Below are 144,179 nucleotides of genomic sequence, written 5' to 3' on the forward strand. Positions count from 1 at the left end.
CCCCAGGAACCTAAGCCAGGATCCTGTTTGTGGACTTCAGCTCTGCCTTCAACACCATCCTCCCTGGACTGCTACGAAACAAGCTCTACCAGCTCAGCGTGCCCGACTCCCTTTGCAGATAGATTACTGACTTCCTGACAGACCGATTGTCTCGGACAGTCAAACCACGAACACTGGTACTCCTCAGGGCTGTGTACTTTCCCGCTGGCTCTTCTCCCTGTATAAAAATTGCTGCACATCCAGTCACCAGTCCGTAAAGCTGATCAAGTTTGCGGATGACACTACTCTCATCGGGCTCATCTCGGATGGCGATGAGTGCACCTACAGGAGAGAGGTGGACCGGCTGGCGTCCTGGTGCAGCCTCAACAACCTGGAGCTGAACGCCCAGAAGACAGTGGAGATGATCATGGACTTCAGGAAAATCACAGCCCCACCATCCCCCCTCACCCTGATGGACTCTCCCACCCCCGTCTCCATGGTGGACTCCTTCCGTTTCTTGAGCACCACCATCACCCAGGACCTCAAGTGGGAGCGGACCATCAGCTCCCTCATCAAGAAGGCCCGGCAGAAGACGTACTTCCTGCGGCAGCTGAAGAAACTGAAGGTGCCGACTGAGATGCTGGTGCAGTTCTACACGGCCATCATCGAGTCCCTCCTCACCTCCTCCATCACCGTGTGGTTTCCCGGCGCCACAGACAGGGACAAGCATCGACTGCAGCGCATCAGAGAGAAGGTGATTGGCTGCAGTTTCCCATCCCTCCAGGACCTGTTCTCCTCCAGGACCAGGAGGCGTGTGGGTTGGATCACAGCTGACTCTTCTCACCCTGGACACAAACTATTCTCCCCTCTCCCCTCAGGCAGGAGACTACGGTCCATCCAGACCCACACCTCCCGCCACCTGAACAGTTTTTCCCCTCGGCCATCAGACTCATGAACAATAACAAGATATGATAGCTCAGTTACAGCTCATTTTTATTACCTATTCTGTGTTATATGTGTTTTAGGGTGCACGATTGTACCAAGAAAAATTCCTTGTTTGTGAATCCGTTCTCAAACAATGGCAATAAAACTATTCTGATTCTGATTCTGAAAAAAATAAAATAAAATCAAGGTACCAGAAAATAGACAAAATACGATTGCTGCTTGGGGTTGCCCCAAGGCAGGCTATGCAAACCGAAACTAAAACCTTACAGACTACAAAACAGAGCCCCAGCACAGCAAAGACTTACGCGCAGAGAAATGCGGCAGGAAAAGCGACCACATGAATAAACATTCACCAATTTCCAACAAAGGAATGCAACAGAGGCTTACATAGCCGTAATTATAAAATAAAACGCTCAGAGTGAAGCAGCTTGTAGGAACACCCAAACAAAACAGGAAGAACGACCACGATTAGAACGCTAAACCGGAACTAAGACCCAAAACACAGGAAAACCAACAAACTCAAAACAAGGAATGATAATATGTGACAGAATATGACACAATATTACTCTAACCCTAACTAAACTGATAATAGCTAAAAACAACAACATAAGTAATTCCTATTATAAAATGACATGACTATAGCATGATATGATAGTAAAACATATTCAAACTATGTGCACAGGTCTGAAGAAGAATAAGATCATTACTTTGGAGGTAACAGTTTAAAATTATGTGTAAATGAGTGAAGTATCCCTAACTTGTCAGTTACGCTTTTTAAACGAGACCTGATTAAGTTTAAATGAAATGGTATGCCATTGTATACCAACGTGTTTACAGATGGCTGAATATGATATTAGACTTAGACTTACACTTCCTTTTATTGTCATTCAAATTTAAACTTTACAGTACAGATAAGAACGACATTTAGTTGCATTAGCTTATTGTAATGCAAGATAGTTTGAGGCACTGCAGGCTCCAGTCCAGACAGAGAGGCAGTTGGTCAGTAGGCTCTCTATAGTGCCTCTGTAGAATGTGCTGAGAATGGGGGGAGGGAGCTGTGCTCTTTTCGTCACGGTCCGGGCGCGCATTAGTGCGCATTCATCTGTGTGCTGCACCGAGCACAGCTCTGAGAGCTGCCTTCAAAAGCCTGCACAACCTGCCATTCCTCACCGGAACATAACCTTCTGTTGGCGTACAGTAAGCGAACATCGTGCTTTATGCAATCTTGCTCTCTCTCTCTCTCTGTCTCTCTCTGTGTTTAGCTTCCCCGTCATTTTTGATTGTCTTGTGTCCTCTCTGTCGATCCTACTGTAGACCTCTGTTCTCGCTTTGACGTTGCTACGTGTCTCGTCATTCCTTGTCCCCCCCCCTGTTTCTCGGACTGCCTCTTGGATCTCGACCCCTCGCTTTGGACACGGACCTGTTGACGCCCTGCTTAGTCTCCGACTTCCTGCCCGCCTCATGGACCTCCGAGTTCTGCCTTTTCCTCCTGATCTTCCGCCTCTCACTCATCACTTCTGGTAACACTCAGCAATTAATTCCTACACATAGTCTTACACCATACACACCCCTTTGGGTTTTGTCACACTCCATTCCTTTGTTGTTTAATTAAATTATATTGTTCATTATTTATTATATTATATTGTTTATGTATATATATATATATATATATATATATATATATATATATATATATATATATATATATATATATATATATATATATATATATATATATATATATATATATATATATATATATATATATATATATAGAGGCATATTGCCCCCTTGTGGGTCCGTGCCGTCACAACTCCCTCCTCCAACCATAACACTTTTCATCCGACGCAAAAAGTGCATGCGCTGCTGAGCTCTTTTTACAAGAGCTCCGGTGTGTAGGGACCAGGTCATATTGTCAGTTATCTGCACCCCCAGGAACTTGGTGCTGCTTACCATCTCCACTGCTGTGCCATTGACAAAGAGTGGAGTGTGGCTGGACTGGTGCCTCCTGAAGTCGACGAAGGTCTCCTTGGTCTTGTCGACGTTCAGGACCAGGTGGTTGGTTCTGCACCAGTCAACCAGATGTTTCACCTCTTCCCTGTAGTCCATGTCGTTGTTGTCACGGATGAGGCCCACTACTGTAGTTTAGTCTGAATCAGCTCACTCAAACACATTGCATATTTATGCCCTAAAAAGAGAGGCTACGTTGGTTACAAATATAGATACTTTTGTAATTGAATGTCAGAATAACATCTAGCTGTTTAAATAATTTTATAATAATGTCTTTTTACCATATACTTTAGCTAACAACTAATTAAGTACACAAGTCATATCCTAGACAATTATATATTTTTGTGTGCTGTACATGCATTTTTTATATGGGTATTATTTGTAGTATCGTAAACCCGAGTGTTTAATTGTTTTAAATGTTGGTAGGAATATAATCTTTTTGTTTTTAGTGTTTAAAAAGCAGGACAGTGTTTAGAAGTAAAGACAAGCTTATGTTTCTGTTAATTACACCTTTAAGTCCATTCTGATGCATTCAATTTAGGGAGATACCGTTCAAAGAGTTCAAAGAGGAATCCTTACCATAATGAATAGTTGTACAATTGCCTTAAAAAAGATTTATTTATTCAATAAAGAAACTGCGTATGACACTCATCTTTTATGCACATAGCATACCAAAGAATAATACAAATTAGATATTTTGCACAACATACTGTCTTTTAGCTAACAATATTGACCTTTAGACAAATATAGTTTACAATATTATAATTAATATTGCTTTAGTAAAAGGCTAGATAAATAAAAAAATGCACTTGAAATGACTAACAACAACAAACAAAATAAGTTTACCTTCAGGAAAAACAATGTTAAAACCATAGGAATGCATGATTGTGTAAAAGCATACAAAACTTCTGTAAAATAGTAAATACCTCCTATATGTAGTGTGTATCATTAAACTTATAACTAATAGTGTTTTTGAAATGAGAAAAGAGTCTGTAAACTACATTTGAGTTAAAGCACAATCAATTATACATCTTAAAGGTTTAAAATATAGGGTATTGTGTGACCTGTCAATGGGGAACAAGAAAACCTGTAAAATAGTAATTAACTCAAATATGTCCTGTGTGTTATTGAGCTTATAGCTAAACAATGTTTATAAAATAAGAAAAATAGAATGTAAACTATGTTTTGAGTTGAAGCACATTTAATAATACACCCTAGGGTATTTTATTCTCTGTTAATAAAACTGGTTACAAAACAACCTTTTGTAATACAAAGTGGTTAAAGCTAACTTAAAAAATGCTTAAAAATAATACCTGTCTCTACCATAGATTTTTTTTTAAATGGGACTGACCTGATTAAAAATACAGAAAAAAAAGGAAAAGGCAAGAGTGCGTGTGCGTGTGTGTGTGTGTGTGTTTGTCTGTGTGTGTGTTTTTGTATTTCTACAAGGAAAAGTAGCTTCCATATGAGGAGGTGTGAACAAGTGATGACATAAATCATGGTCCCAATAACATTGCATCTAATAGAGAATGTTTCATTTGCACCTCGGCTGGGGAAATCTCTCAAAATGAGGGTGGTCCCAAAAAGGAGGGATTTTTCAAATTGACTGTGTGTCGCTTTTAAAAGTGCTCCTCCTCTGGTCAACATATGAAATAACAAGTGTGTGTAAAAAATGTAAGTGCTCCCCCTCTGTTCAACATATGAAATTACAAGTGTGTGTAAGAAATTGAAATGCGCCCCTATTGGCCAAAGTTGATTAAAAAAATGTTTTTAAATTTAAAATATGTATATAGAGACCTACTGTAATAAATTGAAGTAAATCATGAAGATTAAAAACATATTACAAACAAAAAGCAGTCTTTTTCTCACAATGTGTCGACTTTTTTCTTATTAAATTGGAAACCATTTCTCATATTCTTTCTGTTTCTGTAAAATTGCAATATTTTCTCATCAAATTATGACTTTTTAATGTAAAATGATGACATTTGGCATATAAAACTCCTACTTTTATCACAATATAGCCAATTTTGTTGTTCTTTTAAAACCGTGACATTTTTGGAGCAAAATTATGACTTTTGTCATAATTTTGCCAAGTAAAATTCTGATCAGTTTGGTATAGAATTGTGACTTCTGTCGCGTAAGATTAGGACTCTTTTCATAAAATTGACAAAAAAAATGTAAGCTTTTCTTATAAAATTGCGACTGTTTTGTGTAAAATTCCAACTTTTATTATAAAATTGCACAAATTTTCAGTTTTTCTTGTAAAATTTTGACTTGCGTTAAGTAAAATGGCGACTTTTATTATAATACTGCCAAAATTCAAAGTTTTTCTAGTGAAATTGTGACCTTTTGCATAGTATATATGTATATATTGTTAATGTTGTAAATACAAATCTTTATATATCTAGAAAGGGTGGTCTTAAAGAGGTAGGCATTTTTTCGGTTAAAGTCCATGGCTAATAGTAGACACATACAAATAATGTTACAATTGATTCATTAGTCTTATAGCTAATAGTATAGGTTTAAAAATAATGTTCAAATTGTTTCATCAGACTTCCAGCTAATAGCAGACTGATACAGATAGTTTGTAGATTGTTTCATTAGTTTCTTTAGTCTTAAAGCTAATAGCAGACTGATATAGATAGTTCGTAGATTGTTTCATTAGTCTTTTAGCTAATGGTCTTCCTTAAAAATGGCCTGTCAACTTTTATTTGACTAAAAAATACACATAATGTTTAAATGGTTTCATTAGTCTAACAGATAAAAGTTTAGAAATGTTTAATTAAGACAAAAGTATACATGATTATACTTTTAATATAAGAACATTTGTTTTATTAACTTTGATTTAAAACACCATTAAACGGAAATATTATTTTGAAATAAAAAAATAGCTCAAAACTTTTATTTAAGACAGAACAGCCTTTATACAATATCATTTTTAAGAAAGAAAAAAGTTCCGAAACTTGTATTTGACATAGTAAATACACTTTTATTGAAGATAAAAAGTGGATAATATAATACTTTTATTATTAGACGATTAGTTTAGAAACTTTTATTCAAGACATAATAAATAAACTTATTTAAGACAAAAAGTAGACAATATAATACTTTTAACATGAGGAAAATAGTTAACTTTTATTTAAGATAAAAACAGCCTAAATACAAAAGTATACTCTTAAAATAAGGAAAACAGTTCACTTTTAATTAAGACACAATTATACACGATTTACTTTTAAAATAAGAAAAGATAGCACACTTCATATTAACTTATGCATGTCTATTTGAACACAAATCTGTAACAAAAACAGCCTTGGTAGTAAAGACAACCAAAGTAAGATTGTATATGGGTCTAGATTGGCATAAAAATAAAATTTTGTAATTGGGTTAGAATGCTGTGAAATAGTGGCATAAATGCACTAATTACCATAGGGAAAATAGTTTAGAAAATTGTACTTAAGACAAAAAGTAGACAATATAATATTTGTATTATGAGAAAATAGTTTAGAAACTTTTATTTAAGACAAGAAGTGGACAATATAATACTTTTATTATGAGGGAATAGTTTACAAACTTTTATTTTTTGACAAGAAGTAGACAATATAATACTGTTATTATGAGGAACTAGTTTGGAAACTTTTATTTAAGACAAGAAGTAGACAATATAATACTTTTGTTATGAGGGAATAGTTTACAAACGTTTATTTAAGACAAGAAGTAGACAATATAATAATTTTATTATGAGGGAATAGTTTACAAACTTTTATTTGAGACAAAAAGTAGACAATACTTTTATATAAAGAACATGGTTAACGTTTCTTTAAAACAAAATTATACCATATTAGACTTTTAAAATAAGTTAGAAAATAGTAACTGAACTTTTTATTTAGGTTATATTAAGTTATACATATCTATTATAACTAAAATCCGTTAGAAAAGCAGTAGTAGTAGTACGAGACAACTAAAAAAAGATAATATAGAGATAAACTTTTGTAATTGGGTTAAAATGCTGTGAAATAGTGGTGTAAATGCATTAATTACCAGAAATAAAATTACTAAAGTTACTCAAAAATGATAAATCACTTTAATCAAATTAAATAATAGATTTCATAGGGTGGATTAAGCTTTAAAACGGTACAACTGCTGTAAGTACTTCAACTAAAATGTCAGCCAGTTTAAAAAACTACAGGTTGTAATGCCCTTTCCTGCCTGTAGGACTCATAAATCATGATGATGTAAGGACTAAAACCAAGGTGGCGGGTTTATTAGTAAAAACTACAAAATTAAAATGGCGGCCGGACATGATATATACTTCCTATTTCTGGTTTAGGCTACGCCCTATGAGTGTGACGTCATACACCCCTTCCCTCCCCCAACAACTACTACTACATAGAAGCCATGCCCACACCATGGGGGAAAATAAAAATTTTGATAAATTTTCATTGCGTGTATAGAACATAACACATGACTTTCAAAATTCTGTCAAAATATTTTAGTACGACTTTGGTAAGCTACAAAGCCACACCGTCAGCGCATTACGGCTACAGTAGTCAGGCGTACTGTGCTTCAACATACGGGTATTATTATGGTATGTGTAAAAGGACCCCCAAATGTCACCAATTAGGAGACATTATCTGGTGTTTGGATTTGCAATATTATGCAAAACCAACCTTTCTTACCTGTTGGTTCCTGTTGATGTGTATTTGGGATCGGCAGTCCAAAAATGTTGCGCACATCCGCCTATGTAGTCTGCGCTGACACCATAGTCAATAAGCTAATTTTTCTCTATCCTCTTGTTAGGGGACATTCGTCCTCTGCTGTCGCCATTTCTAACATAATGTAGCACACAGTTTTAACTTATATCTGTCAGTAGTTCGTTATGGAAGCGTTAAAAACTACTGGTATAGTGCGTTTACATTATTCACATACGGACCTTTAGTTATTTTTAGACAATTCCGGTAGGACGGTTTTTCACAGGACGCGTTTCCGTTGTTGCACTCGTGAGCCACGGATGAGGAGATGCTGCTCCGTTGTTAGTTTAAGCAAAGTCAGAATGTCATTCCACTCCCGTCCTTGCACGCTACACCGCTACAACAAAGATGACGGGGAGAAGACGCTGTCGAAGTGGAGGCACGTAAATAAGACCCGCCCACAAAATGGTGCATCCTGAAGAGACGTTGAAAAAGAGGCCTGAAAATGGTCTGTAAAACATAATTAATGCAATATATGTATACAGTATGTGTGTGTATATATGTATGTATGTATATATATATATATATATATATATATATATATATATATATATATATATATATATGTATATATATATATATATATATATATATATATATATATATATATATATATATATATATATATATAGCGGTTATTCATCCTCTGCTCAAAAGACCTAACCTCGATCCTGACCTCATGGTAAACTACCGACCGGTCTCCCACCTTCCGTTTATTTCCAAAATTCTCGAAAAAATTGTTGCACAGCAGCTAAATGAACACTTAGTGACTAACAATCTCTGTGAACCTTTTCAATCCGGTTTCAGGGCAAATCACTCTACGGAGACAGCCCTCGCAAAAATGACTAATGATCTATTGCTAACGATGGATTCTGATGCTTCATCTATGTTGCTGCTTCTTGATCTTAGCGCCGCTTTCGATACCGTCGATCATAATATTTTATTAGAGCGTATCAAAACACGTATTGGTATGTCAGACTTAGCCTTGTCTTGGTTTAACTCTTATCTTACTGACAGGATGCAGTGCGTCTCCCATAACAATGTGACCTCGGACTATGTCAAGGTAACGTGCGGAGTTCCCCAGGGTTCGGTTCTTGGCCCTGCACTCTTTAGTATTTACATGCTGCCGCTGGGTGACATCATACGCAAATACGGTGTTAGCTTTCACTGTTATGCTGATGACACTCAACTCTACATGCCCCTAAAGCTGACCAACACGCCGGACTGTAGTCAGCTGGAGGCGTGTCTTAATGAAATTAAACAATGGATGTCCGCTAACTTTTTGCAACTCAACGCTAAGAAAACGGAAATGCTGATTATCGGTCCTGCTAGACACCAACATCTATTTAATAATACCACCTTAACATTTGACAACCAAACAATTAAACAAGGCGACTGGGTAAAGAATCTGGGTATTATCTTCGACCCAACTCTCTCGTTTGAGTCACACATTAAGAGTGTTACTAAAACGGCCTTCTTTCATCTCCGTAATATCGCTAAAATTCGTTCCATCTTGTCCACTAGCGACGCTGAGATCATTATTCATGCGTTCGTTATGTCTCGTCTCGATTACTGTAACGTATTATTTTCGGGCCTCCCTATGTCTAGCATTAAAAGATTACAGTTGGTACAAAATGCGGCTGCAAGGCTTTTGACAAAAACAAGAAAGTTTGATCATATTACGCCTATACTGGCTCACCTGCACTGGCTTCCTGTGCACTTAAGATGCGACTTTAAGGTTTTACTACTTACGTATAAAATACTACACGGTTTAGCTCCAGCCTATCTCGCCGATTGTATTGTACCATATGTCCCGACAAGAAATCTGCGTTCAAAGAACTCCGGCTTATTAGTGATTCCCAGAGCCAAAAAAAAGTCTGCGGGCTATAGAGCGTTTTCTATTCAGGCTCCAGTACTCTGGAATGCCCTCCCGGTAACAGTTAGAGATGCTACCTCAGTAGAAGCATTTAAGTCCCATCTTAAAACTCATTTGTATAATCTAGCCTTTAAATAGACCCCCCTTTTTTAGACCAGTTGATCTGCCGTTTCTTTTCTTCTCTCCTCTTCTCCCCTGTCCCTTGGGAGGGGGAGTTGCATAGGTCCGGTGGCCATGGATGAAGTGCTGGCTGTCCAGAGCCGGGACCCCGGGTGGACCACTAGCCTGTGCATCGGTTGGGGACATCTCTGCGCTGCTGACCCGTCTCCGCTCGGGATGGTCTCCTGTTGGCCCCGCTGTGGACTGGACTCCCGCTGATGTGTTGGATCCACTGTGGACTGGACTTTCACAATGTTATGTCAGACCCACTCGACATCCGTTGCTTTCGGTCTCCCCTAGAGGGGGGGGGTTACCCACATATGCGGTCCTCTCCAAGGTTTCTCATAGTCATTCACCGACGTCCCACTGGGGTGAGTTTTTCCTTGCCCGTATGTGGGCTCTGTACCGAGGATGTCGTTGTGGCTTGTACAGCCCTTTGAGACACTTGTGATTTAGGGCTATATAAATAAACATTGATTGATGATATATATATATATATATATATATATATATATATATATATATATATATATATATATATATATACAGTTGTGGTCAAAAGTTTACATACACTTGTAAAGAACATAATGTCATGGCTGTCTTGAGTTTCCAATAATTTCTACAACTCTTATTTTTTTGTGATAGAGTGATTGGAGCACATACTTGTTGGTCACAAAAAAACATTCATGAAGTTTGGTTCTTTTATGAATTTATTATAGGTCTACTGAAAATGTGACCAAAAGTATACATACAGCAATGTTAATATTTGGTTACATGTCCCTTGGCAGGTTTCACTGCAATAAGGCGCTTTTGGTAGCCATCCACAAGCTTCTGCTTGAATGTTTGACCACTCCTCTTGACAAAATTGGTGCAGTTCAGCTAAATGTGTTGGATTTGTGACATTGACTTGTTTCTTCAACATTGTCCACACGTTTAAGTCAGGACTTTACCACTTTTGACGTGTGTTTGGGGTCATTGTCCTGTTGGAACACCCAACTGCACCCAAGACCCAACCTCCGGGCTGATGATTTTAGGTTGTCCTCCTTTTTCAATGTCCCATTTAAAGCAGCAGTTCCATTGGCAGCAAAATAGGCCCAGAGCGTAATACTACCACCACCATGCTTGACGGTAGGGTTGGTGTTCCTGGAATTAAAGGCCTCACCTTTTCTCCTCCAAACATATTGCTGGGTATTGTGGCCAAACAGCTACATTTTTGTTTCATCTGACATCACATGGACAAAAATAAGACCTTCTAGAGGAAAGTTCTCTGTTCATTTCCACAATGTGCCAACTTCACTGCTTTTGAGTTCTGTAAATAATAATTAACTAATTAATAAATACATGGTTTCCTATCATTTGACAAGGTTGTAAACTGTAGGTGAGATACCATTATTGTATATGAATAAAATCAAGAGTCTGATTACTATCCATCCATTTTCTACCTCTTGTCCCTTTCAGGGTCGCGGGGGTGCTGGAGCCTATCCCAGCTGCATTCAGGCGGAAGGCGGGGTACACCCTGGACAAGTCGCCACCTCATCGCAGGGCCAACACAGATAGACAGACAACATTCACACTCACATTCACACACCAGGGCCAATTTAGTGTTGCCAATCAACCTATCCCCAGGTGCATGTCTTTGGAGGTGGGAGGAAGCCGGAGTACCTGGAGGGAACCCACGCAGTCACGGGGAGAACATGCAAACTCCACACAGAAAGAGCCGTTTCCTTTCCTACACTTGCCATGGTGTGTTTGCATGACGACCTCTACTGGAAGTCTAAGGTTGCACGTGTTGATGTTTGGCATTGGCAAGAGAGAGAGAAGGAGCTATTATTAAGCCTGCTGGTGCAATGACGTTGTTGTTGTTGTTGTTGTTGTTGGCCCTGCACAGTGACATACTTGTGTGTCTTTACAAAAGGTTAGCTAATTAAAGGTTTGTCCAGCTCACTCCCTGTTTGTGCTCTCAGAACCAGTTCAGCTTCACCTCAGCATCATTCATGTATAATTAAAGTATTTTGGGCAATAAATGATGTGTGGTGAGTGAGAACGCCCATGTGGCTTTGTATACAACGCAGCAATTGTGTGTACTGTACAGTCTGAAAAAGTACACACCTAATATATATTTGGCTATTGAGATGTGTCTCCTGCTGAATATTCTATAGTGGGCGATAGAAACATACATGCATACGTACATACATACATACAGTACATGCATACATACATATGTACATACATACATACATACATACATATATACATACAGTACATGCATACATACATACATGCATACATACATATATACATATATACATAAATACATACATACATACATACATACATACATACATACATACATACATACATACACACAGTACATACATACATGCATACATACATATATACATACATACATACATACATACATACATACATACATACATGCATACATACATACATACACACACACATACATACATACAGTAATTCAATACATACATACCGGTACATACACTACCGTTCAAAAGTTTGGGGTCACATTGAAATGTCCTTATTTTTGAAGGAAAAGCACTGTACTTTTCAATGAAGATAACTTTAAACTAGTCTTAACTTTAAAGAAATACACTCTATACATTGCTAATGTGGTAAATGACTATTATAGCTGCAAATGTCTGGTTTTTGGTGCAATATCTACATAGGTGTATAGAGGCCCATTTTCAGCAACTATCACTCCAGTGTTCTAATGGTACAATGTGTTTGCTCATTGGCTCAGAAGGCTAATTGATGATTAGAAAACCCTTGTGCAATCATGTTCACACATCTGAAAACAGTTTAGCTCGTTACAGAAGCTACAAAACTGACCTTCCTTTGAGCAGATTGAGTTTCTGGAGCATCACATTTGTGGGGTCAATTAAACGCTCAAAATGGCCAGAAAAAGAGAACTTTCATCTGAAACTCGACAGTCTATTCTTGTTCTTAGAAATGAAGGCTATTCCACAAAATTGTTTGGGTGACCCCAAACTTTTGAACGGTAGTATGTATATATATATATATATATATATATATATATATATATATATATATATATATATATATATATATATATATATATATATATATATATATATATATATATATATATATATATATATATACATATATGCATATACTGTATGTATGTATATATATATATATATATATATATATATATATATATATATATATATATATATATATATATATATATATATATATATATATACATATATATATATATATATATATATATATATATATATATATATATATATATATATATATATATATATATATATATATATATATATATGTATATATATATATATATATATATATATATATATATATATATATATATATATATATATATATATATATATATATATACATACATACAGTATATGCATATATATATGTGTATATACTGTATACATACAGTACATGCAAACATACATACATACATACAGTACATGCATACATGCATAAATACAGTACATACATACATACATACACACATACATACAGTACATGCATACATACATACATACATACATGCATGCATACATACATACATGCATACATACATACAGTACATACATACATGAATACAGTACATGCATGCATACATACATATATACATACAAACATACATGCATACATGCATACAGTACATGCATACATACATACATACATGCATACATACATACATACATACATACAGTACATACATACATGCATACAGTACATGCATACATACATACATACATACATACATACATACATACAGTACATGCATACAGTACATGCATACAGTACATGCATACATACATACATACATGCATACATACATACATACGTACATACAGTACATACATACATGCATACAGTACATGCATGCATACATACATATATACATACATACATACATACATACATACATTCATACATACATACATACAAACATACATACATGCGTACATGCATACATACATACATACATACATGCATACATACATACATACATACATACATACAGTACATACAAACATACATACATGCGTACATGCATACATACATACATACATGCATACATACATACATACATACATACATACATACATACATACATACATACAGTACATACATAAATGCATACAGTACATGCATACATACATATATACATACATACATACATACATACATACATACATACATACATACATACATACATACATACATACATACACACAGTACATGCATACATGCATAAATACAGTACAGGTACACCTGCACTCCCCTACACCACACCTGCACTCCCCTATTTCATCCCTACGCCACACCTCCGCTCCCCTACACCACACCTGCACTCCCCTATCCCATCCCTACACCACCACCTTTTTCATCTATCTTTTAATGTCCAATGCCTTTACCTAGTTATTAAAGTTTAAGTTTAACTTTAACTTTAATTACACGTCTAGTTGTTTTCTGCTTTTAAGTGAATAATCTGTGTTTAATGCTTTTTTGTATTCTATTTATTTGACTTTTACTATTACTACTATTTTTGTTGCATTTCCTGCATGTCTCCCTGAGCGCTCGTCCCTGATTGGCAGCCCGGTACACCTGGTTGCAGTTGCCAATCAGGCTGCTATTTATGTCTGCCTCGCCTGTTCCTCAGTGCTCGAGGATTGATTTATGTTTTGGACCGTTTACATGCACGACTGCTTCTCCCGCTTTGAGAGTATTAAAATCCTCTTACCTGCTCTTCACTCTCCTGGTTCCTGCATATTGGGGTCACAGCTACCGCAGCCATGCGAGTTCCCAACAAACTGTACTCTTTTTTTGGAATTTTGCCCATCATACACAATCCCAATGTTAAACAAGAGCACATATGTGTGTTTTTGTTTGTTTGTTTTGTTTTATATACATTCTAAGTCGTAAAATATGGCCAGTATGAGGAGGCTAGCAATGCAGCTAATGGGAGGACACTATTGCGGCTGTAAAAAAAACATTTAAAAACTGCCAACAGTTACATCTAGTGACCTGACTATTTACCAGGTATCAGCGCTAGTTTTGATTATAAGTGTTTATGCAGCCAAGCCGTGCCGTGATCACAGAGATTTAATTAGCTTTGCTACTGTATTGACATATTGAGCCGGCGAGCTGCTGCATCGCCTCCGAGTTGGTGAATATTATTTCTATATCATAAATCATTCCTCTCACTTAGATATTAAAGGGGTGTGGCCAACATTTGACAGTCAGCTTTTACTTATGATGGTTTTTTTTTCTTTTCTTTTTAACGCTCTGTGAGGATTATGATTATTTCTTTGTCTAAACAGGACAATATGAACATCCTATCCATCTGCATCCAAATGAGAGCAGACATTGTACAGTAAGTGATTGTTTTATTATGTTCATAGTTTGTATATCTTGTTTAACACTGATCAATATTGATGCTTGAACATGATGCTTAGGGAAGTTTTGATGTGTCTGTGAAATGAATACACCTTAGAAAGTGCAAAACACATAAATACTGTATACTTACAGACGGAGGATTTTGGATGTTTTTTTTTTTGTTTTTTTTTACAGAGGTTAACATGTGTCTTTATTACGGAAGCTATTTTTTGACACAAAATTTATGTAACTGAATTTTTTGAATTTAAGATTTTGTGAATTACATTTTTTGCATCAAATTGTACGGACAATTTATTTGAAAAAAAAATGTGTTGGCAAAATGCATGTGTTAAAAAATGCAGTGTTTTAAAATTCAGTGAATATACAGCTGAGATAGGCTCCAGCACCCCCCGCCACCCCGAAAGGGACAAGCGGTAGTAGATGGATGGATGGATGGAATTCAATGTTTAAAAATTCAGTGTTTGAAAATTCAGTGTTTAAAAATTCTGTGTAAAAAAATTCAGTGTAAAAAAATTCAGTGTTTAAAAATTCAGTGTACAAAAATTCAGCATTTAAAAATTCAGTGTAAAACAAAATAACAACAAAAAAAATCAGTGCTGAAAAATTCAAAAAGCAAAACTCATTTTGTCATATTGAACGCGGCCCGCCGGATATTTTCAAACCATAGAAATGATTCAAATGGCTAGAACCTGCACTTTCGAGTTACTACGGTAACCATAGAAATCTCTGCTTTATGCAGACCAGTTTCACAGCAAAAAGCCTGATAGCAATTGTCAGACAGAGGCAGATTTTTACAACAGAAAAGAAAAGTGGATGTTTTTTTACCCTTCGCGTTTATGTTTCGCCATGTTTGATGTATCTTGATGATAAAATCTATCAATCAAGGAAGTGGTCGGGGATATAGAGGAGCAACGTTCATATATTCTCAATATTCAGTGTTTTATTGTTCATAGTTAATAGTGTAAATCCCATATTTTGTATTTTCATTTACATTCTTGTCCTAATCAGTAAAAAAAACTTACATTTAATTCCGTTTTTGAGATGGTCTGCTGTAACATGTTTAGTATCAGTCATTATTGTGTGAGTGTTTGTACCGTTGCGTGATCAACTTTTATCCTTTTTTGCTAAATCTTGGATATACAATACAATATACCACATGGCCTGTAGCGTGTAGTGCTGCCTCTTTGTAAGACCCGTGTACATTACTGCGAACTTGACACCTCATTGGCTGCTTCTGAGACAGGATCAATTGCTTCAATCTTAATTGACCTGAAGTGGGTCTTGCGTTTTCAAGCAGCAAATTTGTATACACTGAATTTTTTTTATACATCGTATTGTTAAACACTGATTTGTTATACACTGAATTTTAAAACACTGAATTTTCAAACACTGATTTTTGAAACACACATTTTGCAAAAACATTTATTTAAATCCAAATTGTTGGTGTAATTTGATGCAATAAAACAAATTAAGTTCACAAAATTCAAACGTAAAAAATTAAATTACATTAATTTAGTGAGAAAAAAACCCTTTCGTAATAAAGACACGGATTTACCTCCATAATTTTAGAGCGCTTTAGGCAGAATAGAGCGACTCCTATTTGTTATGATCCGTTGCCCGGATCATGTTTTCTTCTCTTAGTTTGACTCCTTCACTTCCTGTTTTGAGCACCCCTGGGTTTGTGTTTTGGTTGCCATGGGTGCTGATTAGTTTCACCTGCCTCTGATTAGTGTTCGGGACGCTCACCTGCTCCTGGGCACTAATCAGAGAGCTACTTATTCCTGTTTTTGGCCACACACTGTCTGGCTGTCTTGTTTGCTTCCATGCAACTATTCTTGATTCCTGAGCTAAGTTTTACCATTTGTTTTCTGGTTTACATGCTAAGCTTACTTGTTAGCTATTCCGTTAGCTTCCGGTGCGATTGGCACGCATCTTTTGTTTGTTTCCTTTGTTTTTGTATTTGGAACGATTTTTGGACAATAATTCATTTCCGTACCTGCACGCTGCATCCGGAGTTCCGTCTGCATCTTGGGAGAACGACCCATGCATAAACATGCGACCACAAATTAACACTACTGGCTCCATTGTTAGCTGACTTTTGCTAGCGTTTACTTACAAGTTATATTGCATAAAAAAATAGAAAAACGTGTTTTTTTCTTACTTGGGGATTTTGAATGATAGAAAAAATCTTTGCGGGAGTAAACAGATTGTGAAGTAAACAAAACTACAAAATATTCTCCAGAAGATATTTCTAATGTGAAATAGGGCGCCTGCTTTAAATGTTCTGTTTAGTTTCTGAAGTTTGACCTCAGTCTTAGGCCCCGTTTACACTAAGCCGGATAAGGTTATCCGAGTTAAATCCCACTTAACCTTATCTGTGTCCACACACAACAATGCCACCGTTTAAGACCCCCTCCGTCCTCCGTCCGCCGGCGCAACGCGACCTAATTCGCATGCACGGAAAATGCGCATGTCATAGTCACCTCCAGTGTTGCTTTGTGTGCAAGTTCTTAAATGTAACTTATCTGAACAATATCCAGTGTTGTGGTATTTCAATTAACTGGAATCCAGTGTGCTGTGGGGCCCTATTGTAGTGAATTACACCTGAGACATCATAAATTAATAAAATCTTTAATAAACACATGAAAGTACACGATGTGACAAAGAACATTTTACAACAATCAATCGAGGGATCTAGATATCTGGTCAGGACACTCCTCACTCTTTTGCCTTCACCTTCATTGTCCATTCCTTTTTGGTGACTTCATATACTCTGGACCTAGACGTTGAGTCCGCGACATACATGGCGGACAATAACTGATACAGTCTGCTTTGCCAGTCCAAAAGCATTCGCCGTTTTCCGTAGTCTTCCCTCGACGGCCAGGTAATACAAAGCACACGCCCTTTTTTTATCACATCCACGGTAGCCCGAATTCTCGTTGTCTCTCCTTCGACAAATGGACAAAGTTTTTTGGTAAGTAGAATCACAGCTGACCTGGACATTGGAAAGTTCTCTTGCCGTCTGAGAAGTGTTGTATCCCAAATAGCTGCAATCACTTTCTCTTAAGGTATTCATGTGTGATTTCCACAAGCGTCTGTACAGACGGAAGGAGAAACACGGGCATGTCTGGATGACTCGCCTCCATATTTCCAGTGGTTAGCTCCAAGTTACGAAACCGCTTTATTATGAAGCTGGCTGTGGCGCGTTCTTTCTGACGTCACTTCCTGTGTGGGGCGCGGTCTTTCTGGCGTCACTTTATCTCCAAACTAAGTTTATAAACGATCAATGAGTCCATACAAAGCTAAGAACCGGAGATTCAAGAAATACACGGTGCACTTGCCCGTGCAAAGAATTACCTGAGGAGGGGAACCTTGTGGCTGAAACGGGGCTTAGGCTAAATTATTATTATTATTGTTTAAGGGGTTATCCGGCTTAGTGTAGACATAGCCTTACCGTATGATGGCAGTAAGGTTGTACAATTTCTATTCCAATTTTACAACCTATTCATATAGTGAGGTTTCACTGTATGGTGTACTGTATGTACATCACATTGCTTGCTAGGGTTATCTGATGAACTGATTCAGCTTGCTTGGATGATGAAAATGTCTTCTCGGACAACCTGCAGTCCAGTTGGGATCGATTAAATACGCTGACTATACTGTATTACATCAAAACCAGGCCCACTTTAGCTGTAGTTTTGTTTGGATGTTGCTAGTTTTATTTATATCACTGAGCTGCTCACATTCTTTGAGATTCTTTTCACCCAATGCACTATGTTTCAAAGTTTAATCCTCCGTCATAATCCCTTCCAAAGTTCTCCCACCTGATTAGAACTATTGTACCTGAGGTATTGTGCTGGATTTGGACAATGTGGAGTGTTGTTCTCGTGTCCGTCACAAGTTGTGGTGTAACAGTATGTCGTAATCATACCTCACTTTTAAATTTAAGGCCATGATTCAAATCAAGTTTGGTAGAGTTAGGTAACAACATGCAAAACGTAATGCTGCCTAATAGGGATGTGTGAATCCAACAACAACTCACCATTCCGTTCCGATACTTCAGGTGATGATTCGTTTCCGAATCGATTCTCAATTCAAACTGATTTTCGTGATATATATTTTGCTAAAAGAAATGTAATAAAACCGTTGGTATATGCGCAGAGAGTAAGTGTGGTGATTGCCTAAATAACATCCTTTAAAAAAATGATACCTCAAAATAAACAATACGCTTAAATTAATATTACTTTCTTTCATTTGTTTTAGAAAATTATGAATTGATTTAGAATTGCAATAAATAAGACCTGCAATTTAGACGTGAATCGATGAGGTGAGGTGGCAAATTATGACAAATTCAGTTTATTGCGGCACCAAGTAAATAATCTCAAGATCCCCATCATATCAATTCCTATCAATTCCTAGATGTGATCAGAATTTAAGGCGCACTACACAAAATAAACGTAACGTTATTAATATCAGTACTACGGATACCATGAAAACAATTCCTCAAAACAGCCAACTACCTATAATATGTTTTTTTTAAACCTCAGATTATTGACTCCCAAAACGTTATTAGTTAATGAGGTCATTAGAGACAGCAATCTTAACGTCATTGGTCTCAGCAAAAACTTGCTAAAACCAGATACATTTTTTCCACTTATAGGCATCTCCTCCTAACTCTACGAATGCACATATTGCCCGTCCCCTTAAAAGGGGTCCCACTAAGAACAGCCGCTTCTTCTCATAGGTTTATAATTTGCTACACACTGCTGGTGAATAAGCAACTTTGCTTCCAAATAATTTTATTTATTTTAATCCATTTATTTTTGGCTAGTTGCCCTTTAAATTGTCTTGTGAGTTTTCCTCCAGGCTTGTTCCGAACATAAAAGCAGAAAAAAAAATGTTAATGCAAGATCACATTTGCAGAGATGTAAACATTCATATAGATGTACACATTATTTTTAGAATAAAACATACAGGTGACACTCAAAAAATTATATATATATATATATATATATATATATATATATATATATATATATATATATATATATATATATATATATATATATATATTAAAGTTAAAGTTAAAGTTAAAGTACCAATGATTGTCACACACACACTAGGTGTGGTGAAATTTGTCCTCTACATTTGACCAATCCCCTTGATCACCCCCTGGGAGGTGAGGGGAGCAGTGGGCAGCAGCGTAGCCGCGCCCGGGAATCATTATATATATATATATATATATATATATATATATATATATATATATATATATATATATATATATATATATATATATATATATATATATATATATATATATATATATATATATATCCATCTTCTTCCCCTTATCCTAGGTCGGGTCGCGGATTTCATGGAATCTACTTTTATACCCATTCATGGCACCCACCTGTTCCCAATTTGCCTGTTCACCTGTGGGATGTCGAAATAAGTGTTTGATGAGCATTCCTCAACTTTATCAGTATTTATTGTACACATTTCCCAACTTCTTTGTCACATGTTGCTGGCATCAAATTCTAAAGTTATAGATTTTTTGCAAAAAAATTTTTTTTTATCAGTTTGAACATCAAATATGTTGTCAGCAGCCTAAGCAGGGAAACCCAGACTTCCCTCTCCCCAGCCACCTCATTCAGCTCCTCCCGGGGGATCCCGAGGCGTTCCCAGGCCAGCCGGGAGAGATAGACTTCCCAACGTGTCCTGGGTCTTCCCCGTGGCCTCCTACCGGTCGGACGTGCCCGAAACACCTCCCGAGGGAGGCGTTCGGGTGGCATCCAGACCAGATACCCGAACTACCTCATCTGGCTCCTCTCAAGGTACTTGAACTCCTACACTTGGGGCAACATCTCCTCCCCAACCCGGAGATGGCACTCCACCTTTTTCCGGGCGAGAACCATGGACTCGGACTTCGAGGTGCTGATTCCCATCCTAGTCGCTTCACACTCGGCTGCGAACAGATCCAGTGCGAGCTGAAGATTCTGGAAGCCATCAGGACCACATCATCTGCAAAAAGCAGAGACCTAATAGTGCAGTCACCAAACCAGATACCCTCAACGCCTTGACTGCGCCTAGAAATTCTGTCCATAAAAGTTATGAACATTATCGGTGACAAAGGGCAGCCTTGGCGGAGTCCAACCCTCACTGGAAACGGGTCCGACTTACTGCCGGCAATGCGGACCAAGCTCTGACACTGATCATACAGGGAGCGGACCGCCACAGTCAGACAGTCCGTTACCCCATACTCTCTGAGCACTCCCCACAGGACTTCCCGGGGTACACGGTCGAATGTCTTCTCCATGTCCACAAAGCACATGTAGACTGGTTGGGCAAACTCCCATGCACCCTAAAGGACCCTGCCGAGAGTATAGAGCTGGTCCACAGTTCCACGACCAGGACGAAAACCACACTGTTCCTCCTGAATCCGAGGTTTGACGATCCGGCGTAGCCTCTTCTCCAGTACACCTGAATAGACCTTATATATATATATATATATATATATATATATATATATATATATATATATATATATATATATATATATATATATATATATATATATACATTACTAAAGAAGTTAGTAATGTATATAAACATGATACTATCATGTTCCACGTCTATTGATGGTACTTATTACTACTCACAGTGTCACGGCTCGGGCGCACCCCAGTGCGCATTCATCTGGCAGTCTGGCGTGCGCCACTTCGGCTGCAGCCGGTGGCTGCATTCAATCACCTCAATCAGCAATCCATACACCTGTCGCTGATGAGCTTCTTGCCTTCTTAAGCCAATGCAAACCTCCGTTCCGGGCCAGAACATAGCGATCTGTTCCAGTACAGTAAGCCAACTCATCAAGCTCTATGCACTCTCTCTCTTTCTGTGTTTTCTCCCCCTCTGTGTTCATTTCGTCTTCCAGCAGCCTTTCTTCGTTTCCGCGTCACGACCTGTGTGTCTCGTCTCCCCGTATTCTCTCTGGTTCCCTGGCTGCCGCTTGGATCTCGACCTCCCGACTGGATACAGACTTTGACGCCTCTCCCCTGCCCTCGACCTCACGCCTGCCCACAAACCTCAGAACTTGCCTTGCCCCCTCTGGGACTTCCACCACACATAGTTACACACATACACATTTGGATTAGTTTCACACTCCATTCTATTGTAATATAAAATAAACATAGAGCTAAACGACGTCCCTGCTGTCTGTGCCGTCTTCTTCCCCTGTACACACGTAACACACAGCACATCTCTCTACTTATTTATTGTCTTATTTTGAAAAAAATAATTAAACACATGGTTTGAACTGCACATCCTCAGTTCCTTTCCGCAGGTTGAGCCCTTTCACAGATACACCATGTTCTCTGGAGGTACTTCTTGCCCATGTTGTTTGAAACATATCTGCATTTCTGAGTGTCTTTGGTCACAAACATCTTGTGAAGACATCGTGGAAGTAGATTGTTGTGAGCTTTGAACACAACCAGTAGAGTTTGAAGATCAACAATGTCAAATAATTTCAGGGTGTAAAGATGTATAAATTGGGCGTTGGTAGGCTCCCGGTATTCCATCCATATCATCTATCCCTCCCCCCGACAGACCCTCTTTCCTATGCGACAATAGGCATGAGGTGCCCATGGGTCCTTGTTTTGAGCAAAGTTCATGCACGCTCAAGTGATTGCAAGGAAACATCTTGCCAGGGTCAGGCAGCTGCTGCTTCCTCTAGCTTTTTATTTTTATTTTGCAGCAGCAGCCGGATACCACGGGTGAGAGGAGGCTCTAAGGTAGGATCAGGCATTGTTAAGTAGGATTTATTTGTCATAGTTTGATTGTACTTTTAGTATCAGTCTCTATATCCTTGTTAAGAATGATTGAAGATGGCGGCGCCCTGAGATTAGCAGCCTCTCGGCTGCTCTATTTGTTAGTAAAACTACCCTTTTAACCACTCTTTAAACTGAAAAAACAGGATGGAGAAGAACATTAGAGAAATAAACAAAACGCTGGAGAGTTTGGCGAGAGAAGTCCGCGAAATATCGACCAAACAAAACCAACTCGTGGACCTCTTAACCGAGGTGCAGGGGCTCAGGAAAAAGATTGAAGAGAGCTCCCTAACGATAAAAACACTACAAACAAAGGTGGACAGTCTGGAGAAGCTCGAAAAGATAGTCCATGAACAGGAGAAAAGAGTCCAGGACCTGGAGCTTTTTACAAGGAAGGAAGATGTGATAATCAGCGGAATTGATGTGAAACCGAGGTCTTATGCTGCAGCTGCCGCGGCGGGGAACAATGGGGAACCCAGCGAGGAAGAACAGCTATCGCTGGAATCCCAGGTTGCTAACTTCCTGAACAGCATGAACATTAATTTCGACAAGAACAACATCTCAGCTTGTCACCTTCTTCCGAGAAAGGACCGAACGCTCAAACCCGCCATCATCATGAGGTTCGTGAATCGCAAACATAAAACGAACCTGCTAAGGCAGGGAAAGTTGCTCAAAGGAACCAACGTGTACATCAATGAACATCTCACATCAAAGAACGCCGAAATAGCCAAAGAGGCACGCATACTGCGAAAGGACGACAAGATTAAAGCTACGTGGACCAGAGATTGTAAGGTGCTCATTAAGTTGAATGGTGAAGCAGAGAAGGTGATCATGATACGCGAGTTAAAAGACCTCGACCCTTATAAATGACTATGTCTCCGTCTGTCTGGTTTGCCTGGGCTCAGTGGTGTGACTGTGAGCAGAAGAGGGGATTAGCACTGCTACTTTCAATCTCTCCCTTTTTACCATCTCCCAATATTTTGGTGTTTCTAGCATGGATCCTCTCTGAACAAGACGGTAGGCTAACTTTATTTTTTACAAAGCCCCATGGACACGAGCTGCACGAATGCTTTCACACTGGTTCCTCTGTGTCAATAACTTTTTTGAACGTTTTTTTAGTAGGCCTATGCGTTTTTTGCCAAGCTGAGTCACAGATTTTTGTGAACTGTTTTTGGGACACATTTCTCTCCACACCTCACTGGTGCGTGATCTGTCGGCCGTTTAACATACTGAGTCATGCAGGTCCGATGCTCTTTTCTGGACTGGAACATATTTTGTACTGGACGCTGGAACTGTTTTGGACTTGTTATTTTTACTCATTTATGCTGCTATTTTTGCGTTTGTGTGTCTGGAGTGAGTGTGTATATACCGGTATGAATGTGGCTGTGCTGTGTGAGTATGCGTGTGTAATGTGCACCGTGGAGTTATGCTCCTCGTATGGAAATATGAACACTAACGTCAATCTACACAGGAGATGTCATTCGGTGGTCGTGAGGGTGTGGAAGAATCCGATAGGGTATACCGTGGACGGTGCGGGATTGGGGACTTATGGGCATGGACATGGACACTGGATCCAAGTAATCAGGCTAAGGGGGGACCGCAGCCTGGGAAGGTATGAGTGGCACAACTACAGTACATCCATGTTAACCACCATGATGCCATCCTACAACCACAAATACTATGCCTATACTATATCAATCATTATATTTATATACTATACTATGACGTCATGCTATTTCTATATGACAACTATGATCATGTTTAGCTTTGGGAATATAACATCAGCATATTTATTATGTCATGAGTTTAGCATTGGGAATATAACATCAGCATATTTATTATGTCATGAGTATATTTATTATATTATGAGCATATCAATTATTCTATTACTGTGCACTGGCAATATAACATCAACCCATAATGGCTGAGACAACTGAAAATCATCCGTCAGGATCTGAATATATAGATTACAAATTGCATGACTTTGAATGTCAAGTTGACCCAGATAAACATCTGTTCAACTCAATTAATTCCTTGTGTGATTACTATACAGAGGAACAGCTTAATGATAGTGTTAGTCTAGACAATAACTTTTCTCTAATACACTTCAACTGTAGAAGCGCATATGCAAATTTTAATAAAATCAAAGAGTATCTGAGTAACTTGAAAAGTAAATTCAAAATAATAGCTCTGACAGAAACATGGATAGATGAGGAGAGAGGTATCGACTTCTCCATCGATAATTATGAGCTGCATCACAGTAATAGAATAAATAAAAGGGGAGGGGGCGTGGCCCTGCTTGTCCACCGTGACTTGAAATGCAAAGCAGTAGAACGTATGACGATGGTTATTGATGATTTGCTTGAATGTATAACTGTGGAGATTGAGATGGAAAGGAAGAGAAATGTCATCGTTACGTGTGTATATAGGGCACCGAGGTCCAGAGTAGATGAATTTAATGATAAACTTGAAGAAATACTGTGCCATCTAAATGAAAAGAAAACATATGTCATGTGTGGGGATCTAAATATTGATTTGCTGAGCGCTCCTAGAAATACATCAACAAGCGAATATCTAGAGATACTGTATAGTAAAGGATTGTATCCGTTGATCACCAAACCAAGTCGAATAACAACAACGTGCGCCACACTGATTGATCATATCTTTATAAATGTTGTAGAAAAAAACAAAATCAAGAGTGGATTGGTAGTTAATGATATCAGCGACCATCTACCTGTATTTTTTACTTATGAGTGCCAAATCAATGAGGGGGACTGTCAAGTCAACAGGGAGAGAGAAGAAACAGCCCACAAATATGTAAGGAAAAGATTAAGAACCGAAGCGACAATTGACATGTTTAGAAGCGACCTTCTTGAAGGGGATTGGATGGAGGTATATGTAGGAGAGGTAAATGATGCATATGAAGCTTTTTTAAATATATATTTATCACTGTATGAAAAACATTGCCCAAATATGCTATATAAACAAAAGGACAATTACAGTGAAACTCCTTGGATCACAAGGGGACTACAGAATGCATGTAAAAAGAAAAATAGACTTTACAAGGTATTTTTAAAATCTAGGACAAATGCAGCAGAAATTAAATATAAGGTTTATAAAAACAGGTTGACAACAATAATGAGACAAGCCAAAAAAGACTATTATAGTAACTTGTTAGAAAAAAATAAAGCCAATATCAAAGGAACATGGAACATATTGAAAAAGGTGATGGGAAGCACACCGGGACCTATCAGCCCGCCAAACCACTTTGTAAAAGAAGAAAAGATAATAAAAAATATGGACGAAGTGGCAAATGAGTTTAACTCATTTTTTGTAAACGTAGGTCCAAAACTAGCAGAAAATATAGAAAAACATGATGATGGGTCATTTCAGAATGGGTTGGGAGGTGGAGGCAGAGTACTTAAGTCAATGTTTTTGGGAGAAGTCAGTGAAAATGAAATTATAACAATTGTAAATAAATTAAAGAACAAAACATCAACAGACGATGATGGGTTAGATATGATAATTGTAAAAAAGACAATTGACTGCATCATTGAGCCTCTCTGCTATATCTTCAATCTCTCTTTCAATACAGGGACCTTCCCAGATAGAATGAAGGTAGCAAAGGTTATTCCACTCTTTAAAGATGGGGATAAGCACATGTTTACTAATTACAGACCGGTATCACTTCTGTCCCAATTCTCTAAGGTGCTTGAAAAAATATTTGTACAAAAATTAGACCATTTTATTGAAAAAAACAAGTTGTTGAGCGAGAGCCAGTATGGATTTCGTTCAAACAGATCTACTGCCTCTGCTGTGATGAACATAATTGAGGACATAACAACAGCCACCGATAGTAAGAAATACACAGTAGGGGTGTTTATAGACCTTAAGAAAGCGTTTGACACAATCGATCACTCTATCCTTTTATCCAAATTACATTCATACGGTGTGAGAGGAATAGTTTTAGATTGGTTAAATAGCTACTTGAATAACAGACAACAATATGTACAATATGCTGCTAATACATCTGAAAATATGAGTATTAAGTGTGGAATTCCACAAGGGTCTGTTCTGGGACCGAAACTATTTATTTTATACATAAATGATATCTGTGATGTGTCAAAATTACTCAATTTTGTATTATTTGCTGACGATACCAACTTTTACAGCTCTGGACATGACTTAAATGAATTACTAAAGAGTATGGAACAGGAAATGGTCAAACTCAAAAAATGGTTTGACGTTAACAAATTATCATTGAATTTGAAAAAAACTAAGTTCATGATTTTTAGTAAGAGAAAAAAGCCTGAAAATATTGTACTGTCAATAGCTGGAACAAGCATTGAAAAAGTCTCTGAGATTAGATTTTTGGGAGTGATTTTAGATGATAATATTAGTTGGAAATCGCATATCTCACATGTTAGAAAAAAGATGGCTAAAAGTATATTTATATTAAATAAGGTAAAAGATGTATTAGATTATAAAGCAATGCGTACACTGTATTGTGCACTTGTACTGCCTTATATCAATTATTGTGTGGAAATATGGGGTAGTACATATAAGAGTAACACAAAGCCACTGTACCTCCTTCAGAAGAGAGCGATCAGAATCATACACAAAACAGGTTATAGAGAGCACACAAATGGATTATTTATTAGCTCAGGACTTTACAAATTTTATGAACTAGTTGAGCAGCAGACATTATTGGTTATGTTCAGGGCTAGTAGTCAAGAGCTACCAACAAATCTACAAAAAAATTTCACTTTAATAGAAAAAGAAGGAAGAAGGAAAGGGCACTTTAAGCATCAGCTTGCACGAACAACATCAAAACAAATGTGTACATCAGTGGTGGGAGTAAAACTCTGGAACTCTCTCCATAATGAAATAAAGCAATGTAAAAACACATTTCAATTAAAAAAAGTCTTTAAAAACAGAACTATGATGTTATATGAGCACTGACAAAAGGGACGCAAAGGGAAAAATAAGGGGAAAAAAATAAAAATAAAAAATAAAAATAATAATAAACACACAAAAAAACAACGCTTACATTATCCTACATGACTGTAGGTATTGTATAGTCTAGCTTTCCTTTCATTTTTTTTTTTTTTTTTTCTTTATCGACATGCACTATGGATCCTTGGTTGAATGATCACATTGTTCTTAGCTTTGTTTGGTTTGAATGATACCTTGTTATGATAGCCTTGTTCTATTCAGTTTTGTTTGGTTTGAATGATTACCTTATTCTTTTTCAGTTTGTTTGGTTTGGATGATTGCCTTGTTCTTTTTCAGTTTGTTTGGTTTGAGTGATTGCCTTATTTTTTCAGTTTTTGTTTTGTTTGTTTATTTTTTGTTCAACTTATCTTGCTTGTTTATTCTTTTCATTGATTGTTTGTTCTATTAATTTCTATGAGTGTGTGCACTGGGTAGGGGTACAAACTTGTAGTTTTTAGGCAACAATAACTTTTCTTGTCAACTGGGTCATACATGTCCTGTAGCCTTTTTTACTACTCTAGAGTCTACGCCCCTGGTGGGTGGGTGCGTGTGGGTGTGGGTGCCTGTGTGTGCATATGTGATATATTGTTTTGTATTGATTTGTTGCATTGGATGTTCTAATGCACTACCGGCAAAGAGATACCAAGAAAATGTTTCTTTTGTGCGAAGGGGCAGGAAATATAAGATTTTCTTCATCCTGTTCCTTTTCGACATGGCTGTGTATTGAATGCAGTAAGGTATGTGAGATTGTTGAAATGTTGTTGAAATGTACACATCCAAGTACGAAATAAATAAATAATTGAATTGAATTGAATTGAATTGAATTGAATTGAAAAAAAATTGAATTGAATTGAAGAAGCACTTGCATGAGCCCCTGACTTCCTAGTGGCTTGCAAAGGAATTAGAGGGGGAATTTAGACATGATTTTCACAGCGGATGAGAGAGTTCCTGGAGAGAACAGGGCTTGTGTAGTTTGCTACCAAGTCAGACCACATTGACATTTTGACCATTCTTTTCCATTTATATTTCAGTCCTCTGAATTGTACCTTAAAAATGTGTGGGCATTTTTCCATTTACAGTAAAACACAATTAAAATAAATGAGGTATACGGTAAACAATTGGTACCCTTTAACCATTTTACAGTAGTATTGTTACGTACGGCGGAGGAAGGAGATGAAACAACAGCAGGAATCAGTTCAATAGGTTTATTGAAACTGATGATGTACTGGGGTGTGTATGCTACTAGAAGTGTATGGAACAAGACGATGTGAAGTATTAGCAATGTAAATGAGTTTTTCCTTGCCCTGATGTGGAATCTGAGCTGAGGATGTCGTTGTGGCTTGTGCAGCCATTTGAGACACTCGTGATTTAGGGCCATATAAATCAATCAATCAATCAATCAATGTTTATTTATATAGCCCTAAATCACAAGTGTCTCAAAGGGCTGCACAAGCCACAACGACATCCTCGGTTCAGAGCCCACATAAGGGCAAGGAAAAACTCACAACCCAGTGAGATGTCAATGTGAATGACTATGAGAAACCTTGGAGAGGACCGCAGATGTGGGTGACCCTCCCCCTCTAGGAGAGACCGGATGAAATGGACGTCGAGTGGGTCTAGCATAATATTGAGAAAGTCCAGTCCATAGTGGATCTAACATAATAGTGAGAGTCCAGTCTATAGTGGGGCCAGCAGGAGACCATCCCAACCGATGCACAGGCGAGCGGTCCATCCCGGGTCCCGACTCTGGACAGCCAGCACTTCATCTGTGCCCCCCCCCCCCCTTTCCACAAGGGAGAGCGGGGCAGAAAAGAAAAGAAACGGCAGATCAACTGGTCTAAAAAGGGGGTCTATTTAAAGGCTCGAGTATACAAATGAGTTTTAAGATGGGACTTAAATGCTTCTACTGAGGTAGCATCTCTAACTGTTACCAGGAGGGCATTCCAGAATACTGGAGTCCAAATAGAAAACGCTCCATAGCCCGCAGACTTTTTTTGGGCTCTGGGAATCACTAATAAGCCGGAGTTCTTGCCGGGACATATGGTACAATACAATCGGCAAAATAAGATGGAGCTAGACCGTGTAGTATTTTATACGTATGTAGTAAAACCTTAAAATCACATCTTAAATGCACAGGAAGCCAGTGCAGGTGAGCCAGTATAAGTATATATAGTTATATATGTATATATGTATACTGTATATGTATATAAAGGTATATACAGTATAGGCGTAATATGATCAAACTTTCTTGTTCTTGTCAAAAGTCTAGCAACCGCATTTTGTACCAACTGTAATCTTTTAATGCTAGACATAGGGAGACCCGAAAATAATACGTTACAGTAATCAAGACGAGACGTAACGAACGCATGAATAATGATCTCAGTGTCGTTAATGGACAAAATGGAACGTATTTTAGCGATATTACGGAGATGAAAGAAGGCCGTTTTAGTAACACCCTTAATGTGTGACTCAAACGAGAGAGTTGGGTCGAAGATAATACCCAGATTCTTTACCGAGTCGCCTTGTTTAATTGTTTGGTTGTCGAATGTTAAGGTGGTATTATTAAATAAGTGTCGGTGTCTAGCAGGACCGATAATTAGCATTTCCGTTTTCTTGGCGTTGAGTTGCAAAAAGTTAGTGGACTTGTCTTAATTCCATTAAGACAAATAAACTTTGATTGACTTTGATTGGTATTCAGTAATGACCAATACAAGATTAAAGGAGTACAAATTGACAGTAACAGATGTGCAGGTTATAGGTTCTCACATCAAATAATAAATAAGTAGATTCTTTGTAAAGCTGAATTGTAAAACACCTTACAGTGCATAAAGTGTACCAAATGAAATGTCATGTGACTTACATGTTGTGGCATGTTTACAATGTGTACATGCCGTGCACATGTTAGTGTAGCAGCAGTAGAAAGTGAAAGTGATGTGGGAGAGCGTCTTCAGTGATTCACTTGCAGCTGGCAGGCAATGCTGCCAGACCTGTTGCACTTGAGGAACTTGTGAAAACTTTTCTCCCATCGGCTTACACACCTTTTCTCTGTAAACGTTGTTGTCATGCTCAGGGCATGAAGAACATGATTGATAATTAACTGCATCATAGGCAGCGATCTACATTTCTGCCAGTGGGTGCTCGGTGTGTGTGTATTAGTGTTGTCCCGATACCAATATTTTGGTACCGGTACCGGTACCAAAAGTATTTTGGTAGTTTTCGGTACTTTTCGTTACTTTTTAAATAAAAGGGACCACAAAAAATTTAATTATTGGGTTTATTTTAACAAAAAAATCTTACGGTACATTAAACATATGTTTCTTATTGCAATTTTTTCCTTAAATAAAATAGTGAACATACTAGACAACTTGTATTTTAGTAGTAAGTAAACAAACAAAGGCTCCTAATTAGTCTGCTGATGTATGCAGTAACATATTGTGTCATTTATCTACCTATTATTTTGTCAACATTATTAAGGACAAGTGGTAGAAAATTAATTATTAATCTACTTGTTCATTTACTGTTACTATCTGCTTATTTTCTCTTTTAACATGTTCTATCTACACTTCTGTTAAAATGTAATAATCACTTATTCTTCTGTTGTTTGATACTTTACATTAGTTTTGGATGATACTACAAATTTGGGTATCAATCCGATACCAAGTAGTTACAGGATCATACATTGGTCATATTCCAAAGTCCTCATGTGTCCAGGGACGTATTTCCTGACTTTATAAACATAATATATATATTTTCAAAACAAGATAAGATTTTGTGATGTTAAAAAATATCGATGTAATCACAGTAGTATCGACTAGATACGCTATTGTACGTGGTATCATTACAGTGGATGTTAGGTGTAGATCCACCAATGACGTTTGTTTATATTGTAGCGTCCCGTAAGCGTTGGTGCTGCAGGGAATTCTGGGAATTTGTTCTGTAGTAATTATGTTGTGTTGCGGTGCAAATATTCTTCCAAAATGTGTTTTGTCGTTGTTGTTTGGTGTGGTTTCACCATATGGCACATGTTTATGACAGTGTTGTTTAATGTGGTTTCACTATATGGCACATATTTATGACAGTGTTGGCATTGTCCTCTCATAGTCATTCACATTGACATCCCACTGTGTTGTGAGTTTTTCCTTGCCCTTATGTGGGATCTGAACCGAGGATGTCGTTGTATCTTGTGCAGCCCTTTGAGACACCTGTGATTTAGGGCTATATAAATAAACATTGATTGATTGATTGATTGATTGATTGATTGATTGAATTCATTTTGATGCAACTAAACACACACTAGATGAATGCTCCTTTTGTGTGCTCTCACAATATTACTTTGTGGCTTGTGCAGTCCTTTGAGACACTCGTGATTTAGGGCTATATAAGTAAACATTGATTGATTGATTGATTGATTGCTATCTACACAAATATACAAAAAGGTACTTCTTTCTCAGGCTGTAAAAAGTGAAGGTAGAAAACATGAATAAGAAGTCAAAAATTCAGAGCCATTCAGGCAGCGAGGGGCGTGTCACTTTCAGGGAGGGTGAGAATGACGTGTTTTCACACTCGAGGCGTCGCCCCTCCCTGGCCCGACCTGTGAGCCCGACACAGCTTTCTTGTATCGGAGAGATCCGTAATCCTGCTGGCAGGCTCCGGCTCTTTCCCTGGATTCCTTTTAACGCTGCGCTGACCATGGGAGGCAGAGAGGTGATGGTGACCAGGCTCCTCCAGGATGAACCACAGTTTATACGCAGACGCTTCAACAATGTTTGGAGGCCTCAGTCACAGAACCCGATAAGGATCAGACCGAGCTCCGTGCTCAAGCAGGAACCCAGGTAGGCAGCGCAAAGCATTTGCATGAACGTCCTCCTTTTCTGACTTGAAAATCAACTGTTTTCCAACAATGGGTCAATAAAAAATGACCACTTTGCAGTCTCAGTGCATTGTAGATTTTAGCCTACCATGTGGGTTTTCACCTTAAAGTGACATAGCAAGTGAGAGAAGTGTGTATAAGTGAAAGCTGGGTCTGGGTTACATCTTGCCTCATCCCTCACTTAAAGTGTGAGTGAAGAATGCAGGCCTGATAGGTCCGAAAGAGATGATACAGAATGATCTGCTCACAGATGCTACCTGGTGGTTGTTTGAGCGCACTGCAGCGAGACCTGGATAGTCTCACTCCTTAATGCTGCAGTCACACGCAGGGCTCTCTCAGGAATGGGACAAAAACTACAAACTTACCTCCTGTATAAAGACTTTAAATGCATACAGAGCTACAAAACCCCAAAGCAGTGAAGTTGGCATGTTGTGTAAATGGTAAATAAAAACAGAATGCAATGATTTGCAAATCCTTTTCAACTTATATTTAGAGACAAAATAATTAATGTTCCAACTGAGAAACTTTTATTTATTTTTGAAAATGATCAATAACTTAGAATTTAATGGCAGCAACACATTGCAAAAAAGTTGTCACAGGGGCATTTTTACCACTGTGTTACATGGCCTTTCCTTTTAACAACACTCAGTAAACGTTTGGGAACTGAGGAGACACATTTTTGAAGTGGAATTAATTCCCATTCTTGCTTGATGTACAGCTTAAGTTGTTCAACAGTCTCACTTCTGCTATTTTAGTCTTCATATTGCACCACAAATTTTCAATGGGAGACAGGTCTGGACTACAGGCAGGCCGGTTTAGTACCCGCACTCGTTTTGTATGAAGCCACGCTGTTGTAACACGTGGCTTGGCATTGTCTTGCTGAAATAAGCAGGGGCGTCCATGAAAAAGACGTTGCTTGGATGGCAACATATGTTGCTCCAAAACCTGTACGTACCTTTCAGCATTAATGGTGCCCTCACAGATGTGTAAGTTACCCATGCCTTGGGCACTAATACACCCCCATACCATCGCAGATGCTGGCTTTTCAACTTTGCGCCTAGAACAATCCGGATCGTTCTTTTCCTCTTTGGTCCGAAGGACACGACGTCCACAGTTTCCAAATGCAATTTGAAATGTGGACTCGTCAGACCACAGAACACTTTTCCACTTTGCATCAGTCCATCTTAGATGAGCTCGGGCCCAGTGAAGCCGGCAGCGTTTCTGGGTGTTGTTGATAAATGGCTTTGGCTTTGCATAATAGAGTTTTAACTTGCACTTACAGATGTAGTGACCAACTGTAGTTACTGACAGTGGTTTTCTGAAGTGTTCCTGAGCCCATGTGGTGATATCCTTTACACACCGATGTCGCTTTTTGATGCGGTACCGCCTCAGGGATCGAAGGTCACAGGCATTCATTGTTGGTTTTCAGCCTTGCCACTTACGTGCAGTGATTTCTCCAGATTATCTGAACCTTTTGATGATATTACAGAGCGTAGATGGTGAAATCCCTAAATTCCTTGCAATAGCTTGTTGAGATATGTTGTTCTTAAACTGTTGGACAATTTGCTCAGGCATTTGTTGACAAAGTGGTGACCCTCGCCCCATCCTTGTTTGTGAATGACTGAGCGGTTCATGGAAGCTGCTTTTATACCCAATCATGGCACCCACCTGTTCCCAATTAGCCGGTTCACCTGTGGGATGTTCCAAATAAGTGTTTGTTGAGCATTCCTCAACTTTTTCAGTCGTTTTTGCCCCTTGTGCCAACTTTTTTGAAACATGTTGCAGGCATCAAATTCCAAATGAGCTAATATTTGCAAAAAATAACAAAAGTTTTTCAGTTGGAACATTAAGTTTCTTGTCTTTGCAGTCTATTCAATTGAATATAAGTTGAAAAGGATTAGCATATCATTGTATTCTGTTTTTATTTACCATTTACACAACGTGACAAGTTCACTGGTTTTGGGTTTTGTAGATCAGGTCAAGATTGAAATTCCCGCAATAATTGAGGAAACACCAAAATGCATAATAATATTTTGGTGCAAGGTTTCCCAGACTGGTATGTGGGCTTGTATTAAGCCTCAGGGAGTTGAACGCCCCTGCCTTACATAGTTCCGGGTCACCCTTGGGCAAGGTGTAGCACCCGAATGCCCCCCCCCCATCAGGGTTACGATACCCCCCATGAACTACACTAAAAGAGGATGCATTACCCGGCCCGGAGGAAGCCCGGGGCCCTCCTCCGGAGCTAGGCCCGGAGGTAGGGCTCGTCAGCGAGCGCCTGGTGGCCGGGCTTGCCACGGAGCCCGGCCGGGCACAGCCCGAAGAAGCTACGTGGACACACCATCTTCTCTGCCACGTGGGCCCACCACCCGCGGTCGGAACCAGTGGGGTCGGGTGCGCTGCCAAGTGGATGGCAGTGAAAGTGGAGGCTCCGGACGGACCAATTCGGGGCAGCAGAGGCTGACTTTCGGGACGTGGAACGTCTCTACGCTGGTGGGGAAGGAGCCTGAGCTGGTGCGAGAGGTGGAGCGCTACCGGTTGGATCTGGTGGGGCTTACCTCTACGCATAGCAAGGGCTCTAAAACCACACTCCTGGACAAGGGATGGACCTTGTTCACTTCTGGAGTTGCTCAGGGTGTGAGGGCACAGGCGGGTGTGGGGATACTCACGAGTCCCCGGCTGAGTGCCTGTACGTTGGAGTTCACCCCAGTGGACAAGAGGGTCGCCTCCCTTCGCCTTAGGGTTGGAAGGGGGAAACTCTGACTGTTGTTTGTGCATACGCACCAAACAGGAGTTCAGAGTATTCAGCCTTCTTGGATACCTTGCATGGGGTCCTGTATGGGGCGCCGGCAGGGGATTCCATAGTCTTGCTGGGGGACTTCAACGCGCACGTGGGCAATGACAGTGATACTTGGACTGGCGTGATTGGGAGGAACGGTCTCCCTGATCTGAACCTGAGTGGTGGATTGTTATTGGACTTCTGTGCTAGTCACGGACTTGCGATAACAAACACCATGTTCAAGCATAAGGATGCTCATAGGTGTACCTGGTACCAGAGCACCCTAGGCCAAAGATCAATGATCGATTTTGTAATCGTATCAGCTGATCTGAGGCCGTATGTTTTGGACACTCGGGTGAAGAGAGGGGCTGAACTGTCAACTGATCACCATCTGGTGGTGAGTTGGGTTAGATGGCGGGGGAAACCTCTGGACAGACCTGGCAAACCCAAGCGTGTAGTGCGGGTGAACTGGGAACGTTTGGAGGAGTCCTCTGTCCGGAAGGACTTCAACTCCCACCTCCGGCGGGACTTCTCTGCCATCCCTGTGGAGGTTGGGGACATTGAACAGGAATGGGCAATGTTCAAAGCCTCTATTGCTAAAGCTGCAGCTGCGAGCTGTGGCCAGAAGGTCTTAGGTGCCTCAAGGGGCGGTAACCCTCGAACACCCTGGTGGGTTCTTCAGCCGTCCGACTGAAGAAGGAGTCCTACCGGGGTATGTTATCCCGGGGGACTCCGGAGGCAGTTGCAAGGTACCGACGGGCCCGAAGGGCAGCGGCCGTGGCTGTGGACGAGGCTAAGCAGAGGGTGTGGGAGCAGTTCGGGGAATCCATGGAGAAGGACTATCGGGCGGCACCAAAGCTGTTCTGGAAGACCATACGGCACCTCAGGAGGGGGAAGCAGGGAACCATCCAAGCTGTGTACGGCAAGGATGGGACTTTGCTGACTTCAAGTGAGGAAGTCGTAGGGCGTTGGAAAGAGCACTTTGAGGAACTCCTGAACCCAAATACATCAGACACAACCTCCCTGATAGGAGCAGGGCCTGAGGATGATGGGGGATCGACGTCGATCTCTCGGAGTGAAGTCACTGAGGTAGTTAGACAACTCCACAGTGGCAAAGCTCCGGGGGTTGACAAGATCCGTCCAGAAATGCTGAAGGCTCTGGGTGTTGATGGGCTGTCTTGGTTGATACGCCTTTTTAACATTGCGTGGAAGTCTGGGACAGTGCCGAGGGAGTGGCGGACTGGGGTGGTGGTTCCCCTTTTCAAAAAGGGGGACCAGAGGGTGTGTGCTAATTACAGGGGTATCACACTACTCAGCCTCCCTGGGAAAGTTTACGCCAAGGTACAGGAAAGGAGGGTCCGGCCGATAGTCGAACCTCAGATTCAAGAGGAGCAATGTGGATTCCGTCCTGGTCGTGGAACAACTGACCAACTCTTTACGCTTGCGGGAATCCTGGAGAGGGCCTGGGAGTATGCCTATCCAGTCTACATGTGTTTTGTGGATTTGGAGAAGGCGTATGACCGCGTCCCTCGAGAGATCTTGTGGGAGGTGCTGAGGGAGTACGGAGTGAGGGGAACCCTGCTGAGGGCCATCCAATCTCTGTACAACCAAAGCGAGAGTTGTGTCCGGGTGCTTGGATGTAAGTCGGATCCGTTTCCAGTGGGGGTTGGTCTCCGCCAGGGCTGCGCTCTGTCACCTATCCTGTTTGTGATTTTCATGGACAGGATTTCTAGGCGGAGTCGTGGCCATGGCGGAGAGGGTATACGTCTCGGGGGGCTAAAGGTTGCGTCACTGCTGTTTGCAGATGATGTGGTCCTGATGGCACCTTCGGTTTGTGACCTTCAGCTCTCACTGGATCGGTTCGCAGCCGAGTGTTCAGCGGCTGGAATGAGGATCAGCATCTCCAAATCTGAGGCCATGGTTCTCAGCAGGAAACCGATGGTTTGTACAGTCCGGGTAGGGGACAGGACTCTGTCCCAGGTGGAGGAGTTTAAGTATCTCGGGGTCTTGTTCACGAGTGAGGGAAAGATGGAGAAGGAAATCAGCCGGAGAATCGGAGCAGCTGGGGCAGTATTGCAGTCTCTCTGCCGCACTGTTGTGACGAAACGGGAGCTGAGCCAGAAGGCAAAGCTCTCAGTCTACCGAGCTATCTACATTCCTACTCTCACCTATGGTCATGAAGTGTGGGTAATGACCGAAATAATAAGATCGCGGATACAAGCGGCCGAAATGAGTTTCCTCAGAAGGGTGGCTGGCATCTCCCTTAGAGATAGGGTGAGAAGTGCAGTCACCCGAGAGAGACTCGGAGTAGAGCCGCTGCTCCTTCGCTTGGAAAGGAGCCAGCTTAGGTGGTTCGGGCATCTCGTGCGGATGCCTCACGAGCGTCTCCCTAGGGAGGTCCTCGTTGCACGTCCCACTGGGAGGAGGCCCCGCGGCAGGCCAAGGACCAGATGGGGGGATTACATCTCCTCTCTGGCCTGGGAACGCTTCGGGATTCCCCAGGAGGAAGTCGCAAATGTTGCTCTGGAGAGGGAAGTCTGGGGGTCTTTGCTGGAGCTGTTGTCCCCGCGACCCGATTCCGGATAAGCGGTTGAAGATGGATGGATGGATGGTTTCCCAGACTGGGTGTTGGGACCAACGTTCCCTCTAAGGTGCGCGCCTGCGCAATTGCGCACTGCTCAAGCGTCCTCTGCGCACAGCAAATATATGCCACGCATCAAATCAAACCCATCTGAATTCTAAACAAAATAAACACATTTATTCTGTGTAATTTTGCAATGCAACTCTGAGTGAAGTGAATTGAAGTGAATTATATTTATATAGCGCTTTTCTCTAGTGACTCAAAGCGCTTTACATAGTGAAAACCCAATATCTAAGTTACATTTAAACCAGTGTGGGTGGCACTGAGAGCAGGTGGGTAAAGTGTCTTGCCCAAGGACACAACGGCAGTGACTAGGATGGCGGAAGCGGGAATCGAACCTGCAACCCTCAGGTTGATGGCACGGCCACTCTACCAACCGAGCTATACCGCCCCAGTGACAGTGACAATAAGCGGCCCTAATGGTGTTCGTCAACACCGTTCAATTATTGTAACGTCTATCGAGATGCTTCGAGGACAGGAATTATTTTGATCACTTTATTGAGCAAAACTGTTTATATTCGGCCATAACCACACCAAAAACATGAGTAAAAAACTTCTATCTCGAAAAACTAGTCATTTTCTGCCGTACAAACCAGGCCAAAACCAACTTGTCATCTGTCACCAACACGCATACCCCTAAGCCACTGGTGCGTTTATGGCCACACAAAAAGTCGGACAACTCAAACACCACACAAAGTTACACTATGACTCCTCAGTCATACGTGTGCTTATTACACTGTCATTTATTATTAATGTTAATGTATTGATATTAATCATGGAATGCTGTTACTAGAGAAAGTTACAGGAATGTACACTTCATCCTATGCTTACATTTCATTGTGCAACATGAGGATGTTTAAGGGGAACTAAATGTGATCTCCGAAAGGGGTACAAATGATTTCCAAAGCAGGACCCCCACCCAGACATATTGTACAATACTAAACCATAGCTTATGAAAAACAAGATTTATTTTATTTTCATTACAAGTGGGCCAAATCCCTAATATTACAAAATAATCTCATGAAAATGACTCCTCTCATTTGAGTGCTATTATAAAAGATTGGTTTGAGACAGGTGTGCTGCTGGTATTGCCACGTGTGATGTTGCTCACATGTGCTCCACTGAATGCTCACGGAGTTTTTGTGTTTGCTCACACACATGAACAATTAGAGGGAACATTGGTTGGGACCTTTATTGGGCTGCATTTATTTTTATTTGGCCAGCGAAATATTATAAGCATGTACACATAAAGGTCTGCGTAACATGTGGACTGTTATAAAATAATGTGTTATTTTCCTGATATATATATATATATATATATATATATATATATATATATATATATATATATATATATATATATATATATATATATATATATATATATATATATATACATATATATATATATATATATATATATATATATATATATATATGTATATATATATATATATATATATATATATATATATATATATATATATATATATATATATATATATATATATATATATATATATATATATCCAATCCAATCCAATCCACTTTATTTATATAGCACATTTAAACAACAAAATGTTTACAAAGTGCTGCACAACAATATTAAAAACAATATTCAAATAGTATCCTTAGCTCCACCAATGACTGAATAAAAACAAAAAATAAATACAAAAACAAAAAAAACAATATGAAATAAATATGATTCAAAATAATTTTAAAGGGTAAAACCAATTAAAACAAAAAATAGAAATCAAAATTTTAAAAACACAGAGGGCAACAGAGGACCACACAACTCACGTAGTGTTAAAAGCCAAAGAATAAAAGTGGGTCTTAAAACGAGACTTAAAACACTCCACTGTAGGAGCAGTTGGAACATGGAGGGGCAGAGTGTTCCAGAGCTTAGGGCCGACCACAGAGAAGGCCCTGTCTCCCCTGGTTTTAAGTCTGGTCTTGGGCACCACGGGCTGGAGCTGGCTCTTGGACCTCAGAGCGCACGCAGGATTGGAAATTTGGATGAGGTCCGAGATATGGTGCCAGTCCATGTAAAGCTTTAAAAACGAACAGCAAGGTTTTAAAATCAATTCTAAGATGAACAGGGAGCCAGTGCAAACTCTCAATATATATATATATATATATATATATATATATATATATATATATATATATATATATATATATATATATATATATATATATATATATATATATATACATTTCATTTCAGTAGGCCTTTAACTGTGCATATGACAATAAACAATCTTGAATCTTGAATATATATATATATATATATATATATATATATATATATATATATATATATAACGGGGACGGCGTGGCGAAGTTGGTAGAGTGGCCGTGTCAGCAATCGGAGGGTTGCTGGTTACTGGGGTTCAACCCCCACCTTCTACCATCCTAGTCACGTCCGTTGTGTCCTTGGGCAAGACACTTCACCCTTGCTCCTGATGGGTGCTGGTAGCGCCTTGCATGGCAGCTCCCTCCATCAGTGTGTGAATGTGTGTGTGAATGGGTGAATGTGGAAATACTGTCAAAGCGCTCTGAGTTCCTTGGAGGTAGAAAAGCGCTATACAAGTATAACCCATTTATCATTTATATATATATATATATATATATATATATATATATATATATATATATATATATATATATATATATATATATATATATATATATATATTCAAGATTCAAGATTGTTTATTGTCATATGCACAGTTAAAGGCCTACTGAAATGAAATTGTTTTATTTAAACGGGGATAGCAGATCCATTCTATGTGTCATACTTGATCATTTTGCGATATTGCCATATTTTTGCTGAAAGGATTTAGTAGAGAACAACGTCGATAAAGTTCGCAACTTTTGGTCTCTGATAAAAAAAAACCTTGCCCCTACCGGAAGTAGCGTGACGTTGTCAGTTGTTCACTCCCTCATATTTTCCTATTGTTTTCAACGCAGCTAGAGCTATTCGGACCATTACCCCATTAATTTGAGCGAGGATGAAAGATTTGTGGACGAGGAACGTTAGAGTGAAGGACTAGAATACAGTGAAATACATTTTTTTTTTCGCTCTGACCGTGACTTAGGTACAAGCTGACTCATTGGATTCCACACTCTCTCCTTTTTCTATTGTGGATCACGGATTTGTATTTTAAACCACCTCGGATACTATATTCTCTTGAAAATGAGAGTCGAAAACGGGAAATGGACATTCAGTGCCTTTTATCTCCACGACAATACATCGGCGAAACGCTTTAGCTACGAGCTAACGTGATAGCATCGTGCTTTAACTGCATATAGAAACAAAAGAAATAAACCCCTGACTGGAAGGATAGATAGAAAATCAACAATACTATTAAACCGTGGACATGTAAATACACGGTTAATGCTTTCCAGGCTGGCGAAGGTTAACAATGCTGTGCTAACGACGCCATTGAAGCTAACTTAGCAACCGGACCTTACAGAGCTATGCTAAAAACATTAGCTCTGCACCTACGCCAGCCAGCCCTCATCTGCTCATCAACACCCGTGCTCACCTGCGTTCCAGCGATCAACGGAAGGACGAAGGACTTCACCCGATGCGTTTGGCGGCCCGGAGACATAGAAAGTCAAGGTGAGGTCGCGGCTAGCGCGTCTGCTCTCCAACAAAGTCCTCCTGGTTGTGTTGCTGTAGTCCGCTGCTAATACACCGATCCCACCTACAACTTTCTTCTTTGCAGCCTTCATTGTTCATTAAATAAATTGCAAAAGATGTCCAGAATACTGTGGAATTATGAAATGAAAACAGAGCTTTTTGTATAGGATTCTACGGGGTACCATAACTTCCGTTAAACTGACTACGTCACGCGCATACGTCATCATACCGCGACGTTTCAGCCGGATATTTCCCGGGAGATTTAAAATGTCACTTTATAAGTTAACCCGGCCGTATTGGCATGTGTTGCAATGTTAAGATTTCATCATTGATATATAAACTATCAAACTGCGTGGTCGGTAGTAGTGGTTTTGAGTAGGCCTTTAAACAGACAGTTTGCCGTACAATGAAAATCTTACTTTGCTAGTCCATCCTTCAACCAGTCACACGGTACTTAGCTAAAATAAAAATAAAAATAAAAATGTATATACAAGGCACAGTAAGTAACATTACATTATTGCACATTCTGATTGACAGTCAACAGTATAAATATGGAGGTGACCTTGGGTCACCGCAGCAGTTAAAAGTGTCTTCAAAAGGATAAAAGTAAAACGGGTTTTACTTAGCATTAGCATTAGCATTCACAAGCCTGATGGCCTCTGGGTAGAAACTGTTTGTCAGTCTCGTAGTCCTGGATTTCAGGCTCCTGTATCGTCTGCCTGATGGTAGGAGGCTGAAGAGACTGTGCCGGGGGTGTGTACTGTCCTTTATGATGTTGTGTGCTCGGGTGGCCCTGGTAGAGTACATGTCCTGTAATGACGGGAAGGCTGCTCCTGATATGTACTGAGCAGTTTTAATCACTAGTGCATTCCTGTCCTTAGCAGTGCAGTTTCCATACCAGACCGTGATTGAGCTGGTAAGGACACTCTCAACCGTACTTCTATAGAAGTTGCTGAGAATTTTGGGTGGCATGCCAAATTTTCTCAGCCTTCTTAGGAAGTACAGTCGCTGCTGGGCTTTCTTTATTGTTTGTTGGGTGTTGTGATCCCAGGTGAGGTCCTCGCTGATGTGGGTCCCGAGGAATTTAAAGGTTTTCACCCTGTACACCTCTGTCCCCCCTATGTACAGAGGTGTGTACTGTGCACTCCTTCTCCGCGAGATATATATATATATATATATATATATATATATATATATATATATATATATATATATATATATATATATATATATATATATATATACTGTAGTTTTTTTTTAACTGCCCTGTCTAGCCGCACAGGCAAGCAATATTGTTGATTTAGATGCCCATATCTGCTGTTCAGATTCCGTTTGAGTTTCAGTTTATTTGGAACATGTATACAATTACAATGTAATGCATCACACAATTCCAGTTGTTTCATTACAGCACGTCCGAAAAGGAGTAGGAAGAAGCAGAGCTTATTTAATCCTACCCCTTTTCATATCATAGCAATTTTATCCCATCTCCTTTTTGGAACAGAACAGTAAATACATAAATAATAAATAAAGTAGATACCATAGTAAGTAAACAAATATTAAATATATAAATAATCATTATTTTTAAAAAAATTAAAAAAGGTTCAAGATATTCTTTATAATTGTTCTTTTTTGTACTTAGTGAACAGTTGTAGTTTGAACAGTCTCTTAAACTGAATCATATTGGTGCTTTGTTTCATTACTTTGCTTAATCCATTCCATAATTTGATTCCACATACTGATATACTAAAGGTTTTAAGTGTTGTACGTGCATCCAAATGTATTAAATCAGATTTTCCTCCAAGGTTATATTCCTCCTCGTTTGTAGAGAAAAATGGTTGTATATTCTTGGCTGGCAGGTTATAGTTTGCTTTGTACATCATGTTAGATGTTTGCAAATGCAACAAATTGTTGAATTTCAATATTTTTGATTCAATAAATAAAGGTTTTGTATGTTCTCTATATCCAACATTATGTATTATTATAACTGATCTTTTTTGTAACACAGTTAGTGAATGAAGCTCACATTTGTAGTTGTTTCCCATATTTCTACACAATAACTCAGATATGTAACACTAGTGAGCAGTAGATAATATGAAGTCCTTTTTGGTCTATAACATATTTTGCTTTATTCATTATTGACGTGTTTCTTGCTACTTTTTGTTGTATTTTTTTTACATGAGATTTCCAGTTCATTTTATCATCTATTTGTATTTGTGTTTGACTTTCTCTTCTACTGTTACCAAATAGCATTATTTTACTATTACTGAGATTCAAAGATAGTCTGTTTTTGTCAAACCATCTTTTTAATTTGTTCATTTCTTCTGTTATTATGTGTATTATCTTCTGTGTGTTCTCTCCTGAACAAAGCACAGTTGTGTCATCTGCAAATAATACCAACTTTAAGTCCTTTGTAACTTTACAAATGTTTATATAAAGAACAAGGACCATACCGTTGAGATCCGTGGGTTCATTTATTATTTGTGTGAGACCACAGCTATCAATTATAGTCTGGAGCACCACGCACAGAGGGTCTGACAGAGTATTCAATGGATACTAAAATCCTCCATTATAATTATAGTATCTGCGTGTGTTTGACTCCAAGTGCTCTTGGCTCTGGCCCAATGGCTGGTGTGGGGCCAAGCAGTCCTGATGCAGTACAACCAGCCAGTTCCGAGGTGCCAGTCGTATCCAATAGAATGTTGGACAACCTCTGGAGGACCGTGCAGGGTCCTGTCCAGCGGCTAGTGAGCTTTGGAGAGAATCCTTTCTTCCGCACCGGGTTGTAGACCCAGACCTGCGCGCCTGGTTCAAAGTCCTGGCCTCGATTGCGGCAGTCATATTCTCGCTTCTGTTGGACCCCAGCCTCCGTCAGGCAGGTGCGGGCAAACTCGCGGGCCTCCCACAGATACTCTACAGGGTTGTAGTAGTAGTCCAGGCAGCATGCACCAGGAGGTCATTCAGACCACACAGCGGTTACGGGGGATGGGTGCCAGCACTCTCTCCATTAACCGCCCAAACGTGGCAGGTGCATAGCAAAACCTGAGCGGCATCACCTTTAACTGCCAGAGTCCCTGGCCTATCGTGAACGTTGTCTTTGGTCGAGCTTCGGCGGCCAGCTCCGCCTGCCAATAGCCGCTGCGGAGATCCGGGGAGCTGAACCAGGAGGAGCCACCGGGTAGAAGTCCTTGCGGGTCACACCGCTGAACCATTTGTAGTAGATGCAAAACTGCCACGAGCTGTCTTTCTTCTTGACCAGAACTGCGGGTGCTGCCCATGGAGTGCTGGAGGGCTCGATGTCGTCCCGCCTGGCGCCGTGGGTGTAGCCGGATTGGCCGTGCATCTCCTGTGTCGATGTCGGGGAGTACAAAACTGGTGTGCATGCAGTCTTCATCTTTCGCTGCAAAAATGTCCTGTAAGGCATTCAATAGGCTTTTCAGTTGCTCTTGCTGGGTGGTATCCAGTCCTGGACTGTTTCGCTCTAGCAGCTCTGCAATAGCCTGTTGGGTCTCCATAGTAGGCGGCCTATTAGTAGAAGAGTAGGTTGGGACTTCCCTGCAGCACCAACTCTTCCGGGATGCTACTATTTATATATATATATATATATATATATATATATATATATATATATATATATATATATGAATGTATGTGTGTTTACCAGTCTGTATGTCTTATGTGTGTATACCAGTCAGTATTTATAATGTGTGTATACCAGTCGGTATGTATTATGTGTGTATATTAGTCAGTAATTATAATGTGTGTATACCAGTCAGTATGTATTATGTGTGTATACCAGTCAGTATGTATTATGTGTGTATACCAGTCAGTATTTATGAAGTTTGTATACCCGTCAGTATGTATTGTGTGTATACGAGCCAGTATGTATTGTGTGTGTATTACCATGTATCATTTATACCAGTCAGTATGTATTATGTGTGTGTACCACTCAGTATGTATTATGTGTGTATACCAGTCAGTATTTATTATTTGTGTATACTAGTCAGTATTTATTATGTGTGTATACCAGTCAGTATGTATTATGTGTACACCAGTCAGTATGTATTATGTGTATACCAGTCAGTATGTATTATGTGTGCATACCAGTCAGTTTGTATTATGTGTGTATACCAGTCAGTATGTATTATGTGTGTATATATCAGTCAGCAATTATCATGTGTGTATACCAGTCAGTATGTGTTATGTGTGTATACCAGTCAGTATTTATTATGTGTGTATACCCGTCAGTATGTATTGTGTGTATACCAGCCAGTATTTATTATGTGTGTGTATCAGTCAGTATTTATTATGTTTGTATACCAGTCAGTATGTATGTGTGTATACCAGTCAGTATGTATTATGTGTGTATACTAGTCAGTATTTATTATGTGTGTATACCAGTCAGTATTTTTTATGTGTGTATACCAGTCAGTATGTATTATGTGTGTATACCAGTCAGTATGTATTTTGTGTGTATATCAGTCAGTAATTAATATGTGTGTACACCAGTCAGTATGTATTATGTGTGTATACTAGTCAGTATTTATTATGTGTGTATAACAGTCAGTATTTATTATGTGTGTATACCAGTCAGTATGTATTATGTGTGTATACCAGTCAGTATGTATTTTGTGTGTATATCAGTCAGTAATTATCATGTGTGTATACTAGTCAGTATGTATTATGTGTGTATACCTGTCAGTATGTATTGTGTGTATACCAGCCAGTATGTATTGTTTGTGTATACTAGTCAGTATGTGTTATGTGTGTATACTAGTCAGTATTTATTATGTGTGTATACCAGTCAGTATTTATTATGTGTGTATACCAGTCAGTATTTATTATGTGTGTATACCAGTCAGTATTTATTATGTGTGTATACCAGTCGGTATGTATTATGTGTATATACCAGTCAGTATGTATTATGTGTGTATACCTGTCAGTATGTATTATGTGTGTATACCAGTCGGTATGTATTATGTGTATATACCAGTCAGTATGTATTATGTGTGTGTAGCAGTCAGAATGTATTATGTGTGTGCACCAGTCAGTATGTATTATGTGTGTGTACCAGTCAGTATGTATTATGTGTGTATACCAGTCAGTATGTATTATGTGTGTATACCAGTCAGTATGTATTATGTGTGTGTACCAGTCAGTATGTATTATGTGTGTATACCAGTCAGTATGTATTATGTGTGTATACCAGTCAGTATGTATTATGTGTGTGTACCAGTCAGTATGTATTATGTGTGTATACCAGTCAGTATGTATTATGTGTGTATACTAGTCAGTATGAGTTGGACTATCAACATCTATCCATTTTTTTTAATATTACAGTTTTTGTTATGATGCATAGGCTACTGAAGGAAATGCATTTTGGTCCGTGTACCTTTCGTTCATTCTATTTCCAATTCTGAAATATAAAATAAAAGACTAACTTAGGGCCGTTTTTCAATTTTTATTATATATGGCAGATTTTAAAACAAACAAAAAAGGGTTAACTTTCAATCAAATATTGCCATCAATTTGGATTTTGTGCTGATTTTTATTTTTTCAGATAAACCCAAAAATCGAATTCATGTTCATCCAAAATGCAAAAATACATGTTTATCTGCCTGATGACAACTTGAACCGGAAACAGCATTTTAGCTTTTCCCTCGCGTTTAGCATGTTTTTAGCATCAGATTAATGTCTTTGTTCAACAGGAGTCCTATTGTCGTTTGAAAAAGGTCTCATTAAATAGTTGTCCAACTTTTGTTTCAGAAATGAAAATAGAAAAAAATAGCCCGAAGTGTGTTTTTTGATTTGCATTTAAGACTTGGAAATACACGCACCCATTTTGACTCTGTGATGACATGTGACTAAATGGCTGCAGATCAGCAAGAAGACAAGTCTGCAGTGTCATTGGGAAGTTTATATTTAGGAATGTGATTGCTTCTTTTGTTGTTTTCTACCATAACTCGCCAGTTTCCGCCAACGTCACGTGACTTAACCATTTCCGGTATGCTTCAGAAAGTCCTGCTCAGGAGGCCAATTTAGAAACCCTAGCGCAGAGCAGGGATGACCACGCCCCGGGCTCCCCGGAGCCCATTTGATTGGTCGCTGCAAGGTCTCTCGCTCGTGCCTCCGGTGGCTGAAGGAAACAACTCTACTTTAATGAATAGATTACGTGCATAACTTGCAAAAACTTGCAAAATGGCCAAAAACTGTAGTTTTTCTCACAGAGATCTCTATGATGACCTCAACAACAAAAACTACAGAATGGCGGCCAAACGTAGCTATGCCCCCAATCTATACTTTATAATTCTTTGCACAGATCTAACAGGTACAGTGGGCAAATAGTGTTAAGTAATGTAAACATCATACTAGTGTTGTAACGATACCAATATTTTAGTACCGGTACCGGTACTAAAATTATTTCGATACTTTTTGGTACTTTTCGGTACTTTTCTAAATAAGGGGGACCATAAAAAATTGCATTATTGGCTTATTTTAACAAAAAATCTTAGGGTACATTAAATATATGTTTATTTTTGCAGTTAAGTCATTAAATAAAATAGTGAACATACTAGACAACTTGTCTTTTAGTAGTAAGCAAACAAACAAAGGCTCCTAATTCGTCTGCTGACATATGCAGTAACATATTGTGTCATTTATCTACCTATTATTTTGTCAACATTATTAAGGACAAGTGGTAGAAAACTAAATATTAATCTACTTGTTCATTTACTGTTAATATCTGTTTACTTTCTCTTTTAACATGCTCTATCTACACTTCTGTTAAAATGTAATAATCACTTATTCTGGGGGGTGTGGGACCGGTACGTTTAAAAGGGTATAGTACCGAAAATGATTCATTAGTATCGCAGTACTATACTAATACCGGTATACCGTACAACCCTACATCATACAAAACCTGTATATACAATCATTTTGAGGCCAAAACAAGAGGTTGAGGATTACATTAAATCTGGTAATTATGCACAATGCATGTTGTTGTCAGGTATACTTGAGTCCTTTTTTCAAATCTTTTTTTAACATTTACAAAAAGGCCAATTTTACATTGAATGAACAGTGATATTGCAGAACGGTACATGGCTTTATTGGCTCTTCAATCAATCAATCAATCAATGTTTATTTATATAGCCCTAAATCACAAGTGTCTCAAAGGCCTGCACAAGCCACAACGACATCCTCGGTACAGAGCCCACATACGGGCAAGGAAAAACTCACCCCAGTGGGACGTCGGTGAATGACTATGAGAAACCTTGGAGAGGACCGCATATGTGGGTAAACCCCCCCCCCCCCCCCCCCCCCCCCTCTAGGGGAGACCGAAAGCAATGGATGTCGAGTGGGTCTGACATAATATTGTGAAATTGTGAAAGTCCAGTCCACAGTGGATCCAACACATCAGCGAGAGTCCAGTCCAAGTGGGCTAGCAGGAAACCGTCCCGAGCGGAGACGGGTCAGCAGCGCAGAGATGTCCCCAACCGATGTACAGGCTAGTGGTCCACCCGGGGTCCCGACTCTGGACAACCAGCACTTCATCCATGGCCACCGGACCTATGCAACTCCCCCTCCCAAGGGACAGGGGAGAAGAGGAGAGAAGAAGAGAAACGGCAGATCAACTGGTCTAAAAAGGGGGGCCTATTTAAAGGCTAGAGTATACAAATGAGTTTTAAGATGGGACTTAAATGCTTCTACTGAGGTAGCATCTCTAACTTTTACCGGGAGGGCATTCCAGAGTACTGGAGCCCGAATAGAAAACGCTCTATAGCCCGCAGACTTTTTTTGGCTCTGGGAATCACTAATAAGCCGGAGTTCTCTGAACGCAGATTTCTTGTCGGGACATATGGTACAATACAATCGTCCAGATAGGCTGGAGCTAAACCGTGTAGTATTTTATACGTAAGTAGTGAAACCTTAAAGTCGCATCTTAAGTGCACAGGAAGCCAGTGCAGGTGAGCCAGTATAGGCGTAATATGATCAAACTGTCTTGTTTTTGTCAAAAGTCTAGCAGCCGCATTTTGTACCAACTGTAATCTTTTAATGCTAGACATAGGGAGACCCGAAAATAATATGTTACAGTAATCGAGACGAGACGTAACGAACGCATGAATAATGATCTCAGCGTCGCTAGTGGACAAAATGGAACGAATTTTAGCGATATTACGGAGATGAAAGAAGGCCGTTTTAGTAACACTCTTAATGTGTGACTCAAACGAGAGAGTTGGGTCGAAGATAATACCCAGATTCTTTACCGAGTCTCCTTGTGTAATTGTTTGGTTGTCTTGTCTCCAGTGTGGTATCAGTAAACCCTTTTGTTCACACACACTAACCCTTTTCATCATATTTTTACAGTGGCGGGCCGTGCGTTTCCCACCTAGGCCTTCAGTGATGTCCGACTTCAATGATTACCTCTCAAAATACCAGCATTGATGTCACCATATGACCATTGCTGAAGAAATACTATACAGGAACACATGTACGCCCTGCTGGGCATTGAAGCACCTCAACAGTGTACAAAACGGGTTATTTTTGGCGCATTTAAAAATCAATAAACCCGCATCAGCAATTAAAACATATCTTATGTGGTACTGTCCTAATTAAAATTGCAAAAAACATTTTAAACGTGAAAAAATTAAGAAATAAAATATCTGAACTCACATCAGCTGAGCTCGCTTCCGGGGTAATACAATAAATGTATAAAAAATATATACATTTAGGCCTCCACTCAGGCTTGATCCCGGTGACCCCAAAGGGTTTTGGTCAAAAAAATATAAAAAATGGGTCATTATTCAGTATTATTATCATTATTATTCAAAGTTGAAATCTCTAGATCAACATTACGTCTATCTGTCAATATAATGTTTTTAAACATATAAGTTGTATGCCCTTTTTGTCAAAGAAAACACTGTTTTTTTTATGGAAAATACACCAAATATGCAATATTTACCCCAACTGAAATTTTAAAGTGGAATTATTTGAGATTATATAATAATTGGAGCCTTAAAAAGGTCAATAACTCATAACAACATTGATTTTAATTCATTATTATTTTTTGACCAATGACACACACTCAAATTATTGGGGATCTAAAAGGATCCTACTCATTAAAGTGTTAAAAAATAAATCATACATTTTTTTTAACTGTTTACTTTTAACACAATAATCTTGAGATCAACTTCAGATCAATCCGTCAATAATAACTTTTATTGTTGTTTATGTTTTTGTTTGTTCGTTTTAGACCCTTCATAAAAAATAAAAAAACACAGCTCGGTTTTTTATATGCCAAACACAAAATATGCAACATTTTCCCCAAAAAAATATCCCAAAGGGGAATATTTAATGTGAAGTAATTGGAGCCTTGAATAGGTCAATAATTCATAATAACATTGATTTTGAGTCATTATTATTTTTTAAAGAAAGAAACAGCCTGCATGACAGCTTTGTGTTTATTAGAGTCAACATTGCAACATTTTCTTGTTACATTTCACCTGTTTGCTCTTTTATACCACTTTTTGTATGTTTTGATTTTTTTTTTTTAATCGTATTTTTAGAATGTGCCGTGGGGCCGTTAAAAAATGACCTGCGGGGCCGCACTTTGGACACCACTGCTCTAGGCAGATTTGGTACAGCATGGCAACATAAGCTAGCCGAATTCTGATTGGATGAAAAAACTCTATAAACTAAAAACAACAGCGCAGAATATATGTTAGCTAAAAAATCACAAAGAAATCTTCTGGGGGAGGATGACCCCCCTACAGGGGTTTGGTTTACAAACTCTCAGCCCCACCTAAAACAAAATTCACCAGCCGCCACTGATTATGATGCATTCTCATTTTAGGCAAAGTATAAGACAATACTTTCTTAACAGTATAATTGTAACCAGGAATAAGTCTTCAAGTAACAATATTCAAATATTAACATTGTTGGGTAAGACAGAATTTGGTTTTACTCTGAATCCAGTGAAGCAGGTTGGTGGTTTTAGCGGATATAAAGACTTTCAGGTGTTTATGTATGTTTATGTTTAAGTATTTGGCAGGCGCTTTTATCCAAAGCGACATACATAAAAAATACATATAAAACAATCACTGTAAACATTATCATTTAAGGGAAGAATGTAATACAAAATATCAATACAAAGTGTCAAGACAGAATAAACTCTCTGCTGCTGCAACAACTAAGATATATAGATATCTAATGTGTTCATACATTGTTTATGTAGGATATACGCATGTATATATAACCTAATAATATTGTTTCTTCAATTTAAAAATAGCTGACCGTTTTTTCCCCCCTTTTCTGGGATTATATTCCCAGTTTTGATCTCGGACGTCTGGTCACTTATGGCATATAAGAATATTCTATTACTGTTAAGCAAACTATGAATAATAAAACACGCCAAAACATGTGTCATTTATCATAGCTACGCGTATGACAAAAAAGCGTGTGAAAATCAGTGGTATTCAGTGAGGTAAAATGAATTAAATGCGCTGACAGTTCATTGCTCCTGCCAAATGAATTGCACTGAGTGGAGCGGATCACCACTCCAAGATGGCGGCTCCGCGTCTTGTCAGCGCCGGTAGGCAGTAGCGCTCGATGCTGCGTCTACTTATAAGATGTCTTTGGGTGTCATAATGAACAAGACAAGCGATTCATTTTCCCTCAGCGACCGATGAGAGAAAAAGTGGCGCACTTGCATGAGAAATAAACGAGAGCAGCCAGAAGAAGAAGAGATTTTTGCAGCGACCAATCAAACGGGCTGCGGGGAGCGCGGGGCGTGGTCATCCCAGAGTAGAGTCAATTGTTTAGTTTACAGTGACATCTAGTGGTCGGGCAAGGTACGACGTCTCCAGGCCAAACAATAGAGCCTCCATCTCCTCCAGTCAGCTCCTTTGTCTCTCCATCTTCTGTCCTCCGCAGTCTTCACCCTGACTTGGTGTGCGTTCTCCCCTCCACCCGAGCCTTTTGTTCGCATGCACGCCTGTGGTTTCTTGACGTGTGTGTGTGTGTATTGTTTGTGCCAGAGACCCCGGCCCCGGCGAGATGAGTGTGGAGCCCAGTGCCGGCCAGCAGCTCCAGGCCACCGCCGAGCACCGTGAGAGCACCCCGCCCTCGCCGCCCTTCCAGGACCTCCAGGAGCAACATCCCGACCAGGTCTGCGTGGACGCCTACTTCACCGAGCTGAAAACCATTCAGCTGGGGAGCGGCTACGAAGAACTGGACAGCGCTAGGAGGGATTCTAGACAATCAGAAGGTAAAAGGATGAGTATATGGCTTCCATTCTGCACTTTAGAGTATATTAGATTAGATTACATTAGATTACATTTGTTTATTTCAAAGGGGACAATGCAATTTCATTAAAAACACACGACTACACATATGGTTAAAAGAGCCAGAATTAGCCAGAAAGCTAGTTTTCATCTGTAGTCCCCTGGCCATCATGTAAAAAAGGCAGTATTTTAATTTTAAAGAAAGAGAGAGAATTTTTTTTTAAAAGCACACAATACATATACAATATGATAAAAAATAAAATACAACATCACATTTATCTTAGCATTAAAACAGGCTCATATCTTATCTACCTACCTACCTACCTACCTACCTACCTACCTACCTACCTACCTACCTACCTATCAATCAATCAACCAATGTTTATTTATATAGCCCTAAATCACAAGTGTCTCAAAGGGCTGTGCAAGCCACAACGACATCCTCGGTTCTACCTACCTACCTACCTACCTACCTACCTATCTACCTACCTACCTACCTACCTACCTACCTACCTACCTACCTATCTACCTAACTACCTACCTACCTACCTACCTATCTATCTACCTACCTACCTACCTACCTACCTACCTACCTATCTACCTACCTATCTACCTACCTACCTACATATCTACCTACCTATCTACCTACCTACCTATCTACCTACCTATCTACCTACCTACCTACCTACCTACATATCTACCTACCTATCCACCTACCTACCTATCTACCTACCTACCTACCTACCTACCTACCTACATATCTACCTACCTATCTATCTATCTATCTATCTATCTATCTATCTATCTATCTATCTATCTATCTATCTATCTATCTATCTATCTATCTATCGATTAGATTAGATTAGATTAGATTGTACTGCAAATTTCAAATTTGAATGACATTAAAAGGAATTCTTAGACTTAGACTCTAAATCTAAGTCTAATTAGTTTATTTCAAAGGGGACAATGCAATTTCATTAAAAACACATGACTACACATGGTTAAAAAAGCCACAATTATCCAGAAGGCTAGTTTTCATCTGTAGTCCCCTGGCCATGATGTAAAATAAAATAAAAACCCAGTACAATTACAAGAGAGAGAGAGAAAAAAAAAGCCCACAATACATATACAATATGATAAAAAATAAAATACAACATCATAACATAACATTTATCTTAGCATCAAAACAGGCTCATCTCTTATCTACCCATCTATCTATCTATCTATCTATCTATCTATCTATCTATCTATCTATCTATCTATCTATCTATCTATCTATCTATCTATCTATATATCTATATATCTATCTATCTATCTATCTATCTGATTAGATTAGTTTATTTCAAAGGGGACAATGCAAGTTCATTAAAAACACATGACTACACATGGTTAAAAAAGCCACAATTAGCCAGAAGGTTAGTTTTCATCTGTAGTCCCCTGGCCATGATGTAAAAAAGGCAGTGCAATTACAATTTAATTATTAATTGATTTAATTATCAAAACAGGCTCATCTTTTAGTGATGGCAGCTGTAGGCGTTGATAAGCCACGTTTTCAATTTTCTTGCGAAGGCCTTGTAAGTTGTGACCAGATTAACCTGCTCAGGTACTGAGTTCCACACATTTGCGCTCCTTACTGACCAGGCCCACTTACTGAAAGTGCTCCTGCGCAGAGGAATATAACAGTCACCTCTGACAGAGCCTGGAGTGACACGCTCCCAGCTGTTTCTTTGGCTGATGACCTCTGCCAGAGGATCTGGAGCCAATCCATGCAGTACTTTAAAGGTCACTTTTAAGTCTGCAAATGTGTGAAGACTGTCCCAGTTTAAAATACTGTATTTTTTTAGAATGGCACAGTGATGATAGTGCCTAGTTTTTATCCATAACCTTAATTACTTGTTTGTATAAGATTTCCAATGTTTTTATTTAGCTCTGACCAGCCTGAGACCAGCTGGTAAGGCAATAGTTGAAGTGGCTGAAAATCATCGAATGCAAATACAATTTTGCAGCTTGAGTTGACATTTAATTTCCAATTGCACGGAAATTTGCGAGATTAAACTTGATTATTTTACACAATTTGCCAATATGGACTTTAAAGGAAAGCTCTGAATCTATTATTAACCCAATATATAAACAATATATACACAAAAAATATTGTTTTGATATTTAGGGCAGACAATAGATGTATGATGTATGCAAATATGATGTAATGGATGAGAATGTCTGATCCTGGACGTCAATACAAAATTAAATTACCAAAAAAAAGTAGTTGTCTGCGTTAGAGCTTACAATATCAATATCGCTAATATTTGGTTATTATTCAGGTCACGAGATATAAATGATGTCTTGTTGGCGCTTTTGGCATTTTGGGCTTTATGTGCGAAATAGTGTACTGCATTATTTGTTAGCCACCTCGTACTTGCCGTATTTTATGACAAAGAAATAAATAAATACACAAATGTGTTCTTGTCTTACATAGGGATTGTGTATGATAGGCAAAATTACAAATGTATGCATGCCTTGCTCGACTGTAAAGACTTTTAACCACCTTTCATATTTTGTATCACATTTAGGCTGCTCTGACCTGCATGGACCAAAACTATACCTAGTGTGGTTTTCCATGCATTTATTTTTAAAACGGGATCAAAGTAAAGAAAATTTAAAAAAAAAGAAAAAGTAAAGAACATATGTGTCAAGTAAAGATTTGGTCCGTATTGGTGACCTATTACTTGGTGACATATTCTTCACACAACTCAAATATTCCAAACCAAATTGGTTATTATAATATTCTGTTATATTCACAATGTTGTATTTTACAAAATTATAGTTCTAAAAAGTGCCGTTGTCTTACAGAGGACAAGAACAGTTTTTTCAGCCGATTTTCTCTTCCAAATTTGCTAATTCTGCATGAGATATCACCCCGTGACCCCGAAAGGGACAAGCGGTAGAAAATGGATGGATATCGGTCTTGGGCCATTTGTTTGGTGAGCAACCAGATTCCCATGATTGCGTTCACATTTGACCAAACACACCACACCAGCAGACCAAACATGACAAGACATTAGGGGTGGGAATCTTTGGACATCTAACGATTTAATCCCTTTACGATTCCAGGGATGACAATTCGATCCAAAATCGGTTCTTAATTCAACACAATTCTCTATGCAAATCGATTCTTGCAATGTATTTTGTATTCATTATAATGACTTTTTTTTTTTAAACAGGTTTTGGATTAGAAAGGCTCCTTCTGGTTGCATCAAGATGGCGAAAAAATACAAATAATATATTTAAAGTACAGGCCAAAAGTTTGGACACGCCTTCTCATTCAATGTGTTTTCTTTATTTTCATGACTATTTACATTGTAGAATGTCACATCAAATCTACGAATGAACACATGTGGAGTTATGTACTTAACAAAAAAAGGTGAAAAAAATGAAAACATGTTTTATATTTTAGTTTCTTCAAAATAGCCACCCTTTGCTCTGATTACTGCTTTGCACACTCTAGGCATTCTCTCCATGGGCTTCAAGAGTCACCTGGCATGGTTTTCTCTTGACAGTGTCATAGTTTTGATGCCTTCAGTGACAATCTACAATGTAAATAGTCATGAAAATAAAGAAAACGCATTGAAATAAGAAGGTGTGTCCAAATTTTTGGGCTGTACTGTATATATATATTTTTTTTTATATATATATATTTTATTAAAATGTATGAATGGATTTAGAACGTATATGAACAAGAAAGCGCTATTCGAATGTGAATCAATTTTTTTGTTCACGCCTACAAGACATACCCACAATCATTTGATTTGATTTGTCTCCTTCCTATAAACATTGCCCATACTGTGTTTTTCAATGTTTTTATGCACATACCGTAGCACGTCTTATAATAACACACGTATGTGCTTATTTGTGGACCAGACGGAGAGCAAGAAGAACAGTGGCTAGTCGACGTTGGTCTGTCCAACGTAATCAACGAGGAGTGCGAAGGTATGGACAACATGGTGCTGATGTCCACGCTAACCCACACTCAGGCGCAGACGGTCCAGCGCAGACTGATTTCCTACACCATACGCAAGAAGAACAAGACTTCAATTCCACACATTCGGGACTTCTTCGGTCAGGTGAGCCAATGGCAAGGTTTGGCTATTGTTCCACTTTCTATTTTGGTGTTCTTATGCTGATGGCCTAACCTGCCACAATAAAAACAGATCACATGGAAAGGTCACGCTTTACCCTCACTGCCTAGAGCAGTGTTTTTCAACCACTGTGCGTGAGATACAGTCTGGTGTGCCGTGGGAGATTATCTAATGTCACCTATTTGGGTAAAAAATATTTTTTGCAAACCAGTAATTATAGTCTGCAAATTATGTGTTGTTGTTGAGTGTCGGTGCTGTCTAGAGCTCAGCAGAGTAACCGTGTAATACTCTTCCATACCAGTAGGTGGCAGCCGATTGCTAATTGCTTTGTAGATGTTGGAAACAGCGGGAGGCAGCGTGCAGGTAAAAAGGTGTCTAATGCTTAAACCAAAAATAAACAAAAGGTGAGTGCCCCTAAGAAAAGGCATTGAAGCTTAGGGAAGGCTATGCAGAGCGAAACTAAAACTGAACTGGCTGCAAAGTAAACAAAAACAGAATGCTGGACGACAGCAAAGACTTGCTGTGGAGCAAAGACTTACTGTGGAGCAGAGACGGCGTCCAAAATGTACATCCGAACATGACATGACAATCAACAACGTCCCCACAAAGAAGGGTAAAAACAACTGAAATATTCTTGCTTGCTAAAACAAAGCAGATGCGGGAAATATCGCTCAAAGGTGCTTGCTAAAACAAAGCAGATGCGGGAAATATCGCTCAAAGGAAGACATGAAACTGCTACAGGAAAATACCAAAAAAAAGAGAAAAAGCCACCAAAATAGGAGCGTAAGACAAGAACTAAAACACTACTTTGAGACAAGAGCTATATTGATGCATGGTTGGTTATGGTTTAAAGTCATATTCAACAATTGCGACAATGACTTTTTACTGTCAACTAAGTTTTGTTTTTTTAATGATTTCTGCTGGTAGTGTGCCTCCGCATTTTTTCAACGCAAAAAATGTGCCTTGGCTCAAAAAAGGTTGAAAAACACTGGCCTAGAGCAGTGGTTCTCAACCTTTTTCAGTGATGTACCCCCTGTGAATTTTTAATTCAAGTACCCCCTAATCAGAGCAAAGTATTTTTGGTTGGAAAAAAAGAGATAAAGAAGTAAAATACAGCACTATGTCATCAGTTTCTGATTTATTAAATTGTATAACAGTGCAAAATATTGCTCATTTGTAGTGGTCTTTCTTGAACTATTTGGAAAAAAAGATAGGTTTATATTTATATTTATAAAGGATTTTTGAATTGTTGCTATTTTTAGAATATTAAAAAAAAATCTCACTTACCCTTTGGCATACCTTCAAGTACCCCCAGGGGTACGCGTACCCCCATTTGAGAACCACTGGCCTAGAGGAACAACACTGACATTCTTAGGAAGCTTTTCTGCATATAATTGTTTGCCCAATTAAAACAATCCTGTGGTGGAGGTGAAGTGACAGGACGACATGATATTTAATCCCAATGGGTCATTTCTTTCAGGAGAACCAGAGCCAGTCTGACTCTCAGCCTTGTGAAGAGTTGGCCCAAAACAACATGGCATCAGTCTCCCAAGCCCCTCAATCAGGTGAGCCAAAGTAAATGTTAAAATGGAACTGCACTTTTTTTAAATGTTGTGTATAACCTACAATCCGTATGTTATGTTATATCATATGTATTCTAAATTGTAAATAAAAGCTAGCAAAAGTCAGCTAACATGGAGCCAAAGGTAATCACTCTGTGTTGGCGCTAGGAATTTTCAAAATGGCTCTGATTACTTCACATCGAATATTCCACTTTGAAAAATATTTTTTTGTGGAAGATTTTGCATATAGTGTGTGTTTGCCATAAAAAACATAGTTTTCTTTGACAAAAAGGGCAGAAAACAAACAAACAAAAAAACAACTTAGAATTGACGGATAGATCTGAAGTTTAAGTGTTAAATATAAAATGTATGTATGCCCTGGCACACCATTATCATCATTTTATGACCCAAGCAAAACACTTTTTACACTTTTATACTGAAATAAATATACCTACAACTTATTAAATACAAATATAGAATATATGCATAAAAATGTGTTTTCTTTTGTATAATTTTTTTAATGAATGAAGTAACGTTTATGACAACCTTTTTACCAAAACATAATATAGAATGTGAGATATAACAGGATAATGCATACATTTATCATTTGTTTTCAAAACGATTACAAAAAAGCGGGACCCCAAAAATGTACTGTTGGTCCTCATTTTTATGACTTGATTTGGAAAATTCCTAACGCCAACACTGCTAATATTTGGTTAATATTCAGGTCGCGAGATGTAAATGGAGTATTGTTGTCACGGCCCGGGCGCATGCCAATGCGCATTCATTAATAAGCCCCGCGGAGCGCACCTCCTGCATGCGTCACTCCGGCGGCAGCCGGCGGCTGCAATCTATCAGCAATTGGCACACCTGGAGCTGATGAGCAGACCTGCCTTTATAAGCCTGCTCAACCTGCTATCCCATGCCATAACGTAACCATCTGAAACTGGAGTGGCGCGCGCAGGAACTCGCTTGGAGGTGCCCCTAGCGCAGCGCACAGATGAATGCGCACTGGGGTGCGCTCGGGCCGTGACAAAAAGTACAGAAAAAGGCTGGTAAATGTTTGCCCATGAGCATTTCTTGTACTGAAGTGTGTTTTTTAACCCAGATGAAAAACCGGGACGCCGGCGAAACCCTGCAAAAGAGGAGGAGTTTAAAACCGACGTGGCTTACTGTGAACAAGCCAGACTGGCCAAACATGATAACACCCAGCGGAAGAGAGAGGACGGCACCTTGCCGGTAAGCATTTCACACATCGCTGCCGTAGTTGTTTTTTGTTGCCTGGATGACGTTTGTTTATGCTGGATTAAATAAAAACTTGTCATAGACATCTCTACTTTTTCTCAAACATTAGTGTTTATACATCTCGTAATTACACAAATACAATGACCTCATGTCTATTTTTTGCAGACAATTATAAAGGTGTCACCTGCTGTAGACTTTGAAAATGTGCAATTCTTATTATGTGATTATTTTACCAGGCGGCTTGCAGTTGACTATTTCAGGGCCCCATCTGTAAAATTGTGCATTGAATTCTGACTCTCCGTATGTCAGAAACCTTTACCCCTAAAAATTAAAGCATGCAGGGACCATTTTGTATTTTTAATTTTCAAAAACAGTACAATATTTCTAGTAACCACGAGGGCTTCCCTCAATTTTGGTGAGGAACCAAAAGGGTCTCAGTCGTTAGAGTAAGGCTTACTTTTAACACTCTATCTTAATATTTTTTACATTTAATGCTTAAAGAGGAACAGCACTTTTTTTCAAATGTGGCCTATCGTTCACAATCATTGTGACGACGGATGGAATTTTTTTTAATGCATTCTAAATATTAAATAAAATCGACCAAAAATCTGTTTACACTGGAACCTACAGGAGCCGTTTAATTCTGCCTATGGAGCCCCTAAAAACATCCAAAGACCTCCAATAGGGTTTTATATACATGTAAGATAAATGTAATGTAGTAACATTTCTATTAACATGTAATATATACATGATGTAAGTATATATGTAATGTAGTAACATTCATAATAACATGTATTATATACATGATGTAAGTATATGTAGTAACATTCATAATAACATGTATTATATACATGATGTAAGTATATATGTAATGTAGTAACATTCATAATAACATGTAATATATACATGATGTAAGTATATATGTCATGTAGTAACATTCATAATAACATGTAATATATACATGATGTAAGTATATATGTAATGTAGTAACATTCATAATAACATGTAATATATACATGATGTAAGTATATATGTCATGTAGTAACATTCATAATAACATGTAATATATACATGGTGTAAGTATATATGTCATGTAGTAACATTCATAATAACATGTAATATATACATGATGTAAGTATATGTAGTAACATTCATAATAACATGTACTATGTACATGATGTAGGTATATATGTAATGTAGTAACATTCATAATAACATGTACTATATACATGATGTAAGTATATATGTCATGTAGTAACATTCATAATAACATGTAATATATACATGATGTAAGTATATATGTAATGTAGTAACATTCATAATAACGTGTAATGTATACGTGATGTAAGTATATATGTAATGCCGTAACATTTATAATAATTATTATACGTATTTTGATCATATTAAGCATACACGGCCCATTAATTTGAAAAACGCATCACGTTTGCTCTTATTTTTTCCACTGATTTCTGCTCACTGCAGACTTTATGAGAGCCGGCAAACATAATAAAACATAACTTACTGTACAAGGTCTGCTGTCATTAAGATGCCGACAGCTTGGATGTTCATATATTCCCATTTAGATGAAAAATTTCTCATAATCCTCATGAAGAAACAGGGTGGGGTGGGGGGGGAACATGCGCTTTTCGTGTTGTTCTCGCCATTTGTCCCAAAGTAGTCTTTGTTTTGCACTCATGCATGATAGTAGGCAAGGCAAGACAAGGCAAGGCATGTTTATTTATAGAGCACAATTCGTACACAAGGCAATTCAAAGTGCTGCACAGAAAATTACAAAAAGCCAACATTTAAAAAATATAATAATCATAAAAATAACCATAACTCAAATAAAAAATATACCATAAAATCATCATAAAACTATCGTAATTCAAATACACAATTTTTAAAAAAGTGTTTTCAGCCTGGATTTGAACATTGCCAACGTTGAGGCCTGTCTCACATCTTCAGAAAGATTATTCCAGATTTTAGGAGCATAAAACTGAAGCGCAGCCTCAGCATATTTTGTCCTGACTCTAGGCACTAGCAGGATACCAATTCCCGAGGCTCTCGGAGCCTGAGGTGGTTCATATGGTTTTAACATGTCAGATGTACTTTGGCACAAGGTCACTAAAAGACTGTTTTAAAGTTAATTATATGAGCAACAGGAAGCCAGTGCAGTGACCTCAGCACCGGACTAATATGGTCATATTTCCTGGTTCTAGTCAGGACTCAAGCAGCAGCATTTTGGATGTACTGCAGCTGCTTTACAGCTCGTTTAGAGAGCTCAGTGAGAAGGCCATTACAGTAGTTAACCTGCTCGACACAAAAGCATGGATTAGTCTTTCCAAGTCTTATTTAGAGATTATTCCTCTGATTTTGGCAAAGTTTTGAGGTGGTAAAAAGCTGCTGATGTTATTAACTTATTGTGGCCTTTAAAGTTCAAGTCTGAGTCCATTATTACCCCTAAATTCCTAACATTATTATTGGACTTCAGGGAGAGTCTCGAGGTGACTAGTAATAGTTCTTCTGTGGGCCAAAGACAATGATTTCAGTTTTTTCTGAGTTTAGCTGAAGAAAAATATTTTGCATCCACATGCTGATCTGTTTAATGCAGCGACAAAGTGAATCAACAGGCCGACGTTGACCTGCCACCAGTGACATGTAGATCTTAGTTTTGTTGTTGTTGAAGGGAAAAGCGATTGTGTGATGCGTATGTGAAATTAATGAACGGAGTAGGTATGATGTAAACTAGTAAAGGGGTGTGTTTGTGATGCCAATACTGTGCAATCTATTGAGGAGGACAGTGTGTGAAATGGCATTAAAGGCTGCAGTGAGATCTAAAAGAATGAGGACAATGAAAAGACCAGAATTAGCTGCCACGAGGAGATCGTTTGTAAATTTTACGAGTGCTGTTTCAGTGCTGTGCTGAGGGCGGAGACCAGACTGAAAATTAGCAAAATACGTATATAGTGCATGTTATAATTAATGTGCCTGTTACTACATTACATATATGCTTACAGTCTGTATTCAAAACGTTGACTGAGGTTTTTGGATGTTTTTTAGAGCAATTATTAGGCGGAATAGAGCGACTCCCATTGGCTCCGTTGTTAGCTGACGTTTGCTTACAAGTATTAACGGGTTAGAAAGCATCAAAAAGAGAATGACATATGTGTTCTTGTCTTACATAAAAGTTTCCCTTTAAAAACTCCACAAACATTTTTCATTCACAATTTTCATTAGTTAAGCCAAAGTTTCATACACACCAATGTCTGTAAACCAGTTTGATCCTGACGTATAATCAAAATGTTTGAACAGGGAGGAAAACATGACTCATGTTGCTTCTGTGCCTTTTTGTTCATTTGATAAATGACAGCAGGTTGTGTTTTCCTTTTTCCTCTACGCTGCCAATCCTCATTGTCTCTGTGGGCTTTTACCCACCTCCAACGCTCACCTCACCAGCGGGTGATCTGCCCCAAGTGCAGCTTAGGGGTCACTCAAATTCAAGATCTGTCCCACAGCGACATGAAGAAGGTGCGGCAGTTGGCTCTTATCGACATGACGGCGCTGTGCGATCTCCTTGAGCTGGGGGTCAAGCGGCACAAGAAGACCAAAAGGAAAATCCCAGGTATGACTACTGATGACACACAACATCTACTCCATTAGTTCCCTAATTGTTAACCCACCAATCAAACCATTGCAAAATAATTGGTGTAAACTCTATACCAGGGGTCACCAACCTTTTTGAAACCAAGGGCTACTTCTTGGGTACTGATTAATGCGAAGGGCTACCAGTTTGATACACACTTAAATAAATTGCCAGAAGTAGCCAATTTGCTCAATTTACCTTTAACTCTGTTATTATTAATAATTAATGATATTTATCTTTGTGGAAACACTGATCATCTTAATGATTTCTCACAATAAATATATATAGAAACAGATAAATATCAATATGCAACACTTTATTTTTATATTTTCTCTAAGTGCACATTTTTCAAATTGAACATTTTCAAATGATCACTTCTAAGACAGTCTTGTGAAATCACAATATCCCATTTTAACTAGATAGCCACTAACATTTTTTAACAAATCATGAATTACTTTGCACCATGTTTGTACAAATAATAACTCATGTAAAATACAAAAGTAAACTCTCCAATTTTTAAATCATGTCACACTTTGAACCGGACACCAAATCTGTTATCTGTTTCTTTGTCAGTTAGTGGGAAGCCTGGCATTGCATGCTGTTAACTAGTGTGTTGTACTCTGGTGTGTAACTTGACACTGCAACTCTGAGTGAGTCTTGCAGATGTGCATCAGTGAGGCGTGTTCTGTGTTTGAAAGGTTTTGTACAAAGAGTATGAATATGGGGGCCTGAAACTTCTCAACCTTGAAGCTATGTGTCTGTCTTTAAAAGCATCAATTGTTCCAAAGATGTATTTAAACATTGAGTGGTACACAAATGTCCTGTTGGACAAAAACATGTACTGTATCAAAAGAAATTGTATCCTTTTTTACAAGTGATCCCCTCCCAGAGAGTCTGCTGGGAAACATGGCGGGGTTCATAAAGGAAACAATCCACTCATAGTGGTGTTTTCAATTTTATGTGCCAGAAAAAAGAGACGATATTTTGCAGCAGTTAATATGGATGAACTCTAATATTGTAATAGATCAGTGGTTCTCAAACTTTTTTTGTCATCCCCCACTTTGGACAAGGGGGAGTTTTCAAGCCCCACCTGCCCCCATCGCCCCAACAGAATGCCAAGCTTAACATTTTCAAATTTATCGAACATCAAGTAAATCAAGTTTTATACATTCAAACTCAATAACATAAAATAAAATCAAGTTCAATAATAAATTAAATAACTGTGCAGCTGTGGTATAACTTGCATCAAGTTCAATATCAAATAAAATAACTTTCATCAATTCAATAATAAATAAAACAAAAGTGTTATAACTTGCATCAAGTTCAATAATAAATCAAAAAAAGTGTTATAACTTGCATCAAGTTCAATAATAAATCAAAAAAAGTGTTATGACTTGCATCAAGTTCAATAATAAATCAAATAAAAGTGTTATAACTTGCATCAAGTTCAATAATAAATCAAATAACTTGCATCAAGTTCAATAATAAATAAAACAAAAGTGTTATAACTTGCATCAAGTTCAATAATAAATAAAACAAAAGTGTTATAACTTGCATCAAGTTCAATAATAAATCAAAAAAAGTGTTATAACTTGCATCAAGTTCAATAATAAATCAAATAAAAGTGTTATAACTTGCATCAAGTTCAATAATAAATCAAATAACTTGCATCAAGTTCAATAATAAATAAAACAAAAGTGTTATAACTTGCATCAAGTTCAATAATAAATAAAACAAAAGTGTTATAACTTGCATCAAGTTCAATAATAAAACAAATAAAAGTGTTATAACTTGCATCAAGTTCAATAATAAATCAAATAACTTGCATCAAGTTCAATAATAAATGAAAATAAAAGTGCCACTTTGCAATCTTTGCCAAAAAAAGGAGGACAGGGCAAGTGAACATGTGTTTTACAGTACTCCAGCATTAGTGGCTGCAATGAGCCTGTTTTGCACTGCACAGCTTTTCAAATCGGGGCTGCAGGCTTGACACTGCCACTGTTAAAACCTCATTGAATTCGGGGCTGAGATGCCTTGACGCGAGTGTTTCCCGGTGAATGACACACTGTGTCCAATGCGCATTTGGCGCAACCCTCTTTATTAGAGCCTGCAGCCCGTTTCTTGACTTTGCCATGCGCGCCATCAGAGCAAAAGCCCACACAGTTTTCCCATTTAAGGTTGTGTTCTTTGAGGAAACTGTCCATTATCTTGAACAGCTCATCAGCAGTGGCTCTATTTTTTATGTATTTGCAAAACAGCAAATCCTCGCACAGTGACTCGCCATTCACAAAGCTTCCGCTTAGCCCCGCCCCCATTAGTTACTGTTGCTGTCTGTCAAACTTTCGCTCCTACCTAGAAATGTAAAGCATACAGGAAAAATAAGTAATTTACATTTATCCATATAGCGGATTTCACAGACAGAATCACAAAGTGATTTCCAGTGTGTATAGAAAATGAAAGCATAGTAAAAAAAAAAATCAAAGAATATAATAATAAAAAATTTTAAAAAATCAAAGTGAAATTTCCTCCCGTTCCTCGCGCCCCACCTGTCATGTCTCTATTCCCCACCAGTGGGGCGCACCCCACACTTTGAGAAACGCTGTAATAGATGGAAAGCCTTTCTTTTGGAAAAATATGTTTGAAAGAGGAATCATTTTTGTCAATGATATTATCAATGAGAATGGTAAAATTATGAAGTATGATGAATTCAGAGCTATGTATGGTGATGCTTGCTCAAGCTTTTCATTTTATCAACTAACTGGAGTAATTGGGAAAAGATGGAAACAAATAATTAATTATGGAACTACTAAATTATTAGTTTGTAAACCTCTAATAAGAAATTATAGTTGGCAAAAAGGAACTAAAATAAATGGAAAAATATATAATTTTTATTTAATAAAGAAATCTTTGAAGGCTGCCTCATACAACACAAATGGAAAATGGGAGGACTTTTTTGACTGCCCGTTGCCATGGGATGCCATATTCAAACTAATCTATAAAACCACTATCGATGTGCAAAATCGTTATTTTCAAATTAAAATTATTTATAACTTCTTACCCACAGGGAAAATGTTAAAATTATGGAATATGACAGAGTCAGATGATTGCTGATTTTGTTGTCAGGAGCCTGAATCCACCCTGCATTTGTTTTGGTATTGTCATATTGTGTCTTTGTTTTGGGTGGAAGTTGAAAAAATGTGTTTAAGGATTGGTTTGTTTATGAAGCTTAATGTGGTTTCTGTTATTTTAGGAGAGTTCATTGACAATCATGATTTAGTCAATTTAATTATAGTACTCTGTAAAATGTTTATTTTTAAGGCCAAAAACAGATATTCACTTAGTATTACTTTCTTTAAAACATTTATTCAGTATTTTCTAACTTTAGAAAGTTACATGGTTGAAAACGATAATGATGCCAAAAAACATTAAAAAAAAGATGAGAAGTCCTCAAAGGCTTATTTTGAAAGTATAATTATGTTTATAGATTATATGATATCTGTTGTTGTGTTCCCTAATTTGAGTGACCTGGACATAATCTGGACTGTACATAAATGCTTATTTTGAAAATGTAATTTTGTTTATAAATTATATGCAATCTGTTGTGTTCCCTAATTTTTTTCTGTGTACATGAATGAAGGTGTGTGTCGCTGAGTCCGACTTGGACATTATCTGGACTGGGCCTGGTTTAAAAAACCCTTTAAACAAATCTAATTTCATTGACAACCTGGTCTGTTGAAGATAAGGCCCTTTTTTTAAAAATAAAATAAAATAAGATAAATAAATAAAAAACATTTCTTGGATAAAAAAGAAAGTAAAAAATATAAAAATAATTACATAAAAAATAGTAATTAATGAAAATGTTAGTGGACCAGCAGCCTATACAATCATGTGTGCTTCAGGGACTGTGTCCCTTGCAGATGTGTTGTCTATGTTGTGGGAACCAGAATATTGGTAGCAGAAAGAAATAACCCCTTTTGTGTGAGTGGGTGTGGATGAGTGTGCATGGGGGAGGTTGTTTGGGTTGATGCACTGATTGAAAGTGTATCTTGTGTTTTTTCTATGTAGATTTAATTTTTTTTTAAAAATAAAAAAATATTTTTTTTTTTTTTTTTTTTTTTTTTTTTTTTAGAACAGGCCCGCGGGCGACTCATCTGGTCCTTATGGGCGACCTGGTGCCCGCGGGCACCGCGTTGGTGACCCCTGCTCTATACCTTACAGTTGTTTTGACATGTGTCATTATGATGTCCCATAAACATTAACATAGACATACACCCATGTGTAATTGTGTACATGTTGCATTACTCTGCAAAAAAATATGTTTTTTCATGTCCTCTACCAGGGGTCTAGTATCTAGAGAGTCATTCGCAAGATCTTAGCTGTTCTGTACTGTACTGGACAGAGATGTTAGATGTTGTTCTTGGTATCTTCCTAGTGATAAGTCAACCAGAGCTGAGACTCCTTTTTTGTTAGCCCACTGCACGATTGACCAATATTCATTTTTGGCGGCAGATACTGATTATTATTAGTCAAGGAGGCCGATAAACTGATATTTGGAGTAAGTTGCAATGAAAGTTATTTAAACATCAATCGTATTTGTCAGTTAACAGCTGGGCAAGGCTTTAAAAAAATGGAAACGTTGGATCAGTAGCAACATAATGTTGTATGTAGCGCTTAGTTTATGTTGTTGTTAATTTAAGGTATTTCACCACCACCTTGTATTAAATGTGTCTAATGCTGCGGGTCAGAAGATCATCAACATTTTAATTTCAAAATATGGAAAACTTCCTGGGGAATATTGGTAAAAATATAGGATTTATCTACATCAATCAATCATCAATCAAAGTTTACTTATACAGCCCTTAATCACAAATGTCTCAAAGGGCTGCACAAGCCACAACAATATCCTCGGCTCAGATCCCACATCAGGGCTAGAAAAAACTCAACCCAACGAGAAACCTTGTGAGGGACCGCAGATGTGGGGATCCCTCCATGGGTGACCGGCGCGATGGATGTCGAGTGGATTTAGTTAATAATGTGAACGTCCAGTCCATAGTTGGGCCAGCAGGGGATAATCTTGCATGTAGACACGTCAGGGAGCAGAGACATCACCGACTGATGCATAAGGAGTGGTCACTTATGAATCAGTGACATAAGTGACTGCTTATGCATAAGTGACCAAGTTTACCAACTTCATGTGAGAGTCCAGTCCATTGGGAGACCAGCAGAGACGTCACCAATTGATGCAAAGATGAGTGGTCCATCCTGGCTCCCGACTTTGAACAGCTAGCGCGTCGTCCATGGAGGCTTTAGGGGCATGTAGATTTGGGTGTCATCAGCATAACAATGAAAGCTAACACCGTATTTGCGTATGATGTCACCTAGTGGCAGCATGTGGATGTTGAAGAGTGCAGGGTCAAGAACCGAAACATGTGGAACTCGACACATTGCGAGGTCACGAAGGTTATGGAAAACGCACTGCATCCTGTCAGTAAGATAGGAGTTAAACCAAGAAAAGGCTAAGTCTGACATACCAATACATGTTTTAATACGTTCTAATAAAATGTTATGATCGACGGTATCGAAAGCAGCGCTAAGATCATGAAGCAGCAACATGGATGACGCATTAGCATCCATAGTTAGCAATAGATCATTAGTCGTTTTTGCGGGGGCTGTCTCCGTAGAGTGATTTGCCCTGAAACCGGGCGGAAGGGTCCACAGAGATTGTGTTCATTTAGCTGCTGTGCAACAATTTTTGGAGGATTTTCGAGATAAAGGGAAGGTGGAACACCGGCCGATAGTTTACCATGAGGTCAGGATTGAGGTTAGGTCTTTCGAGCAGAGGATGAATAACTACTTTTTTGAATGCTAGGGGAACAGTGCCAGAGGAAAGTGATACGTTTATAATATTTAGCACTGATGGTCCTAATATTACAAACAGTTCCTTGATAAGTTTCCCGGGAAGTGGGTCAAGTAAACATGTTGTTTTTTTTGGTCCCATTTACAAGTTGCAGGAATTCCTCTGTTATTTCTTCAAAAAGAGAGAGAGTATTTTGGAGGGCAATATCCGTCGTATATACATTCATATCTGTGTTTATAGAACCCAGTTGTAGCTGGGATGCGTTGACTTTAATCTCCTTTCTAATGACTTCAATTTTGTTTTTAAAGAACTTCATAAAGTCATCTGCCGAGTGGGTGGAGCTACTGGGGGGGAGTCCCCTGATTTTTACTTGGTATCGGATTGGAAATAAAATCAATGGTATCGCACATCACTACACATTGAGACCTGTGCGCGTTCATCCTGGAGTCTGATCAAGATCAAATTTGACTTACTTTACTACAATGTGACACAGAAATCCTGTAAAACAGTCAGCTGAAAAAAAATCTGATTTTAAAAATTCCGATTTGGGCCACTTTTTTATTTTATTTTGTACAATCTATTTTAATCCAGTGTGTCGCTCGCTTTCACATTGTAAACAAAGCCCTTATCCAACAAGAATGTCTACCAAGCCCCAACAATTCAATTGCAAATTCATGTGGCCCTGAGAGCGCTATTTATGTATATTCAGGATGAGAAAAACTACAGCCCATGATATTTGTTTGTCAGAGAGGCCATTGTTTGGTGTGCCGCTGGCCACAATGCTGGAGAACGACCAGAAAGTTGAGCCCAACGCCACTACTCCCCGCTTTCTCCAAGAGGTAAAAGCCCCTATTTTGTGTTCAAAGCACAATGCTCTAATGTAGTAGTAGACTGCCACTCATATCACTTGTTAGAAGTAAACAATGCACTTTTTTGAGTCAGATACACATCATAGCATGCATGACCATACATTTGGCATTGAGTGTAATGGATTGTATGAGACATCCTATAAAAGTGATTATGCACTTAGAATTGGTCAACAATACTCACACTACTGACCTATGACTGCACTGCTGAACAAGTACCTTTGTAAAGTGTGTATGTATGTTCTGTATGTATATTTTATGGAGGGTCAAGTGAAAATGTCTAAATAGGTTATGGTCATCGACACAGACTCTTCCTAGAGCTGGCCAGCTGTCTGAACTCATCAATCAATCAATCAAAGTTTATTTATATAGCCCTAAATCACGAGTGTCCCAAAGGGCTGCACAAGCCACGGTGACATCCTCGGCTCAGATCCCACATCAGGGCAAGGAAAAACTCAACCCAATGGGCTACAATGAGAAACCTTGGAGGGGACCGCAGATGTGGGGACCCCTCCCCTGGGCGACCGGTGCAATGGACGTAGAGTGGATCTAGTTAGTAGTGTGAGAGTCCAGTCCATAGTGGGGCCAGCAAGAGATCATCTTGAGTGGAGACAGGTCAGCAGCGCAGAGATATCCCCAACTGATGCACAGATGAGTGGTCAACCCCGGGTGCTGACTTTGAACAGCTAGCGTTTCATCTGTGGTCACCTAGTCTGTGCCTCCCCCCCTCTCCATGAAGGAGAGAGGGGCAGAGCAGAAAAGAGATGGCAGATCAACTGGTCTAAAAGGGGGATCTATTTAAAAGCTAGAGTATACAAATGAGTTTTAAGATGGGACTTCAATGCTTCTACTGAGGTAGCATCTCTAACTGTTACCGGGAGGGCATTCCAGAGTACTGAAGCCTGAATAGAAAACGTTCTATAGCCCGCAGACTTTTTTTGGGCTCTGGGAATCACTAATAAGCCGGAGTTCTTTGAACACAGATTTCTTGCCTGGACAACTCAGCAATCTCGTGGTGGTGACAAAGGACCCTATAGTCACTCTGACGGAGCTCAAGCATTCCTCTGTGGAGATTGCAGAATTGGGAGGTTGTTATATATTGCTACAGAGCACAACTAGAGTTCAGCGATCTAACATCTCCTGGTAAAGAAGCTGTTGCTCAGCCTGATGGTCCTACTTTGACTGCTTAAAGAGAGAGTGTGCAGGGTGGGTGTGGTGCAGTGAGCACTCTTTCTGCGTCTGCTGATGAAGATGTCTGTGGTGGTGGGAAGGCTTCTCCACCATTTGCAGGGCCTTCCTCCTTTCAGCTGTGCAGCTGCTGTGCCACACCGCTATGCTGGTGCTGAGGTTTTTCTCCATTATACAGCTGTAGAAGCTCCTAGGGATGGAGCTCCCTGATAAGATACGATACCTTGGACACCACTTGCACATCTGCTCCTTCGATATGCACGGGGAAAGGTGGGTGTCTGACCTTCATGAGATTCACCAGTGTCTCCTTGGTCTTTTTTACATTGATGCAGAGGTTGTTGACTTTGCACCAATCCACTCAGAGTCATTGTTGTCTGTGATACATCCCACTACTGCTGTGTCATCCACAAACTTCACAATATGACAAGTGAGGTGTTTAGCAGTGCAGTCGTAGGTCAGTAGTGTGCCGAGGTAGTGGCTCAGCACACAGTACAAGGCACAGAGACATCCTGTATGACAAGCCCCCTGAGACTGGGTTGACAGTTCATCTTTTAGCAAGCCCACAGCCAAGATATGGAAGGAGTGGTTTGGGAATGTCCTTGAGTGACTGAGCCACAGCCTACACTTGAATTCCATTGGAGATACAGTATGTGACGATGGCTATACAGCGACGTTACCATCCAACCAGATGAATCTTGAGAAGTGGGGCAAGGGAGAATGTGTGGAACTGCCCAAAGAAAGATAGGTGTGCCAAGCCTGCGCATAGTATTAAAGAATGTACTTGTTGCCAATCAACAAATTACTGAGCAAAGATGGTGTGATTTATGTGGTTATTTATTTCTAAAATACATTTCAAAATAAATGTTCATTTATCAAATGGGTTGTTGTAGAATAAGTCCATACTCCCTTTATGATGGCACAAGTCTTGTGTTTTGAAAAGTGTCTTGTTTTATGCTAAGCTTTTCCTTTGCGCTCCTCTGCAGCTTTTGACTTTTTTGGAGAAGGAGGGAGTGCATTCAGAGGGGATCCTGCGGATTCCAGGGTCTCAGTCAAGAATCAAGGTAAAGGCATGCAAACAAATTATTTTATTGAATTGTTTGCAAAGTTATGTCAGATGTTTTTGCCAAATTTAGAAACTCCAGCCTCAAGTTGCTTAAGTTACACGGGACCTATCATGCAAAACCAGCTTTTGTTCCTTTTTGTTTGACGATTTATTTTGTGTGTGTTATGGATCTGCATAGGTTTGGAATCAAACCATGAAGGCATGTTAGAGATATTCATAAAAACAATCTTGCCTTCCTCCATACTTCCTTTAAACAAGCCTTTTGGAATTTGCCCCATTTGCGATGTTTTTCCCATTGGTGACATCAGCAAATATCTCCATATATCGTAAAGTTTCATCCGAAGTGCTTTTGCATGAGTCCGCCATTGTAGTCTGATAATATAGTCAATAAGTTCCGTGTTTTTCTCTATCCTCTTGTTGTGGAGCCGACTGGCTTGTACATCCTCTGCTGTTGCCATTTGTGATACAAAGTATGCGTATAGTTCTAACTTCTAACTGTCAGTGGACTTGCTATGGAAACGCTAATAACTACGACATGGCTGGCGGGTGGGGAGAAGACGAGGCACGTAAATAAGACCGCCCACAAAACGGCACATCCTGAAGGGACGGTCAGAAAGGGTTGTAAAACCTAATTTGTACAATATTTTCACCAAAGAACTACCACTACATGTTATGTACATCACAATGATTTTTTTAAATGTAAAAAAAATAAATAATAATATGACACCTTTAAGTTCATTTCATTTTTTTCATGTATTTATTTATTTCAGGCAATGACATAAAAAATACAAAGTTGACAACACATAATATAAATTAATGTAGTGCAAAATGTAATAGTATGTAATGCATGATTGTCCAGTTTTGCCTGAAAGGGAGTGGGAAGAAGATAACTTATTTAATCCCACCCCCAGTTCTCCATTCAGTGATTATTCACATGAGTTCATTGTTACTTTGTTCAAAGATTATAATACAGATGTTGTATCATAGTGGCATTACCACAGGTAACAATAATTAATACACTGTAACAATCATTTGTATCAACAATGTAGGAATAATGAATATACCAACAATGGTAATAGACATAGTAATAGTTGATTGGCAACACTAAATGGGCCCTAGTGTGCCCGCCTTCCTTGTCCAGGGTGTACCCCGCCTTCCGCTCGAGTGCAGCTGGGATAAGGGACAAGCGGTAGAAAATGGATGGATGGCTGGATAGAAGTTAAAATGAAACGGCAACTTAATTGAATGGAGAAAAAGGTGGTTATGGTTTCTCCATCACAGGTGACATTAAGTACAGCTGCCAGCAGGTGGCGCCATTTGGCAAGTACATTGTCAAGGATCGTGGCTTTATTATCCAATGTTTAGAAATGACTTTGTTAATCAAGTAAACTATAGACAAAAGTGTTTATAGTAATAACAAAAATAATAATAAGAAAAAGAACAATAATAATAACAATATATTATACTTAATTTATGACTTATAATTATATATTTAAAACAATTCATTTTGGTCTACATAACATGTATTAATGGTTATATGGTCAAAACTTTGCATTGATTTCGTTTTTTTAGGAAACCATTGTTTATATTCCTGGAAGTTGGTGATGCTGTAAATTAGAAGGCTAAGCCACAAGCTGCACTATAAATGGAGTTAACATTGCTAAGGTATCATTCAAACATTGACAATCTACTGTTAGTACTTGCCATTTCATTGTTTCCTCTTTTTTTTGACACTGAATTTATGTAACTGAATTTTTTGCATTTGAATTTTGTGAATTTAATTTTTTTTAAATGAAATTATGCTGACAACTTCGTTGAAAATAAGTTCAGTGTACAAAAATTCAGTGTAAATAAAATCAGTGTAAAAAAAATTCAGTGTAAAACATTAAGTGTATAAAAAAAAAATTGTAAACATTTTTTTTTTTTAATTCAGTGCAAAAAAATTTGCTGCTTCAAAATGCAAGACTCACTTCCGGTAAATTAAGACGAAAGCAATCGATCCTTTCTCAGAAGCAGCCAATGAGGTGTCAAGTTTAAAGTCACGTGACACAGGTCTCGCATAACAGCATAAGAAGGCAGTTAACTGGGCTATTTGGGCATTATACAACATAATTAACATTTCAATGTGGCCTGCTGTATATTTTCAAACTATAGAAATGATTCCATTGGTTAGAATCTGCACTTTTGAGTGACATACGAAAAGTGTTTGTAATAATATCGTTATATAACAACTTTTACTAGTAACGAGTAATCTAATTAATTACTTTTAGATCCGTTACAACGCCGTTAGCGATATCTTGATGTAACGTGGCACGCTGCTTTTGATGTGGTTTTATGTCGACACAAGACAGTGTCATAAGTGCCGCAAGTTCAATGCAGGAAATGTATTTTTACTCGTGGAAGCAACAAGCAGTATCTAAAATGAACATGATATCAAACAGGAAGAGGCAACATCACACTGTGACACAGCTGACACAAACATACGCACACGTGCACGATGGGAATATTGAACAACAAATCAATGATTAAAGTGACAAACTTGCCATCCAAACAATACCCCGTTTGTTGACAAGAAGATATGATAGCCATCAAAGCACATTCAATTTATTTATTAAGCAGAGGAAAAACAATCCGGTGAAAAGATTCAAAAGAGCTTGCGTCAAAGCCGAAATAGTGCGCTGCTAACTGCCAAAGGTAAACAAACATAGGTCGGTTGAAACCCTGGATGACGTCACACGCCTCTAGGCCCAGATTCTCAAATGTTTATGCCAGATATTAATTTTTTAAGTAACGTATAAATTACTTTCCCTAGTAATTAATTACACTTATTAAAGAGTAATGCTGTTAGTAATGTAGTTAGTAACTTTTTTGGTAAAGTAACAAGTAACGATAGTGACTTTTTGATATGATATGAAGCATATAAATCTTTGGGAACGATCAGAGTGGGGCAGAGTGGGCGGGGCTTGTTTACAGAGCAAAAAAGCCAAAGCGAGTGTCAGACGGAGGCAGAATTCTACAGCAAAGTTCTGCAGAACAGTGATATTATGTCGAAAATGTGTATGATTTTTACCTTTTGCGGTTATGTTTTGCTGTGTTTGTTGCATCTTTGTTGCTCTTGCTCGATAATAAATAAGATGTCGATCAAGCAGGTGGTCAACGCATATTCTCAATATCCGGTGTTTTATTGTTCATAGTTTATATTGTAAATCCCACATTCTATATGTGTATGTACATTCTGACAGCCATATAATTCAATAAAATAACTAAAGTTATTTCCGTTTTTGAGATAGTCTGTTGAGTTTTTTACGGAAAAAGACACTCGAATGTACATGAATGTGGGATTTACAATATTAACTATGAACAATAAAACACTAACTATTTAAAATACATGAAATTTGCTCCTCTACTGCAGACCACTTTCTTGAGCGACATCTTTTATAATCAAGCAAGAGCGACAGAAATGCAACAAACATGGCAAAAAATAATTTTTTAAACATCCACTTATTCGATCACTGTTCCTATTGTCACCGTAGTGTGTTGTTCATCTATTAGTGACCAAACTTTGTCTTGTGAACAACCACCTTATGCTCAAACATTTATTCCTCCCTCCATGAATCCATCCAAACATCTATGGCCTGTCTTTTCTATACGTTTACCTGAACATCGTTATCCAGCACCATCTGCTGGTCACATTGTGTATCACAGACAGTTCAGCTGCATATCATGACACCTAGAAACTGTATGTCACTTAAAAGTGCAGATTCTAATCATTGGTATTACTTCTATAGTTTGAAAACATCCAGTGGGCTGCATTGAAACTTTAATTAATTATTATAATGCACAGGTAGCCCAATTAACTGCTTTTTTTAATGCTGTTTTGCGAGACCAGTGTCACGTGACTTTAAACTTGACACTTTGTTGGCTGCTTCTGAGACAGGATTGAAGCAGCAAATTTTTCAACACTTGAATTTTTCAGCACTGAATTTTCATACACTGAATTTTTAACAATTATTTTTTTACACCGAATGTTATACACTGAATTGTATTACACTGAATTTTAAAATACTAAATTTCCTTTCAATGAAATTGTCAGCTTTTTTTTATGTAAAAATTCAAATGCAAAATTCAGTTAAAAAAAAAAAGCTTTTGTAATAAAGACAAAAATGAACCTCCATAGTCAGGCACTTTTAGTACTTCAGATGAGATTGGAGGTGTGTGTAGTGACCTGTGTTAGTTAAAACCAACAATAACAGCATTTTCATTCTTCGGGTCAAACTTCGGGCTTATAAATAAACTATAAATAAATTAAAAAATGACATTTTCTACCATATATGGATCATCTGCTGACGCCACCGTTGAGGTAAACATCACAAATTGAGAAAATTCTAAACGGCTGGTTTGTCGGAAGTATGAAGGAAGGCAAGATTATTTTGTCAATATCTCCGCAATACCCTCATGGTTTAATTTCAATGTTTTAGGACTTATGCAGATCCTAAATACACAAAAGCAGGCACTGGGTAGGTTAAAAAAAAAAGGTTTTTCCATTATAGGGCACTTTTTAATACCGCTTTTCTAGATACTCAAAGTGCTTTACAGCAGTGGTCCCCAACCCCCGGGCCGCGGACCGGTACCGGGCCGCGGACCGATTGGTACCGGGCCGCGCAAGAAATTTAATTTAAAAAAAAAAATGTTTTTTTTTTTGTTTTTTTTTTTAATTAAATCAACATAAAAAACACAATATATACATTATATATCAATATAGATCAATACAGTCTGCAGGGATACAGTCCGTAAGCACACATGATTGTATTTCTTTATAAAAAAAAATATCAATCAATCAATGTTTATTTATATAGCCCTAAATCACAAGTGTCTCAAAGGGCTGTACAAAATAAAAATGTAATATTTTTAACCTAAATAGGTGAAATTAGATAATCTCCCACAGCACACCAGACTGTGTCTCATGGCACACTAGTGTGCCCCGGCACAGTGGTTGAAAAACACTGGTCTAGTGTGCCATGGGAGATGATCTAATTTCACCTATTTGGGTTAAATATATTTTTAGCAAACCAGTAATTACACTCTGCAAATTATGTGTTGTTGTTGAGTGTCGGTGCTGTCTAGAGCTTGGCAGAGTAACCGTGTAATACTCTTCCATATCAGTAGGTGGCAGCCCGTAGCTAATTGCTTTGTAGATGTCGGAAACAGCGGGAGGCAGTGTGCAGGTAAAATGTGTCTAATGCTTAAACCAAAAATAAACAAAAGGTGACTGCCCCTAAGAAAAGCTTAGGGAAGGGTATGCAGAACGCAACTAAGACTGAACTGGCTACAAAGTAAACAAAAACAGAATGCTGGACGACAGCAAAGACTTACTGTGGAGCAAAGATGGCATCCACAATGTACATCCGAACATGACATGACAATCAACAATGTCCCCACTAAGACGGATAAAAACAACTGAAATATTCTTGATTGCTAAAACAAAGTAGATGCGGGAAATATCGCTCAAAGGAAGACATGAAACTGCTACAGGAAAATACCAAAAAAATGAGAAAAACCCACCAAAATAGGAGCGTAAGACAAGAACTAAAACACTCCACACAGGAAAACAGCAAACAACTCAAATGAGTCACGACGTGATGTGACAGGTGGTGACAGTACACCTACTTTGAGACAAGAGCTATAGTGATGCATGCTTGGTTATGGTTTAAAATCATATCCAACAATTGCGACAACGACTTTTTACTGTCAACTGAGTTTCGTTTTTTAATGATTTCTGCTGGTGGTGTGCCTCCGGAGTTTTTCAATGCAAAAAATTTGCCTTGGCTCAAAAAAGGTGGAAAAACACTGTTTTACGCCACCTCATAAGCATTAAGTTTGATTTTTTATATTTATAGTCAGGATTCCTCAAAAGCTGGACATTTTAGGACCTGATGATACATACTGTAAGACATGTAATAAAAATGTCCCCTCACCCTCAGCTGCTGCAGAAGAATCTGGAGGCCAATTTCTACTCAGGTCAGTTCCGATGGGACGAAGTAAGCCCAAACGATGCGGCCGCACTTCTCAAAAAATTCATCCGAGAACTTCCTGCTCCCCTGCTCACCACTGAGTACCTCAACATCTTCATCGCCATCAGAGGTCAGTTTTTGGGCCTGAACCGCAGACAAAAAGTCTTCCTTAATGACTAAACTAAGTCACCAAAATGATTCCCGAGCACGGCCACCGCTGCTGCTGACTGCTCCCCTCACCTCCCAGGGGGTGGAACATGGGGATGGGTCAAATGCAGAGGGTAATTTCACCACACCTAGCGTGTGTGTGACTATCATTGGTACTTTAACTTTAAACCTGGGGTTGGATTGATATGAACTATATAACTGTGATACACAAACAAGAAAACAGAGAAGCTCTTATATTTACTTCCATTTTAGACGGGTGGAAAGTGTATTTGATTTCATGGTGTTTTCCCACTTTAATAAAACATGGATCAATATTAGTATGAGATTAATGCTTTGCTGATGTATAGTTGGTGAGGAATGTGATAAACAACGACAAAAGCTTAATGGCGTCCTGTCACAACACTATCCATCTTTGGACATCTCATTATTTTTCTATGAACACGGCAGGAAATGAATGTGTGTGTGTGCGTGTGTGTGTGTGTGTGTGTGTGTGTGTGTGTGTGTGTGTGTGTGTGTGTGTGTGTGTGTGTGTGTGTGTGTGTGTGTGTGTGTGTGTGTGTGTGTGTGTGTGTGTGTGTGTGTGCGTGTGTGTGTGCGTGTGTGTGTGCGTGTGTGTGTGCGCGCGCCCGTGCAGGCACATGCATGTCTCACCTTTTTGCCCTTCGATTCTCATGTAGACATCCCCGAGCTGAAGCAGAAACTTCACATGTTGAACCTGCTCATCCTGCTGCTGCCCGAGTCCAACAGGAACACCCTGAAGGTACATGAAGAATAGCAATAGCATTCGTAATAACAATAACATTACATGCAACAGACATACACACATTCATTACAGAAGTACTTGTATTAGATCAGCGGTTCTTAACCTTGTTGGAGGTACCGAACCCCACCAGTTTCATATGCGCGTTCACCGAACCCAAACACTAATCATAAAATTATGTTATTATATTAAATAAATATAGTATATTTTACAAACAGAAAGTTACAGGAATGTACACATGATGCCATGTTTACATCTCATTGTGCAGCATGTGAATGTTTTAGTGGGAACTAAATGCGATATCTGAAAGGGGTACACATTATTTCCAAAGCAGGACCCCCCCCCCACCCAGACATATAATACTAGTACACAGCTCATGAAAAACAATATGTTATAGTCATTGTAAGTGGGCCAAACACTTATATTAGAAAATAATCTCATGGAAATGACTGTTGTCATTTGATTATAATAATAAAACATTTAACTTGTTATTTAGTCAGGTTTGGTACAGGTGTGCTGCAGGTGTGGCCACAGTGCATGTGCACGTCTGACGTCGCTCGCATGTGCTCCACTGAATGCTCAAGGAGTTTTTTGCGTTTGCTCACACATGGAAAATTAGAGGGAACATTGTTTGGGGGTATCCATAATACGCCGACAGGGAGAAGTTTTTGTTTACACGATGAGTCGGGCGTGTCTTGACTTCCGCGGCGGAGGCTCTGCCGAACCCATGAGGCCGACTCACCGAACCCCTAGGGTTCGATCGAACCCAGGTTAAGAACTACTGTATTAGATGCTGTGGGGAAAGTATTAGGGCTGTCAATTTTTGGGCACCTAACTATTTGATCTGATTCTTGGGGTGTACGTTTACGCCTTAGAAACATATTAACGTTCCTGAATGTTTATGGTGGGGAACCGCGAAAGAAAGAATGTGAAGAAAACGTATTAATAAAGGTTATGAATGAATTTTTTATTTTATTGAGGGGATACGTATTTGATCTCCTACCACCGACATGTATTCTGACCTCCACAGACCAGTCAGACCTTCTCATTCAATAAATGATCAATTAAATGATAAATGGGTTATACTTGTATAGCACTTTTCTACCTTCAAGGTACTCAAAGCGCTTTGACAGTATTTCCACATTCACCCATTCACACACACATTCACACACTGATGGAGGGAGCTGCCATGCAAGGCGCTACCAACACCCATCAGGAGCAAGGGTGAAGTGTCTTGCCCAAGGACACAGCGGACGTGACTAGGATGGTAGAAGGTGGGGATTGAACCCCAGTAACCAGCAACCCTCCGATTGCTGGCACGGCCACTCTACCAACTTCGCCACGCCGTCCCTGTGTTTTCTTTATTTTCATGACTATTTACATTGTAGATTGTCACATCAAAACTATGAATGAACACATTTGGAGATATGTACATAACAAAAAAAGGTGAAATACCTGAGAACATGTTTTATATTCTAGTTTCTTCAAAATAGCCACCCTTTGCTCTGATTACTGCTTTGCACACTCTTGGCATTCTCTCCATGAGCTTCAAGAGGTAGTCACCTGAAATGGTTTTCACTGTAGAGGCATTTGGTGTTTGACTTTGGGATTTCCAGGGCATGGCTTGGTAACCCTCCGGGTGATACGACCTGGGATGTGGGCTGGGTGTAACAGCGCTTTAAGATCCGCAGGACAGCTGGGGTTGTGCATTTTATAAAGGTAGTTGTTGCTGCAACTGCTCGTCGATGACACAGCTTTCTGATGGCGAACTGCTTTTTTGCATCCTTTTTTGGATGATGTCGAGCTGCCTGATAGTGGTCTGAGCGGCATTCATCAAGGCTAGGCAGCAGTACTCCATATTGCTCCTGACCTGGTTCTTGTAGATGTTGGCTCTGCCTTAAGTGTCAAGCTTGTTAGCCATCTTACGTAGCGACATTGACCAGCACGTTTGCAGATGTTGGACAGGCGGCTGGTCCACGTTAGTTTGGAGTCAATACAAAGACCAAGAACCTCTATCTGCTCACAGAGCCCGATTTTAGTGGCACCGAAGAAGAGATCTAGGCGGGATGGATTCCTCTTCCTGGGCAGGATTGTAGCCTTGCACTTGTTGGGCTCAAAAATGACCTTCCAGGTGTCGGCCCACTTTCAGATGTTTTCCAGGTCTTTGTTTAGTGATGCAGCTACCTCCAGTCCATTTAATGTTGTTGATGGAGTCGTCCGCATACAGGAATATGGTGTTCTCACACTGTTTCACAACATCATCTATGAAGATGGAGAATAGTACTGGTCTGAGAATTCATCCCTGGGGTACAGATGCGTTGATGGGAAATGGAAATGAAGATCGACCAGAGAGCACAACCTTGATGCTTCTTCCTTGAAGACAGTTTTGTAGCCAGACATGCAGTCTTCCAGTTACGCCCTTTGAGGTGAGCTTAGCACAAAGGCTATTGTGCCAAACCTGGTCAAATGCACCCTTAATGTCCAGTGCAACAGCGTACACTCGCCACCTTTGTCGAGGATGTTGTTTCATGTCTGTGACAAAACTGTAAAGAGGCCTGCTGTGCGGTGGTTTGGTCTGAAACCACATTGTGTATTAGAAATAAGGTCATGGCAGAGGCGATATCTCTGTAGCTGTTTGTGTACAGAGGATTCCATCACTTTACTGATGATGCTGACGGTACTTGGATGGATCTGCTTTAGAGTCCCTTTTGTGAATTGGGATAGCTCCTGCAGTTTTCCATTGGTCAGGAAACAAGCCACGAGAGAAGAGGAGTTAAAAGAGATGGCTGAGGGGACGAGCCAGTTCTGCAGCGCACTCTTCGAGGAATCTTGTAGTGATTTCATCCGGTCCTGAGGCCTTGTCTGGGTCTAGGTTGCGTAAGATGTTCCTCACCTTTTTGGGTTTGAAGTTGACATCGCCAAAGTGAGAGGATGGTGATGGGGTCTGAAGCTGAGGTTGTGCTGATGCCCCAGGCAATGTACACCTGTCCGCAAAGCTTTGGCAGAAAAGGACCTTTGCACTTGTTGAGATATGAGGATACCCTGATGTTCAGTGACGGGTATGTCCGTAGAGCCACTTCTCCCGGAGAGTGAATTCACAATGCACCACCATTTCTTCGAGCTGAGTGCTTTATTCGACAGATCTTTTTTTATGCATGTTGTTGTATTGTCTCTTTGCGCGTTTCTCAGTTTGATTGAACACTGCCCTTGTTCCAGAAACTTTTGCTTCGATGCCAAGTCGTTGGATCTACTGCATCTTGTTGCTTTTTCTTTGGCTGCTCATCTGCAATGTTTGTCAAACCAAGCGTTCTGGTTATGATCTTGCTTGGTATGAATGCAACCATGGCGTCTTGCAATTAGTGAGAGTGGTGCAGATTGTTTCAGGACGTTCTTCCTTGAAGACACTGGACCAGTTCATGGACGTTAGGTACCCTCTCATTTTCCAGAACTGAGCTTTGTCATATTTCCAGACTGCGCTGCAATTTGAGAAAGACTGGATTATTTGTCCGGTAAAATCAGAGTTTGTGGTGTACAGTATACCTCAGATTACTTAGTTGCTCCTCTAAACTTGATTCTCCAGTTTAGTAAAACATTTTACACAATTGTTTGCATCTATATTAGTGCAGACAGTCTTGCAAAGGCCATTTTCAGGTCACAGTGCAAAATGTTTCGTGATTGACATTTGAAGCATTTTGTCGCATAATATAACCGTTCATTTAGCATGACTCACTTGACACTAGAGTAATTAAGGTTAGATTTTTGCCTCATTCCTGTGAGAATCATGCGTGTGACTGAAAGTGCAGAGTGCTCACACAACCATCAGGTAGCATCTGTGAGCAGATAATACTTGATCATCTCTTTCTCTTTCAAACTTATCAGGTCGGTAGTGTATTCTTCATGCACGCTTTAAGTGAGGAGTGGGGCGAAAACTAACCCAGACCTGGTGTAATGTGCAGTCATTCACCAGCATGAAAAGCAGTTAGTGGATACCACTGCTCGAATTTCACCACGGCAACCGCGGTAATTGCCGCGGTTGCCATAAAAAGTGACCAACATTTGCGGCAACAACTTGCTGTGACCGTCCTTGACTTTTTACTTGTTAATGGATGAGGGATATAATGGTCAACGGCATATTGATAATTTGCGATAAAATTCCAGACGCTAACCGTCTCCTTTATAAATTACCGATACCCCGTCATTTATTCATGCATGTTAGGTAACACGATATCAGGCGCATGCGCACTAGCATCGTTTGGCTTATTAATCATGGCGGAATGACAACCTTGCTTCAAGGGTATCCCCTCGGAGTATACTTAGTCAACAGACCTACATGTCACACTAAAGGTGGCCGTATGAACAACGCTAACACTGTCATAAACATGTGCCATACAGTGAGACCACACTAAACAACAATGACAATTACATTTCGGGAGAATATTTGCACCGCAACACAACATAAACACAACGGAATTCCTTGCAGCACCAACTCTTCCGAGACGCTACAGTCATTTTCCCTCGCTTCCCGCCGTGTGTTTAAGAGCGCACTGCTGTTAGATGGAGACAGGTGTGGACAATATTGGAGACACTTGTCCCCACACTAAATGTATACAGCAAAGGAGAAAAACTACATGATGTTGCTTTCATTTTGACAATACAGCGTCTATGAGCTGCTATGACTGAGAGTTAATGAGGTGAGGAAACACGCTGTCACTCCTGTTTTTTTTGTAGTTGGCCAAAGTGCTGTACTGAACCACAAGGATGCGATCTTGGAGAAGAACACGTCTTGTTTATTAGACTTTATCTTCATTAGCCAAACTGCTTTGTGTTTTATTTTGATATCAAAAAGTAAATGCCAAGTTCTTTTTTAAATTACTTGTGTTTTTTTTATGGCACAAAGGTATTCATTTAAAAACAATTTGACACATCATTTTGTTAATGTTTTATTGTGTATAGATAATTCCTATACTACATATTTCTGCTCAAACTCTTAATGGATCTGTCCCGATACAGCATTTACATGTACATAACTTAACAAAAAAATAATAATAAAAAAAAAGGTATCAAAAGGTAAAAATAGAGATAAAGCCATCATGAAATGACAAAAAGCTGACAAGTTTATATTAATAATTAATTTTAAAAAACTGTATATGTATGCATGCATGCTTTGGAGCCCCTGCCTCGAAAGAAAATAATGTTTGCCTTGGTGCCCTTCTAACTTGCCTTGGTGACCTAAAATATGAGCCCTCCTTTAAGGCAACACTTGCCTTGACCTTAAAAAGTTGAAATTCAAGGCTTTGGATACAGCTGGTACGTGTCCGTTAAAGCAGTGTTTCTCAAACTTTTGGCATCAAGCACTACCTCAGAAAAGTACCACCGTAATGACCAACATTGAAATACATTATAATAGTAGGCCTAAGTATTCATTAAAACAAGGCAAATGTTTTATTCAGAAAGTATGTTGTAACAGTCCATAGTTTGAACAGTAATGCTTTGTGTGAATATAGGAAAACAAAACTGTTACATCATAATATTTATTTAAGTGCTTCGTTACGCCAAGGGCTTCTTAAGAATCACTGTTTTAAGACCCTGATGTATTTAAAAATGGTCCAAAGACATTTGTTTGTGTAATCCATGAATTGTTCTACTGTTGGTTGCACCAGGCTCTCCTGGAATTCCTCAGCAAAGTGGTGTCTAAGGAGAAGTGGAATAGGATGAACCTGTGGGCCGTGGCGACCATCATGGCTCCCAACCTGTTCCTCCACAAGGCCGTGCCCAGCAGGCTGACCGAGGCAGCAGGAAGAGACCAGGTGGAGAAAGCCGCCGACGTCATGAGGCTCCTCATCCGCTATCAGCACCTGCTGTGGATGGTACGTTAAGCATCTCACCAGCTGAGGATGAGGATGTGACACACTGATTATTTATTTCCCTCCCCAGATCCCAATTTTTGTCATGAGCCAGGTGCGAAAGCTGAACGAGAACAGCAGCAGGCGTTACCAGTTTTACGACCGCCGCTTCAAGAACCTTCGCTCCAGATTGAGCCACACAGACAGACATGAAAAAGTGGATAAAAACACCACAGAGGTCAGCAACTTTGATACACATTTACCACACAAACAGCAACATATCTTTTATTATTAAAATATATATATAATTTTTTTTTAAAAGGACATTTTTAACTTGCTCGCTCTTTGTAGTCACGGCGGACGGTCAAGATCCACATTGGGGATCAGGTGAAGAAGACCATGGCGGTGGACATCAACAGCAGCTCCCGGGCATCAGACGTGCTCAACAACTTTTACCAGCTGTTCCTACACAGCCCTGAAAATGGGAAGGGCCAACAGCGAAGGTACACACTTTTATTCTAATCGACACATGTCAAACTTAAGGCCCTGGGGCCAGATTTAGCACTTGGCATCATTTTTTTGTAGCCCACAAAAGCCCGGAAAAAATGTGCATCATAAAGTACTTGACCTTTCTTGCTAAATGTATTCGTTCTTTCATGTCATTATCTCATATGACAGTTTGGACTTTATTATTAGTTTCTATGTTAGTTCCTGTCCAGAGCTCTTATTTTTATTTTCCACTTCCTGTTTGATACCGCCAATTGTCTTATCTGAGCACTGGCGCCCTCACCTGTACCTGGTTTTCAATCAAGATGCTTTTTATGCCAGCCCTGTACTCTAAACATTGCTGGATCTTTTTGCTTTGCTTGCTTTGTGCTTCACACGTGTTAAAAAGGGCTTCTTAATGCGCTTGCCTGTCGTCCAGACATACACCAGAACTTAACACTTTACATTTGGAAAAAAAAATCAGGTGGTGCATGAAATTATATATCTTTTAAATGTTAATATTATCTGATCATGCAACAAATATTATGTTATTAAATATCATATTACAATTTTCCATCCATCCATCCATCCATCATCTTCTGCTTATCTGAAGTCGGGTCACAGGGGCAGCCCAGACCTCCCTCTCCCCAGCTACTTAGGGATTCCGAGGTGTTCCCAGGCCAGTTGGGAGACATAGTCTCTCCACCGTGTCCTGGATCTTCCCCATGGTCTCCTACCGGTCGAACGCGCTCTAAACACCTCCCCAGGGAGGCGTTAGGGGGGCATCCTGACCAGATGCCCGAACCACCTCATTCCGGCTCCTCTCCCTGTGGAGGAGCAGCGGCTTTACTTTGAGCTCCTCCTGGATGACAGAGCATCTCACCCTATCTCTAAGGGAGAGTCCCACCACCTGATGTAGGAAACTCATTTCGGCCGCTTGTACCCGTGATCTTGTCCTTTTGGTCATAACCCAAAGATTATGACCATAGGTGAGGATAGGGACGTAGATCAACTGGTATATTCAGAGCTTTGCCTTCTGGCCGATCCGCCTGTCGATCTCACGATCCACTCTTCCCTCACTCGTGAACAAGACCTCAAGATACTTGAACTCCTCCACTTGGGGCAGGATATCCTCCCCAACCCGGAGATGGCTCTCCACCCTTTTCCGGGCGAGAATTATGGACTTGGAAGTGAAGCCAATCGGAGCTGTGGCCACAATGAGGTCGATGTTTGCCATTGCGGTAATCCCAGAACCCTCTGGTGGACACCAACAGTGAGGAATGCCATCAAGCTGAAAAAGGGAGCCCTATTGAATCTTTTTGGCTCATGAGACTCCGGAGGCAGCGGACAGGCCAAGCAGTGTGCACCTTTGGCGGTTGCAGAGGAAAAAACTTGGACATGGGAAGAGTTCGGCGAAGCCATGGAGGACGACTGCCGGCTTCAAAGCGATTCTGGACCACCATCCGCCGCCTCAGGAGTGGGAAGCAGTGCACTGTCAACACCATGTATGGTATAGCTCAGGGGTCGGCAACCTTTACCACTCAAAGAGCCATTTTGGCAAGTTTCACAAATTAAAGAAAGTAATGGGAGCCACAAAAAAAAATTTAAAATGAAAAACACTGCATACAAAGCTTAAATGCTTTGTGCTATGTTAACCAGGGGTCTCCGACACACGCACCGGCACGCACTTTAATGTGGAAATTTGATGTTAGTGCGGCCCGCGAGTTTTGAATGAATGGCGCTTGATAGCGTCATGCTTGCCAAGCCTCTCATTTTTCCCGGGAGACTCCCGAATATCAGAGCGTGATGACACTGCATTTGGCGCCCTCTACAGTCTGCCCTAACAGTGTACCTGCTCAACCACACGTAGAATGCAATTTCAGCTTGCTCACGTAAGGGACAGCAAGGCGTACTAACTCAGCAGCCACACATCTTACACTGACGGTACCAATACCCAGAATCCCATGCAGCCCTAACTCTTCCGCTCAACCAACGCACGGAGAGGGGGGGGGTTGATGTGTGGGGGGATTTGGTGGTAGCGGGGGTGTATAATGTAGACCGGAAGAGTTAGGGCTGCATGGGATTCTGGGTAATGGTTGTGTTGTGTTTATGTTGTGTTACGGTGGGATGTTCTCCAGAAATGTGTTTTTCATTCTTTTTTGGTGTGGGTTCACAGTGTGGCGCATATTTGTAACGTAACAATGTTAAAGTTGTTTGATACGGCTACCGTCAGTGTAAGCTGTGTGGCTGATGACTAAGTATGCTTTGCTGTCTCCTGTGTGTGCAAGTGATAACAACATGCAACATGTGGCTGGACTGGCACGCTGTATGTAAATGCTATAGAGGACAATAACTGTAGTGCAATTAGGGCACGCCCTTCATTTAGTAATTAGAGTGTAAATAGGATTATTTTTTCCCTGGGAGTAATCTATGAGAGACACTGAGATCCATAAATCTCCTGGGAAAATCGGGGGGGGGTCGGCATGTATGTAGCTGAGCCGCATCAGAGTGGTCAAGGAGCCGCATGCGGCTCCGGGGCCGCGGGTTGCCGACCCCTGGTATAGCTGCTGACGTCGACTTGGATGTTGTGGATCGGTGGAAAGAATACTTCGAAGACCTCCTCAATCCCAATTACACGTCTTCCAATAAGGATGCAGTGCTTGGGGACTCCACGGTGGGCTTTCCTATTCCTGGGGCCGAGGTATTAAAGAAGCTCCTCGGTAGCAAGGTCCCAGGGGTGAATGAGATCTGCCTGTAGTTCCGTAAGGCTCAGGTTGCTGTGGGGCTGTTGTGGTTGACAAGACTCTACAGCATTGCGTAGACATCGAGGGGAAATGCCTCTGGATTGGCAGAATGGGTTGGTGGTTCCTCTATTTAATGTGATCCAACTATTGTGGGATCACACTCTTCAGCCTTCCCGGTAAGGTCTATTCAGGTGTACTGGAGAGAAGGCTACGCTGGATAGTCGAACCTTGGATTCAGGAGGAGCAGTGTGGTTTTCGTACTGGTCGTGGAACCGTGGACCAGCTCTATACTCTCGGCAGCATTCCTGAGGGTGCATGGGAGCTTGCCTAACCAGTCTACATGTGTTTTGTGGACTTGGAGAAGGCATTCAACCGTGTCCCTCGAGAAGTCCTGTGGCGAGTCCTCAAAGAGTATGGGGTATCGGACCACCTGTTTGATAAAGGTAAAAGCTTGGTCAGCATTACCAACAGTAAGTCGGACCCGTTTCCAGTGAGGGTTGGACTCCGCCAGGGCTGCCCTTTGTCACCGATTCTATTTACAACATTTATGGACATCATTTCTAGGCCCAGTCTGGGCGTTCAGCAGATCCGGTTTGGTGGCTGCAGGATTAGGTCTCTGCTTTTTGCGGCTGATATGGTCCTGCTGGTTTAATCTTACCAGGATCTGCAGCTCTCGTGGAATTGGTTCGCAGCGGAGTCTGAAGCGACTGGGATGAATGTTTTTTTTGGTAAAAATACTGAAATAACTGTTTGTCACCTTGACTTATGATTTCAAAGGAAGTTACCCATTATTTTGTACGTGTACGTAAAAAATATAATAATCAAATGCATAGATAATTGTTTCATAATTTCACGAGGCACATACATGAATTAATTATACATTAATATTCCTATATATATATATATATATATATATATATATATATATATATATATATATATATATATATATATATATATATATATATATATATATATATATATATATATATATATATATATATTTACTGTTAAAAACGGCCCTCTGAAGGCAGCCATAACTGTGAAGTGGCCTTGAACAAAAACACATTTGACACACCTGTTCCGATCTGTTCGGACCAACAAAAGGAGAACATTCTTATGTCTTTAAGCAAGGCACATTTCCAGTTAAGAGAGAGAAAACAATGGCAGTAGAAATGGTGGAAGCAAACTGCAAGTACTCCACTTTTAGCATCTGCCACCTTTACCACTTTTAGGTCCTAGCATTTGTGATATACTACCATGGACTTTACACAACTTAAGAGTTGGCGGGTGCGAGGTCTACAAATAGAAATAACAACTGGAGTCTCTAAATAGCACATTGTCATTAATAACTTTTTTATTAACTGAGATAACAGTAGCTACATTTAAACTATTGCATGTTCTCTCACACATGCCTTCAATGTAAATAAACACCAATCATACAGTAGTATTAATATATAATAGTTTCCAACCCCTAATACCAATCCTACGATTATTATTACATTTTTAGGAGTAACAACAATTCATTTCAATTAAGTAGTGAAACACTAATATGTTTTTCCCCCACAGGAATGGCTCTGTGTCTTTCTCAGACTACGCCTTGTACGAAGTGGGCGGAAATATCGGTAAGTGGAAGCGCCTGATTCTCTGCTACTCTAGTCTATTTTATGCAATAGTGAGTATGATGTGCACACGCTCACACACACTCAGGGAAGTTTGTCAAGTGTCTGTGTACAACGTTTTAAAAATTGTATAGGGCAAAAAAACCCGAAGTAAAACGTTTTGAAATCAATGGTGAAGGATGCACCTGAAACCACAAGGCAGGAGATGTGGATCTCTTTAGCATTTACACAGATAATATACATTTGATTTATTCGACCACCAAATAAGATACAGTCATGGTCAAAAGTTTACATACACCTGTAAAGAACATAATGTCATGGCTGTCTTAAGTTTCCGATACTTTCTACAACCCTTATATTTTTTGTGATAGAGTGATTGGAGCACATACTTGTTGGTCACAAAAACATTCATGAAGTTTGCTTCTTTTATGAATTTATTATGGTTCTACTGAAAATGTGAGCAAATCTGCTGGGTCAAAAGTATACATACAGCAATGTTAATATTTGCTTACATGTCCCTTGGCAAGTTTCACTGCAATAAGGCACTTTTGGCTTATGGTTGAATTTTTGACCACTCCTCTTGACAAAATTGGTGCAGTTCAGCTAAATGTGTTGGTTTTCTGACATGAACTTGTTTCTTCAGCATTGTCCACATGTTTAAGTCAGGACTTTGGGAAGGCCATTCTAAAACCTTCATTCTAGCCTGATAGGAATTCCTTTACCACTTTTGACGTGTGTTTGGGGTCATTGTCCTGTTGGAACACCCAACTGCGCCCAAGACCCATCCTCCGGGCTGATGATTTTAGGTTGTTGAATGTCAAAGTTGACCAACTTCTCGGTTTACGGCCACCACCTTCTACCATCCAGGTGATGGGTATGATTTATGGTCTGGAATTAACTTTTACCAACTCAGAGGCGATGCAGCAGCAGTAGTCAGTATCATAGCTGCCGCCTAAAATAGTTTGTCTGCATTAGCACTTAAAATAACAATATATAATGGTTATTATTCAGGTCACAAGGTTTATTTGGAGTATTGTTGGCGCTTTTTGGATAATATTTTAGAGGGCTTTATATAGAATAGAATAGAATTGAATGCCTTTTATTGTCACTATACACAGGTACAATGAGATTAAAAGCAACTCCAGTATCAGTGCGACAGTCTACAAATATGCAAAACATAGGAAGGAAAGAAAAGAAAAATAGTACAAAAGGAGGTAAGGTGCACAGTCCAGTCCTGAGAACGAATGTTCTGAATGTGTTGTTTAAATATTATACTATATACTTATATACTGAAGCATTCAGACTGTGGGTGGAAAGTAAAAATTGCACACAGAGAGGTGCTAAACTATAAAATCAGTGCCTATTAGAGTTCACCGTGGTTATGGCTTTAGGGAAAAAACTGTTCTTGAGTCTGTTTGTCTTAGACCTGATGACCCTGTAGCGCCTTCCTGAGGGCAGCAGGTCAAACAGGTTAAAACCAGGGTGGGAGCTGTCCTTGATAATGTTGTGTAAATGTCTGTCAGGGAGGGGAGAAGGCAGCCGATGATCCGCTGTGCTGCCTTTACCACTCTCTGTAGCCTCTCCTTGTCTGCAACGGTGCAGCTGCCGTACCATGCTGTGATGCAGTATGTCAGCAGGCTCTCAATGGATGAGCGGTAGAAGGTCAGCAGCAGGTTGGAGTCCAGGTTGTACTTCTTGAGGACTCTGAGGAAGTGCAGCCGCTGCTGAGCCTTCTTAGTGATGGCAGTAGTGTTATCTGACCAGGAGATGTTGTCAGCGATAAGGACGCCAAGAGACCGGAAGGTGGGGTCTAGGCTGTGTTTCCTGAAGTCAACGACGATCTCCGTAGTTTTCTTGGTGTTCAGAGCAAGGTTGTTCTCTGAGCACCAGTCGGCCAACTTCCGGACCTCCTCTCTGTAGGCTGCCTCGTCCCCCTTTGAGATGAGTCCGACCACGGTAGTGTCGTCCGCAAACTTCACCATGAGGTTGTTGTTGTGGGTCGGACTGCAGTCGTAGGTGTAGAGGCAGTAGAAGAGGGCTCAGCACACAGCCCTGTGGGTAGCCGGTATAGTGTACTTCCATTAGCTGCATTGTTAGCTACCTCGTTCTTAGAATGCATTAAAACATGCGTTCTTGTCTTACATACGGATTGTGAATGATAGGCAAACATTTTTAAAAAAGTGCAGTTCCCTTTTCAGACACATGGAAAATAGTATTTTCTCTTCAGTTTTACTGATGACATTTTGTAGCTTGGTTGAATGTAGCACCACCATGACAAGTTGTCTATGTGCACTTGGATATGCCTGGACTTGTGTTAATAGCAGCCATTTGTGTTTGCTGCAGGGGAGCACCGCCTGGACCCCGACACCCAACTACTGGATTTGTACAAGAGCAACTCTGCAGGTGAGTGGATCATCAAGCTGAAGACAAACAGCAGCAAAGGAATGTGATGGATGGAGCGGGCCTCTGACCAAGAAAAAGAAGCATGCTGGAGTCATTTCATGGTGACGTCCACAAGACCGAAGACGGACATTCCAAATAGAGGATGAACAATCTGCCAGGTGGACATTCTTCAATTCAAAATCTGCATCTTTTTTTGGTCTTTTGACTCATGACCTCCTGCTGACAAGGAGAGAGGACACTTTTCTCTGCAGCCATCATGGCCATTGGACACTGAGCAGATGGCCATGCACACACACACACACACATATATGCACACACACTCTCACACATGTGCACACACACACACTCACACATGCACACACACACGCTCACACACACACATGTGCGCACACACACATATTATTGTATTTTTTACCTTCTTGAGACCTCCGAAAAATGCCTACCTCTTTAGGACCACCCTTTCTCAATCTCAAAGGGCTGCACAAGCCACAACGACATCCTCGGCTCAGATCCCACTTTAGGGCAAGAAAAAACTCAAGTGGAAATGGTTAATAATGTGAGAGTTTGACCTTGAACTGTTATTAGGTAAATAACTAACAAACTAACTAAATAAATAAAATGGCCCCATTTACAAAATAGTTTTCCGTATGCGGCCATTTTGGACACCCATGGTTATTTATTCGTGTGTGTGCGTGTGTGTGTGTGTGTGCGTGTGTGTGTGTGTGTGTGTGTGTGTGTGTGTTCTTGTATTTATACCCATCTTGAGACATCAAGAAGGAAAAGTACCTTCCATATGAGGAGGTGCGAACAAGTTAGGAAAGTGCTCCCCGTCTGGTCAACATATGAAATAACAAGTGTGTGTAAGAAATTGAAATGTGTCCCCTTTGGCCACAATTAATAAAAAATAATAAAATAAATATGTCTATAGAAACATACTGTAATAACTTGAAGTAATTAATGAAGATTAAAAACCAATTACAAACAAAACATTAAACAACAAAAAATTAACTAAAAGCAGTCTTTTTCTCACAATGTGTCGACTTTTTTCTTATACAATTGGGAACGATTTCTCATATTCTTTCTGTTTCTGTAATATTGCAATTTTTTCTCGTAAAATTATTACTTTATGTAAAATTATTACTTTTCAATGCAAAATGGCGACATTTGTCATATAAAATTCTGACTGTTATCACAATATTGCCCATGTTTTGTTGTTCTTGTAAAATAGATACATTTTTGGAGTAAAAGTATGACTTTTGTCATAATTTTGCCAATTAAAATTCCAATTATTATTATAATATTGCCAACATTTTAAAGTTTTCTTATAAGATTGAGACTTTTGCTGAGTAAAATTACGACTCTTTTCATAAAATTGCCAACATTTTAAGCTTTTCTTGTAAAATGGCGACTGTTATTGAGTAAAATTCCAACTTTTATCATAATATTGCACAAATGTTCAGTTTTTCTTGTAAAAGTTTGACTTGCGTTAAGTAAAATGACGACTTTTATTATAATACTGCCAAAAGTTTTTCTTGTGAAACTGTGACCTTTTTCTTGTAAAATTCCCAACTCATTTTTCACAACAAGCTTTTTTATATTTGCATAGTATGTATATATTAGTAATGTTGTAAATATAAATCTTCATATATCTAGAAAGGGTGGTCCTAAAGACGTAGGCATTTTTCGCAGGTCTCAAGAAACTAACAAATACAAGAATGTGTGTGTGTGTGTGTGTGTGTGCATGTGTGTGTGTGTGTGTGTGTTCTTGTATTTCTACCCTTCTTGAGACATCACACAAGGAAAAGTACCTTCCATATAAGGACCGGTGAACAAGTTAAGACCGAAATCATGGTCCCAATACGGAAGACCATTGCATCTAATAGAGAGCCAAATACTAGAGTCCGTGAACATTGCTCCAAAGTCAGGATGTTTTGTTGATTTAATGTGCATACAAAAGTAAACATTGACATGTGCAATGGCAGCAAGACGGCAGCTAAAGAAGGACTTCCCTATTCATCCCCGAAAAAACCCGCCAGGTGAACGGCTGATTTTACGACTTCCGGTGCTGACGTAAGACAACCCATATGTGACCATAGGATGAAAAAATACACTACGGTACTAAGACTATAGTGGCCATTAACAGTTAGCTTCTACAGCTGGGTTGCCCAAAGTGCGGCACAGGGACCATCTGTGGTCCGTGACTCCTTTGTCATCGGCCTTAAGCACGTTACAGAAAACAAAAAATAGAGATCTCATTTGCACCCCTGGTGGTGAAATCTATCAAATTTAGGGTAGTCCCAAAAAGGAGGGAATTTTCAAATTGACTGTGTGTCTGTTTTAAAAGTGCTCCCCCTCTGGTCAACATATGAAATAACAAGTGTGTGTAAATATTTGAAGTGCTCCCCCTCTGGCCAACATACGTAATAACAAGTGTGTGTAAGAAATTGAAACTAATAAAAATGTATACAAATAAAAAAGTATCTATATAGACATACCATAATAACTTGAAGTAAATAATGAAGATTAAAAAACAATTAGCTTTATATATATTACACTTTATATATCTAGAAAGGGTGGTCCTAAAGAGGGAGGCATTTTTCGGAGGTCTCAAAAAGGTAACAAATACAAGAAATGTGCGTGTGTGTGCGTGTTTTTTTTTTTTTAAAGTGCTCTCCCTCTGGTCGACATATGAAGTAACAAGTGTGTGTAAAAATTTGAAGTGCTCCCCCTCTGGCCAACATATGTAATAACAAGTAAGTAAGACATTGAAATGCGCCCCCTTTGGCCAAAAATAATTACAAAAAAAATAAATAAATATGTATATAGAGACATACTGTAATAACTTGAAGTAAATAATAAAAATTAAAAAACAATTACCAACAAAAAATTTAAAAAAAACATAGCTTTGTATATATTACACTTTATATATCTAGAAAGGGTGGTCCTAAAGAGGTAGGCATTTTTCGGAGGTCTCAAGAAGGTAACACATACAAGAATGTGTGTGTGTGTGTGTGTGTGTGTGTGTGTGTGTGTGTGTGTGTGTGTGTGTGTGTGTGTGTGTGTGTGTGTGTGTGTGTGTGTGTGTGTGTGTGTGTGTGTGTGTGTGTGTGTGTGTGCCATTGAAAGAGCTGTGCTGATTGATATCTCCTTATCAGCGCTCTCACGGGCCTTACAGACAACAAAGACATGGCTAACCTGTGCACTGTGTCGCACAAAGACCTTTCCTGACCTCTAACACCACCTAACGCCACCTCACCGACGCAGAGCGGTTGAAGCCGGTTTTTATTTGTGCAAGGTTGTCAATGTAAATGCATTGAGTGTATTTGTTTACTAATACATGTGCTTATTTACTGTTGAGCAGGCGTGTGTGTGTGTGTGTGTGTGTGTGTGTGTGTGTGTGTGTGTGTGTGTGTGTGTGTGTGTGTGTGTGTGTGTGTGTGTGTGTGTGTGTGTGTGTGTGTGTGTGTGTGTGTGTGTGTGTGTGTGTTCTGGCAATGCTTACTTAATGGGGACGTCGCTCTGTTTACACAGTCACCTTTAGGGGACCTCTGACGGTATGGGGACAAAAAAACAGGTCCCCTAAAGGGAAACCTTTTTAAAGGATGTCGTTGTGGCTTGTACAGCCCTTTGAGACACTTGTGATTTAGGGCTATATAAATAAACATTGATTGATTGAAATGATAGTCAGATCCATCCTGAAGATGCCTAAGTGATTTTATTTTTTTTTCTTATTTTTTCCTTAAGATGACATTTTCATACAGCATGATTATAAAACATTGTTACCTTAAAGCAGGGGTAGGGAACCTATGGCTCTCGAGCCAGATGTGGCTCTTTAGATGACTGCATCTGGCTCTCAGGTAAATCTTAGCTGACATTGCTTAACACGATAAGTAATGAATAATTCATCCAACGCCCTTGACGCGAATCCCTTAGGGGGGATGGACGGCTGGGCAGTGCCTGAAGAGCTGCAGCCTGACACCGTAGCCCCCACTCCCTCCCCTCTGTTGCAAGTCTGTATGTTGTAATTAGGGCTGCAACAACTAATCGATTAAAATCGATTATAAAAATAGTTGGCGATTAATTTAGTCATCGATTCGTTGTATCCATGCTATGCGCATGCGCAGAGGCTTTTTTTTTTTTTTTATGTTTTTTTTTTTTATGTTTTTTTTTAAATAAACCTTTATTTGTAAACTGCAACATGTACAAACAGCTGAGAAACAATAATCAAAATAAGTATGGTGCCAGTATGCTGTTTTTTTTTCAATAAAATACTTGAAAGGATAGAAATGCAGTTTGTCTCTTTTATCCGATTATTAATTGATTAATCAAAGTAATAATCAACAGATTAATCGATTATCAAATTAATCGTTAGTTGCAGCCCTAGTTGTAATACGTATATGTGCTTTGCTCTGGAGCTGAGACTTACCTACCTGCCTACCTAATTACCATACTTGCCAACCTTGAGACCTCCAATATCGGGAGGTGGGGGGGGCTTGGTCGGGGGTGGGGGCGTAGTTGGGGTGGGGGGCGTGGTTAGGGACGTGGTTAAGAGGAGAGTATATTTACAGCTAGAATTCACCAACTCAAGTATTTCATATATATATATACAGTATATATATATATATATATATATATATATAAATACTTGACTTTCAGTGAATTCTAGCTATATATATATATATATATATATATATATATATATATATATATATATATATATATATATATATATATATATATATATATATATATATATATATATATATATATATATATATATATATATATATATATATATATATATTTTTTATTTTATTTTTTTTTTTTTTTATTATTATATATATAAATAAAATAAATACTTGAATTTTAGTGTTCATTTATTTACACATATACACACACACACACAACACTCATCTACTCATTGTTGTACTTGAAAGTACAATGCTTTGTTAAGGGTTGAATTGGCCATCCTCTTTCTATTCTCTGTCACTATTTTTCTAGCCATGCTGAACACCCTCTCTGATGATGCATCGCTGTGTGGCACGCACAAAAGTGCTTTCATCAAATGCACGAGAGTGTGGAATCTTCCATCTCTCCCTAGCATGGCCCAAAACTTTGTCCAGTTTACATCTGCTGTGACAACTAGAAACACACAAGCCTCCACCAGGGGGCAGTGTAGCGTACCCAGATATAAAACCTCTTTTGCACAATCAGCCTTTTCATACAAAGCCATAAAGGAATGGAACGACCTCACAACAAACTTGAAAAGTCTAACAGATGACTCTTCATTCACAATTGAAGTTAAAAAGTGGCTTTGGAGCAATCAAAGCTGCTCACACGGTCACTAAGATGGGCATTATGTTTGACACATCAACCTAATGTGTATTATATTTATCCATGAGAGCATTTTTTATTGTAAATTGTGAGGTGTGTCTGTTAAAATCATGGCTGTTTTTACAAATGATGACAGATGTGAACAAAAGCATGTATTGTCTTTGTGTGATGATGTAAATGAGGTGTGGTTGTATTGTATATTAAGTATGTGTCCATGAAAGGGCATTTTATGACTTTTTTCTTAATACTTGTGTGTGATTTTATTGTCATAATTGTATTGCATGATTTTTGTATCCCTTTAATTTAGGTAGCCAGGGAGTGCAGATGGAAATGAGCTATTTAGCTATAATCTGGTACAGAACATATCTGTCTTTGAGCTTAATGTTTCTGTATATTGTCCCTTCAAATAAAGACTAAACTAAAACCGGTCAATCCTTGCTTCCTGGGGAAGATCTTCCCTGGCAAGCAATTGGTACTCCAGTACTTGTACCCGGAGGCTGGTCAGGTCCAATCGCAGCTGCGGCAGACTTTTTTGGGGGGGGGGCGTGGCCTCCGGCTGAATACCGGGAGTTTGTCGGGAGAAAATCTCTGTCGGGAGGTTGTCGGGAGAGGCGGTGAATATCGGGATTCTCCCACTAAAAACGGGAGGGTTGGCAAGTATGCTAATTACGCTGGTAATCAGTGTCAAAATATAAAACATTCTCATGCATTTATAACCATCCATCTGTTTTCTACCGCACCTGTTTAAGAAGTCGCATTAATGGTAAGAAGTATTTTTTCTATTATTGGTTAGCTTCAGAATAACAATGTTATTAAAAATAATAAGAGACCTATTATACTCTAAAAATGTTGGTCTTACTAAAAAATGCACGCATTTAGTTACATTCAGTGTTAAAAAATATTATATGGCTCTCACGGAAATACATTTTAAAATATTTGGCTTTCATGGCTCTCTCAGCCAAAAAGGTTCCCGACCCCTGCCTTAAAGTATGATTCACATTGTGGATTTTCCATCCTTCTATATATGGTAGTTGGAGTTGCAGACAACTTCATTACTGCTAAATAGCAGTTTTCAGTAATGTCACAGAAGACGCAGGATTGAAGGTATAGCTCGGTTGGTAGAGCGGCCGTGCCAGCAACTTGAGGGTTCCAGGTTCGATCCCCGCTTCCGCCATCCTAGTTACTGCCGTTGTGTCCTTGGGCAAGGCACTTTACCCACCTGCTCCCAGTGCCACCCACACTGGTTTAAATGTAACTTAGATATTGGGTTTCACTATGTAAAGCGCTTTGAGTCACTAGAGAAAAGCGCTATATAAATATAATTCACTTCACTTCACAAGGTGAAACTTCCTATAAGAGGACAGCTGTAGTGCTGTATTCTGGGGATCGTGTCATATTTCATTTGAACTTTTTTTTTTTTTTAATGGTCCTTAGTAGTCACGTACAAATTTGTGTGAATTATGCAGAATTATTTAAATTTGGTCCCCATGAACCATATTAACTCTTTTTTCCCCAGGGTCCCCAGTAAGAATGATCAGCACATTACTTCATCAATCCAGAGATTTAAAGACGTGTATGAGCTAACTGGGCTTTTTTTTTTTTATGCCTCCACAACCTGTAGAAAGGGTGGTACCCACAAGTCATGATCAAAAACTTGGTCCCCATTCCAAACGATAACCTGTATGTGTGTGTGTGTGTGTGTGTGTGTGTGTGCGTGTGTGTGTGTGTGTGGGCACCATTTTGTGGCAAAATGTGACACGCGGTGGCGTGGCCGTAATGGCTGCCGGTTGCACGCATTACCCAGTGGCCTCTCTCTGATAAAAGGGCGCTATAAATAGCTGTTATAAATTCAGTGGCAGCACCGTGTGTGTGTGTGTGTGATGATGATGATGATGATGAGCTTCATTACGTGGAGACCCTCCCATGCCGCCACAGTTGAGCGGCTGCGCACAAAGGCGAGCTGATGGCGTGGCCTCCTGCCAACACTCAGGAGAAGTAGGTCACCTCGGAGGTGACGTCCCACAGGACGCTATAAAGTGTGTGTATTGAATGCCTGTATGTATCCAATACCATTTTTTTTTTTCTACAATATTTGTGTCCCTTTCTAGCTCTTTCTCTCTAAGCTTTTGTTCTCCAAGATGTGTCTTTGTCAATAAATGTGATTCTCATGTGATTTATTTGTTCAATTTTGTGCATTGATGGAATCAGCTGTGGGGAACATTCATCATTACATCCATGCTTGCATCTCATAGACACAAGAACACAGGTGAAGGGTGTGTGTGTGTGTGTGTGCGTGTGTGTGTGTGTGTGAGTGTATATGTGTGTGCGTGCAATGGAAGCAGCTTCTAGAAAACTCCAATTCTCCACTGACCGCCTCATTAACTTTGAATAGTCAAGCTTTCGCCATTTCAACGTGGGCAAAAAAGCTGCAACGAATAGATGAATTACACTTATTTTTTTATTTACCGTATTAGAATTAGAATCATAGGAATGAGGTTGTAAATTAGGATCAGAACAGATTAACATTAGGTCCAACTTTTATTCTATTATCACAGCCATTAGGACTAGAGATGTCCGATAATGGCTTTTTTGCCGATATCCGATACTCCGATATTGTCCAACTCTTAATTACCGATTCCGATATCAACCGATACCGATATATACAGTCGTGGAATTAGCACATTATTATGCCTAAATTTGTTGTGATGCCCCGCTGGATGCATGAAACAATGTAACAAGGTTTTCCAAAATAAATCAACACTGCCATATTTATTATTGAAGTCACAAAGTGCATACTTTTTTTTTAACATGCCTCAAAACAGCAGCTTGGAATTTGGGACATGATCTCCATGAGAGAGCATGAGGAGGTTGAGGTGGGCGGGGTTGGGGGGAGGCGGGGGTGTATACTGTAGTGTCCCGAAAGAGTTAGTGCTGCAAGGGGTTCTGGGTATTTGTTCTGTTGTGTTTATGTTGTGTTACGGTGCGGATGTTCTCCCGACATGTGTTTGTCATTCTTGTTTGGTGTGGGTTCACAGTCTGGTGCATATTTGTAACAGTGTTAAAGTTGTTTATACAGCCACCCTCAGTGTGACCTGTATGGCTGTTGACCAAGTATGCCTTGCATTCACTTGTGTGTGTGAAAAGCCGTGTATATTATGTGACTGGGCCGGCACGCAAAGGCAGTGCCTTTAATGTTTATTGGCGCTCTGTACTTTTCCCTACGTCCGTGTACACAGCAGCGTTTTAAAAATTCATAAATTTTACTTTTTGAAACCGATACCGATAATTTCCGATATTACATTTTAAAGCATTCATCTCTACCGAAAAGCAGTATTTTAGTTTTACTGAGGTGTAAGGATAGTCTGTTTTTGTCAAACCATCTTTTTAATTTATTCATTTCTTTTGTTAATATTTGTATTTAATTTTTGTGTGTTTTCTCCTGAACAAAACACTGTTGTACTGTCTGTGAATAATACTAATTTTAAATATTTTTGTAATTTTACCAATGTTATTATTATAAAGATTGAACAATTTTGGTCCCGGTATTGATCCCTGTGGTACACCACAGGATATATTCAGCTCTGTAGAAGTGTGTTCGCCTAGCTTAACATGTTGCTTCCTGTTGGTTAAGTAGCTTCTTTAATTAAAATATTAATTTATAATATATATAAATTAAGTGATGGTAAAAGTGTATCAAAAGGTGGCCCTCCCACAAAATCTAGCAAATAATGTAACCCTTCAATTCTGCAGAAAACTGCTCAATTATGGTGCGAGTAGCTTTTGGGTTGTGGATCAGTCTTCAAATCTTAGTCAGGATGCATGGTTCACGTACCATTATTTTTTTATATCTGTATTGATATTATATTTACATTTTAAAAATGCAGTATTTTGTATTTGTCTTTTAACGATATTTGCCTTATAGTGTCTGCTGAGAAACATTCTTGCATTTGGACCGATGTAATTGAGGACACTTGGTTTATATGACGTCATTACCCTAGATGTATTTTTTTTTTTTTTTTTAATTGCTAGAAACTCAGCTCGTGTAGAAATATTACTTGCGTATTTTTTGCTGTCCTATTTAAAAGCTAATTGTCCAAAAATGCATCGCAAACTTAACTACTGTAAACAATAGATTAACAAAATATAACATAGAAAAAAACTTTGCATAGCAAATACCAATCTGTACTGGCTGGAAAATGATTATAAACATGTCAGAAAAATGGTATGTAAATTATCAAAAAGCTTTCCGTTCTCTGAGTTCCCAATGAAAAGACAAGAGGCTGTCTTTGTTGCACCAAGCCAAAGGCTTGGAAAATTCCATTGTGTACGATGGGAGGAGACAGGAGGGGTTATCTATTGTGATTCAAGACTTGCCCAAGCTCGATCCAGGACCAGCCCAAGCCCGAGGCATCTTTTTCTTTTGTGTTAATGTGACAATGGCTGTTTACATACCCCCATTCCTTTAGAAACAGCTGTTGATGTGTAAACAGGGAATATCCAAATAAAAGAGGAGACGTAAACCTTTTTTTGTCAGAGCGTGCTGTAAACTGTTCAAGAGTACAGACCAGACGTTTCTCCTCAAATTGAGCCAAATTGAATGATGTCTTTGTTTATTTCCTTGCTTCTTGTCTTGTTTAATAGATGTCATCGATGTTTGAACCTGACAAAACACGTAGAATTAACAGTACATAAATGCTAAATACTGTATATAATTTGTAAAGCAATGTATAAAACATGACAGATCATTAATATTTGCTGTAAAACATGAATACATTATTAAATATAGTTAGAAAAATGTATATATATAAAATCAGACAGATCTGGAGCAGCCACCTTGCCTGCAGGCATTTCCACTCTCTCCTCCTTCAGAGACCCTCCCCAACCATTCCCTGCATCCTTTGAGGCTGGTCGGATGGCTGCAGATTTAAATGAGTGTAATCTGTGGATGAATAGCAATCAGCGGCTTTGTATGAGCAACTGGCACTAAACATGATCACCACAAGCCCTCTGCCCGTAGTCTCCCAGGAAGCTTTTCTGTCAGTGGTGCCGTTAATGTCACTTGCACAGGATGCTGAAAGACCCCCCAATGTCACGACAACATCATACACCAGGAATAAGATTACTAGACGTGGAAAACGTACCACGTGAAGTGTTCTTGTTGAACATCAAGTAAAATCATGGCCGATGATTGCCATAAACCAAAGATCTTCTAGATGAAGAAAAAAAAAACACTCTGCTTTTTAACAACCTACTGCAAAAACACTGGTCAAGTGAAGAGTTCTGGCAAAAAAAATGTCATTTTGAAGATTCTGAGCTGTGAGGACCACTAAATCAAACTTGTTTTCATTGAGGGCCGCATTGAAGTCATGGACAAAGATAAGACCTTCTGGAGGAAATTTCTGTAGTCAGATGAAACAAAAATTGAGCTGTTTGGCCACAATACCCAGCAATATGTTTGGAGGAGAAAAGGTGAGGCCTTTAATCCCAGGAATAGCAGGCCTACCGTCAAGCATGGTGGTGGTAGTATTATGCTCTGGGCCTGTTTTGCTGCCAATGGAACTGGTGCTTTACAGAGAGTAAATGGGACAATGAAAAAGGAGGATTACCTCCAAATTCTTCAGGACAAGCTAAAATCATCAGCCCGGAGGTTGGGTCTTGGGCGCAGTTGTGTGTTCCAACAGGACAATGACCCCAAAGAAACGTCAAAAGTGGTAAAGGAATGGCTAAATCAGGCTAGAATGAAGGTTTTAGAATGGCCTTCCCAAAGTCCTGACTTAAACGTGTGGACAATGCTGAAGAAACAAGTCTATGTCAGAAAACCAACACATTTAGCTGAACTGCACCAATTTTGTCAAGAGGAGTGGTCAAAAATTCAAGCAGAAGCTTGTGGATGGCTACCAAAAGCGCCTTATTGCAGTGAAACTTGCCAAGGGACATGTAAGCAAATATTAACATTGCTGTATGTATACTTTTGACCCAGCAGATTTGGTCACATTTTCAGTAGACCCATAATAAATTCATAAAAGAACCAAACTTCATGAATGTTTTTTTTTGTGACCAACAAGTATGTGCTCCAATCACTCTATCACAAAAACATAAGAGTTGTAGAAATGATTGGAAACTAAAGACAGCCATGACATTATGTTCTTTACAAGTGTATGTAAACTTTTGATCGCGACTGTATATATATATATATTTATATGTATATATATATATATATATATATATATATATATATATATATATATATATATATATATATATATATATATATATATATATATATATACATATATATATATATATATATATATATATATATATCTTCTCGTGACATGATTACACAATTCTCTGTGCATTTGATCATAATTTTTTTTAAGGTACAAATTGATGGATAACGTACTTGCTTTGAAATCCTAAGTGAGGGGAACAAGTATTTTATTCTAACAAAAAATGTTTTGGAATATATGTTATAGCATATAGCGGTAAACAAACTTTTTCACCTAGGGCCGCTAACTGAAAAGTCATATTATGCAAGGGTTTTTTAATATATTTTTATTTTAAGTAAAAGAAATACTAAAAACAGACATGACATTACATTACATTGTATTCAACTTAATGTCAGTTTTTATTTGTAGGTGATAAAGTGTACTATTATTAATTATCATAGGGGTAAAGAAAATAACTGTAAAAATAAAAAAGCAAAAATAAATAATGTCATGAGAAAAAGCTGAAATTTGTATAATAATAATTAATAATACACTTTGTCATTCATAACACAAAGCTGACCCTACACCACTTAGTCTTTATATATATATATATATATATATATATATATATATATATATATATATATATATATATATACATATATATATATATATATATATATATGTATATATATATATATATATATATATATATATATATATATATATGTATATATATATATATATATATATATATATATATATATATATATATATATATATATATATATATATATATATATTGCTCTTTTTTACATTATCATTATTGTTTTTACTACAAAAACATAGTGTGGCCCAACACAATTCAAGCTGTGGGCTCTTGGGCACTTGGGGCCCCCCTGGTTAACATCATGTGTTTTGCATGATCAGACAATTGTCAAAATTGAAAAAAAAAAAGATTATGTTGCACAAAAAAGATACTTTATACTGTATTTAAGAAATTATTTCCAGGGCCGCATAAAACAAAGTGAAGTCTATCCTTCAGGCCTTGAGTTGGACACATGCACACTAAATACTTGGACAAAAAAAAAAGTCTAAGCCTAGGCCCCTGGAGAGGGGGTCCAGACTGAGGCCAAGGGGGAAAAAACTCATAGCCATAGCACACATAAACATGTGTGTAAGAGGGAAACATCAAAGAACACAAAGGACATGCTTCCTAGTGGTTTTTTGAGCACACTGCAGCTAGTCCTGGATAGTCCCACTCTTTAATGCATACGTCATACGCAGGATTCTCACAGGAATTATGTAAAAAAGGATTGATTGTGTGTGGTGTTCCTAGGTCTGTGGAGACAGAATGTATACCTGTACCTAAATGAATATGAAAATAGGTATAAAAAGCTTTGATCAGGTTGTTTCGTAAAGAAATTATCTAAATGTTAAATGTTTGAAAAGAGCCTACTGAACATCCGTTACGGTACGGGGGAAGAAGACGGCACAGGCAGCAGGATGTCCTTTAAGCTCTATTTAATAATAAACAAGGGAAATGAGGCGTGTAACTAATCCAAACTATCTATGGTGTGTGACTAAGTGAAGCGAGTATACGATGAGTGTTACCGGGAGTGTTGAGCAAGAGGCTGAAGTCCAAGGAGGCAAGACAAGCTCGAAGGTCCGTGAGCAGGCGTGAGGTCAAGGGCAGGAGCGATGCGTCAAAGGTCCGTGTCCAGGCGAGAGGTCGAGATCCAAAAGGGGCAGCCAGGGAACCAGAGGGGAACACGGGGAGACGAGACACACATCTCGCAATCGGGGGACGGAGGAATACTGCTGGAACGACACGACACAATGAGCACGACAAGGAAAGAACACAAAGAGAGAGAGAGAGAGAGAGAGAGCTTGACACGAGTTGGCTTACTGTACGGAACAGGAAACTACGTTCTGGCCCGGAACGCAGGTTTGCACTGGCTTAAGAGGCACGTCTCTCATCAGCTTCAGGTATACAGATTCCTGATTTATAGCAGCTGCCTGCTGCAGCCGGAGTGGCACGCAAAGGTGCGCGCTTGGGGTTGCGCCCAGCACAGCGCACAGATGAATCCGCACTGAGGTGCGTCCGGGCCGTGACAACATCAACACTTTCTGACTGTTGTCTAATTTTGCATCACTTTTCTTGCAAGACCAACTTTGATTATTGTGGAGGGGGGCGTGGCCTGCGGGCCTGCCGCGGAACGGGGATGTGCCAGGACTGGCCTCGAAGACAGCGACGGGTGAGTAGATGGCCCAGGTGGGCCTTGATATGTAATCACCTGTCGCCTTTGGGGTGGGAGCCAGAGAGAGAGAAAGACACGACCAAAGAGAAAGACATTTTGCTGTAAAGCAAAACGCTCTCACCATTCATGCAAATAAAACAGTGTTGTAGCCTGAAAGCGGGCTCTCGTGGCAGTGTGTGGTGGTCCGAGGAACCCACTAGAGGGCAACCGCTACGATTAGTTTTTGGTAACTGTTTTTGTGTAGTTGGGATCTTCATAAGTCATGACAAAATGAAATCAAACCATTTATAAAACAATCTTGCCTTCCTTCATTCGTCCTCTGAACGAGCCGCTTGGTCATTTGACAAATATGTGACCTTTTTGCCATCAGTGACGTCAGCGGATGAAGAAAATGTAGTTGAGATTTGGTCAGTGTGAGCCATGTTGCAGGTCATGTCATGTGTTGGGTTTTGTTCTCAGTGCTCCTTTCCTATGTTTACTGTTCTTGTTGCCGTGGACACTGAACGGACACACCTGTCTTAGCGTCCCTTCACTCGCTCCCTGTGCATTACCGAATTAACTTTAAACTCCTTTTATTTGTTTTTAAATGTCTAAACAACCTCGCGCCAACATATCTCTCCGACCTCCTTCAGCCTTACTGCCCCACCCGGTCCCTAAGATCAGCCGATCAGCTGCTACTAACGGTCCCTGACACAAGGCTGAAGCTTAGAGGTGACAGAGCTTTCGCCGCTGCTGCTCCCAAGCTCTGGAACGACCTACCTCTGAGTGTTAGACAAGTTTTTAATTCTCTCTTAAAAACATACTTTTATTCCATGGCTTTTAACACTGAGTAATATCCATCCTGCAATGGCGTCCCATAATACATCTGCTGTGAACCTGTTTTTATGTTTTTATGTTTTATTCATTTTATTTTATTTATTTATTTTTGATCGTGTTCTGTTTGTGTTGTGTTGTGTTTGCTCGGTACTCGTATTATCTTTTAACCTGCCCATTGTACAGCACTTTGGCTACCCCTGTGGTAAATTTTAAATGTGCTTTATAAATAAAGTTGATTTGATTTGATTTGATTTGTTTCTGATCACTAATCCCAACTGCCTCCGGAGTTATTCCCTTTTTCGAACTCTTTTTTGACCCTTTTTTCTGGCGACTACTATTTCCACATTTTTCAACCCACTTTAACCATACCACTGTCCAAACATTCCTCTTAATCAGGACAAAAAAACAAAGTTCTTTTTTTTTTTACTGCAAAAATTCCCGGTTTTCCCGAAATTCCTGGAATTCCTTAGTAACATTTCTCAATTAAAAATGTTACTACTTCAACATTTCTCGACCGATTTGAAAAATTCCAACACCAACCATTTCAACTCACTCAGTACATTCAAAGTAGAGAACGAGACTCTGTCCCAGGTGGAGGAGTTTAAGTATCTCGGGGTCTTGTTCACGAGTGAGGGAAAGACGGAGAAGGAAATCAGCCGGAGAATCGGAGCAGTTGGGGCGGTATTGCGGTCTCTCTGCCGCGCTGTTGTGACGAAACGAGAGCTGAGCCAGAAGGCAAAGCTCTCGGTCTACCGAGCTATCTACCTCCTTACTCTCACCTATGGTCATGAAGTGTGGGTAATGACTGAAAGAATAAGATTGCGGATACAAGCGGCCAAAATGAGTTTCCTCAGAAGGGTGGCTGGCATCTCCCTTAGAGATAGGGTGAGAAGTTCAGTCACCCGGGAGAGACTCGGAGTAGAGTCGTCGCTCCTCTGCTTGGAAAGTAGCCAGCTTAGGTGTTTCGGGCATCTTGTGCGGATTCCTCACGAGCGTCTCCTTAGGGAGGTCCTCATTGTACGTCCCACTGGGAGGAGACCACGGGGCAGGCCAAGGACCAGATGGGGGGGATTACATCTCCTCTCTGGCCTGGGAACGCTTCGGGATTCCCCAGGAGGAAGTCGCTAATGTTGCTCTGGAGAGGGAAGTCTGGGGGTCTCTGCTGGAGCTGATTCCGAAATAATGGAGTACATTCAAGTCTTTTAACATTTTCCCCAAAATTCCCGCTTTTCCCGAAATGTCCACGAATTTCCCATTGAAATGAATGGAACATTTTTCAAAGTTCCACAATTCCCACATTTTTCGTCCGATTCAAACCGTTCAAACTCCAAAAGTATTCAGCCTGTTCAAAATTGTGTGGTCTACTTGAACTTTTTTTTTTTTTGAATTCCAGATTTCCAAGAATTTCCAGTTTTCAGGGACATTTTCCCCATTCAAAATGAATTATCCACTTTTCAAATTTCCACAATTCGCAAATTTTTCCACCGATTCAAACCATTCCAACATCAATACATTCCACTCATCCAACTAACACTTTCCCAAGTTCTAAACCAAATTCCGTTTTTCCTGGAAATTCAAAGTCTTCAACATTCAAGCCATACCAACATTCAAACTATTCTTACATTCATTCTGTCAGCATTTCAGTTCAACTTCAGCACTGAAGCATTCGCACACAATTCCTTCAGCAATGGCCTCCACTAGTTGGTAAAGCACTAGTATTATGTATAATTCATATCATTGATTACCTTGTATAGTACATGTTTAAAGGCCTACTGAAACCCACTACTACCGACCACGCAGTCTGATAGTTTATAAATCAATGATGAAATCTTAACATTGCAAAACGTGCCAATGAACTTATAAAGTGCAATTTTAAATTTCCCCGGAAACTTCCGGTTGAAAACGTCTATGTATGATGACGTTTGCGCGTGACGTCGATGGTTGAAGCGGAAGTATTCGGACACATTGTATCACAATACAAACAGCTCTGTTTTCATCGCAAAATTCCACAGTATTCTGGACATCTGTGTTGGTGAATCTTTTGCAATTTGTTTAATGAACAATGGAGACTGCAAAGAAGAAATCTGTAGGTGGGATCGGTGTATTAGCGGCTGGCTGCAGCAACACAACCAGGAGGACTTTGAGTTGGATAGCAGACGCGCTAGCCGAAGCTAGCCACGGACCGCATCGATGATCGGGTGAAGTCCTTCGTTGCGCCGTCGATCGCTGGAACGCAGGTGAGCACGGGTGTTGATGAGCAAGTGAGGGCTGGCGTAGGTGGAGCGCTAATGTTTTTATCATAGCTCTGACGAGGTCCCGTAGCTAAGTTAGCTTCAATGGCGTCGTTAGCAACAGCATTGCTCGGCTTCGACAGGCGGCACAGCATTAACCGTGTGGTTACAGGTCCAGTGTTTGGTTCGGTGTCTCCTGATATAAGCATTGTTGATCTTTTGTCTATCCTTCCAGTCAGGGGCTTATTTCTTTTGTTTCTATCTGCATTTGAGCCTGATGCTATCACGTTAGCTCCGTAACTAAAGTGCTTCACCGATGTATTGTCGTGGAGATAAAAGTCACTGTGAATGTCCATTTCGCGTTCTCGACTCTCATTTTCAAGAGGATATAGTATCCGAGGTGGTTTAAAATACAAATCCGTGATCCACAATAGAAAAAGGAGAAAGTGTGGAATCCAATGACCCCTTTTACCTAAGTTACGGTCAGAGCGAAAAAAGATACGTCCTGCACTGCACTCTAGTCCTTCACTCTCACGTCCCTCATCCACAAATCTTTCGTCCTGGCTCAAATTAATGGGGTAACCGTCACTTTCTCGGTCTGAATCGTTCTCGCTGCTGGTGTAAACAATACAGAAATGTGAGGAGCCTTTCAACCTGCGACGTCACGCTATTTCCGGTACAGGCAAGGCTTTTTTTTTATCAGCGACCAAAAGTTGTGAACTTTATTGTCGACGTTCTCTTCTAAATCTTTTCAGCAAAAATATGGCAATATCGCGAAATGATCAAGTATGACACATAGAATGGATCTGCTATCCCCGTTTAAATAAAAAAAATTCATTTCAGTAGGCCTTTAATGTATGAAAGGTGATTTAATTCAAAGTTTCTAGTTCAACTTGAGGTTGATCATACCAGCTAAATGGCCAAGCCAAGACCTTTATTGTATGACTTTTATATGTGTGCCTTCTCAAAATACCAAAGAAGAAAAAACAATAAGTCAATGAAAGATGGTTCCTTGGCAGTGGTTAAAAACATTTTTTATCAGTGCTGAATGAAGTTGCCTCCTCTCTGTCTTTGTCACGGACTTCCCCCTCCCTCTTACATCCAGGGGAGGGGGTGTATCCCTGTGTTTATCTCCTGCATCCAGCCATGCTGGTCTCCTAGCAACAGAGCAGCCGAGCACCCTCTTCATCATTTGTCGTGGCGTTTTTTACCCTCATTGTCCTATTTTTGTCCCTTCAAACTTGTCAGTGTCACACTTGTCTGTCTGTCTGTCTTCACTGGTGCCTTTTTTTTTCAAGACAAGCCGAGAAGTTGTCCTTGTCAGCATGTGTTACTGTCCACGCACACACACGCACGCACACACACGCACGCACACACACACACACACACATTCTTGTATTTGTTACCTTCTTGATACTTGTGAAAAATACCTACCTCTTTAGGACCACCCTTTCTAGATATATAAAGATTTGTATTTACAACATTAATAATACATACATACTATGCAAACATAAAAAAGGTAAGCTTTTAGTTGTTTCATTATTTTTATTATTTTTTGTTTCTTGTTGGTTTTTAATCTTCATCATTTACTTCAAGTTATTACAGTATGTCTCTATGTACATATTTATGTTTTTTTAATTAATTTTGGCCAAAGGGGGCGCATTTAAATTTCTTACACACACTTGTTATTACATATGTTGGCCAGAGGGGGAGCACTTCCATTTTTTACACACACTTGTTATTTCATATGTTGACCACAGGGGGAGCACTTTTAGAACCGACACACAGTTAATTTGAAAAATCCCTCCTTTCTGAGACCACCCTCATTTTGATAGATTTCACCACCAGGGGTGAAAATGAGATCTCTATTTTTTTGTTTTCTGTAATGTGTATAAGGCCAATGACAAAGGAGTCACGGCCCACAGATGGCACCTGTGCCACACTTTGGGCAACCCAGCTGTATAAGCTAACTGTTAATGGCCACTATAGTTTTAGTAGCGTAGTGTATTTGTTCATCCTATGGTCACATATGGGTTGTCTTACATCAGCACCGGAAGTCGTAAAATCAGCTGTTCACCTGGCGGCTTTTTTCAGGGATGAATAGGGAAGTCCTTCTTTAGCTGTCGTCTTGTTTTATCATATATTGCTGCCTTTGCACCTGTCAATGTTTACTTTTGTATGCACATTAAATCAACAAAACATCCTGACTTTGGAGCAATGTTCACGGACTCTAGTATTTGGCTCTCTATTAGATGCAATGGTTTTCCGTATTGGGATCATGATTTCGGTCTTAACTTGTACACCGGTCCTCATATGGAAGGTACTTTTCCTTGATGATGTCTCAAGAAGGAAAGAAATACAAGATCACACACACAAGCACACACACACACACGCACACACACACACGCACACATACATTCATGTATTTGTTACCTTCTTGAGACCTCCCAAAAATGCCTACCTCTCTAGGACCCCCCTTTCTAGGTATATGAAGATTTGTATTTACAACATTAATAATATATACAAACTATGCAAATATAAAAAAGCTTGTTGTAAAAAATGAGTTGGAATTTCACAAGAAAAAGGTGACAATTTCACAAGAAAAACTTAGAATTTTGGCAGTATTATAATAAAAGTCGTCATTTTACTCAACACAAGTCAAAATTTTACAAGCAAAACTGAACATTTGTGCAATATTATGATACAAGTTGGAATTGTACTCAATAGCAGCCACAGTTTTACAAGAAAAGCTTAAAATGTTGGCAATTTTACGAAGAGTCGTAATTTTTCTTAAACAAAAGTCACAATTTTATGAGAAAACTTAAAAATGTTGGCAATATTACAATAATGTTCAGAATTTTACTTGGCAAAATTATGACAAAAGTCATAATTTTATTTAAAGAATTTCACTATTTTACAAGAACAACGGAAAAATTGGCAATATTGCGATAAAAGTCAGAATTCTATATGACAAATGTCACCATTTTGCGAGAAAATATTGCAATATTACAGAAACATAAAGAATAGGAGAAATTGTTCCCAATGTTATAAGGGAAAAGTCGACACATTGTGAGAAAAAGACTGATTTTAGTTAATTTTTTGTTTGTAATTGGTTTTTAATATTCGTTATTTACTTCACTTTATTACAGTATGCCTCTATATACATTTTTTATTTTTATTTTTTTATAAATTTTGGCCGAAAAGGGCGCATTTCAATTTCTTACACACACTTGTTATTTCATATGTTGACCAGTGGGGGAGCACTTTTAAAAGCGACACACAGTCAATCTGAAAAATCCCTCCTTTTTGGGACCACCCTCATTTAGATAGATGTCACCAGCAGGGGTGCAAATGAGACATTCTCTATTAGATGCAATGTTATTGGACCATGATTTATGTCATCACTTGTTCACACCTCCTCATATGGAAGATACTTCTCCTTCTTCATGTCTCAAGAAGGGTAGAAATACAAGAACACACACACACACACACTATCACATCAAATCAATTATCAATGAAATGAATGAAGCGCGTAATGAAGAGTGCGCTATCTGTTATTGTGTTGGCAACATTCAAATAGACGCCCTTTTTAAAAACGCCACATTTGAATAAAATCACATTTCCATATAAAAAGTCTCCTCGGGCAGAGTCGTAATTAAAGATAAAATGATGGCTGCTTTATCTTTAAATATGCATCAGCGCAAATATGTTTAAAGGAGGCAGGTCCCGCTGCAGATGACCCTCACTGATAGACTCATTCATAATATGCTCCTATTTTACCGTTGGTACCATTTATAATAGGATGGGTGTGCAAGAGCAGCAAGTCTTGACAGTTTGAAAGATGCCCACAGATGTTCATGTCTGCTGAGGCCCAGAAGACTTCTGCTACGTCTAGTGACTTGTTCTAACCAGGGATAATGGGAGTACTGTGAATGTGACTCACCAGGTAGATCAATAACCACAGGGTTCCCGGTTTGAATCCTGGTTCTTAGGCAAGCACTTTACCCACATAAGATGCTGACCTCCTTTTGTTCTGCTTATTTATGTTAAATGTTGCTAATTGGGATGAGGTCCCACACTGATTTGCATTGTTCCTCCAACAGTCGTGACCATAGGCGCCAATCCCATGGGTGCTCGGGGGCCCGAGCACCCACGTGGGATTGATGGCAACTTTTAACCTTTAAAATAATTTTTGAAAAATCAATCTTGTTGTTGGAAATTTTGTGGCGAGTTTGGCCCGCTGTACATGATTAAAAAGTCACAAATCCTATAGTCTATAATTAACTAAGCCTAACCAAGATTTCATTGTGCCAGATTATTGACTTTATACACACTGCACACGAGCGAAGGAAGAGCATACTTACTCAACAGCCATACATGTCACACTAAGGGTGGCAGTATGAACAATGCCAACACTGTCATAAACATGTGCCATATAGTGAAACCACACTAAACAACACTGTCATAAACATGTGCCATATAGTGAAACCACACTAAACTACACTGTCATAAACATGTGCCATATAGTGAAACCACACTAAACAACACTGTCATAAACATGTGCCATATAGTGAAACCACACTAAACATCACTGTCATAAACATGTGCCATATAGTGAAACCACACTAAACAACACTGTCATAAACATGTGCCATATAGTGAAACCACACTAAACATCACTGTCATAAACATGTGCCATATAGTGAAACCACACTAAACATCACTGTCATAAACATGTGCCATATAGTGAAACCACACTAAACAACACTGTCATAAACATGTGCCATATAGTGAAACCACACTAAACAACACTGTCATAAACATGTGCCATATAGTGAAACCACACTAAACTACACTGTCATAAACATGTGCCATATAGTGAAACCACACTAAACAACACTGTCATAAACATGTGCCATATAGTGAAACCACACTAAACTACACTGTCATAAACATGTGCCATATAGTGAAACCACACTAAACAACACTGTCATAAACATGTGCCATATAGTGAAACCACACTAAACATCACTGTCATAAACATGTGCCATATAGTGAAACCACACTAAACATCACTGTCATAAACATGTGCCATATAGTGAAACCACACTAAACAACACTGTCATAAACATGTGCCATATAGTGAAACCACACTAAACTACACTGTCATAAACATGTGCCATATAGTGAAACCACACTAAACAACACTGTCATAAACATGTGCCATATAGTGAAACCACACTAAACATCACTGTCATAAACATGTGCCATATAGTGAAACCACACTAAACATCACTGTCATAAACATGTGCCATATAGTGAAACCACACTAAACAACACTGTCATAAACATGTGCCATATAGTGAAACCACACTAAACTACACTGTCATAAACATGTGCCATATAGTGAAACCACACTAAACAACACTGTCATAAACATGTGCCATATAGTGAAACCACACTAAACATCACTGTCATAAACATGTGCCATATAGTGAAACCACACTAAACATCACTGTCATAAACATGTGCCATATAGTGAAACCACACTAAACAACACTGTCATAAACATGTGCCATATAGTGAAACCACACTAAACTACACTGTCATAAACATGTGCCATATAGTGAAACCACACTAAACAACACTGTCATAAACATGTGCCATATAGTGAAACCACACTAAACTACACTGTCATAAACATGTGCCATATAGTGAAACCACACTAAACAACACTGTCATAAACATGTGTCATATAGTGAAACCACACTAAACAACACTGTCATAAACATGTGCCATATAGTGAAACCACACTAAACAACACTGTCATAAACATGTGCCATATAGTGAAACCACACTAAACATCACTGTCATAAACATGTGCCATATAGTGAAACCACACTAAACATCACTGTCATAAACATGTGCCATATAGTGAAACCACACTAAACAACACTGTCATAAACATGTGCCATATAGTGAAACCACACTAAACTACACTGTCATAAACATGTGCCATATAGTGAAACCACACTAAACAACACTGTCATAAACATGTGCCATATAGTGAAACCACACTAAACATCACTGTCATAAACATGTGCCATATAGTGAAACCACACTAAACATCACTGTCATAAACATGTGCCATATAGTGAAACCACACTAAACAACACTGTCATAAACATGTGCCATATAGTGAAACCACACTAAACTACACTGTCATAAACATGTGCCATATAGTGAAACCACACTAAACAACACTGTCATAAACATGTGCCATATAGTGAAACCACACTAAACAACACTGTCATAAACATGTGCCATATAGTGAAACCACACTAAACAACACTGTCATAAACATGTGCCATATAGTGAAACCACACTAAACATCACTGTCATAAACATGTGCCATATAGTGAAACCCCACTAAACATCACTGTCATAAACATGTGCCATATAGTGAAACCACACTAAACTACACTGTCATAAACATGTGCCATATAGTGAAACCACACTAAACAACACTGTCATAAACATGTGCCATATAGTGAAACCACACTAAACAACACTGTCATAAACATGTGCCATATAGTGAAACCACACTAAACTACACTGTCATAAACATGTGCCATATAGTGAAACCACACTAAACAACACTGTCATAAACATGTGCCGTATAGTGAAACCACACTAAACAACACTGTCATAAACATGTGCCATATAGTGAAACCACACTAAACTACACTGTCATAAACATGTGCCATATAGTGAAACCACACTAAACATCACTGTCATAAACATGTGCCATATAGTGAAACCACACTAAACATCACTGTCATAAATATGTGCCATATAGTGAAACCACACTAAACATCACTGTCATAAACATGTGCCATATAGTGAAACCACACTAAACATCACTGTCATAAACATGTGCCATATAGTGAAACCACACTAAACAACACTGTCATAAACATGTGCCATATAGTGAAACCAAACTAAACAACACTGTCATAAACATGTGCCATATAGTGAAACCACACTAAACATCACTGTCATAAACATGTGCCATATAGTGAAACCACACTAAACATCACTGTCATAAACATGTGCCATATAGTGAAACCACACTAAACAACACTGTCATAAACATGTGCCATATAGTGAAACCACACTAAACATCACTGTCATAAACATGTGCCATATAGTGAAACCACACTAAACATCACTGTCATAAACATGTGCCATATAGTGAAACCACACTAAACATCACTGTCATAAACATGTGCCATATAGTGAAACCACACTAAACAACACTGTCATAAACATGTGCCATATAGTGAAACCACACTAAACTACACTGTCATAAACATGTGCCATATAGTGAAACCACACTAAACAACACTGTCATAAACATGTGCCATATAGTGAAACCACACTAAACATCACTGTCATAAACATGTGCCATATAGTGAAACCACACTAAACAACACTGTCATAAACATGTGCCATATAGTGAAACCACACTAAACATCACTGTCATAAACATGTGCCATATAGTGAAACCACACTAAACATCACTGTCATAAACATGTGCCATATAGTGAAACCACACTAAACAACAACGACAAACCAATTTTGGAAGAATATTTGCACGACATAAACACTACAGAACAAATTCCCAGAATTCCCTGCACACCAATTTTTCCGGGACGCTACAATATAAACAAACTCCATTGGTGGATCCACACCTAACATCCACTGTAATGATACCACATACAATAGCGTGTCTAGTCGATACTACTATGATTACGTCTATATTTTTTAACATCACAAAATCTTCTTTCGTTTTTTATTTATTTATATTATGTTTATAAACTCGGGAAATATGTCCCTGGACACATGAGGACTTTGAATATGACCAATGTATGATCCTGTAACTACTTGGTATCGAATTGATACCCAAATGTGTGGTATCATCCAAAACTAATATAAAGTATCAAAGAACAGAAGAGTGAGTGATTATTACATTTTAACAGAAGTGTAGATAGAAAATGTTAAAAGAGAAAGTAAGCAGATATTAACAGTAAATGAACAAGTAGATTAATAATTAATTTTCTACCCCTTGTCCTTAATAATGTTGACAAAATAATAGAATGATAAAAGACACAATATGTTACTGCATATGTCAGCAGCTAAATTAGGAGTCTTTGTTTGTTTACTTACTACTAAAAGACAAGTTGTCTAGTATGTTCACTATTTTATTTAAGGCCTAAATTGCAATAATAAACATATGTCTAATGTACCCTAAGGTATTTTTGTTAAAATAAACCCAATAATGAAATTTTTTTTGTGGACACCTTTATTTAGAAAAGTACGGAAAAGTACCAAAATACTTTTGGTTCCGGTACCGTAACCAAAATATTGGTATCGGGACAACACTAATACACACACACCGAGCACCCACTGGCAGAAATGTAGATCGGCGCTTATGGTTGTGAACATCTTTCACAGTTGTTTCCTTAGTTTGTGTTTATTGCCTGGTCAGTGCTCTTATTTTGGTTCCATTTCCCGTATGTCTCCCTGAGCGCTTTTTGATTGGCAGCCTCCCACACCTGGTTGTGGTTGCCAATCAGGCTGTTATCAATGCCTAGTCAGGGCTGGAGGTTTGTTTCATGTTACGTTGGAGACACGTGTTGCAGTTTGCTTTACTGCACATCCTGTCTTTAGAATTAAAAGACACTTAACTTATCTGCACGTCGTCCGCCTGTCTCCTGCATCTTGGGGTCACAAGTGCGAGTTTGTGACAACAGTGACGATACAATGTTATTTTATTCTACCCTTCACTTCTGCTTCATGTCTTTTGGTGAAAAGGTAGGTATACTTGTCATTTATTTATATAGCCTTTAATCACAAGTGTCTTGGGCCCAATCCTAATTCGCCCCCTCACTGTCACTGCGCATGCGCAACCCCACATGCGCCGGTACACGCCCCTGCTCGCTCTACCCGCATCGCGGCCACACGCCTAAAAGGCTGCAGGCAATCTGCAATTTGCGCACCTGGGTCTGATGAAGACAGACATAAAGACCAGCGGACCCGAAGATCCAGTGCCGGAACGTAGTTCACTCCTCGTAGTAAGCATTCCGTCTCTGGCTTCCCTCCTGCGTACTTGCTCTCTCTCTGTTTCTTCCCTGTTCCCGTGTCGTATGTCCTCTGTGTTCCCCACAGTGCTGACGAAGGATTCATCCAACATGCACATACAACAAACTCTGGTAACATTTACACTGTTAATTCCACACATCGTCTTGCACCATTTACTTAGAGTAGCATACACACCCCAACACAACATCATCAGGTTCAATAAACCTATTGAACTGATCCCTGCCGTTGTGTCGTCTCCTTCACCCGTCGTACGTAACACTCACCCTACGTTTTCGCCCTATCCTTACATTTTGCGCGTTCCTGTGAAGGAAGTGGTGTCCCAAAGACTCTTTGCATGTAGGGGTAGTGGGCATAACGAGGTGTAGACGGTATGAATCTAGTCCTTCAGAGTGAGGCATTTCAGATGGTGACTCACTCAGGTAGGGCCAGAGAAAAATGCACCATTTCTGCATAAGTTATATAATATATGACATGTTAGTGTGTCATATCACTGGATCGGTTTGCAGCCGAGTGTGAAGCGACTGAGATGGGAATCAGTACCTCCAAGTCCGAGTCCATGGTTCTCGCCCGGAAAAGGGTGGAGTGCCATCTCCGGATTGGGGAGGAGTTCAAGTGGGGGAAGAGTGGATCGTGAGATCGACAGGCGGATCGGTGCGGGGTCTTCAGTAACGCGGACGCTGTATCGATCCGTTGTGGTGAAGAACGAGCTGAGCCGGAAGGCAAAGCTCTTAATTTACCGGTCGATCTACGTTCCCATCCTCACCTATGGTCATGAGCTTTGGGTTATGACCGAAAGGACAAGATCACGGGTACAAGCGGTCAAAATGAGTTTCCTCCGCCAGGTGGCAGGGCTCTCCCTTAGAGCAGTGGTTCTTAACCTGGGTTCGATCGAACCCTAGGGGTTCGGTGAGTCGGGCTCAGGGGTTCGGCGGAGGTCAAGACACACCCGACTCATCGTGCAAATAAAAACTTCTCCCTATCGGCGTATTACAGATACGACAACAGCAGAAGTCACACTGATTTGCAGGTGTGTAATTTGTTGTGAGTTCATGCACGGTGTTGGTTTTGTTGTTTGAACAAGGTGATGTTCATGCACGGTTCATTTTGTGCACCAGTAAAAAAAAACATGGTAACACTTTAGTATGGGGAACATATTCACCATTAATTAGTTGCTTATTACCATGCAAATTAGTAACATATTGGCTCTTAACTAATCATTATTAAGTACTTATTAATGCCTTATTCGGCATGGCCTTATTATAACCCTAACCCTCTAACCCTGGCCCTGACCCTCTAACCCTAACCCTAACCAAAAAACTCTAAATTAAGTATTTGTTACTTAGAATATGTTCCCTATACTAAAGTGTTACCAAAAACATATAACTTTGTCTTGAATTTGAAAAAAAACATTTTATTTTTCACTAAAGAAGGGTTCGGTGAATGCGCATATGAAACTGGTGGGGTTCGGTACCTCCAACAAGGTTAAGAACCACTGCCTTAGAGATAGGTTGAGTAGCTCTGTCATCCGGGAGGAACTCAAAGTAAAGCCTCTGCTCCTCCACATCGAATGGAGCCAGATGAGATGGTTCCGACCGGTAGGAGGCCACGGGGAAGACCCAGGACACGTTGGGAAGACTATGTCTCCCGACTGGCTTGGGAATGCCTCGGGAACCTCCGGGAGTAGCTGGACAAAGTGGCTGGAGAGAGGGAAGTCTGGGCTTCCCTGCTTAGGCTGCTGTGACCCGACCTCGGATAAGCGGAAGAAGATGGATGGATGGATGGATGTTAGTTTGTAATGTTCGCCAGGTAGCCATGCTAGCTAATGTTAGGCAGAAAGACAAAATAATGACACTAAAATACTAAAACTTTTAAGCTTGCAAATGTAAAAACATTATTGTTACATACCTTCAAGAACTTCACAAGAGACAACAGTCGTAGATGGCAGCTTCTTCTCCGTGTAGTTCTTTGTTTATTCATCAACCGAAGCATGATGAAGGTAAAAAAAAAAAAAAGATCTCAGTCGTTAACTCCATTGCTGTCTGGTTTGTTGAGTAATGGTGGGACTATAGGGTTGTACAGTACACCGCTACTAATAATGTACCGCATGAATTAAGAAAGGTATTACTGCCTTTGGAAAACACCTGTACTTATTTTATTTTTCATCACGTGTGTTGCGGTGACGTTGCTGAGCCAAGGTGTGTCATGACGGGGTTGTTTTCGCAAATTACCGCAACGATTGTTTTCCCGTGGTGCAAACTGACTAAAGCAGATATGGCTTGAAGGTAGGAACATGATTTAATCTTAACTCAAAAAGTACAAACAAAAGGCGCTCACAGCGGAAGCACAACTTAACGCAGGGAACAAAACTAACACTAAGGCAGAACTATGGACATGAAACAAAAAACACTTACTGTAACAAGAAACGAGCATGAAAAAAGCAGCATGAACTATGGCATGGACAGAGTAATCAGAGTAGCACATAGCAAGAACAGAGTATCATCAGAGTATCAAGAGCAATGTCGCCAGGCCGACTACCTGGCAACTACAGGCTTAAATAGTCTCTTCCTGATTAGTGACAGGTGCGTGAGTCCAAATGAGTCAGGTGAAACCAATGAGTTGTCATGGTGACAAAACAAAACAGGAAGCGCAAACAGGAACTAAAAGAGTCCAAAAACCAACAGAACATAACCAAACAAAACGTGACCACAGAACATGGCATGGTGCGGCGCACTCGTGTGTCAAAACGCACACATCGAGCGCCATCCATTTTCAACCGCTTGTCCCTTTCGGGGTCCAATGTGTCAATTCAGCATCACCACCGTTGCTACAAATTTAGGTAAACATTTAAATACACATTCAGACCTGCACAAGGAGTTTAAAGTGTGGCAGGTAATATAGTTAACAGCTTCCCCAGTGCACACATACAGTAGATAGAAGCTGCTTGGCTTGTTGAAAATTGTTATTATTATTAGTAGTAGTAGTATTAAAATGAAGACAAAGTTTAAAGAGTGGCAGGTAATATAGTTACACTTACAGTAGATACAAGACAGCTGCTTGGCTTGTTGAAAATGATTAGAGCAGTCCAAACCGCCCACGTAACGTAACATAATGCAAGTGAATTGACTGAATTTCGTAACAAATTCCCACTTTTTCATTAGTGTTTTATCTTTAACAATGATACTGGACTTATCTGTGTCTTTTTAGCTTCGTTTTCAGTGTTTACTAATTATTTGTCTTAAAGCACAGGTCACAATTGGCAACCATAAATCATGAAACACTTAATAAAATGTCAATAAAGCTCTCTATTCTATTTCTAACCTAATTCTAGATTATGACAGGCTTTATCTAATATGTAAAATAATTGTAAACGGCTATTTGAGTGCAATAGGAAAAACTCATGTGTTTAATACACATTTTAATTTTAATTCTAATATTGTTCTTTGGGTGCAATAAGAAACATGTGGTCATAATTGTTGTGTTAAAATAAAACCAATAATGACATTTTTGTGTTCAAAAAGTATTGAAATATATAATGATAAACATTTTGGTACCACAAAATTGGTGTGGGTACAACTCTAGGTGGGACGAATGGGCAAACGTAACTACGTAGTCGCTTACGTGCCCCAATGTCAACTATGCAGTGACCAACAAGTGGTGTCCAAATTCCTAGGGAAGATTACACAGTTCTATTTCTTTTTACTTCCTTTGGAAGGTGTAGTGGTAGTGGGTGAGGGGATGTATTAGGGTTGGGCCTTAATAAACTATATTGCCAAAAGTGTTTGGCCACCTGCCTTAATTCACATATGAACTTTAAATGCAATCCCATTCCTAACCCATAAATTTCAATATGATGTCGGTCCACCTTTTGCAGCTATTACAGCTTCAACTCTTCTGGGAAGGCTGTACACAAGGTTGCGGATTGTGTTTATAGGAATGTTCCACCATTCTTCCAAAAGCGCATTGGTGAGGTCACACACTGACGTTGGTGGAGAAGGCCTGGCTCTCAGTCTCCGTTCTAATTCATCCCAAAGGTTCAGGTCAGGATTTTTCAGGACTGGATTTGTTGCACAGGTGGCATCCTATGACAGTTCCTCGCTGGAAATCACTGAGAGCGGCCCATTCTTTCACAAATGTTTGTAGAAACAGTCTCCATGCCTAAATGCTTGATTTTATACACCTGTGGCCTGGCCAAGTGATTAGGACACCTGATTCTGATCATTTGGATGGGTGAACCTAGGAAAAATTTCAAAAGCCCAAACTGGGAAAAAGAAGAAACCTTGGGAAGGGGCCGCAGATGAGGGGACCCCCTCCTGGGTGTCAGGCTGTACTGGCTACAATTATTGCATTTTTACCTCAATAGTAGTGTGAGAGTGCAGTCCATCAGGAAGCCAACAGAGGGAAACTTATAGCATGTACCCATAGAAGAGTGGTGATAGATCTTTGAGATGACCAGCGTGCACTGATATTTTTGTAAATCAACATTTTGGCTGGCTTTTTTTCCCCTTTCCAAGAAGGCAATAACAGAATAAATGAAAACGTTGTTTATCAATGTTTTAAAATGGTTGGCCTCATCAAGCACCACTACCTGCACTTTTGTGCATCAGATGACGTCAAACAAGGGATGTCCTCACAGCACAAAGAAAAGAAGAGAAGAAGTGGACTTGACAGTAAGATGCCGGAGGCTAAAACCACGTGTGTGTGTGTGTGTGTGCGTGTGCGTGTGTGTGTGTGTGTGTGTGTGTGTGTGTGTGTGTGTGTGTGTGTGTGTGTGTGTGTGTGTGTGTGTCAGTGTGTCATGTGAGGATGATGATGAGATGTTGTGTTGTGACAGGGAGACCACCAAGAAACACAAAGAGACAGTCTATTAAAGCTCTTCATCTTGCTTTTTTTTTAAACAAATGTATTTAAAGAGGAGTTTAAACACAGTTTTTCATTTAAATAGTAGTATTTGTAACAATTATGTTTTACAGTGCTGTTGTTTATCAGCTTCTTAAATACCCTGAATTTTGTAATTGAGTAAAACAAACAAACAAAAAATGACAATAAACAAAATATATCATTTATAAATGTTTATTGTAAAATATAAATGACATTTAAACTGAATTTGTATATTTATTATAATAGAATATTTTCCATCCATCCATCCATCTTTAACCGCTTATCCGGAATCGGGTCGCGGGGACAACAGCTCCGGCAGAGACCCCCAGACTTCCTTCTCCAGAGCAACATTAACAACTTCCTCCAGGGGGATCCCGAAGCATTCCCAGGCCAGGGAGGAGATGTAATCCCCCCCATCTGGTCCTTGGCCTGCCCCGGGGTCTCCTCCCAGTGGGACGTGCAACAATGCCCGAACCACCTTGTGACAGACTCTTTCTGTCGTGCGGGTTCGCAGGACCACCAAGGAAGGACATTTTCGTGAGCAGGTTTGACTTTGTTTATTTTTCCTAAATAATACTCAGTCTTTTGCGAGTTGCTTTTCAGCTCCTCTTCCCTGCTCGCTCTTCGGCTCACTTTTCAGTCTGTCTCTGGCTCTCTGCCTCTCGCGCTCAGCATCCGCGACTCGCTCTCCAACTCTCTCCCTCGCTGCATGGGTTGCTGGCTCTCCACCTCCTTCCTCCCCGTCGTTCTCTGCTGCTCCCCTTTTATTCAGTGAGCGGGGATTACTCAATTGTCCCCAGGTGTGCAATCCACGCACCTGATCTCGTTTGCGGCGCCGAACCCGGCGGGAGCTGCCATGCAAGGCCCTAACCACGACCCATCAGGAGCAAGGGTGAAGTGTCTTGCTCAAGGACACAACAGACATGACGAGGTTGGTAGAAGGTGAGGATCGAACCAGGAAACCCTCAGGTTGCTGGCACGGCCACTCTACTAACCGCGCCACACCGTCCCCATGGTGTGGCACGGTTGGTAGAGTGGCCAATATAAGAATACTTTTCTTGCATATTGGCACCTGTTTTGTTCATTTTGGATGCCTGCGAGTGCCAATTATTTATTTATTTTATTAAAAAATAAATACAAATTAAAGCTGCAATGTGGACGGGACCGACTCTGATGGCTCATAAAATCCAAACAGGAGCAGTAATTAAAATTCTTTCATCAACTTTTAATCAGAAGGGTTCAATCTCTCTCCTGTGCTAATTTGAAGCCGACGCGACAAACGCGCTCAGAGGACATAATGTTTGAAAAAAGGTGACTGTTTTTACACAACTTTTGTTTTGAAGGGGGAATTGCAAACTTCCTGTTGATTTTTGCTGGGGGTTGTCAGTGTATGAAATATAGTTCTAAGTGAGACCTACATAGAGGTTTTTGTTTCATGTCTCTACGACATTCCTACTGGGAGTTTTAGGCAGTTTGGTCTGTGTTTTCTTCCTATGGGGCGCTGGAGCGCAACTTTGAGTTTTGGGGTTTGGTTTTTTGATTAGATCACAATTTTTGCCCGTCCTGGTGTGTGTGTCCAATTTGGTGAGTTTTGAAGCATGTTAAGGGGGTCAAATTACAGCTCAAAGAGGCGGCGGTTCAATAATAAAACGCTAGAAATACAATAGGGTCCTCTGTCCCAAAGGGACTCGGTCCCTGAATACAATTAAAAAGTGCCAAAGATGTGAATTAAAATCTTGGTGATATTCATGAAACCATTTGCCCTTGTTCCAAACGACATGTGCCAGCAGATACTGCATCCACACACGGTAGATGTGTGTTGGCTGACACTTGCGTCAGTCGGTCATTTTCATTTTTCGTAGCAGTAACGTAGTCCAAACAAAATGATGTCCACAATGAGACCCATAATCTAAAATTGTTACGTGTGTACAGGAGGAAGGGGACGGCACAGACAGAAGGGACGTAGTGTAAGCTCTATTTATTTATATATATAAAATATATATATATATATAAATAACAAATAATAAGGGAATGGAGTGTGACTAAATCCAAGAGTGTATGGTGTGTGACTATGTGTGTGAGTTAGCTGTTGTGTGTTACCGGAGTGTTGAGTGTCAGGTTCAAACACTGATGACATCTATTAAACAAGACAAGAGGCAAAGAATTGAACAGAGACAGAATTCAATTTGGACTCAATATATTGAGGAGAGTCGCCCGGACATTGTATCCGTCTGCAATCTCCAGCACACTCTGCCAAAAGATTGCATGCCTCCTTCTTTTATTTTGGACCCTCCCAGACCACATGGCCACCTTTGTTTCCAAAGGACAAAGGTCGCAAAAAGTTCACAGAAAAGGTCGTAAACAATTCACAGGAAAGGTCAGTTCAAAAAGAGTTTGTAAAATAGTTCAAAAAGAGTTCCATAAAATAGTTCAAAAAGAGTTTGTAAAATACTTCAAAAAGAGTTCCATAAAATAGTTCAAAAAGAGTTCGTAAAATACTTCAAAAAGAGGTCATCTGGAAATTGGGCAGATCCTGTCATCTCTCCGCTCTGAAGTCCTTGGGCCAGAACAACATCCTTCTGTTGATTACCATACATGAAAGAACACAGGAACACCCTTCATGTGGCTCTCCCCCTTACACAGTGGAGTTTTACGAGCCTTACTCTTGGTAGGCCTCAAAGACAGCCCCTGTCCTTTTGCTTGGAACTAATTTCAACACAAACTTTTTTGTGATAACTTACAAACAATTATTCTAACATTGAGCGAGAGGCGGAAGTCCCGGAGGGGAAAAAACAGGCTCGAAGGTCCGTTAGACAGGCAGGTAGTCGGGGCGATAGCGAGGCGTCAGAGGTCCGTGTCCAGGCGGGAGGTGGAGATCCAAGAGGCAGCCAGGGAAGCAGGGAACCCTCTAAGGTTTTGCAATGTTTTGACCGCAGCAATTCACCCAAATTCACAAATCTTTGGGGACAGCGTGTACTTGGTTGGTAGAGCGACCATGCCAGCAACTTGAGGGTCAATGTTTCGATCCCCGGCTTCCGCCATCCTCGTTACGTCAGTTGTGTCCTTGAGCAAGACACTTCACCCCTGTTCCTGATGCGTGGTGGTTAGGGCCTTGCATGGCAGCTCCCGCCATCAGTGTGCGAATGCTTGTATGAATGGGTGAATGTGAAAATAGTGTCAAAGCGTTTTGAGTACCTTGAAGGTAGAAAAGCGCTATACAAGTATAACCCATTTACCAATTTGCCGCAACTATTTGATCATGCTGACGCGAAATCCGGCATTAAAGGTTGCAACAATTCCAAACAAAATCCTGGAGGGACTGTACAAGGCTAAAGTAATATCCACAAATACATGTAATGCCAAAGTTTCCAAAGGAAAACTGCTCTCTGACAAGTTCTTGAAGTGTGTGTTTTGCTCGATTGTAGTTTTGTTGTAGATTGGCTTGATTGAAGTGATTGTAGATGGACTACCTCCTTGTCATCCCATTAGCAATCAATCAATCAAATGATTTTATTTGTAACATGGAAACTTCACAAGCACACATTTTGTTTAAGTGATCAACCGTCCAAAAGGATCGGGAAGAAGCAGACCTTGTCTGGTCCCACTCCTATGCCATAATCAGCATTCCAAGAAAGAAAATAAAGAAAGAACCAACTGAACCCCAGAGGAGCAAGTGCTTGACAACTTGGCAATGGCAACAGAGGCAGGGAAACATTTCCCTGTGGAAAGAAAACTTAGACAGAACTATAGCTCTGTCTGTAAATGTTACATTAATTGACGAAAAGGGTTTGTCATTGTTTTATCTGTTGTTTACCTAACATAAACCTAACCTGTCACTCACTTGCATTGCAAAATGTTGTAAAATAAATTGTTACGTGTTTATTTTATTCACAGTTCAGGCTGGTTTTTATTGAGAATATTATGGACATATTTTTGGTATGTAGGGATGATGTTTGATAAGGAATTATCGAGTTCGAGCCTATTATCGAATCCTCTTATCGAACCGATTCCTTATCGATTCTCTTACCGAGTCCAGGTAGGTTGTTGTATATGGAAAAAAACACACAATATTTGGTTTAACAAAAGCTCACTTTTATTATATAATAAAAAAATAAAATCTAATAAATAAATAAATATTGACTGTTACCCACCTAAAAAAATAAAATAAAATAAATAAATATTGACTATTGTTACCCAAAGTATATTAAGTGGGATTTTTCAGAGAAACAAATATATACAGTAACACAAAAACAACCTGTCTCTGTGATCACTATAGGTGTATAAATAATAATATAGTGTTAAATAAAATCAGTCCCTTGGGCACAAAACTGAAAATAATACAGCTCTCCAAAAAGTGCACTTCTGCTGCTGTTTGACATAACTGTTTGTTATGATGCTTTGACATTTTTGCACTTTATTTCTTTATTGAAAGAAAATTCTATGAAGAGAAAAGTTGTTTTCAAATGTGATTACAATGCTAAAAAATGAAAAGTTAAAGCTAAAAAAAGAAATACACTTTATTGAGTTAACATTATTTCTTTATAGGGGGAAAAATATTATGAGCTAGAGCAGTGGTTCTCAAATGGGGGTACGCGTACCCCTGGGGGTACTTGAAGGTATGCCAAGGGGTACGTGAGATTTTTTTTAAATGTCTGTCAAAAAGAACTGTGAAAAGAAATGCAACAATGCAATATTCAGTGTTGACAGCTGGATTTTTTGTGGACATGTTCCATAAATATTGATGTTAAAGATTCCTTTTTTTGTGAAGAAATGTTTAGAATTAAGTTCATGAATCCAGATGGATCTCTATTACAATCCCCAAAGAGGGCACTTTAAGTTGATGATTACTTCTATGTGTAGAAATCTTTATTTATAATTGAATCAATTGTTTATTTTTTTAACAAGTTTTTAGTTATTTTGATATCTTTTTTTCCAAATAGTTCAAGAAAGACCACTACAAATGAGCAATATTTTGCACTGTTATACAATTTAATAAATGAGAAACTGATGACATAGTGCTGTATTTTACTTCTTTATCTCTTTTTTTCAACCAAAAATGCTTTGCTCTGATTAGGGGGTACTTGAATTAAAAAAAATGTTCACAGGGGGTACATCACTGTAAAAAGGTTGAGAACCACTGAGCTAGAGAATATAACAACTACACTACCCAGCATGCAATGGGAGTTACGAGCATGCGCGGTAGCCCCGAAAAGTGTTGCATGTTGCCACGCTGTGAAAGTAAACGTCAAGAACTCAGCCAACAGGCCCCGTCTGCATTATTTATAATTAGACAGACAACACATATACAGTGTGATTTTGTTTTGTTTACAAGGAAAGAAAAAAAAAAGTTAAAAAAGGGAGATATGTTGTATATATATGTATGTGCTGCGGTTGTTTTAAGAACGTTGCGACAGCTGCCGTAAAGGAGGTGCGTTGCTAGCCTGGTTGCTATGTTTCCGGTTGGTCGTAAAAGTGTTCGTCATGTGTTTTACCCTGCTAAAATCTCTCAGTAAAGTTATTCGATGGATTATAGCTTTTGTTTTGAACTTTATTACACCTTGGAGCGCTTTTTCCCGTCCATTGTTTTCCTGCTTTCGCTATCTGCGCCTAATGACTGAGCTACGTGACGTCATTTCTTGTGATGTCCCACGGAGCATTTCTGGTCGGGACGGGATTCGAATAAAGAATCAACTCTTTTCCTTTACTATAGTGGTCTCGATAACGGGTACCGGTTCTCAAAAAGGGATTCGAGTCCGAGGACTCAGTTCTTTTCTTATCAAACAACCGGGAAAACCGGTTTCGAGTATCATCCCTATTGGTATGCCATAATCACATTTCGGCACGTACCTGTGTTTAAAATGTTATGTAGCATTCAATACCACACATTTAATACTTCATCTGATTCACAACATAACTAGCATTCCAAATAAGATGGAAGATATGAGAAGAAAATCGAACAAAAGATAAGTAGGTCTTTATTGTCATTGCACAAGTACGTTTGTACACCGAAACTTTGTTTTCAGCACAAACCCGTTCAAGATTAGACAAACAAACCGTGTACAGGGTTACAGAACAGAAGCGCTGATGGGTCGCCACAAGGCGCCCCGTAAAAGATGGGAAAAAGGTAAACGGTGGGGGAGGATGAGTAAAAAAATACAATCTAGACTGGGCTCCTAAGGGGGCACAGTCTGGAGTGGGAAAAAACCTCCATAGCAAAGCACATATACATATTACAACATACATCTCGAGACTTGCAACAGAGGGGAGGGAGTGGGGGCTTCGGTGGCAGGCTGCAGCTCTTCAGGCGCTGCCTAGCCGTCCATCACCCCTAAGGGATTCCCGTCAAGGGCGTTGGATGGGGGGGTGGATGCATGTGTGTGTGTAAGCCTGCAGTGTGTCTCTGTTCCGCAGCCTTGGTGTTCTTGCCAGTCAGTCCTAAGTCAACAACAACAGATGTGTGTCCATGAGAGACAAGAAGGGAGTTTGTTGTGTCTTCGCCGCACTGTCCTTCGGGAGAGTCTGGAAACCAGGGAAACAATCCAAGTTAGAATGTTTTGTATGCGAGTGAAAATAAAATTTGCTTTTCACTCTAAATTGTCTATGACTGGTCCTCAAATTCATCCTGCAGGGCAGACAGTCCGATGTTATCCAAATCACAAGAGTGTCCACAGTTCTTCCTGCATCCTCCAATCATTTGTGGCAGCTTTGGGGTCCTTTGAGCAACTTCTAATTTGTCAACAAACCAGAGCAGCGCTTACTCCAATCAGCAGATGTCCTGTTGTCATAATTCCCAATAGGTGGATATCTTCACGTCCTCGACTGGAAGGGACGCCAGGCACGCGGTACTCCTTTTTCTCCGAAGAGTCCGTCGTGTATCCAGCAACAACCGCTCTGACATGACAAGCAGGTTCCCCCAAACCCAAGATCTTGTCAATTTCGTTGAGGCCAGTTAAATAGTTCCAATGTTTAGATTTGGAGAGCAGTGCAAAAAGAAGCAACAAGAAAGTTAAGACAAGACAAGACAAAGAACCAAGCAGGAGAGATAAGGGAGAGGAAAGGTGAGCGGCCACCCTCGATGAGTGCCAGTGAGAAAAGGATGAAAAATTATAGATAAACTTTATAAAAATGTGTTATTGTGTTCACTTTAGTTACTTGCGATAACCATTTAAGTTCTATAATGTAATGTCTAAGCATTGGTTCAGGACTCTAAATCTGATCTGAAGCCAAAATATTATAATCTTAAAAAATGTTGATTAAGACATCCCTAAGTTTTAACAAACCAAAAAATCAGTGCAAAAAATATATGGCATAACGATACAAATCTTCATATAGGTACACCTCTGTACCATGCCAAATGTTCCCCATCTAAAAATCTAATCACTGTATGGTGCATCATTACACCCTTATTCAATATTAAACGTAACATTTACAAATAACTTGTGCGTCTTGTTAAAGTAAGTTTTAATATGAAATGCTGCACCTGTAACCCAGGTTAAAATATGCAAATATACAAAGGCGTTTGTATAATAGTTTGCGTACTGTCCCTTTAAATCACCGGTGTAGTGCGCACCAAGTGACCTCCCGCCCCTCCTTGTCATGTGATCACGCTGAGCCAACCGCGTACTGAGCGTCAGTGTTTAACGTGCGGCGGCGTCTTTCTCAATCAGAGTGCGGGGAAGCCAGACGACAGGTACGTGTCTCCATAAAACTTCAACAAATAATCGCTCTTGCGGTTCATTGACACGGTTTTGCTCATTGTAAACTTTTAGTGCTTCCTACTGGGCTGCAGGGAATCTTTGGCTGCCATTTACCATGAATTGATTTACGTGAACCCCGACTTAAACAAGTTGAAAAACGTATTCGGGTGTTACCGTTTAGTGGTCAATTGTACGGAATATGTACTGAACTGTGCAATCTACTAATAAAAGTTTCAATCAATCAATCAATCAATTGTGACTCTGTAAATAGAGGAACTGGTGAGTAATGAATGAAATGAGTGACAATGCTACATGCTGAGCTGGCGGCACCGAATATTAGCGTTAGCATTAGCATTAGCATCAATGTTATACAATTTCAGTTCATATTCTGTTTATGGTAAAGTCTTATTTTGACTTAATTTGATTTTATTTATGAACTTACTGAGATGCAGTGTGTTTACATGTAATCAGATTACACAGTACTGTTGATTATATATTGCATGTTAATTTGCAGGTTATGTCAAGCACTTGTTTATTTGTAATTTATGCATTTAATGATTATTTAAAAATGTGTAGACATGGAAATGTAATATAAAAGCTAAGGTTGAAGAAGCCTTTAGTACTAATTTAGATAATTTACTGGTACTGTTGCTGTACTGCAGGCCAGGTGTTTCTATTTGGAACCAGTCGATGGCGAGCTTGAACCTAGAGCTGGAGCTACTGTGTCCACCTAACAACTAGCAGAAAATTACTGGTCTGGTAGGAAGGTCCCCCACACACTCCATGATCACACTCACTCCTTCTCCTAACTAGTGTGGTTAATTATATCCACAGGAGATTGGGAATCTTATAACAATGTAGGTATCGGGTTTAGGAGGAAGATTAAAGACATTAGCAACACCTGGTAGAAGGTCCACAGATAGGGACAGAGGATAGGGTTCGGAGTTCACCCGACTTAAACTAATCATAGGAATAATGACAAGGAAAGATAGACAGGCCACACCCACAAGGAGAGGGGGTCTACAGGAAAGGTATTTAAAGGACAGTGTTCCGACAGGACAGGAGAATGAAGAGATTTGGCACACTTCTTACCCTAGAGCTGCAGCTCTAGTCCAAGGCTCGCTGAAACAAATAAAGCTTTTTGTTTGACGATTCCGCTTGGCGTCTCCTTGGCTCATGACCCATCACACGACCATCAACTAAACAACACTAGAACCTTGGACATTCGATACAACTTCTCAACAAACTCTCATGGGTCGTTGCATCACTTCTGGGACTGTGCATATTTTCTGTTGTGTGACATAAGTTTTGTTGTTCAATTCCAATCCAGCCAATAACTTTTGAAGTGCACTTACCAACCAATCTCTAAGTGCAGTTGTAAATATTTTGGGGTTTCTATTTTTTCCCCTTAATTTCTGTTGTAAATATGTTGTTCTTCACGCTTTATAATACATGGTACCTGCACCAAACTTCATTTTCTGTTTCTGTGTAATCATTACTGACCACCAGCTCCTGCAGCCCAATTTAGAACTTCTGTTCCCCACTAGCCCGTGTTTTTGTCCTTATTAGTTTTATACCTAGTCTCCTATTTTATCCTATCCTATTAGTTCTAATACCACACTAATATATATTAGCGCGTCCCAAATACCCACTACACACCATTAAGGGAAGCTTTCGCTTTATCCAAGGGATAAATGTGTTTTATTAATTGATAATTTGTTTTCATTGAAATGCACATCTTGAAATCTTCACAACCTGCTGAAAGCTTTTTGTCGCCTCCCTGTGATGTGGGCAGGCCTTCAAACACTTTGAGTTCATTTGCAATGCTTGCTTGAGAAGAAGGCTCACATCTTACCAAAGGCCACAATGTATGCAGCCTGATGAATAAATAAATCGGGGTTGGGAAAAAACATGTATTCTTTTGAAAATGCTACATCCTTCCCCCGTGTCCCACATCCACTTTGTCCTCATGACAATGGCAGTTAATAGAAGCCCAATCAAGAGTGGGTGTGTGCAGTGGCAGCAGTCATAATGAGTTTTAAAAATAGCGAGTACACTTTGTACTCACACAACGTCCAGGAAAATCCACACAGGCAGGACAGCAGATGCTGCTATTGATTTCTGAGCTGATGTGTGAGACAGTGCACAACAAAATACCAGACTACAAAAGGTGTTATTGTCTTGCAAGAGCTATAATAGCCTGGACAATGACTGCTTGTATTTGTAGGCATCAGATCAATACAGAACAAAACCAAAGCACTCAAGATTACACCCAACCCCAACAATAATCTAAATCTAAACCTACATCCAACTCCATCTGAAACTCTAACCCTAAATTGCAACTTCACCCTCATGCCTACCTTTAACTAAGGCCCCCGTTTACACTAAGTTTACATCCAGGGTAAATCCCACCTAACCTTATCCTTGTCTACACACACACAATGGTCGTTTAAGTCCCCCTCCCCACCTCCGCGACCTAGTACACATGCGCGGAAAATGCGCACGTCATAGTCACCTCCAGTGTTGCTTTGTGTGCAAGTTCTTAAATTTAACTTATCTGAACAATATCCAGTGTTGTGGTATTTCAATTAACTGGAATCCAGTGTGCTGTGGGGCCCTATTGTAGTGAATCACACCTGAGACATCGTAAATTAATCAAATCTTTATTAGACACATAAAAAATGTGATAAAGAACATTTTACATCAATCAAACTAGGGATCTACATATCTGGTCATGACACTCCTCACTCTTTTGCCTTCACCTTCATTGTCCATTCCTTTTTGGTGACTTTATATACTCTGGACCTAGACGTTGAGTCCGCAACAAACATGGCGGATAATAACTGATACAGTCTGCTTTGCCAATCGGCCAGGTAATACAAAGCACACGCTACCTTTTTTATCACATCGACGGGAGACCGCATTTTCGTTGACTCTCCTTCGACAAATGGACAACATTTTTCGGTAAGTAGAATCACAGCTGACCTGGATATTGGAAAGTTTTCTTGCCGTCTGAAAAGTGTTGTATCCAAAATAGCTGCAATCGCTTTCTCTTAAGGTATTCATGTGTGATTTCCACAAGCGTCTGCACATGTAGAAGAATGAGAAATATGGGCATGTCTGGATGTTCTTTCTGACGTCACTTCCTGTGTAGGGCGCAGTCTTTCTGACGTCACTTCCTCTCCGAACTCAGTTTGTAAAACGATCAAGGAGTCCATACAAAGCTAAGAGCCGGAGATCCAAGAAATACACGGTGCGCTTACCCGTGTAAAAAAATATCCAAGGAGGGGAACCTTAAACGGTGGTTTTGTGTGGCTGAAACGGGGCTTAGGCTAAATAATTAGTCATTTAAGGGGTTATCCGGCTTAGTGTAGACATAGCCTTAGAGGGGCGGGCTGTGCTTGTTGTCGACCACTGATTGGTGGAACACAATTGGTAGTGTTCCTAAAACATGCCATTTCAAGTTTCATCCGCCATTACAGTACGCAAGTACAACTTGTTTATTTAAATTAGCGTTTCACTTTAATGTTCATTATTCTTTACAAACTTAATTTCAAGACGCGAAGCTACAAGAAGTGGATGATCTCCTTTAAATGTATTTACAGAGAACTAGCAAGTATTCAGCACGACTTCGAAGCGGCGACGCCAACATTGCAGTTTGAATAGACATGTGAAATAAAGGACGAGTACAAGAAAGGTAAATCACATCAAATATTCGCTATTTACTTTGTTACATGCTGTAAAAGTCAGTTGTGTAGTTGTTTGTCTCAACCCAAGTGAACTGAAGGCTAATCAGTTTTATACTTATGAACTAACTCTAAATCTGATGCGTTTTTTATTTTGTCAACACTGACATTTATTATTTACACATTGTAATTTACAGCTGAAATGGACCATAAGGACTCGCCTGACCCTTAAATATTCAACACTTACTGAGGGGACAACGACCTTTTGACACTGTGGCAAAAGCCGAGCTGACTTTGTATGTCAAATCCAGCACAATTTGTTTTTGAATCATGTGGTTTTGTACATTATTGCTTTGGATTTCATTCACTTACAATTTAGTAAAAAAATATATATATATATGACGAATGTAGATCCAACAACTAAAGGTTCCAGGAACCTAAAATTCCTAAAATTTTTGGTGGCTAAAAAGGCCAAATGAAAAGGGCTTTCTTGGCAATGTCAGTATCACGTTGAGTTCGATTCTCATTCATTTCCACATTAAAGTTAAAGTTAAAGTACCACTGATAGTCACACACACACTAGGTGTGGTGAAATCACCCTCTGCATTTGATCCCTTCCCTTGTTCTACCCACTGGGAGGTGAGGGGAGCAGTGATCAGCAGCGGTGCCCGCGCCCGGGAATCATTTTGGTGATTCAACCCCTAATTCCAACCCTTGATGCTAAGTGCCAAGCAGGGAGGTAATGGGTCCCATTTTTATAGTCTTTGGTATGACTCGGCCGGAGTTTGAACTCACGACGTACCAATCTCAGGGCAGACACTCCAACCACAAGGCCGCTGAGCAGGCCTGTGTACCCTTCGGCTTCTTCAATCTCATCTGGTTCTCCTTTCTTATCCCCGCCTTAGGATTTGGAAATGATAAGCAGCTCTGTCATGATTATAATCATTCATTCGTTTATCCTGAGCCATATCATCTTTGGCATTTTTCAGAGCGATGTCATTTCTTAATGCATTGCTATACTTACCTCTCACAGAAACTTTATCTCTTTTCTGTTTGCTCCTTGAGGGAACTCATCGCATTATCTTTGAGATCACCAAATTCCCTTTTCAAGTTGTTATTTGTAGGCTTCCCGCGTGTGCTTGTGGGCCGACCATATGATCGGATTTTAGACTTGTCATCTCTGATCATGGTCTTCCTACATGACTTTTCACATCTGTTTTCATGGTTGCCACAGCTGCTTTCAGGATTGATGGCATGTTGTCTATTTTCTTCTATGACCAAAGTGATGTCCTGCTTCCCTTTGTATCCTGTTCATTTGATGAGACCGAAGGCTTTGAGATGGGTTACGTTGCGGCTCTGTTGGTAGAGTGGCCGTGGCAGCGACTTGAGTGTTTCCTGCCGTTGTGTCCTTGTGCAGGACTCTTTGCTCCCAGTGCCACCCACACTGGTTAAATGATGGCTTTCACTATGTAAAGAGCTTTGAGTCTCGAGAAAAAAGCCCTATACAAATATAATTCCCTTCACTTCACTATGTAGCATCGGTTTCATCATCAGCTAATAGCTGTTGCTCTTTGCAACTTGTATATTTCAATTGGAGGTGTCAACCTTTCAAACAAGATCTCTTTGTGTGGTTAGAAACAATTTAAAACTGTTCCAAACTCCTGAAGCTTGATCTCTGTGTGGCTTGGGCTTGCTCAGAAATGACGGCGCTTGTAGTATCTGTACCTCTCATCTGACCAATAGCAGTTCAAAGATGCCAGTATACTGTAGCTGTGATCACATTAAGTGGTCAGGGAAGAAAAAAAATAATAAATATATATATATATATATATATATATATATATATATATATATATATATATATATATATATATATATATATATATATATATATATATATATATATATATATATATATATATATATATATACACACTACCGTTCAAAAGTTTGGGGTCACCCAAACAATTTTGTGGAATAGCCTTCATTTCTAAGAACAAGAATAGACTGTCGAGTTTCAGATGAAAGTTCTCTTTTTCTGGCCATTTTGAGCGTTTAATTGACCCCACAAATGTGATGCTCCAGAAACTCAATCTGCTCAAAGGAAGGTCAGTTTTGTAGCTTCTGTAATGAGCTCAACTGTTTTCAGATGTGTGAACATGATTGCACAAGGGTTTTGTAATCATCAATTAGCCTTCTGAGCCAATGAGCAAACACATTGTACCATTAGAACACTGGAGTGATAGTTGCTGGAAATGGGCCTCTATACACCTATGTAGATATTGCACCAAAAACCAGACATTTGCAGCTAGAATAGTCATTTACCACATTAGCAATGTATAGAGTGTATTTCTTTAAAGTTAAGACTAGTTTAAAGTTATCTTCATTGAAAAGTACAGTGCTTTTCCTTCAAAAATAAGGACATTTCAATGTGACCCCAAACTTTTGAACGGTAGTGTATATATATATATATATGTATATATATATAAATATATATATATATATATATATATATATATATATATATATATATATATATATATATATATATATATATATATATATATATATATATATATATATATATATATATATATATATATATATATATATATATATATATATATATATATATGTACTGTATATATGTGTGTATGTGTATATATATATATATATATATATATATATATGTATATATATATATATATATATATATATATATACGTATATATATATATATATATATATACATATATATATATATATATATATATATATATATATATATATACATACATACATACATATATATATATATATATATATATGTATATATATATATATATATATATATATATATATATATATATATGTATATATATATATATATATATATATATACATATATATATATATATATATATATATATATATATATATATATATACATATATATATATATATATATATATATATATATATATATATATATATATATATATATATATATATATATATATATATATATATATATATATATATATACATATATATATATATATATATCAGTGACGTGCAGTCAGTAGAGGCAGGGCCTCACCTGCCATTATGGAAAGAAAAAAAATGTAAAAAGAAAAAAAATTAATTAAATTGTTATATGTATCCAGTGATTATACTATAAAGTTATTTTCCATTTAACTTCACCAGTTTTAGATTATTTTTATTCAAAATCGCTGAATTTTCACTTTGCCGTTCAAATACTGAGAAAAGACGATCAGCAGCCAGTTGAGGCAAGTCACTGCGTTGTGCCTCAACATGGATTGCGGACCCAGCTAACTGCTGGCCTGCTGTGCAGTGAGAGCGTATTGCTATATGAATTATATTATACATTTCCATAGTTTAGTTAGCTGAGGTATATAATGTACAGTGTATTTTGTCAACAACTGTATGTGTGTAACGTATTTCTTGTGCTGAGCGATCATAAAACTGCTGGGAAGAGACACTGGCTGAGGCTCGCCTCGCAGTAATCCCACCTCCTTGGGGGGGTGCATGTTATATCAACTAAAGCCCACACTTAAACTTTCCACGTGCAAGATTGAATCTATTGTAACCTATTTGTATGGGCTTTCCTCTTTGTGATGTTAATTCCTGTTACACGCTGTTATACAGTATATGCCTTGCGCTGTTATTTTGAAGGCGCTAAGAGCGGAAGTGATGACACGTTGGAGTGGAGCGGAGGTTTTTGAAAGAAGGTAAATAAAGTGGTCCTCGTGTAAACTGGAGCCTCCGTGTTTATTATTTTGTAGTTTCATACAGTATAGGCGACATTTATAAACCCTCCGTTACACTATTTAAAAAAGTTATTTAATAAGAAGCCAAAAAGTGCAAAAACAATGATGTTTATGTTGGAGGAGTTGTGAATGACCGCAGGGCCACAACATTAGGTACACCTGCAGACTGCAGCACGGATTTCATATTTCATTCATTCAAAACTCCTCCAACACGAACATTATAGTTTTTGCACTTTTTGGCTTCTTATTAAATAACTTTTTTAAATAGATTCAATCTTCCACGTGGAAATTTAAGTGTGGGCTTTAGTTGATATAACACTCCCGTCAGGGGGTGCATTCTACGACGGGAGTGCATTAATCCAGCACAACAGCGGGGCATGGACTTCATTTATAAGTAAAGGTAAGACCATAATAACGTTTTTTTTTATTAAATATGCTTTTTTGTGTGCTACAGTTTGTATGTGTTAAGTTAAAGTTAAGTTAAAGTACCAATGATTGTCACACACACACTAGGTGTGGTGAAATTTGTCCTCTGCATTTGACCCATCCCCTTGTTCACCCCCTGGGAGGTGAGGGGAGCAGTGGGCAGCAGCGGCGCCGCGCCCGGTAATAATTTTTGGTGATTTAACCCCCAATTCCAACCCTTGATGCTGAGTGCCAAGCAGGGAAGAATGCTGGTATGAGCTTTTAAACATAATCCGTTAACTGCTGCCAATCAAATGGTGAATAAGATACTCTTTCGGGTTCATATGTTTGTAAATCTGACTGTGATGAATGAAGTCAGTGCCTCACCAGCCATGAACCTCACCGCACGTCACTGATATATATATATATATATATATATATATATATATATATATATATATATATATATATATATATATATATATATATATATATATATATATATATATATATATATATATATATATATATATATATATATATATATATATATGTGTGTGTGTGTATATACAGTATGTATATGTGTATGTATATGTGTATATATGTATATGTGTATATATATATATATATATATGTATGTATATGTATATGTGTGTATAATACTATGTGTGTAGTCTCTGAAACGGTACGTTTCAGAGACGTATCGTACCGAAAATTATTCATTAGTATCGTGGTACTATACTAATACCGGTATACCGTACAACCCTAATATGTATACACAGTATATAGAAATATATATATACAAGTAAAAGTACCCAAATCCCAAAGGGCCATACCACAGAAGGTGGCTGAGAACAACAGGGCCAAGGTTCTGTGGGACTTCAGCTTCCAGACTGACAAACAGCTTCTGGTTAACCAACCAGACATAGTGGTGGTGGACAAAGAGCAGAAAAGGGTGGTGGTGATAGACCTGGCAATCCCAGCTGATGCCAACAACAGGAAGAAGGAACATGTGAAACTTGAAAAGTACCCAGGGTTGAAAGAGCAGCTGGAACGGATGTGGTAGGTCAAGGCTAGCGTGGTCCCCATGGTAGTGGGGGTGCTCGGAGTAGTAACCCCCAAACTGGGAGAGTGGCTCCAACAGATCCCAGGAACAACAACTGAAGCCTCAGTCCAGAAGAGCACAGTCCTAGGAACAGCCAAGATACTGCGCAGAACCCTCAAACTCCCAGGCCTCTGGGAGAGGACCCGAGCTTGAGGATGACACAGATACCACCCCACCGGGGTGAGAAGGATTTAATGTTATTAAAATTTGTAAAAGTTTAAATTACCTCCTTTTTCTAGAATGGATAACCCATACGTTCCCTTATCTTAGTGTTTGCATACTTGGAGTATTCACTAAGGTGCTTGTCCCACTTGGATACAAGTCTGTCACTCTACTAACCCTCAGGCTGCTGTCACTACATGGTCACCATTCTACCTTGATTGCTTTCTCCTACACTTTATACTGAAACACAGACAAGTCCTGCAGGCCTGGCACCACCGTACACAAACACACACACACCCACACACACGCAGGCACACACACACACATAAATGCTCATATACACTGTAAAAAAAAATCCTGTAAAAAAACGGTCATCTACTGGCAGCTACGGCTGCCAAACGAAAACCATAAAATTTAGAGTAAAACATTGTAAACCAAATAATAATCAAAAACATTATAATTACAGAAATGTTCATGAAACGTTTTACGGAAAAATATCGTAATATTACATGAATTTTAAAGTAATTTAAGAAAACAGAAAATGCTATGTATAATTAATTTGGTATTTTTCTGTAAAAAAAATAGAAATATACATAGTTTGTCATTACTGGCATATTACTTAAAATAACAGGCGGATTGTTTATTTACAGGTAATGTCTTAAATTTTACAGTTTTATAAACTATTTAAAAAAAAATAGAAAAATTACAGCAGAAATTTAGAGTAAATTAACCATAAAGATAGGATTTTTTATTTTACAGTGTAGCATTTTTTTAGCCAAAATGTTTACCCTTAAAATACACATTATATTCAGATTATTATTATCATTATTAACCAAAGTGTTAAGCAGATTATTTTAGGTTTCTTTATTTGTACCTTGAAGGTAAACTTGTTTGCAGCCAGCAACAACAGAGGAAAAAGTAAAATTGTATACAAAGACCTACCTTGTTTGAGTAATAACAGTATTTATCCCCAATACGGTAAATTCCTTTTTATGTAATCCCATGCCTTGATGTATTCCATTTCTGCACATTATTAATTGTTTATTATTGCATTGACGTGCGGTTCAAGACAGGTGAGATATTTTGGAGTTTTAAAAAAAAAAATGTAAATCAATATTTATATGCGCTCATCAATGTTAATACAAATTGCTCATTTGGAGGGTAACAAGAAAAATAAGAGAATAATTCACTTTCATAAAAAATATCAAATACTTCTAAGCCACATTTGTTTATTAAATTTTTAAAAAACGTGTGGTCTTACCTTGAATTTTTATGTGAAGTACATGCACCTACCCTATTCCAGGAAAAAGCTCTTATACATGTACACTACTTTACTTATAAAACAATGATAATTTTTCATTTTGTCTAAAAGTCCAGTTTGGATACATTTTTGAGCTTGTACTTGTATATACTGTATAATCTTGGTAGTGTAGCGGTTGCTTTAAGGACACATTGCTTACAGCAGTAATCACATAGAATATAGAGCATAGAATATATTTCTTATATTTAGTTTGTGTAAATTAGGGGCCTGATCTACTAAATGTTTGCGTGTATTAAAACATTTGCAAACTTGATAGCACACACAAAGCTGATTTACTAAACTTCCATTTAGTGTGTTTGTCTTCATGAAGGTGCAGAATCATACACTATATTCCATCACATTCCTATCCTGGATTATTCAAAGTTCAGACATAGCACTGAGAAAGTTGGCTGCAGTTCCTGTCAAAAATAACATTTTACATATGGTCTATGAAGCAATCTCTTTTTTATATTTGTAAATTTGTTGGATGACTTAAGGGGGTGATTAAAAACTAATTAAATTGATGCATTTTGTGTCTGCTGGTGTTTTTTCTTTTCTTTTAATAGCGTTCGTTTTTCCATATTGATGGTATTCTCTTATGTCACTTTTTCCCGGATGTGAAAAACAGTGGTGGTCAACCAAGCCAAGATGGCCGTTGTGCAGCAAACAGCGAGTGAACTGAGTACGCAAGGGGGCCTAGATCTTCCTGCAAAAAGTGAATGTGAGCAATAAATCAAACTATGTAATAAAATTGATCCCATTGCACAGTGGTGATCACCATTTTGGATGTTTGTCCTGTTGTCTAAATGTACTCTGACACATTTGTGTAAAAAATAAACAAGAGGGAAGACATAGAAGTACCTTTACTGACAAAGCATCATGGACTCTGACTTTCTGGTTTATGTTTTTTTTTTTAATTGAAATACAAATAATATCAAGATAATACATTAATGGTAAATACTAAACAAATAAAGTATATTAAAAGTATATCAAACAAACCTTTGACGAAGTGGTCACTGCAAACTCGTGCTTTGACTTTGCTCCCTTCTGCTGGAGTGTGAGCTACTTTTTTCGTCATCTTTCATAAAATCTTGCATTCTTCTGCCCTTCTTAATTACCTCTCTAGGAACTCTGAAGAAACGTTTATCCGTTTCGATATTTGAATGAATGAAACAACGCAAGGGTAGGGGCATTTTTCTTCGAGAACGGCTAAATGGCGCATATTACCCATTGAGAACAGACGCTGACTGTTACGGCCCCTGCGTGTCCTGCTCAGACCGCGGCCACGCGCCTAGACAGCTGCGGGAAATCTGCAATCAGTGCACCTGGATCCAATGAGGCTCGACAGTAAATAGACCAACACAGCCGACGATCCAGTGCCGGAACATAGTTCTCTGTCTGACAGTAAGCTTCGCGTCTCTGGCTCCTCTCCTGTGTTTGCTCTCCGTATTCTTCTGCTCCCTGTGCTCACTTGTTCCTGTCGTTTCCCTGTTCCCGCAGTTTCCTCCGTCGCCTTGGAAGTGAGCTGTGCGCCTCCACTTCCCTGGATCCCCCCTCTGGACTCAAGATAGCAAAAGGTAGGAGCATGACAACATGACAGTTAATGTAGTAAGAGATTGGTGAAGGCCCGTATAGTACACACAAAATCCTCATTTAAATAAGGTCTGCACCACTTTACAATTGCCTAAACAGTCTTAGTAAATCACAGGCAACACGCCCACGCTATTTTATAGATTGCACACACTGTGATATTTGGATCTTAGTACTGTAGCTAACAACTAAGTTCAATGAAGAAGCAATGTTACTACTGTCTTAGCAGATAAACAAAGTGATGTACACATGATGCCCCCCTCATCAATTTGACTGACCGGCCCTGTTTTGTACACTCAAACCTTTTGTCATGTTCTGTAGTCATGTTTTGTTTGGTTATGTTCTGTTGGATTTTTGGACTCTTTTAGTTCCTGTTTGCGCACCCTGGTTTGTTTTAGTTTCCATGTCAACTTATTAGTTTCACCTGTCTCACGTGTTGGACTCACACACCTGTTTGTAATCAGAGAGACTATTGAAGCCTGTAGTTGCCAGGTAGTCAGCTGGCGACATTGCTCACTTCTTGCCATAGTTATTGACATTACTCTTGCTACTCTAATGACATTGTCATGCTTATTCCATGCCATAGTTTCATGCTCGTTTCACGTCACAGTAAGTGTAGTTTTGTTTCATGTCCATAGTTTCTGTCTAAGTGTTAGTTTTTGTTTCCATACGCTAAGTTTTTGTCTCCGCACTGTGAGCGCTTTTTGTGTGTAAATTAAATCATGTTCCTATCTTCATCCGATGTCCAGTCAAGTCC

At 39.2% G+C, this 144,179-nt stretch overlaps 1 protein-coding gene across 1 annotated transcript; it reads left to right on the plus strand.

Annotated features, from left to right (window-relative positions):
- The first annotated feature begins 32,601 nt into the window (after window positions 1-32,601).
- On the plus strand, window positions 32,602-97,257 carry LOC133643241 (rho GTPase-activating protein 40). Its single transcript, XM_062037687.1, has 15 exons — window positions 32,602-32,815; window positions 52,950-53,179; window positions 57,114-57,316; window positions 58,812-58,896; window positions 60,002-60,132; window positions 63,595-63,760; window positions 70,386-70,477; window positions 72,676-72,753; window positions 78,737-78,896; window positions 79,612-79,694; window positions 85,355-85,561; window positions 85,629-85,775; window positions 85,889-86,040; window positions 90,337-90,392; window positions 92,733-97,257. Exons 1-15 carry the CDS (start codon window positions 32,673-32,675, stop codon window positions 92,837-92,839), a joined length of 2,040 nt encoding a protein of 679 aa, XP_061893671.1. The 5' UTR covers window positions 32,602-32,672; the 3' UTR covers window positions 92,840-97,257.
- The last annotated feature ends 46,922 nt before the right edge of the window (window positions 97,258-144,179 follow it).

Source organism: Entelurus aequoreus, linkage group LG26 (assembly GCF_033978785.1).
Source record: "Entelurus aequoreus isolate RoL-2023_Sb linkage group LG26, RoL_Eaeq_v1.1, whole genome shotgun sequence".
NCBI lineage: Eukaryota > Metazoa > Chordata > Actinopteri > Syngnathiformes > Syngnathidae > Entelurus > Entelurus aequoreus.

Coding starts and splice junctions, on each gene's coding strand:
- LOC133643241 (XM_062037687.1), top strand. CDS start 32,673: ATGGGAGGCAGAGAGGTGATGGTGACCAGGCTCCTCCAGGATGAACCA. Junction 58,897..60,001: donor CTCCCAAGCCCCTCAATCAG/GTGAGCCAAAGT, acceptor TTTTTAACCCAG/ATGAAAAACCGGGACGCCGG. Junction 63,761..70,385: donor GACCAAAAGGAAAATCCCAG/GTATGACTACTG, acceptor TTTGTTTGTCAG/AGAGGCCATTGTTTGGTGTG.